At 46.8% G+C, this 136424-nt stretch overlaps 1 protein-coding gene across 2 annotated transcripts; it reads left to right on the top strand.

The window, feature by feature from the left end:
* Positions 1-26575: 26575 nt before the first annotated feature.
* On the top strand, positions 26576-86207 carry LOC119453404 (uncharacterized). Of its 2 annotated transcripts, XM_049667848.1 has the most exons (10): positions 26612-26638; positions 41825-41912; positions 51704-51721; positions 52466-52645; positions 68986-69062; positions 71598-71752; positions 74802-74828; positions 78441-78514; positions 81574-81669; positions 86012-86207. In XM_049667848.1, exons 1-10 carry the CDS (start codon positions 26627-26629, stop codon positions 86194-86196), a joined length of 912 nt encoding a protein of 303 aa, XP_049523805.1. In that variant the 5' UTR covers positions 26612-26626; the 3' UTR covers positions 86197-86207. The 2 variants fall into 2 exon arrangements, with proteins under 2 accessions (XP_049523806.1, XP_049523805.1); XM_049667849.1 differs by lacking the exon at positions 51704-51721 and having other exon boundaries at positions 26576-26638.
* Positions 86208-136424: the final 50217 nt, after the last annotated feature.

Raw genomic sequence — 136424 nt, 5'->3', positions numbered from 1 at the left:
AAAGAGCGGTATGGCAAATTGAGGTAGACCCGAGGGACCGTGAAAAAACTGCTTTTGTGACGCCAGATGGCCTATACGAATTTAAGGTTTTGCCTTTCGGCTTGTGCTCTGCCCCTGCTACGTTCCAACGCCTCATGGATACTGTGCTTTCGGGTCTGAAGTGGAAAACCTGCTTAGTGTACCTCGACGACGTCATCGTGTTCTCCGCAACGTTCGACGAACATCTCGCACGGCTTGAAGCGGTTTGCAGTCCATACGATCCGCCGGCCTCACCCTGAAGCCGGAGAAGTGCCACTTTGGCTTTGCGGAACTACAGTTTCTTGGCCACGTCGTCAGTCACGCCGGTGTCCGCCCAGATCCCGAAAAACTTGCCGCCGTCGCCCAGTTTCCCGTACCATCCGATAAAAAGGCTGTCAGGCGCTTCCTCGGTCTCTGCGCCTATTACCGGCGCTTTATTTCAGATTTTGCTCACATTGCGTCGCCGTTAACTCGCCTCACGAGAGACGACGTTGCTTTTGTATGGGGCGACGAAGAGCAAAGTGCATTTAACGTCTTGCGGCAACGTCTCCAGACACCTCCAGTACTGGCCCACTTTGATGAGACCGCTCCTACATTGCTCCACACTGATGCCAGCAATGTTGGCTTGGGAGCTGTTCTTGTGCAACGGCAGGAGGACACGGAAAGAGTGATTGCCTACGCAAGCAGAACGCTCTCACGCACAGAGGCAAATTATTCCACAACTGAGAAGGAATGCCTCGCCGTGGTATGGGCGGTTATGAAATTTCGCCCTTATTTGTATGGCCGCCCATTCAAAGTTGTCAGCGACCACCATTCACTGTGTTGGTTGACGAACCTTAAAGATCCTTCTGGACGATTGGCGCGTTGGAGCCTAAGGCTGCAGGAATTTGACATGACAGTCACGTACAAGTCGGGGAAGCGACATACGGATGCTGACTGCCTGTCTCGATCACCGATAGAGTCGGCTTGTTCACTCGAAGAAGATGAAACAGCATTTCTTTGTGTTCTGGACACCTCCGCCGTCGCTCAACAACAACGGGACGACCCTGAGTTGCTTGGTCTAATCAATTACTTAGAAGGAAGATCTGCGAAAGCACCTAGAGTTTTCGCAAGAGGATTGTCATCGTTTTGTTTACGGGCCAACGTCCTTTACATAAGAAACTTTTCTTCGACCGGATCCCCCTATCTGCTCGTCATTCCTGCAGCTCTTCGTATGGAAGTACTTCAAGCCTGTCACAACGAGGTGACTTCTGGTCACTTAGGCAACACGCGAACATTGGGCAGAGTGCGGCAAAGCTACTACTGGCCGAGACTTACCACCGCCGTGAAACATCACGTTCGCACTTGTCTCGACTGCCAGAGGCGCAAGTCGCCACCGACGAAACCAGCCGGCCTCTTACAACCTGTTCAGGTTCCACGAACACCATTTTATCAAATCGGAATGGATATTTTGGGTCCACTTCCTACTTCTACTGCGGGAAATCGCTTTGTTCTCGTCGCAACCGACTACCTGACACGTTACGCTGAAACAAAGGCCATCCAGAGAGGCACAGCAGCCGAGGTGGCGCGATTTTTCATCGAGAATGTTGTGTTGCGACACGGTGCACCACGCGTCGTAATAACCGACCGAGGCACCGCTTTCACAGCTGCGCTTTTAGATCACGTCTTGCTGCTAAGTGGAACGGCTCATCGGAAGTCAACTGCCTACCATCCACAAACCAACGGATTGACGGAGCGCCTCAACAAAACAATTGAAGACATGCTTTCAATGTACGTGGATGTCGAACATAAAAATTGGGATGACATCCTCCCTTATATCACGTTTGCATACAACACCGCGAAACAAGAGACGACGCGCATGACTCCGTTCAGCCTTGTTCACGGCCGGGATGTACGAACGATGTTGGATGCTATGCTTCCACACCAATTTGACGACACTGACACGGACGCCGATGTGTTTACCCAACGCGCCGAAGAGGCTCGGCAGCTCGCGCGCTTGCGGATCTGCCAGCAGCAAGACTACGACGCAGGCCGCTATGATGCTCACCGTAGAACCATAACCTATGAAGTCGGCGACCTAGTGTGGGTTTGGACACCCATACGGAAACGAGGCCTCTCCGAGAAGCTGTTAAGGCGATACTTCGGCCCATATCGAGTACTGCGGCGACTCAGTGATGTCACCTACGAGGTCGTCCCTGATAGTCCCAACTGTACGCGGCGCCGCCCGCACCCCCCTGAACTTGTGCATGTTGTGCGCATGAAGCCGTATGTGAGCGAATGACTATGCGAGGGACCCTCACTTCCGCAAGTGACGTTTCCGGTCTAGCATCGGGGCGATGCTCTTTTAGGGAGGGACAAATGACACGCGTGCTCTACAGGCAGACGACGACGACGATGGGGGCATTAGCGGACTCCGTCTAGTGGGTCAATGGGATTATTAGAGAAAGAAGACGTGTGTCTGTTCTGTTTTGTTTGAACAGGTCGTCCTGTGCTGTTCTTGAAGAACGTCTCCCTGTCTTCTGTTCGCGTTGTATCGCGACAATATATTGAGAACGAAGACACTGTTTCTGCGCTGATTCCGCTGCGGCGCGTCGAGCAGGATCTCAACCATGACATATTCGATTCTATCGCTCCCCAGCTTGAGGTCGTGGGTGAGATGAGTAAGCCTTTTATCGATCAAGGTACAAATGCCTCGCCCCCCAAGCCGGCCCGACACGGCCCTGTAGCCCTGGAGCGAGGCAGCGGAGACTAATGTTTCCTGAAGAGCAATGACCTGAGGTTTGATCACCAAAGACCTGAAAAACTGCTGCAGCGGGGCTTTCTTGTTAGAATACCCCCTGCAGTTCCATTGCCAAATGCGAAAACTCTCTTTTGATCTATCCATTATTGGGCTGACCGGACGGACAACCACCTAACGGGGCAGTTAGAGCTGCACAAATAATGAGACCTTCTGTCGGAGCGCTGGTGGGATACTTAAGTCTAGCTTCCCTCAGCAGCGGTTGAACTACGGTGGCGGATGAAGCCATTCGCGCTTCAATGGCGTCAAAGCGATCTGCGAGAGCTCCGAGGCCCCTTTTGGGGCCCCCGAGCGCAACCTGAATTTGGCGAACGCTGTCGGTGAGGAAAGTAACGCTAGGGGCGACCTGTTTGAGGCTGTCTGCCAGCGCAGTGAGAGTTTGCTTAATCTCGCTGACTTCTGCGGACAACACTCCCGATTCGCATGTTTGATTTACGACTGCCCTGCGTTTTGAGGACATTGCAGTACCGTCTACCGGAGCTGGGATTGGAGTCTCGGAGGCCCTGACTGCCGCATCGTTACCCGACGCATTCGAAACAAGTTTCTTGATCTCCGCCATTTCTTTAACGAGCCTATTGATCGTGTTCTTGAGGTCGTCGTTCTCTTTGCGTAAGCGAATGACTTCCGAGTCCCTAGCTTGCTCTGGGGGCGGGTCGTTACGAGGTGCCGGAGCGGCCCCCGTATTGGCGCCGGGCTTGGGACGCACCAGATCGGCCCAAACGAGGGTCGGTTGCCTCCCGCAGCCTGTGGAGGCGGACTGAGGTCCGGATGATGGCTGGGCTCTGGAACCTTGGCGGCCCCTGGAACCGGATCTGGACCTAGATTTGTATCGGACCCGGGATCCCGACCTGGACCTGGAGACGGTGCGGCTCCTGGTGCGTCCACGAGACCTGGATCTCTCCCTGGACCGGGAGCGGCTGCGGCCAGATCGGCGTTGAGGCGATGCTTGCCGGGCTTGATTCGCGTCGTTGAGGGCGCGGGAGCGTTCCCTCCGTCTGCGCCTGACGAGATACGGCATCTGGAATTTTTGTTTACACTCCTGGGCGGCCGTAAGGTGGTCGCCTCCGCAGAGCTTGCATTTGGGATTGCACCTATGCTGAGCGTCGGGGTTTGCTTCTCCGCATCCCCTGCAGATGGCTTCGTTGGGCGAAGGGCAGACGTCGGAGCGGTGCCCGAGTCTGCCGCAGCTGTAACACACGTCCATTTGCTTGCGAAATAAAGTGCACTTGACGATAATGCCGCTGTACGAGACAAAATTGGGCACCTTGTAACCGTCGAACAGAACCACCACGGTGCCGGTGTTCTTGATTCTTTTGGCGCCGAGCACCGTGGGGTTTCTTGGATTGACGAGCTTTTTGTCGATCATCACAGGCCCGTCGCTGAGGGAGATGCCGCGGATGACGCCCTTGCACGTGGAGTGGGGGGCGGCCTCGTAAGCACTCACCTCAAAGCGTCGATCGGCGACGGAGATGCCCGAGATACCGACATAGCGTGCAGCGTTGTTTCTGTTGGGTGTGCTGATCACCATTATATTTTGTTGAAAGTTGGGACACATCGTGTCGGTGTCCCGTGTCACCGAATCGAGTCCGGCAGCCTGCCATATGGCCTCGGCAACCGCAGTAGGTCCCACCTTGCTGATACATAGACCTCCCCTAGGCCGCACCATGATCTTTGCCTCCTCCTTGGGCTGCGGAGGCATCCTGCCCCCTCGAATAATCTTGCTTTTAATGCCCGCGTGGTCGGGGCGGCACCGAGCGTTGGAACCGGCGTTAGGCTGAACTTCGACCACATCGGCGCCAGTCTGGTTGGCGGCCGCGTTTCTCCTTCTCGTTGAACGTCTGGCGGCAACGAGCTGCCACCCGGAGTCTTTAGTAAAGTCCTCAGGAGTTAAAATCTCCCCCTCCACCTCACAGTCCATCATCACGAAGTCCGTGGAAAAGAAGAGGCGGGCGAGCGATGCCTAACCCTAACGCGGTTAGGGTCAACACACAGTCACGTCGGGGTTCATAGAAAAACGGCAGTAAAAGTCACAAAAGTCCACCCACCCATAAAAGTCGGGTATCGGCGTATTCCTCTTGACCTCACGGATCCAAAAATGTAGGAAGTTCAAGGACACACACTCAATAAACATTCGAAAAATGAGCAAAAAGCAGGAGCCAAACGAAACACGTCACATGTGCTCAGGTAACGGTCCCGTGACCATATTATGTGAAGCTTTGACAGTCACTTAAACATAAGCTAAACAGGATGAAGGCGAAAGCCTGCGTGCTCACGAGACATCCATTAAAATAATTTTACATTCTCATTCGAATGCGTTGTTACTTCCTATTGTTTTATCTTGTACGTTTTTTCAGTCGCCTACACATCACCACTGCTTCTGCGTGGTTATTGGCACCTTATAACGGTCGTGGCGCTGTCTTTATTTTTCGCTCACGTACTTTCTTGTAGCACTGGCAGAATGAGAGGGACACGGAATGGCACATTAGACAAACACACAGGGCTAACTTTCAGCAACAGATTTATTACCAATTCTCACAGGCGTATTTATGCTCCTCAAAATCTAAGACACACGTACATTGCTCGGCAAATATGAACAAAACCAGGAAAGCCACGCGCAGACACTTTTGTGCCAACACTGATTATTTGGAAAGGTGTCCATTGAACACAAACAGACGTAATCGAACTCTTTTATTAATAACAAAATTGACGGCTTACTGGTGCATGACCCACTAACTGTGGCTATAATTGTAGCTTCCGTAATTATTTCGAACTTGCTTGCCCTCATGAAAAGTTTCCTTAATGTGTCTAAGACGTCACCTGAGACGTCTTGGTTTATCCAATTGTGAGTTTAAAACTATGACTTAAAATAAAGGCTGTAAAGAGGCCTACGCGTAAGATAGATATCCATAGAAATTAGTGCATTGATTTTAAAATAATTTCTGAAATAAATATAAGATCTCACCTGCGTTGCGTACCGGCACACATGTTTAATTATTGTGGGTAGTCCGAGTCCCTTGCTGTACAATTCTTGCTTACGCAAGAAGTGGGAGGGCTCAGACACGCATACTTTAGTGCATCAGATTTCTCTTGGCCTGAATACGCGGTTGTGAACTACGACCATTTCTTTCGGGAAACGTGCTTGCCGCCAGCGGGATCTTGAAAGTGTACATCGATACCCGTAATATAATGTCGAATGGAATTGAATTGTTGATTCGGGTATTCTGCTAGTGTTGGCAGCGCAAATTTGTAAAATGATGACAAGCAGGCGCAACATATCTATACTCCGTTTCGTACATCAGGTGCAACACTACGGAAGCTAGAGATACTTTTTACAGTGGCTGCGTTCGCACTCAGAAATAGTTTGGTGTTTTTGAGCAATTATTGTGAAAATGTTCGTTATATAAGCACAGTTCTGAATGAAAAATAGAATTCACCCTTAGAAACAAAGAAACCATGTACTCACACGGCTGCTAGCACGCCGTTATAAATCAATTTGCTTTCCGTGGTTTTTTATTTGTAGCCCGTCGCGGCACGCTCACGTGCATGGTCGCGCGACGGAACGCCGCTGGCGCGCAGCGAAGCATACAATGAACGCGCGGAGTGATAAATTTGGGAGACCGTACTTCTTGCGTAGCTTCCAGAGCGTTGCCCCTGATGTATGAAACGGAGTATAGCTCTGGTAGAAGCGTTTTGAGATTCAATATGGGGCTTTGGTAAGGATCGTCCATGCATGGTTCGTTTCACGAAATATAGTGCCTGTGCTATAATCGCATCATGAGAGAATTGCCCGTGTGTGATGATGATGGTGAATACAAAGACGGTGAGCCGATGGTGAAAACACAGATTAAGCTGGCCACTCGCTAAGGAGCTCGTCTAAGCCTAACGAAGGCTGGACTATATTGCGCCATGGTACAATTTTCCAGCAATGTTGTGGTGAAGCATAGTGAAATACCATTTACAACTGTTTTCATCAGAGCAGCCGCAACACTGAGAACTATGAATCCGTAATTCCTGCGCAAGCGATAGCCGATGGCAGGGAGACTTCAAGGGGAGGGGGAACTCATTTGCCTGGTCCCTGTACTGTGCGTGAGGAAGTTGGATTCGATAACTTTGTGGATGACGATAAGTATATTTCAGTGAAGGTAAGCCCCTCTGGCACGAACATCACTGGCGTCGGTACAGCTGCGGATAGCGATGACTCCAAACATCAAGAGGCGCATTCGGCAGTGCATTTGCTGCATCCGAATACCTGCGATTCTGCGGAAGTGAACATAAGCCTGTCTAAACCACGCGTTAGGACTACTCGAAAAAGTGCTTCGAGGTTATGAATATGCCCGAAATTACAGTGTGCTGTGTACCTAGGCGCGCATGACGGCACAATTGATATCGTGCTACGATTCAACTGTTTAAAGAGACAATAAAATCGGTAATTGTAGAAGAGGTAAAGAAATAATAAATTTGGAAGAGACACGTAAGACTACTTACGTGTGGGAATGCGAAAGTATTGTATTCGCTTTTGTGAGATGTTTTCGCTTAGGTATTTATCCGCTTGTCGTCGTGCACATTGTAAACTTGGACGGCATTCTTTTTGAGACGTGATGGCGGTGGTACGCCTTATTTTATACACTCATGATTTAGCGTCGAGACTGTTGGTGTTGTTTCCTGTCCCGTCTGTGGCTGCTACCCAATATGGGGGATTGTCCAAGAAATTGATACACGGAGCGCAGCGGTGCCATTTCGTATTCAAGGTTCGTTAGCGTGTGACAGAAGACGAGGAAGACGGTGACCTACACATCGTTAAAAGTGTTGCGCAGCGGTGGTATTTCGTATTGAAGGATCGTTAGCGTGTGATAGAACACGATGACGACGGTGACCCACACACCATCAAAACTGTTGCGTGAGCAGTTGCATATAAGAAAGACACGACGCTGAGTTGTGCATGACACTGAGCAATTTGACGTCAATGCGAGCATTTCTTGACATGTTTTTGCTCTTTGTGCCGTCGGCCATTTTTGGTACCATGTTTCGGTCCCGTTGCCGCCTTGATTTGCGTGAAATGGGGCACATAATGTTTTCGCCTTGAAAACTAATTGTATCGTGGCAGAGGTGTACTGCCCACAATAAAAAAAATAATTGACTATACTGTAACGGCGCAATTCTGTCTTGCGACAAAAACTGAAGAACTTGAATGCCTTCAGTGGGGTACATTGGAAGGCTATAGTTTCTACTGCAAAGGACTAACTTGAAAGAAATGATCGTGTGCTTACTACAAAGTAAGCTGCTTGATTTGTTGCGCAAGAATCCCACTCGGGCTCTGTAGCTTTCTTCAAAACTACAGTAGACTGTTTTTCTTCAGTGAGGCCGACGTTGGCCTGTAGCGTCATTCTCGTTCAGACTCCTCTGGTGCTGCTACCGTGGCATAACCTTTGTTAGTGCACGCTCTTCCAATAAATTTTTTATATTGACGTTTCCGAGCTGGAAACGAAACGTTTAACACACTTATGAAAACAAACGATAAGGGGCACTGAGGGGTTCAATTTTTATATATAACCCCACATGAACTGAATAGAAAATGTAGCCACTGTAAGCCTAGAGAAAATTAACCGCCGTTTGAGAGATAAAACATAGACATATTAAGAAAAACGAAAAAAAATAGGTGGACGCGAAGACCATTCGCCGTACAGATGTGAGCTCAACCAACATTTCCCACGTTACGCGTTTGGCGCGGCCTTCCGCCTCTACTCGTTTTTGATATTTTTGTATGTGTGCTACATCTAGCCTTGAGTGCATTATCCAACCTGAGACATGAAAAAACAATGTCGCAACAATGCGTGTGCAAAGCTTCAGCTCGCAATAATTTTGACATAATACTACTATTTTAAAAGGCTTCTACAGGAAAGCACCGAAAGGTGCTTTTTCTTACACACTGGAGAAGGCCCAACTTCGGAACATTACATCTGCCGTCGTGTGCTGCAGGGTGGAGTGCTGAGCCCTATATTGTTCAACCTCGTCTTGGTAGGAATTCTGGAGTATTTACTGCGGACAGTTCATGTCTCCATATACGCCGACGACATTTGCATCTGGGCCTCTGCAGTGACTCGGCCTCAGGTGCGGGCCAGGCTTCAGCGGGCGGCAACCATGACGGCGTCTTATCTACGACAACAAGGCCTTGAAGTGTCAACAGAAAAGTGCGCATTGGTTGGCTTTACGCGCAAAAAAATGTTACTGTATCCCGTTTTAATCAACGGTCAATCTGTGTCCTATGTTAAGACACATCGCTTTCTGAGTGTCATCATCGACCGAAACCTCTCGTGGACCCCTCACTGCGTCTACCTAAAGAAGAAGTTATTTGCTATTGCTTAGATATTTAAATTTCCTTGCGGGATAAACTGGGGTGCACCAGTTCATTCTATGCTGCAGCTGTACAGGGTACTGTTCCTGGGTCTCCTTCGTTACAGTCTGCCAGTTTTGTCGCATACCTGCAAGACAAACATTCGCGCTCTGGAGAGCATACAAGGTCAAGCCCTACGCATGTGTTTAGGGCTGCCTCGGTGCACCTCAACAACAGCAACAATAGCCATCGCGTAAGACCATACGATCCAGACACACGTAGCTGCCGACTCCTCAGAGCGCACATTCGTCATCTGTCAAGGATCCCCGACCATCACTTAGCTTCCTTGCCAGCGGAGAGCCCTCAAGCGACCTTTTCAAAAGTGATTAGCGCCCATCAAGAGTGTATACCGCCATCTTTTACACCGGCGTCGAAGCCTTCATCGCCCCTGTGGTGCCTGAGACAGCCTCGAGTGAAGTTTACTATTCCCGGAATCACCAAGAAGGCCCATCATCCATCGCTGGCTCTGAAGCAACTGACGCTCCTATTATTGCACCAGACATATCATGACTACATACATATATATATATATACCGACGGTTCGACCTCATCTACCAGCTCAACTGCCGCATTCGTCGTTCCAGCCAAGCAAGTTGCAGCTAAATTCAAACTGTCACATATGACTACATCTACGTCGGCAAAACTTGCAGCCCTCCATGCAGCTGTGACCTATGCCACAGAAGAGCCGGTTCAGAAATGGGTCTTATTCTGTGACTCTAAGGCAGCCCTTCACAGTATCAAGTCAGCCTTACATCACAGAACTTACGAGCAGATGATATCCGACATCAGGGATGTACATCACCATGCTCTGGAAACAGGGCACAGCATAGTCTTCCAGTGGATTCCTTATAACTGTGGCATCATCGGCAACGACATTGCTGACAGGGCTGCCCGATCTGCCCACGAAGACACCCAGACGCATACAATACCTTTGGCGAGGACGGACACTGCCAGGGAACTTCGTCTGCTTGCACGAAAAACGTCACAAGCTTTATGGAATTCAAGTGCCTTCAATTGCCGATTGTATAAGTTGGACCCCTTGCTACGTCTACAACTGCCATCTAGCCTTTCCCGCGGCAAAGCAACCTTGTTGTGCCGCTTGTGGCTGGGAGTGGCGTTCACGAACGCTTACTCACATCGTATAGGAATGGCCGAGAGCCCGATGTGCGACTACTGTATGTGCGAGGAAACCATCGAGCACCTATTGTGTACCTGTCCTCGCTACGATGTACAACGCCTCTCTCTCAGGCCAAGGCTGGACTCGAGACCGTTCTCTGAGTCAAAGATACTGGGACCGTGGCTACACCCGTCACTGGCACAAAAAGCGTTGCGTGCATTAGTACAGTAATTGAAGTGCACCGGCTTAAGAGACCGCCTATAGTGTCCCTGTACATCGTCCCACGTGTACTCAGTGCTCATTCTCTCCCTATTTTTCTCTATTTCCCCTTTCCCTTACCCCTAGTGCAGGGCAGCAAACCGGATGCTTTGCTGGTTGACCTCCCTGCTTTTCCTCTCCTTGCTCTCTCTCTCTCTTCTACAGCACATCTGCGGCATTTCATCGTTATATTGTAACTGCAGCAACGCGTCTGACATGCCAGCTGGGACAACATGGACCATAAATACACATATAGTCCAGTTAACTTGCTATATAGTGTGAAATTCTGATGGCTAAAATTCTTAGTATGCCAGAAGGTTAGAATGGGAGAAAAAAACGTGGTCGTAAGAGCGTTATCGTCATGTCGTGCTTGAAATCCTCAGAGCCCCCCCCCCCCCCCTCTCCGTAATCTGGACAAACTAGCGAAGACCGCATTTAGTAACCGAACGACAATGGGCTTTGCAAAGAAGTCAAGGAGTGAGTACCTACAGGCAAAGGACAGCCGAAAGAATCACAATTGTTTACGCATTCTGTGTCGACTCGTTTAGTGATTTACAACGGCGATGAGGCTTGTCAGAATCGATATATAGTAATCAAAAATGCAATAGCGCAAAATAAATGAGCACAAGAAGTCACAGATGTGTTACCCTGGACGGATTGCGCTGTTCTTGTTGAGTACATACTATCCTTTATTTTACGAGGGCTCAAGGAACGCAGCAAATGTGTTTATATGTCGTAAATTTTGCACCATTGCTTTAAATTACGAGTTTTGATGTGTTCATGTATTTATGTGCGTCAATGAGGGTTTCGATCACCTCAAAGTCCGAACTACGATGAGCGAAGGAGAGCGTTTCCTCGTATGCTGGCTGTAGTCACTCAAGTTGAAGCGAGAGACATGGTCAGCCATCTGGTTGTTACATTTTGCGCATCTGAAAGCGATAAACAGGTCCGAAATGTCTATCAATTTGGCATGGAGTGCGAAGGTTGAGTGCCTCAACGTCGGGGCATGACGTAATTTTTCTTTCATCCTGACATCAGAAGCTTGCGGGTGACAGCTACCAACCACATCTGCAAGAGATAACCGACTGTTTTGAGGATACGCCTAAATGGCGGCTGTCCATCCGGAGGCTGTCAGTAGGAAGTTTTCTGCTTGCGACTGCCATTCTTGCCAAAACGAGGCCTCGTACTTTTACAATGTCATGTAAATTTGGATGAATTGGTTCAAGGTAATTTTCACGGAAGCGCTAAGGGAACGGCACATTAGGTGTACGTACTCATTGTGATGTAATCATAATGAGAGGAAATGTTGCCAATATAAATGAACTAAATGTGTGTGGACAATACGTACCTATACCCATAAATAGCGCTGAATTCATTGGGAGAGAATCGCTCTCAGGCTTCTTTCACACAGATGGTAAAACTAATGCCAAGGTGACGAAACACATCTTAAAACTTGTCAAAGAAGATATATGAAACATCAGTTTCTGTAAAACCCATGTCTACGAAAACGCACTAGTTGTGGGTTGGACTTACGGCTGCGTACGCGCAAGAATCAAACAAATATAAAGTGGTGTTTGTAACCAATGTCAACATTCAGCGAAAATTTTCGTTCGTCATTCATTTGAAACCATCAATACATGATTGTCGGTTTCGAAAGGGCTTGACCCTGATAGAGCTAGCAGCAATCTTTTTGCAAACTGTGGAAGAAGATGACGTATAACGCGCAAGCAGAGGCACCAGTGCGTCTCTGTGACCAGGTGGTGTGCAATCAGGCACGCGCTAGGCACACCTGTAGTAGGCCAGAACTGTGAAGCAGCCGTGGCTTAGGATCGGAACGTCATCAGCGAACCTGGCCCCGCCACCTGCAGTAGTTTGCTTGCCTCATCCATTCATGTTGTGCCGCCTTCCGCAGCAGTTCGTGTCGCTGAAGCATTGTCATATTTACCGCAATGGCACCAAGACGACAGTAGGCACTGAGCAGTACTACGATTACTAGCAGTGTTCAGTGTGAGCACTCAATAACACGTCGTTACTACGAAATGCTGACGCATCATTCAGATAACTCCTTCAGGAGATTATGCATAAATTTTCTGTTAAGTACAAAATGCATTTAGCTCCCGTTGTCGGCGACGTTCAAGTCACCTTGAACCAAAAGCCAGAGCCGTTATCCGGGCACTCAAACAAGAATATCCGGGCAGCCAAACGAGAACATCTGGGCATCGTTGCGAGAACAAAGCGAGATCATCCTGGCAACCAGCCAAAACTTAAGGAAATGTGGTCTCTGGCCCCTAACCTTTGTACAAGACCTCATTAAATACGCTAGTTACTGCCGAAACAAGTTGAAAAAAAATTCAGAGCATTTCCCCTGTTGAGAAAATGGCGGTAAGCGGAGCTTGTGCCAAGACGACGCTGTTGCAGACGTTCCACTTCGTTTGTCCTAAACTCGGGGTCGGCGGCTCTTTGCAAACGTTTGGCCTCAACCACGGAGAAAGAATACAGGAGGCGCAACTCGGCTTCATCCCGCGTCGTCATAATGTCACACAGGAGCACAGGACGTACCATGCGGCGGCGGACGTCGTGACAGCGCCCCCTACAGAACGCCGGACGCATAACGTATGGTCACGTGATGGTTTGTCGAAGCGATGCAGCGGATCCGTGGCGCGGCGAGCGCGCTCTTGCAACGCCTCCGTTGGCTCTTGTCGTCTGCTCGCACGCGACGGCTTGATGCCAGTGCGCCGCCTTGGCTACTATCGCAGATCGTCTGATCTTTCAAGTTTCTTGGTCTTATTGCTGCATAAATAGCATGTGATCCTAAATAATAATCTATAAAAAATATCCTGCTAACACGGTCTACAGGTCTTCTATCCCCGGAATGCAAACCGCGCTGGAGCAAAACGTTTTGGGCGGTATCCCACAGTAGCAGACGGCGCCGGGCGCCGTCGGAGACCGCGGCTACCGCGGCCACGCGCGCGCCGCTGCGACCGGGAGCGCGGCCGGGCTCGACTGGCGCGCGCGCTCGCTTCTTACGGCCTTCGCATCGGGGCTAGTTCATGCCTATCGCCGCTGCTTGGAGGGGGGCGCTGCGACCCCACCCTGCTCAGCGGTTCCCAGCCGATCTGTGCAGCGCGCGCAACGCTGGAAGATTGGGTCGGGCGCGCTTCTTACCTCAACGTGCATTCAAGAACAAGTCGCCTAATCTTAGAGGACGCGTAAATGGTTCATCTAGGCTTCTTATAAATGGATACAGTGTAACCGTATTAATACATATCGAGCTTCTTTAAGTTCACTGGGGATGCATGCGCCGGGAGAACAGCTCTCCGCCATCAAATGCATTTTGAGGAATGAAAATAAATATTTATTGCTCGTATGCACTTACAATGATTGCCATACTGTCAGGCGAAAACTCTTACGGACACAGTAGCTCACCAAATGTGTCTTATTCACAATTACAATCTAAAGTGTTTCCTTGGCGGCTTGTGTACAGAGGCCGAAGGCTTGTCGTTTTCGTCAGTCAGTTGGTTTGACTGATTTACAAGGAGTATTCTCAGAAACTTCTCGGAAATTAGATTTGCGGATCATATCGCATGACTGTCGTCAACACCTTCAGGGCAGCTCAAGATGGGAGCGCGTTGTATACTAGGGCTGGACTGGTCTTTCGAGTACTTCTAGTACACTCCTGCGTGGTAGGTGTTCGGAGGCTTTCTCGAAAAAGAAAACGCTCTTATATATTTATTTTTATTTTATAAATACTGCAATCACCATGCAGTGATTTTAGCAGGGTGGTACAAGCATAACGAATGCATTGGTATGTACAGAAAATGCACAGGTTAATAAAAAAACTGTTATATGAATAAATACAAAACGTACAGGTTGGGCACACGCAACGTTACACTAAAGAAGTAGAACACTGTCACTGGAAACATGCCACAAACAAAATAATGCCACTGTAAACATGATAAGAAAAACTTTAATGTTGGCGCAGAGACGACGTAATTTTTTAGCTGGTCCCAGTGCACTATTGTGCGCGGAAAAAAAGAATGCTTAAAAGAGTTGCTGCGTGAGGAAAAAGGAGTTATAGTGAAATTATGTATTTGCCGAATAGCGTATCCGGAGGAGAAGGCTACGATCTTTGCTATGTCCATCTTATAATTCCCCTTTATTAGTTGACGCTATCTTGTCCAAAAGCGCTAGAAACTCGGGCTAGAAACTCGATCATTGCTTGGGAACTGGGGAAAAGAAACACCGGGTGCTTTCCCGGAACGGGACTTGCAATACGGAAAACAGCAATGCACCATCACACAGCAGTTATATACCGATGTGCATTGAACGGCGCCAAGTCTTGGCTGTGGCAGCGCGTACTAAAGGCTGTACGACCGTCTTCAGGAGCACCCAAATTACTGCATACTGAACAACACTGACAGATCACCGAATAAAATGCGCGGGAAAACGATCGTGCGAGCGCGAAGGCAAGCGCATGTACGCGGAGCAGGGGAAGAAGGGTCAGGGTCGCAGCGTCCCTACCGCCGACGGGCGGCGAAACGTGCTGAGAAACTCTCCCATTGTTTCCCCGACGGGTGAGAAGGCCGTAAGAAGCGAGCGCGCGCGCCAGTCGAGCCCGGCCGTGCCGGGAGGGAAGTAGTTCCCACCGTCGCCGCAAGGGGCGCTGCGCCGACGTTCACCACCAGCGCGTCTCCTCCTCTCCCAGCGTGACATTATCACGACCAGTGCTCGCGCTGGCGCCGGCCCCGAGTTTCGCCTCCTGTTATTCTTTCTCCGTGGCCTCAACATTGCGCTCCTGCAACTGGGGTCCGCGGCTCTTCATTGACTTTTCGCCTGGGCTTCAGAAACCCTCATGCTAGAATGGGCACGTTGAAGACGAGCGCTTTCCTGAGCTAGTTCGCGGTGCCGTTGCTCAAACGCAGCCTGCTCCTCGGCGGAACGCACCGCACGTGGCTGTCCCATCCGGTCGCTTAAATTGTTCTGAGGCGAGCGAAGGCAGGCGGAGTGCGCACCAACCCCTTTTCCTTCCCGTCCTCCCTGTGACACACCAAACGACAATGACTGGTCGCACGCGTCCCGTGGTCCGGAGGCGGCGAAGCTTTCCCCGCACCTGCTCAACTCTGGGAGCAGCCGGGCTTTCTTTCTTTTCATTTCTTGTCACTGGCTCATACCCGCATATATTATGCGGGTATGTGTCACACGTGATTTTATTATCGTTAATCGTGACGTAACTGACGAGCAAGTGATGTTATGGATGTCATGAGCTGTCAGTCATGTTAGTCAATTTTGGCTTTACCAACTGAACGAGATGCGAGTTTTGGGGTGCTATGCAGGATGCGCCAAGTTGCTCGCTCACACGAGTTTTACCCGAGTTTGCTCGATGGCAGTCAGTGAACGGAGATAGCAAGTAACGTGCAATAACAGCAGGCAAAAAGAAATGTCGAGATAAAGCCGCGTATGACAATGTAATGGCTCTTAGCAATTTTGACAGCGAAAAAAAATAAACCATACAGCGAAAAACTTCAAGCATAATCTAAGCAAAGTGCACATGTTAGATCATGTATGAGTACCATAAGAAAGATCACGTAGCCATCTGTCAGTGTACATTTCATTGTTTGGCTCCCTGTCATGAGCAGGAGTGTCGCGATGACGGGAGAGCTTCGCATTGTTAGTGGGAAACCTTATGTTACAGAAAAGGTTAATTCCGCAACTTGCAAATGTTTGTACTGCTGTTACAGGGTATAGAATGCATTAAAAATCATAGTTCTATCTCTGGAAATGTTGACCTCGTCCGCCATCGTGCTGACGGCGTAGATTCGAGGCGACTGTTTATTGCAAGGCTCAGTGATTGTCGTCGGGGGGCCATTCACGACTCTAAAATGCCGTAATCACCTTCATCGTTCAGCAATTATTGAAAAGCTACCTTGAATGTTCTGCCACGAATCTACGAAGCCACGCCAGTAAGTATTTCTACCCTTAGATATACGTCTAGACGGCATTGATAAAAGGTAGACTGCTTTGAAACAAAAACCTACGCCAGCCTCATTTTGGGGCGACGCGCGCTTCGAAGCTTATCTAAGTGCCCTGAGAATATCATTGTTTGTTCACACATTTTTGCGTCATGGCTATAAAGCAATGATTATTTGCAATTCATTGCCCAGATTTGTGGCGTACGCAAGGAAACACGCCGCATGCGAAAAGTTGAAGACGCGCTGATGGTGCTATTATGCGAAGTTCGTAATAAAGCTCAACTTACGAAAATAATAAGATCTGTGGATGCTCTGTCTACTTGGATTCTCGCTTCGAGTGCGCGACGCAAAATTGCACAAGTAAGGTTGCACATGTATGGGTCTTTATAAAGGAGGGCAGGCGTCAGCACCAAGTTCAGTTTCAAGACTTGGTTTTGTGCGCTCATTTTTTCTGTTCACCGCTGCACGTATAAAGTTGACGTACGATGGAGCGTTGTGCTTGTTTTCACTCGCTCGAGTTTGCGCACTGCTTAACTGTCGCGTTACTTTTGTGCCTGTAAATCTAGGACTTGAGTGTTAAGAGAGGTTTTGGCTGCAAGCACCGCGCGCTGCCATGAGCAACCCTGCAAGCGCGCGTCTAGGCCCACTAGCGTGGCATCTCGATACTTTAACCCAAGCTGATAAAATTACAAAGTATAGAAAAAGAACAGGCACGGAATACAACAGCGTCCTGCGTAATAAAACAGCGACAGCTGCACGAGAGAGCGCGTGGACCCTGCCTTTCTCAACCGTTGTTTGCAGCTGTGAATTAAACAAGTAGAAATTAATGCGCACAGACATCGTAATCGCTCTTTCATTTTGTTCCCCGGCTGGCAAATCCTACTTCCATCAACTTTACGCAGCTGTCTTAAATTTTCAATGAATAAATGGCAATGTAAATTTGCATGCTCACACTATTGTGTCGAAGTTATTTTTCCTGGACATCGCGCTGTCTTCTTAGATTTTTTTTGCCTTGGTCAAAGAAACGTCTGCCACAACAACCCTCAAGTTTCTAATTTTAATTGAAAATATTATAAAGCAGAACTCTCCAAATGTCTGCAAAATTTTGTAATACGCAGTTAAACCACCGCAGTCCTATAACATATAGATTAGTCTTGGTTGAAGGTTACAGACATTTGGCAAGGAATGAAATGTTTCGTATGGCAGCTAGGGTTGTCCTGGAGCGCAAATTTAAACAATGCCTACGTGTTCAAAATTCAATACGGGAATGTATTTATTTTTATTATTTTTTTTTGGGGGGGGGGGGAAGGGGGCTGCTGTACTAGTCGCAGTACAAGCAAAGGGACCGACATACAACTTAAATGTCATACTGTTACATGCTAGCACAACACGGGGTCCTCAACGTTGCCAGCTTAGAACACTGTTTGGCTTGTATATTTTATATTATTTTCTCATTCTGTGGAGCTCACTGCGAGAAGAAGAGAAACAAAACAGAACTAGGTTGTTGCAGGTGTCACCATGTATGTACTGATTCACGTATAGAAGCGAATATCAGCGTTACAACACCGTAGATCAATGATGAAAGCAGGAGCTATAGGCGAGTAGCAATGCGTGGAGTTCGTTTTGCCGCACCTTCAATAAGATGGCAGATGGCACTTTGGTACAAGTGCATATATGACGCTTGACTCTTTTAATGTCGCCTCTTGTATATGCTATGGGTCAAATGAGTTTGTTATATGCGAACGTGATGTTTGAAACGTAAAAAAGAGAAATATCTAAGCAGTGGTATCAATGTCGAATTCACTTTAAAAAGAATACGTGCGAGACCTCCGAAGAAGTTGCTCAATCATGGTCAATAGTTTTTCTATCGTTTTCTTCACACATTTATAAACAGGGTACAGCAGTGATGCTGAGGTAAGGCTCCTAAAGCTGCAAGAAGATTGAAGATTAGGTAAAGCCATTGTGTTGGCCTAATGACTGTCACGTCCATTCTTTTTAGAAGACGCTGCGCCCGATTACCTACCGCAGCGACTGCATTTCTTTGGAGCTAAGCACAAAATGCTTGTGTATCGTCATTGAAGTAATCTTAAAGAACACTTCGTGGTTAAAATATTGTGGAGCCCTCCGCTTGCAAAGTAGCCCAAGTGTTACTTCAGACCTAGAAATCACGATCGCATAGATGAGCCGTGTGCATATGAAATAGGTAGCTACAAGAAGCTGTGCGAGAAATGTGTCTGTGGAGTCAAGCTGTGAACCTTTAAAAACACCATACTTAGGAAATATCAAACGGATGTTCTATATAATGAATGCACGTCAGCAAGAGCACCAGTGAGTATTTTATGAAAATTGGCTTGCTCTCAGTGGATGCTTCCTGCCTTTTCTTTATAAAATCGACAACAAAAGCCCTGGCGAAGAGGTGAGCGCTCCATCTTTTCCAGATCTCTCTGCAGCTAGCTGAAGTCAACGATAAGCAACGAGGTTGTAGGATGTTTTAGGCTACATCAATGCGCACGGCGCTTTGACCCATAATTATGCAAAAAAAACTAAACCAAGTTTTGTGATACAAGTCGAACACCTCTAAAACTAACGCCTCTATACAGTGAGGGGTTCATCATATCACGGTCGAATTCCTATCTTTCATTTGTATTGTGAACGCCTCTATAACAACAGTACTACAACGAAATTGTCTGTACAATGAAGAAATTTATGTGTTATGGTGGCTGATTTGTAATTATACAGCTTTGCAACGAATGGTACGTAGCGGTGCCGCCACGTCTCTCTCTTCTCGGAGTTTCTATGGCTTATAAACCCTTCAGTCCGTCGAATTCACGTCGTTTTCAGCCAGTTGTCGAGCCCTTGCAGGTTTCGTCATGTTCATACCATCGTCGAGCCTGTGCAGATGTCGTCATGTTTATTTCAGACTAATGTCATGAAGAGTCTCTTGGTTGCATGTTAAAAAACGTTTTTTGTTTTGTTGAGCAGGCTTAGGCTGCGCAATTGTTAACTGTACGGTGCGCGACCTGTAAAACGAGGCGACCTGTATGAATAATAATTTTGGAGGACCTGAAAATTTCGTTTTAAGGTCGTTTGACTGTATTGAACTGTAAGCATGCCCGGTGCCTTCACGGCTGCAATAACAAACTTTGAGAACAACTAGGTAGGCAACTGCGTCATCTTTAGAAGGCTAAAATTGTCAGAGTACTAGTGTCAACTTTAGCTCTAGTATGTGTATTAGGATGATGGTCTACGGGGTTGTCGACAAAACTTCTCATGGATGGTGTTTGAAGACTCGAGATCAAAAAACCGGTTGCGATAACTTCCGAATTGTGAGAAAAGGGAGGCAGTGGCTGGACAGTACAGGGCCCATGGGTGATTTTTAACTCACACGGAACTTCCGTGTTTTCGGTGCTCTTGCTGAGGGAGTTGCCGAGCTCTACAACAAAAAAAAGTTATGACGGGATACCAAGCAAAGCTAAGATAGCAGTGTTTCTCACGAGATAAAAACGCGGTTCTCAACCGCGACCGTTTCTTTGCAGAAAGTACTTGCTCCCCGAGGGATCTTGAAAGTCTACATCGATAGCCGTAATACTATGTCGAATGGCATGGAATAATTTATCTGGGTATCCTGCCATTGTTGGCAGTGGGAATTTGTAAAATGATGACAAGCAGAGGCAACATATGTAGCTCTTGGAGAAACGTGTTGAGATTCAATATGGGGTCTTGTCAGGAACGTCCATGTTCGATTCCTTCCACAAAATAGGGTAGCTATGCTACAACCACCTGATCACAGAATTGCCCGTGTGTGATGATGACGGTGAAAACAAACACGATGAGCTGATGGTGAAAACACAGATTAAGACGCACACTCGCCAAGAAACATTTCTGCACTTTGGGAAGGCTTGACTATATTTGGCCGCGGTACAGTTTTTCAGCAATCTTGTTGTGAGGTCTTCTGATATATAGCGTTTACAACACTTCATCACCAAGGCCTGGTCAGCAATGTCCATGTGTTATTCCTTCCACAGAATAGGGTAGCTACGCTACAACCGCCTGATAAGAGAATTGCCCGTGTGTGATGAAGTTGTTGAAACCAAAGACGATCCATCGCTGATGGTGAAAACACATGTTACGACGGCCACTCGCCAAGGAAGTTGTCTACACTTAGTGAAGGCTTGACTATATTTGGCCGTGGTACAGTTTTTTTGCCATCTCGTAGTGAAGTCTCGTGATATATGGTTTACCACTCATCACCAAGGTAGCCGAAACACTGACGACTATGAATTCGTCATTTCTGAGCAAGCAAAAGACGACGGCAATGTGACCTAAATCGGAGTAGGAACTCAGTGGCCGGGTCCATGGAATGTGCGAGAGGAAGTTGGATTTTATCATTTCGTGGATGTCCATATATATACACATTCAATAAATAAGTCACATCCCATTGCACGCCGAAGCTGTTTGCACCCCCCCCCCCCCCCTCTAAGCCCTCTCTACGGGGCGCGATTTCCGGCTTTGTGTCGAAGTTGCTATGATAACACGCAAAAAAAAAAACTGGTCCCGAATTCTCAAAAACTTACTACCCTACAATTTTTCATTAGAAAGCATTTTAGCCAATCCGGATGTCAGATATATTATTAGCGTAGGCAGCCAACCAATGGCAAAGCGAACTAACAAAAGAAAAGCTTTGTGAATCTGACCCCTGCTTTTCTTCAATAAGGCCAACTTTGGCCTGTAGTGCGATTCTCCTTACGACTCCTGTGTGCTATTACCACGGCGGAAACCTTGAAAGTGCCGCCTCTAACCATAAATTGTTTTATGTTGACGTTTGGGAACTGGAAAAGAAACATTCAGCACATGTTTCATACCAAACGAGGGTAACCGAGAGGCTGAATTTTTCTTAAGTATCCCCACATGAAACGTGAAATTAATAGAAAATCCAGCCAGTGTAAGTCTAGAGAAAACTACTCAGCCTTTGGGATTGAAAATATGGACATATTAAGGAAAACGAAAAGAAAACTGGGCTCGAAGCCAATTTGCCGTATAGGTGTTAACCTAACCAACAATTCCTGTATGGCGCTTTTGGTGCTTTCACACCGAGTTACAGCGGTGGCCGTCCACCTACATTCTTTCTTGAGTATTTGTGTATGTGTACTACATCTAGCCTTGAGTGTGTAAACCAACGTGCGACTGGAAAAAAAAATAGTCGGAACAATGCGTGTGCAGAGCTTCAATTCGCAGTAAGAACATCTTTTCTTTCAACATTAATTTTAAGATTTAAGTTTAAGAGGCATCTACATAATTTCTGCATTATTTTATTGTTTTATCCTAACTCCAGCAATTCTTACATGACAGCTGCCATCGCATAAACAATAAATACTCATATATTGCAGTTAACTTGCTATACATTGATAAATTCTTATTGCTAGAAATTGTTAGTATGTAAGAATGTTATAGTATGAGAGTAAGAAAGCTCGGTTTTAAAAACGGAATGGCCATGCTATGCGCGAAATCCTCCGTAAGCACCCCCCACTCCCCCAGAGCCGATACAGCGTTTAGTAATCGACAAACATGTGTGTGGTTTTCTTTTCGACAATGCGCGTTTAGAAGACCTCAAGGAGGGAGCACTCATAGGCCTGCCATAGGACAGCCAAAAGGTTCGCAATTGTTTACGCATTCTGCGTCGACTCCTATGTCATTTACAACAGCACTGAGACTCGTCAGAATTGATATGTCCGGAACCTAGGGGCCGCAGCGGAGTGCCAGAACAAGAGGACCAGCGTAGCAGGCTCTTTAAACGGACTCGCGCCTGCCGTGCTTGCGCCGAGAGAACGCGGCGCCGGTGAGGAACCGCAGACCATACGTGGCGAAGGAGGCAAAGTTAGCGGCGTGGAACGTAGGTCCAGGTGACTTAAAATCGTGGTCACGCCGCGAAGATGGCAGTACGCTGACCTCGGCACATGTGTTACAAGGATGCGCAGGCCAGAAGTTCGATCCATGACTATGAAGAGGCGGCCATGTTATAAGGCGAGGTCACATGCCGCCGTCAGTGATCACGCGGTGCGTTTCCCAGCCACTGGCATGGGGACTTGCAGTGGCGGGCGCGGTGGTGGAAAGCGCGATGATACGAGAAAATCCGAGATTCGAGGACTGCGCGAGTGGGGACTGCTCGGGGAAGGGTGACGGCGGCTGGCACGTGAGGAGGTGCCGCGCTGGTCATGAGAGGACGTACCAAGGGCGTCGATGAAGACGGCGAGCTGGTCAATCCAGGACTCTAAGCGGACCATGATAGAAGACGCTGGTGTTGAAGAGAGGGTGGTGACTGAAGAAGAAGCCACGTCATGGACTCGATCAGCGAGCTGGGCGAGGCGGTCGTAGGTCAATTCCCCTGCAGCGGCCAAGAAAATGCGGCCGGACTGCGGCAAGCGCTGCAATAAGAGCTCCCTCAACAGCGCAGCGTTCGCGTCGACGTTGCTTTAGCCCAGGAGTTGTCTCATGCTGTTGAGCGGCTGAGAAGGGGGCGATCTCCAAGCTCCTCAGAGGTGAGCACGTGGAGGAGGCGCAGCTCTCAGAGGCCGTGGTACGGTTTAAAATACTCTGCTTCAGTTGCTGGTATGGGGCTTCCCCCAAAGGTGCAGCGATGACGGCCGCCATTCGTGAGCAACCTCAGGAGACAAGTTGCAAAGTAAGTGGCGGTACCGAGAAGTCTCCGAGGTGATGTGATGCAGACGGAATGTACCTTCGACCTGGGAGAACCAAACCTGTAGGTCCCTGTGCCAGAACGTGGGCAGGGGGAGCTGAAGAGCAGAGACATTCTGTGGGTGCGAGGTGGCGTCAGGCGGGAGGTTACCCGAGGGCGGTGGGTTGCTGGGCTCGGTCATCTCTTAGTCCGGAATCACCAATGTCGGGAAATGGGGGGTCGCAGCGGAGCGCCAGAACAAGAGGACCAGCGTAGCAGGCTCTTTGAAAGGACTATCGCGTGCTGTGCTTGCGCCGCGAGCACGCGCCGCCTGATATTTGTTTTGTCGTCTTTGGCAGTGCCGACCGAGAGCACCAACCTTTGCGTCCGCGCGCAGCGGCGTCGGTTGGCGCTTCAGATATAAGGGAGCTTTAGTATAGCGGAGAACGCTTACGTTAGCGTGAGACGCAACGCTAACGCAAAGAAAGGCTGCACTGCGCGGTGCAAGGTAGTGTTTTAGAATAGCGGAACGGAGCAAAACGCTAAAGCTAACGCAAATACACTTTTCCGCCATCTCGAGGCGGATACAGCAAACGTGAGCAAACCGTGTCCTTAAGCCTACTCCGCCGCTAATCGAGAACGTATATCGATAACAACGCCCATTTGTCAACTGTACGCCGCTGTCGAAGCATCATCAAACAAATATAAAGCAAATGCGAGCATTAGTAGGGAATGAATGAGCCGAACAGTGCAGGCCGACGACTCGATAGATCCGAAGTGGACGGCTATCGCTTCAACAGGCGGCGCCATCTGGCCCTTCGTATGGAATCCCTTGCGTGCGTTCGCGTTGAACGCTATATTCCGGAAATAGCGTACGTACGTAAGAGTTTTGACTACGTTTACGTTCTGCGCATGCGCAGTTTCCAGCACGCAACGCTAACGCTAAATCCTTGCATTTGCTGTTTTCAGCTATACTAAAACTCCCTATAGCTTCCAGCCATTCTAAGTTGCCACGTTCCAAATTGATTCCCGTCGGGTGCAGGCATTGAAACTTGTGTATGAGGTATGCAGTCTGTATATTTCCTCTCGCGAGTTTAACGGAAATTTGTTTGTAGTATATAGAGCCTTGCTTTATCGAATATATGGCCATGTTCATTGAAGTGGCTGGTGACTGCTTTAGGTGGCTTGTGTGTTGTATCTTCGTGATGGCCGTTGAGTCTTGTGTGAATTTCTTGTCCAGTCTCACCTACGTATTGCTTGTTACAAGTGGCACATTCTAGACCGTAGACTACATTCGTTGACGTGCAGGTGAAACTGGAAGTTACATTGTGAAGGTTCTCCGGCGCTGTACATTTTACTGTAGTAGTTAATTGAATATGTTTGCATGTATAACACCTGGGGTGGTCACAGGGACTGGATGTTGGCTTCAGACAATATAGGGGGATTTAGTATACCGGAAAACAGCAAACGCAAGGATTTAGCGTTAGAGATAGCGTTGCGTTCTGCAAACTGCGCATGCTCAGAACGTAAACGTAGCCAGAACTCTTCCGTACGTACGATATTCCCGAAATATAGCGTTCAACGCAAACGCACACAAGGGATTCCGTGCGTAGGGCAAGATGGCGCTGCCTGTTGAAGCAAGAGCCGTCTATTTCGGATCTATCGAGTCGTCGACCTGCACTGTTCGGCTCATTCGTTCCCCACTAATGCTAGTGTTTGCTTTAGATTTGTTTGATGATGTTTCGACAGTGGCGTACAGGTGACAAATGAGCGTTGTTTTCGATATACGTTCTCCATTAGCGACGGAGTAGGCTTAACGAGAGGTTTTGCTCATGTTTCCTGTATCCGCCTCGAGATGGCGCCGAAGTGTATTTGCGTTAACGTTTTGCTCCGTTCCGCTATTCAAAAACACTACCTTGTACGCGCAGTGCAGCCTTTGTTTGCGTTAGAGTTGCATCGCAAGCTACCGCTAATGTAAGCGTTTTCCGCTATACTAAAACTTCCATATATCTTGAACCTGAAATTCTCATACCATTAACAAAGGCACAAAACACGGTTTGTCACTGGCTAATCTGGATTCTCAACCTCGCCTATTCCTCCATTTCAAGTTCTTCCCTGCCTATCTCCTACAAACAACTTCTTATTCTCTTCCACGTGTTTAGGCATATATCAACCATAGGAGCGCTTTTCCCATGTACACCAGCCCACTCCCGTTTCTTTTTGTATTTTTTCTGCTGTCATTCTCCTATTTGTTCTTCTGTTTTTTTTTCTATTTCTTTTGTTCTTGTTTGTTTGTTTTGTTTTTCAAGCCTTCTGTTTCCTTTTCATTCGTCTTCTTTTTTATCTTTTAAAGATCCGCACGAACACATTCCAAAGTCGCAGACGCCAGGATACGTTTTTCGGCGCCTCGACCCAACAGGGTCGCATCACTTCTGTATACCGCCGTGACGACGCCTACGCCGAACCACTGAGGCTAATGCCCTTGAAAGGCCGAGCTGCTCCCATCCAACTACACCCCCCACCCTCCAGACTCCGTGTCGCCATCTTAACACGTTCACAATTACCAGACGCATTCCTGTACGCTACTCAACTCATTCTTTCCACTCGTCTTTTTTTACTCTCTCAATGACCGGCTGACCGGCTCTTCTAAACGCACTCCGCCTACAATACCTTTGAACGCTCCCTATCCTCTCAATCCCCCAACACCCTCCCAAGTTGTTTTTCTTTTCTATTCCTTTTTTCTCACGCTCTTTATTACGTTTCTTTTTTCTTCTGCCGTCTTCCCACTCGCACACTCTTGTCCCCACGTCTTATAAACCACGCCTAGAAACAGTGAAATGACAGCGCTCATTTTCTTTTGAGTCTCTTCCTTTAAGCCAGCCGCCACCGAGATCGACGTGACGTCAGTATACTAACCCGTTAAAACTAACCTGCCGAGGATGACGAGGCCACTTTTGACGAAGATAGGTCGTCGACAGTGAAATGACAGCGCTCATTTTCTTTTGAGTCTCTTCTTTTACTGCCAGACGTCTCCGACATCGGCCTGACGTCACTATACCAACCCGTTAAAACTAACCTGCCGAGGATGACGAGGCCACCTTTGACGAAGATAAGTCGTCCTCTCAAAGCGTTGGCCAGCCTCTCTGAGGCACTTTATCCCTAACCTTTATACAAGATATATATTTGTGAAAGATGGAATGGCCTGAAATAAACACGCACACAAAGAGACACATATAAGTACCTTTCAAGGCCTGTGCTGTTCATGTGTACATTCTTTTTTTTTTGTTAATCTTGAAATTAAATTAGGTATTTTAATGCGTTTGTGCGCTTATGTGCGTCAACGAACGTTTTGATCCTCTCAAATTGCGAACTGCAATGGGCGAAGGAGAGGGCTTCCTCGCATATGCTGCCTGAAGTAAGTCATGTTCGAGTTCAGCCATCTGCTTGTTACATTTCGCGTAGAGTAATAGGCATGTGAAAGCGATAACCATGTCCGAGATGTTTATCCATTTGGCATCGAGTGCGAAGGTTGAGTGCCGCCATGTCGGGGCATGACGTAATTTTTGGTTTATCCTCACATCACAAGCCTGCGGGAAACAGCTATTAACCACATCTGCAAGAGATAAACCACTTTGTTCAGGATTCGCCTGAAAGGGTGGTGGTTCATTGGGAGGCTGTCAGTCTGAAGTTTTCTGCTTGTGACCGCCATTCTTTCCGAATGGAGACCTGTTACTTTTACAATAGGATGTAAACTTGGACCACTTGGTTCAAGTTAATTTTGACGGCGGCGCTAAGGAGACGGCGTATTACGTCGACGTCCCCTTTGCGATGTAGTCATAATGAGAGGAAGTGCTGCCAGCGATCAATGCGGAGAATATGCTGATTCTTGACACACAGCTCCAATTCTGTTGCACGTGGACCAAATGTGCGAGGTCAATACGTATCTACACATAAAAATGGTGAATTCATTTTACAAATAATTCAAAACTTCAAACCACTCAAAAACGCTAGATTAAACATCATATTCTGTCAAACCCAAGTTTACGACAACACATCAGTTATGGATTGGGTTCAGTTATGCATCAGTTATGCTTGCAATTGCGGCAGAACTCATCGGTTATGGATTGAGTTCTGCCGCAATTTTTACGCGTTTCTTTATGTGCTCAGGTGGCACCTAAATGTTTTCGCCTGGTGAAAGACACTGTATATTATCATTGAGTATACTCAGCCAGAACAAGTTATAAGCGTATTATTTCGACGCGTGAATTATTGCAAAATGGAAGTGCAACGTTGAAGCTAGGAGCTTGGTTGATATTTCATTCAATTTTTCTCTTTCAACTTATCACCGAAATACTTCCAGACTGCAGCAATCAGTCTTGGGCATGGTACCCCTGACGCTGAAATTTCAGATCTTTATGAAAAAGCAGTGCATTGACATTATGAAAAGGACATTCATCAAGCTACAGCAAAATGTGAAGCATTAAGTGTAGAAGCAACAGTAAAAATGAAAATTAGCATAAAAATGAAAGGCAAAAGAGCTGCGAACGCTGGCTTGACTTGAACAGAGGACGTGAAAAGGGCAATATTTGATTGCCTCGACTTCTGCCAAGAACAAACAGCTTGACAGCCGCTCAAAGACTATAAGGAAAGTGAGGTTGGTTTCCTGCGTCATTAGGCCTGTTCTATATAGACACGCGTACTTGGTTTTCTTTCTGTGGTGACCTGTTTTCACCGGCTGACAAATGTTAAACGTTATCGCTGGGCGCAAGACGCGCCTGCATGTATCAGAAGTTTCGCAAATGTTATCGATGGTTCTATCCGTTGTCTGTTGTCACCGCACCTTGTCTAATCTGATCGTACACGCAAGGTGAATTGTGTAGTACTTTGTGGACGACACGCGGGCACTAGCGATTAGGCTGAGCCTTCGACGAGTCCTGTATAAAAGCCGCCATGCTTGACCTCCTGATCAGATTTGAACGATCGCCGACTGCGATCACCGATATCCTTGTACATGGAGTGTCACTTGCTTTTGTCGGCACATATTCGCGCAATAAAAAAATCACCGATCACTACGATACTCCATAATCCGACATTTAATCGCACTTGTATACGTGTTTTCATTTCCCGATATATTGGCTGCTGCGGACAATCTGTCTCGTGCGGCACGTTGCAAACGGAGCGAAGTGCGGCGCGACTGCCTCTCTAATCGGAAGTTCGCGAGAGGCAGCGCGTGGGTGACGCGTGGGTGCGATTCACAGCAGCCGCCGTAGACACCTCCGCTCATGCAACGCTTTGTTTCCATACAGACGACGCGTGGTACTCTAACGCCATTTCGTTTTCATCGTTCCCACAGAGTCCATCTTGCACGGCACCACGCGTTTCTTACACTATCGCCATAGGGCTGACGCGCTGGAGTTTTGAAAGTACTGTGGCGTAGCCTGGTGGCGTGCGACGAATTTGGCTGGGTAGGTTAAGATTGACGGCGACTTACAGACGTCTCGCTCGCTTTGGGCATTGTATTGAATTTTGTGAGTAGTTTTCAGACTCGAACGTGCTTGTAACGTACGCACGATATTGTGCGCTACCGTCTGCGTCGCCGGTCATGAAAAGCGAGTGCTCTTTGCTTCGACAAATCGCGTCGAAAGCAGGGGGACCTGACGATTACGCTGAGCAGCGCGCGGTCACGAAGCGCGGTAGCCGCCGTTATTGTTGCGTCGTAAATTGTCATGAACATCAGAATCGTAATTCTGATGTGCAGTTCTACCGGGAAGCCGTACGAGCGGAGCGACCGGAGTGCTGGATACGTGCTGTTTGACGCGTGAAGTAAGTGTGCAAGAGAAGCGCCGTCTGCTTCGTATAAATGTAGGGTATTTACAACCTATTTTGCATGTGTTATTGGTACTATATGCAGTCCTGACGGCACGCCATGGCTGTCGACGCCGAACACAAAAACATGCAGTCGTCACTTTGTGGGAAGTGAGAATAATGACGCCATGGGTTACCCTGCATATGTTCCTACCATTTTTCCGGTGGTTTACAGCCCGCCGTTTCCAGCTGACCCCACAACTGAACTGGAGAGGTTTAGTAGGGGTGTGCCGCGTTTGCGAAGCACAGTGTTCAGGTACCTTAGAAACGGCTGTTGTGATATTGCCACAACATTGCGCATCACCTCTTAGGGGGGCCCATTCACACTTGCGACTAGGCGAGGTCGCGCGACCGATTGCGACTGGAGACCAGAAAGCTACTCAAGACGAACGGTGTTCACACTCACAAATGCGACTGATGAGTTGCTAAACCGAAATGTCTCACGATATGCCGTTCACGTCTGCTGGAAATGTAAAATAAAATAAGCGTCAGCGTATACGGACGTCCTGTTCTTTCGCATCTGACTGGTTCAGCTGTTCTGCGACTGCGGTGGCGCGACTGAAAAATCGAGCAGTGAGCGACTGGCCCCGAACGGTCGCATTTCGAGAAAAGCGACCATTTGCGACTACTTGCGACTTGGTCGCGTGACCTCGCCTAGTCGCAAGTGTGACTGGGCCCTTAGACTGCTCATTTTCTTCTGTAATGTTTCACTTTCGATATATATATATATATATATATATATATATATATATATGTGCGTGTGTGTGTGTGTGTACATAGTGATTCTGTCTACAATACTTGGATGGAAGAAAAGGAACCAAGATGCATCATCACTCTACCTGCAAAAAAAGTAGCGAGACCTCAAGTTCTGGCTTTGCAGCTGACATTGCTTCACAAGTCGTTCTGACGTCTGGGCAAATTGTGGACGCACAAGCAGAAGATGTAGGTCCTTGATTTTTTACTGTGTTGTTATATTACTCAATATTTTGCAGTTAGCTGCTTAATTTTTTCAATACGTTGAAAATGCTCGTCGCCAAAAATAATTATGTTTTGCGATCCTGAATTTTTTTGCAGCCCTGATGCGCAGAAGAAAGCAACTTACTTACAGATGATCAGGGGTGCTATGCAGGATGCCCCGAGTTTCTCGTTCGCACGAGTTTTACCCGAGTTTGCTCGATGGCAGTCAGTGAACGGAGATAGCAAGGAACGTGCAAGAACAGCAGGCAAAAAGAAATGTCGAGATAAAGCCGCGTATGACAACATGAGCGCACCCTGCGCGGCACAGTGCTTCCTTGCTTCAGCACAGAAGAGTGCGCAGCAAAACGCGCCAGCGCCGCGTATTGTTATCAACGTATTATCACCATTTAGCAATACTGTGACTGTACCGCTGTCTATCTGCACACTTGCCGTGAGCCGCTTGCCACGCCTTTCTCGGGCGCGTCAAGGGCGTGCCTCCTCTTTCGGGTATTATCTTTCTATCCTCCGTCGAACGCGAACAGGGCACATGCGGTGCATTCTTCCACCTACACTTTCCCTCAATCGAATACTTTAAAACACAACAAATAAAATAACGAACATTTTACTTCTTAAAGTATCGGTTTTTCGTTTGGAATGCTATAAATGTTTGATGACAAACAGAGATCGAGCGGATTACTAAATTTTGCACTTTTTTGCCGCGAGTGGCGACAGTGAGGCGAAAGCTTACAAGCGGATACATTGTAGAGGATCGCACGCACGAGGGAGTTCATACGGTGAGCAGTCGCCAGGGGCGCTACAGTGCTATCCTTGAAAAAGTCAGTCATGACAATGATCTTTCAATTCCCTGTTTATTGGGGGAATGGCAACGCAGCGCTGCGGCATGGATTGTTCACCGCAGGTGCTTCACTGAGGCGGCTATTAAGGCCGCCGCTTTACCAACTGAAACGACACTCCAGCCATATAGACGGGAGAAACGACTGTCACTGCAAAACGGCTGTTTATCTGCAAATGCGCCCGTTTATCTGCGTGCGCGAAGCCTCCGCGATGCATTGCAAAGAAGAGCACGCTGCCCAGCGACACAATTAATTCATCGCTTGCAGTAGCGCACCCAGGATCTCTGCCAGGGGGGGGGGGGGGGGGGGGGGGTTGACAGTTTGCCAATACCACCTAAACAGCACTAATTTCGATTTCTTCACGGGAAATTGTCAAAAAATTGCGCTCTTTGCGAGTGTGCAGACGATTGCGCGTCTTACATCTTAGTTGCAGTACTCAAATGCGTAAGGAAAGAAAAGGGGTTAAACAAAAGGGGGGGTTAAGTCGGCCTCAGGGGGGGGTTACAACCCCCGAATCCCCCCCCCGTCGGTGCGCCACTGATCGCTTGTCATCGCTTGCCCAGTTAAGGTGCTCCGTGCGCGAATTTGAGTGTGTTGTTCTCTCCCATGTGCTTGCCGATTGCCTTTGCTGCTGAGTTAACAGCGATCGCAGATGGATGTAGTAACGACAGCGCAGCAATCGCATTTTGGCGGGTGGTGGCTCCTGTGTGCAGTTAGGAAATTAGACTTCGAACGCAGGAAGGGGTTGCAACTGTTTAGTGTGCCGTGCTTGTGATGAAGAAATGTTATCACACTGGGTTTAAAAAGCGAGCGTTTCTCGACGCTCACCGTGTTTGCGACACTGCGGGTCCGATACATCACCGATGACAGAGCAGCCATCTCAAACAACCGCTGCGATACCTTGACGTTGGAAAACACTACGCACTGCTCATCATCGTCATCCACCATGGCACATCGACGCCTTGCAAGCAGCTACAGTGTCGTGCCAATAATTATTTGCTGTGCGCTACGTCGCTACTATGCAGACAATGAACCGTGTTGTGGGGTCATCACTACCAAAGAAGATAGATGCATAAGCCAGCGAAAGTCGCCGCTTTGTTTTTGATAGTGGTTCTCAGTACTTCACCGATGACAGTGTGCTGTGCGTATTTTCTGTCGGCGGTCAAGATTGTTGATGCCTCTCAGTTCCGCACCACGTCGCTGTTGCCGGAAAATAAGTTGGGCGTGGCTCAACCATGGTAGGCGCGCGCACAAGAGTTACATGCCTCTCACGGGGCGTGACCTATGATTTTGATTGACACGCGAACTCGTGCCAAACTCGTACATCGCGAAGCCCCCCTCGAGTTGAACTCGGGAACATGGTGGCGGCAGCATGCGCATGTGCCATCGCATACAGCAGCAGTATGCGTGAATATGACCGTCTGGACGCGTTCCCCTACATGTCCGACGTAGAGTTTCAGCGTCATTTTTGCCTTTCCAAAACTTGAATGCGCTGGCTGTGTGACTATTTAGGCGAAGGCCGTCGTCTGCGGAGACATCGTGGTGGGCAAATTATGCTTTCCCAGCACAGATTGGTGTGACTAGGCTGTGGAGGAATAGTTCGTGCGATCGCTTCGGCTCCCTCCGGCTTCAAGCGCTGTTCTGCCACCCCACCCCAGCGCCAGGACAGTTTCGGTGTCGTCATTGAAGTACTGGGGCACCTGCGAGCACCTGGGGTTCAACCCGGACTAACCAACTTGTGAAGGAGAAGTGGTCTCATTTTTTAGGAAGACTCGGAATGGATGGCGGGCTGCCCTCCGGTGTAACAGGTACCGAAAGCAGGTTTCGCAGTTATACGGTACCGCTGCACTGCACGGGCAGAGAGGCGAAAGAAGTTACTTCACCAACACGGTCCGCCTCGGCCCTCCGAACGACCACCCCTCCAGGCGGCAAATGATTTGGCTCACGTACTGCGTGAGCAAAAGCGTATACATATGGCTGTTCGAGGAGATGACCGGCGACTTGTTTCCTCTGTCCGAGTACATCATCGCCGACTGCAGGAAATACCTCCGTGAGGTCTCGAGGGACGAACTGCTGGCGCGACCTCCACTCGGTGGCCCCGGGAAGATAGCGCAAATTGATGAGTGCCTTCTTCGCGGCGAGCAAAAGTACAGTCGAGGCCGCCTAATGACGGGCGACAACGTTTCACCGAGCCGCCAAAATTAGGGTGGTGTTAAAGATGGTGGCCCATGCATCTTCGGCATGGTCTGCGCGACCAGAAGGGTGCTGCGACTTTTCAAGGTCGACTGACGAAAGGCGACGACGCTAGGCGCCATTATTGCAGCCAATGTTCAATCGGAACCATTATTCATAGCACCGAATTGTCCGCATACAACTGTATCCCAAATTTAGTTGATGATACCGGGGCTGTGCCTCAATGTGCATTGGGAGGCAGTAAACCACAGCGTGAACTTTGTGGACCCCATCACGGGCGTTCACACGCAAAAAAAAAACATAGAATGTTATTGTCAAAAATTGAAGCGCCACCCCGTCAGCGGTGGGTACAGGGTAACTGCACCAATGCTGCAGTCCCACCTGGGATGGATGTGACGGCAGTCAACGGCCACGTACGCTGCAAAGACTCTTTCTTGCGGTGGTTAGAAGCCATCGCACGGCGCTAGGTAGTATGAAGGTGCATCACAATATAAAAGAAAATAAAGCGTAGTTTTCTGACCCATTGATTTCCGTCATTACTGTGTGCTTACACGCTAAGCGTGCGGCAAACCACTTCTGTGCTAGCCGACGCTCACTTCGTCTCACAGCCTTACTTTAGCGCGAGCAACCAGAGATCTGTTGAAAGACCAGTGGGAAAACCAGCCGCACACCAATATGTGCTCGGAAATCGGAGCGCAAGCACGCAGCGAGCCGCACCAATTCAATCCGGAGGAAAGAGAAGGAGCAGCGAGCGATCTGTTGAAAGCTTAGTGCGGAAATCAAGCGCACACGAATCTGTGCTCGGGAATGCTAGCGCAAGCACGTATTGAGCCGCGCCAATCCAATCAAGAGGCAAAAAAGAAAGAGCGTCCCCTCGTGGTATAACGCGAAACGTATTAATCTACAAATTAGCCTAATACACATTCAGTGTACATCTTGTAAATTTTAAAATGCTTATAAGCGAGGTTAAAGTGACTAATATTATTGTACTAAATGCATTTATTTTATAACTTCCTTGTGCCTGTAATGCACTCGGTGGAACGACAAACAAGTGAACGAAGGCACGACCATGCACCGACCGTATAATCACGTGAGCCCCAGTTTGTCCACCGCCCATATGGCAACGACCAAGAGATGATAGCCACCCAGAGTGAATATAGATAAGCCAATGAAACGGGAGGCGTGCCAACGGACAAACTTTGTCTTGTTACTATTAGTTCTTTCATCTTGGGGCGTCGCCAGAGCTCGGGAAGATCCCGAGTTTCGCCAAACTCGGCGTATCCTGCATAGCACCCCAGGAGTGTCTCAATCCTTGTCCTGAACCTATTGAAGGTGTCATTTCTGCAGGCGCTCAAATACTAGAAGCATCAACACAAACTGAGCAGCAGCATGTAGTGACAACTGTAGTTGGGCCTTCCTCAAGGACATGTTTGTTTAGTGGCTACAACTGTATTATAGGCAATCCTAGTGCACTAAGTAGTTTGTGTGGTATGGATGCAAATGTGTTTGCTTTGTTACTCAGCCTTCTTCCGACAAATAGAGACAGAACCACAGACGTAGAACTTGAGAATAAATTGCTCATGTGTCTGGTGAAATTGAAGCTTGGTGTGACATTCAGGGCTATATATGTTATGTTTGGTGCACATAAGTGCACTGCTAATCCTATATTTTTTTTCTGTTTTGAATAGATTGGCTGAAATGACTAGGGATTGGATTTACTTATTCCTAGGGAAGCCTATTGCGTCCCCCGAAACCTTCCCGAGATTCGATAAGTTCCGAGCTTCAATGAGTCGATCAGCCGCGTCAGTTAGCTCTTAGAGTGACTTGCATTTTCGTTCTTTCAGTAATATAGAAAGCTTTGGGTGACAACACCGGATAAACTGTTCGACGACCATGTTGTCTCAAAGGCTGTCGAACGTTCTGGACACGTTAGCTATGTCAATCCAGTGGTCGAAGCACCCTGAAAGCCTAGCAGCTAACTGTCTTCGGGTTTCTCCATCCTCTGCACGTGCTTTGCGAAATTTATCCTGGTAACCTTGCGCAGTGAATCGAAATCTCTGCAACAAAGCTTTCTTTACTTTCTCATAGTCTAAATAATCAGCGGCAGTCATTCGGCCAATTACTGTTAGCGCTTCACCACTCAAACACATGCTCACAGCAAATACCCACTTCTCTTGTGGCGAATCTTGTCCTGTTGCCACGCGCTCGAACCTTGCAAGCATGTGTGCAAATCATCGCGTCGCTCATGAAACAATGGAAACAACATTTGCGGGTTGAGATCTGAAGAGGTGCCACTCGGAAGAGGCATCGAATCAGTGTTGATTCTTGCGGATTCACTTCGAGCTCCTTCTTGTAGCTTCAATTTGAGCTCAAGAATTTCTCGAGTTCTTTCGTCGGCTTCCTTACTTGCTTCTCTCTCCGCAGCTCGTTCCGCTCTTTGTTTTGCCTGTTCGTTCTCAATCCGCGTACGCAATTCCACACCTGAAAATCCTTGCTGTGATCCAAAAGTGGCTAATCTTCAATAATGGCTAATCTGGCTGGTGCCAGATAATCAATAATGGCTAATCTGGCTGGTGCACTTGATCGAGGATAATTTCCTTCGATGATGTTACGAGCGGTATCCTGGCAAGCTAGCCAGATTGTGATGGAATTGTAATGATGTTCGATTGTGGTGGAATATAATGAGGTTTGGACCCAGGACCACTCACCAAGGAACGCAATCGACCACTCGTTTACACACAAACACAGACTATATATTAACAGCACAAATACAGACTTCACATGGACAGGTACTTAAAAGGTAGACTAACTAACACATGCAGTCCTGAAGCTGGTACTAGAGTGTCTGTTGTAAAATATGAGGTCCCTCGCCATGCATTCCCTTTGCATGGAGCCCGTTGACGCGTAGAGGCCGATGTCGGCCCCGAAGGGTCGGCTGACAGCTGGACGACGTCACCATGGGCCTAACCACGGCATCATGGGATCTGCAGCTACAGAAGCGACGATAACCGACACAGTCGTGGAAGTCACGCAGTAGCTTCCTCTACTGCTCTAGCCTCTGGCAGCAGGCTGGTCGTGACAGTGGCCCGGGAAAGCGGCCACCTCGCCTCGCTCCCTGGACCGGTTGTCCAGCAGGAGCACAGGCCATTGAGGCTCCCTGGACCGGTTGCCCAGCAGGAACGCAGGTCACTGGCATCCGAAAACGAATTGCCCCACTCGCCTTGCTCCCTAGACCGGTTTCCCAGCAGGAAAACAGGTCCTTGGCGTCCGAGGATGGCGTAGTGGGCGACCTGGGTTCTCTGGGCCAGGCGTCCAGCGATAATCGGCTGGCTTTCAACGCTGAGCAGCTCAGAACACTGGCTCGCACTACGCGCCGCACGGCGAACACGGCAATGTCTTTATGTTTTTCGCGCGCTTCCGTACATATCGTGACAAGCACGGACATGAGCTTCAACACCATTTCGCCGTCATGCTCAATTCACCACCTTCATGTCATTGTCATCATTTTATCGGTGTGATGTCATCATCATTCTCCCGCCATCTTCGCTCGGTCGCTCCCACTGCGTTGTCATATGAACGCCATCGTTCCGTCATCTATGAGCCATCGTCCTCATACCTTCATTCTCAATGCGTCATGATCATTCCATCGTCACTATGTCATTGTCACCATTGCATCGTCATTACAGCATCGCCTGTCATGCTGTCGCGGTCTTTCCAGTGTCTTCATAATATACTAGTGATTACATTGTCGTCATCTCATTGTGGCCATGCCTTTGACGTGATACCGCGGTCATCATTCTGTCACATTATTGCGTCGTCACCATTCCACCTTGTTCATGGTAACGTTGTCACGCCGTCGTCACATTCCAGCTCCATCATTTACATCTTCACGCCATCGTTGTCTCGCTGTCGTCGTTATACCGTCACTATGTCTTCAGCATCGGCATCGCGTTGTAGCATCGTGGTCATACAGTCGTCCTCATTCCGTTATCGTAAAATTGTACTCGTCATTACGTTGCCGTCGTACCATTCTCGATATCGCATAGTCGTCATCTCTTCTTCGTCATTTTATTTTCGTCATATTTTGGTAGTAATACATTCGTCGCCACACTATCGTTTCTGTTCTATTGTCGTCATTCTATCTCATTCAAGCGAGTGTCGTCATATATTTGCGCCATGCTCTCGTCTCCATTCTGTCGTAGAATTTGTTATTGTAATAAAGTCATCGACATGCCGTCAGGTACTATTCATATCGTCATTGCAGTTTTCTCCTCGGATTGTTGTCGTACCATGATCGTCCAGCAGTATAGTCTTCACACCGCAGCCATCATTCATTCATTGTCATGCGTGGGACTGCATGTTCTAAAGCCCAAACTTACGTTTACATTGAGCGAGACGTTTGGGAGTGAATTTTCGTTTAACATTATCGTGTGCCCTCTTCTTGCAAATTGCCTCTAAACAAAAGCAGCTTTCTTCACAGCACTAATTATAGCTTCGCTTTATCCTATTCTGCCTGGGTCTGCAAATTTTTAGGCGTATCTTTATTTGTCTTTTCCTCCCATTAACGAGAGCTGAATGATGCCAGTTTCCTGCTGCTGTCTTGTCATGTAGACCACAATTTTGGCTACTGGGCCCCAGGGTCCGTGGGTCCTGGGCTTCCTGCCTGTATGTCCGCATCGAGAAGCTTTGCCTCTGAATATGTGCAACAGGATATGTGCAACTGTGCTTATGTCCATTATTGGACATTTCCAAAAATAGTTTTAAACCGCGGCCTATATGCCCAAATGGGAAGCAGGAGACGGTGGAAAAAGTTATGCCGCTAAAAGAAATAGAATTCGCTTCCGAAACCCAAGCAGCCAAATGTATCGAAAGAATCAAAATGAGACAGTGGTAACAAAGCGTACGTTGAACGAGCAAGACATTTATCCACAGCTATAGGTTTTTGTCTCAGAAAGATTTAAGCATGCAGCGTTGGGTAGTAACACTACAGGACAGGCCCGTTAAAATGACCCCTCACTAGATATCACTATTGTGAACAGACAAGCGCAACGTATACATCACGCGCCGACGATCGTGTTGTCAAAGTAATACAGCGCCTGCGCACCCACGAAAACTGAAATTTCAATCCCAACGCCGCGCGCCCTCCCTCTCAACGAATCTGCATCCCAAGGTTATAGGAACAAATGTCACGTGCAACTAACTGCTATAGCTACGTCACCTACTATGACACGTGACTTGGGTTTATCATCTTATGCGGAAGGAACAACGCTGCCGCTGTAAGTGCGCTGTGCAACGAAAAGGGACAAAAAAAAAAGGACGGTTTGGCTCGACGCGTGAACATGACGTCGTGCTTCGGCTCCGCGATGTGCGAAGGTAGGGAGGGAACACCATTTGCGGACGCTAGTCGAAGCAAAGGACAGATTGTCTCTGTTGCCATTGACGTTCACCTCCAAAGGCATGATAAGCGAACAGTTAAATGCGCTACCTCCTCCAATAGGGAACCGATTTGAAAACTCACTTTGGGAAAATGCTCATAGCTTAGATTTTACCACTTCGAGTGTATAAAAAAATTTTCAGCTGGGTCTGGTGAGCAGCCTTAGCAGTATGCACATTTTGCCCGAACCATTGCAGACTACAATAATTTATCCGCGGAATCGGCAAAGTGCAAGAATGTTGACCTAAGAATTTTTATAAACAGTTGTCCCCCGCAAGAAGAAGAATGCCGCAGCGGAATACTGTCATGCGGAAGAAAACCACCTTGATTACACTGTGAAGGGTGGTGACGAAGAAGAGCATTAGCTCACTCGTAAACGCTAAGCGGAACACCGATGCTCGGCAGCCGCCGGTACCTAGGAGCATCGTGCACATTACAGTTATGAGTGGGACGTAGAACAACACCCATTGTGGCCGTGGGCAGTGAAAACGTCAATAGCAACGTCAAGAGCAACGTCAGACCGAATAGAGAGGTGGAACATTGCATTTAAGTTAATAGCATTACATTTCCGTACTATTATATTTGATTTGTGTCACTTTGTACAAGCGCTACCTCATTCACGTTACGTGGGCATAGCGTGGGATGGAGCCAACATTTTATAATTTTTTTATTTTTACAGTTGCTGGCGTCATTGAAGGTTGAATGCCAGAGTAATATGGTTTCAGCACCTATAGGGGGGGGGGGGGGGAGCCACGGAGATAACACCTGAACGTTGAGGTCTGGCCTGTATAATGCCCGTGACCACTACTCGTGCTCCAAGTGCTACCATTTCTTTAGCACTCTGGATGCAATCCGCCATGTAGAAGTGGTGTTATTACAAGTTTTATAGTACCATTCAGTTGAACGCAAGCACTGTGGATAACGTTACGACGTATGCCCATTCAAGACTTCTAGGTTTCGATATGAGAGCGCAAACGGAAAGCAAACCTAAGGCGAAATTGAGCCTTCAATTTATTTTGCTATTTCCACGCTATTTCTTAAGCACTGCGTACACATTGTTTACGTGCCTCAAATGGCAGTAAGGAAGATGGAAAATATTTTCTGTGTATTATAAATTTAACTATTTTGCGCCAATCAAGCATGACAAGACAAGAAAACGTAACCCAATCTGGGAAGAAAACAAGAGACATTTATTGTCGTTCACATGTCATCTCACACGCCTGCGTTTCCTGGAATATTGCATCCTACAAACACAAAAAATACATCATCTTTCAAGTGCAATTACAAAAAAAGCACTGCATGTGGCAAATGCTTGCGCAAGCACATTTCCTTGAAATTAAAGAAGGCTTGCAGTAACGTTGTTTTTTTGTGCCTAAACAGATAACGTAAGAAATTATTCTATAAATTAAGCCATCCTCGTAACATTGTTGCTGTTCTCACCATGCTTGTCACGTTAACCTTCTTTTTCCGAGCGTGCCAAATTTGGGACATAGTGGTAATTTTTTTAGGCTATTGCAAGAAAGCCGACGAAGAAAATTATGCACCCAAAACAAGACCCATAGCCTTCCTGATCTTGAATTAAACTTGTACTGCCATCTATTGAAAGCTTTCCAAGTAGAAACATTTGTTGTCTTGAAAAAACACTTAAAATTATTTTGGTTTAGGCGCTGGGTTTGAACATTCGTTTTTTTGTATTTTAAATGTATGCAACAACAATTAAAATTATAGTTTTCTAATTTTAGGGATAAACAGCAAACAGGAATAAGAAGTTTTTTTTTTCATGTACGAAACTGGTGGTCTTGGACAGCAAGATGGTATGTGCCATATTTGGCACACTGTGCAAATCTCCGCATGGATGCAGCTGGAGTGAGAGCATGGACTCGCGCACATTTTACCGGTTGAGAGGCCTCGACAGAATGCGACTGGCGCTGATATTCCCTCTGGAAGTGAAGATTAAGACCTTTCGGACGGAGATGATGATTATCGAATGGATGAGTAAATAAAACAATTGCGTATAACATTAGTAAATCATAGTAAAGTAGTGTCGACTTTGGCGCGCTTTTCTATTTGGCGCCAAAACGGGATCCGATGCATGTTTTGTTGGCTGGAGGCGCGCTGTGTAGCCTTGTTCGAGCGGACCAAGTGGGACACTGGCCCGAATTTGACGACAATAGAAAGCGCTGCAAGCGTTCACTTCGCACAAGAAATATTGTGTGCGCTGCAGTAAATGCGGTCCACGTATGCTTAAATTCCGGTAGCAATTGTTTTGTTCTGTTTCACGAGGCAAGCTAGCGCCTCCTTCAGTTGCCATTTTCACTTCACCTAATGCGGAAAAGGTTTCTGTGGATTTGCACAATGTGCCATATTTGGCATATACCGATATCTTTGTCACCATGTGCTCAATAAACATATTTTATTCAGAATGCTTTCTTTTGACGAAAAATACAATAACACAGCAAAAAAAATTCCCATATGGTACCATAATTCGTGCACTATAGGGTTAAGACCAATTCAAATGAATTTGCTGGTTCGTTCACCACTAGACGATTATCATCATGACCATGTGCGTTGAGATAAAAGCACACATACAACTCAGGCTTTGTGTTTTGTTTTTTGTAGTCGACGTCATAGCAACCATGCGTCACGAGGTGGTATTTCCTAAAATGAGACCCTTGTGCAGAATTTCAGTTGCATGTTTTTTTTTCAATAATATGGTTTCATTTCTTTATGAGTGTGCTTACTTGTCATTAGAAATGGCGAATTTATGTGGTAGCGATGCAGGAAGAACATCCATGTCAATAAGTAGGAGTGAAAAAAATACCGGTTTCGTTGCAACACGTATACCCAGAACAGATTTTGTCATCTCGCCTCCATTTTGTTTCATGTCGTTTTTATATTCCGCTTTAACCATTATGTTCAAGCGCGTCTATAAGGCTTGAAGGCCTCGCCTCTTCATTACAATTTATTCTGACGCAGAGAAGTGTGCCACATATTTCCATCTTTTGTGATAAAATGATGATGACTAACTGCAAAATGTGTGGCAGTATTTGTCTATCTTTCGCTAGTAGTCTCCTAGAAATCAAGGAGAAATGTCTAAAAAAGCGTTTCTGGAATACTCTATAGCAAACATCATCTTAATATTACATAGTCTTTATACTTCGGGCACAAGATAATGCCTCGTTAAGGCCATAGAAGGTGTCTGTGCCTACAATGAACATTCTGTAACGTTTTCAGAGTTGGGGTTATAACCTTTTTCATTCCGGATTGGCCATTACAAATGTGATCTTTTTTTTCACAGTTTTCACGCGCAGAAGACAGTGCAATGAAACGGCAGATTGTCTACATGATTATCGTCCTCGCAAGCAGGCTGTTAAGTATCGTGAAATGTGAGTGGTCTCGCTTTGTTTGTTCTGCTCCGTAATAAAATTTCTTTTTTGTCATACCCTATTGGCAAATCCCAGTATCCAGTTGCCAGCGTCATGCCTGATTGTGGGCCCAGTGTCACATGCTGGATGCTGGGACGCTGGCAAGGCGCGGCATACTGGAGGTGCTGGGCGCGGGGTACTGGTGGGAAATGCAGCTCTGCAGCTCTAAAGTGGGAAACACATGGTGCCTGGCTACCGTATATACTTTTTCAAATACAAGAAGGAACAGAGAGCGTTGAAAAACAATGAAAAAGAAAACAAAAAGTAAAAAAAAAAGCCGCGAGGATTCCATCCTGTGACCTACAGCTCCCAACCCCAGTATCTCACCACTAAGCCACGCCGCTTTTTGGCTTTATTGCATGAAATTATTAGTAATTATATGCAAAAATTAGTTGCGTTACATTTATACACACAAGAAAAACAAATTCACACACGTTGGGCAATCCAATGAAAGTTAAGAAACCGGGCCAACAAACACAAGCGTCCAGATACGAAATCCATTCTTGAACAGGATCAAAGGTTGCAACCACACTACGACCTTGAGCAGCCTCTGCTCGAAGGATTTCTTTTTTAAATGCCAAGCATTTCTTGGCGAACATTCGCTACGTTGACAGTATCTATCTCTCTATCTAGCCGCCTACGTCTTTGTGCTCTCATGGTCGTTTCATTACCTTGATATGTACCAAAATTGGCATACTATGACAAGAGTATATGACGAACGTGAATGATATGTCATGACATGTATCTCATTAGATGCGTGTCATGTAGGTCATGAAACAGCCGATTATGTCTTGGTGCTCTCATGATCGTTTCGTTAACTTCGTAGGTACCAAAACTGATATAGTACGACAGGAGTGTATGACAAACATTAATGATAGATGACGACATATATGTAGTGACATGCCTGTAATATGGGCCATGATAATGACCCAGCGAAAAATATAAGCACTCAACAACCACTGAAATGGGTTTGGACGTGGGTACTAAGTGCAGGAAACACTAAAGGATGCTGGTAGAAGTGATTGTACATGAGCATGACTCAAGAAAAATTACGACTCAGGAAAAAAAATTGACACTCAAAAAACCACTGAAATGGGTTTGGACATGGGTACTAAGTGAACGAAACACTAAAGGATGCCGGTAGAAGTGATAGTCATGAGCATGACTAGGCAAAAATGATAATGACTCAGCAAAAAAGATTAACGCTAAAAAACCACTGAAATGGGTTCGGACGTGGGCACTAAGTGAAGGAAACACTAAATGATGATGGTAGAAATCATAGTCATCAGCATGACTCTGCAAATAATCTTGATTACTCAGAGAAACATGATAAACACTCAAATACCACTGAAATGAGTTCGTACGTGGGTACTAAGTGAAGGAAACACTAAAGGATACTGGTAGAAGTCATAGTCATGAGCATGACTCAGCAAAAGTGACAATGACTCAGGTAAAAAGATTAACACTCAACAACCACTGGAATGGGTTCGGACGTGGGTACTAAGTGATGGAAACAGTATAGGATGCTGGTAGAAGTCATAGTCATGAGCATGACTCAAAAAAGTGACAATGACTCAACGAAAAAAGATTAACACTCAAAAACCACCTAAATGGGTTGTGACGTGGGCACTAAGTGGAGGAAACACTAAATGATGAAGGCACAAATCATAGTCATGAGCATGACTGAGCAACAATGATAATGACACAGCGAGAAAAGATTAACCTTTAAAAGCCACTGAAATTGGTTCCGACGTGGGTACTAAGTGAAGGAATTAAAGGATGATAGTAGAAGTCATAGTGATGACCATGACTGAGCAAAAAAGACAATGACTCAGTGAAAACATATTAACACTCAAAAACCACTGAAATGGGTTCGGACATTGGTACTAAGTGAAGGAAACACTAAAGAATGGTTGTAGAAGTCATAGTCATGAGCATGACTGAGCAAAAATGACAATGACACAGCAAAAAAGTATTAACACCCAAAAACCGCTGAAATGGGTTCGGACATGGGCACTATGGGAAGGAAACACTTAAGGATGATGGTAGAAGTAATAATCATTGGCATGACTCGAAAATGGAAAATGACTCAGCGAAAAAAGGTTGACACTAAGAAACCAATGGAATGGGTTCAGGTGTGAGACTAAATGAAGGAAAAGGCTAAATGGTTGTGGCCGAAGTCATAGTCAAGAGCGTCTAAGGCTTACTTACGCCTTAAGGTCTCTTAGGTGTAGCTAAAGGGACTCCTGAGGACTCATGATATGAATGTTAAAACATGCCTGTCATGTAGGTCATGAAATAGCCGCCAATGTCCTGGTGCTCTCATGGTCACTCGTTAACTTGGCACGCTCCCCGCACACTCCTTCGCATAACATCGATTCCCACAGCGCGTGGTATCTGCCGGATTTTTCTCTTTCATGGTATTTATTACAGTAGCATTCAGCCCACTAAAACATTCACCAGTTGTGTATAATCATGAAATGGCAGACACAATGACATTCACACACAGAAGAGGCAGCGTTCAAACTTTAGGCGGAAAATTGGCTCCAAATTAGAAGGGTGGTAAGGATAGGCACCTCACCAAAATGGTGTACCAGTCCGGTTGAATGTCAAGTTCATCATAAACATGTTTTGAGTGCACAGTCGTCTGGGGGAAATGCACCCTTGTTGATACGCCACGCCGATCGGTGGTGAACAATGCATAATTTGCCATGTCAACAGGCAGACACAGTTTCACTTTTGCATCTCGCACAGACTTGGTAAACGCGCTATCGCCCCGCCACTAAAAGTTACGCCTCTATCAGAAAGAAAGAGTTGTACGTATTCAATAATATGCCTGGAAGTGCTGCAACACTGATTTGCTTTTTCGAGTAGTATAATAACTCCGAAAAATGTCTTAAATGAACCGCCGATCCGGCCCGCTGTGCGGGCTGTTACTGCCGATTTTGACAGCTGTTTCTTGTTCTTCGTGCAAGTGAAATGCTACATTTCCTTAGTTCGAGGATGCATTTCAATCGACACGTCTGTGTAGTCACATATCAGCAACGGCTGATTGCGAGGGCCCAGGACGTGGCCTGAGCTCAAGGCATTCTCGAATGAGGACGCGTCTCCAAACCTGCATTTGCATAATAAAGATGTTTATTCTCTCTCTCTCTCTCTCTCTCCATATATCCGTCAGTGAAGCAGTCGCTTAGTGCGGCTGGCAGCCTTCGGCGACAGCACATATACATATGTTTATAACGCGTCATATCAGCGCTCGTTGCTTGTTGTGCTGACACTGTAGACACGATAGAATGGTCTATACCACCGATGGGAAAGCTGAAATGCAGACTGATTTATCCTCGTTAGACGTGTTGATTCCTCAGCCCAGACGAGCCAATAGAGTGTCGAGGGACTAAGCGGGTACGGTAGGCCTAACCTTCGGTGGAAGTGAACGATCTCGCCGCGGGTACACGATGAACGTGGAAATGTTTGCATTTGAGCTTCCGAACCTTTTAACTGTTATTGTTAGTGCACTAGGGAAAGTGGAAGAAGAAGAAATAAACTTTATTATAACGTGAAAGGATTAATGTGGTTGGGGCCCTTAGTCCAGGGCCCCAATGGCTGCCGCTACCGCTCTTGCTCGTCGTATCAGGGCCAGCCAGACCTGAGGCGCGGAGTGACGGAGGATCGTCTCCCACTGCGCATATGCTGGTTGCGGGGATTTTAGAATGGGGATAGCGGTTGGTAGTTTTTGGCACTCCATCATGACGTGGAAATTCGTTGGTGGTGCACCGCAGCCGGGGCAGGTAGCGGGGTATAAGGTTGGGGAGAACTTGTTGAGAAGGAGAAGGATAGGATACGAGTTGGTTTGAAGCCGTCTCCCTGAGACGGCTTCATTCAGGGAGAAGGATTTGGGTGGAGGATGATATTGCAAGCGCCCTAGTCTTTAATAGTCTAGAGTGTCACGGTATGCGTTGGGTAAACTGCGGAAGGCTTAATCTGTGTTGGTCGCCTCACTGCCAGGAGCCCGGCAGGTTAGCTCTCGGGCAGCCGCATGAGCACGGTCATTGCCCGACAGTGAGGCGTGGCCAGGTGTCCAAATCAGCCTGATGCGTGGTATTGAGGGTTCTGGAGTTGGGGGGAGTTTGCGTATGCCCGTGAGAGCGCGGTTAGCTTCCTGGGGTATATGACCCCTGAGGTAGGCTCGACATGTGTCTTGCGAGTCTGTTATTATGATGTGGTCGTATTTTGTTGATCTTTTCCTTCGAGTGACGATGTGGTTGATGGCGAGTGCTATGGCCACCGTCTCCCCCGTGAGCGTAGCCCCGGTTTGGACGCTGCACGAGGATACGATATTACCCTGATCGTCCACCACCACCGACACTTGTTTTTCTTTGTTCTTGGTCGAAAGAGTGTACTGGGCAGCATCTGTGTAATAGGCGGTGCCCTCCGGTTGGGTTTTGAGGAATTTCCGAAGGTATTTAACACGTGCATTCCGGTGACATTTATGATACTCTGGATGCATATTGCGTGGTATCGGTGCTGTGGTGAGTAAGGTTCCGATGTTTGAGGGAACGGGGACTTGCTCTTGCCTACAGGGTGAATGCTGTGGGTAGCCTAGCCTTGAAAGCAAATGCCTGCCTGTGGAGGTCAGTCTTAATCTCTCGAGTTGTGCCATTCTGTGGGCTTCGATGTGTTCCTCGATGGTGTTTGTATTTGAGCCTCAAAACCGTTTCACTAATATTTTTAGGAGACTAGGGAAAGTGAAAGCGCAAAAATCGCCGCACCTTTGTTTTCGATGCGATAATATCAGCGGCAGGCTTCCTGAGGTCCGTTTGAACGCGTCTGAATGGCTGCTGGGTGTCGTGTCGACTGCACAACACTGCCGCAACTCGCGGTCACCGGTTGCGTACAAACTACTGAAAACGAGGTGTTATGTGCATTTGCGTAATTTCATTCACGAATACAGCTATCCGCACATTCAAAAGGAAAACGCACAAAACGAAGGTGATATTCAGCGTGAGCTGCATGGGTATCTCACGCATCTTTATTCCAAGCTGCAACACCGCCGACACAAAACAGACATTTATGACCCCAAAATATAGCGCTATTTAGGAAAGGAGAGTGCCTGCCCATAAAATTGTGTCAAGCATTTAATATTCAACAGCGCCTATATACTGCAGCAGTGCGCCACAAACGAAACAAACGCAGTTTCCAGTGCGAGCCAGTGAATTCCAGTGACAACCAGCGCATGTACAGCGCACACCGCTAGCCTCAGCATCTTAGTAATGAAACCAGCGTCTCGTCCAGTGTGATCCAGCCCTTATACAGCGATATCACGAGTGTCCCAGTGACTCCCAGCATGCACCAGTGTCCCCAGTGCGATCCCGTGTCAAAAAAGCCGGCAGATGCTACGCCCTGTGGGAATCGATGTTATGCGAAGCAGTGTGAGGGGAGCCTGCCAAGTTAATGGAATGACCATGAGAGCACCACGACGTAGGCGGCTATTTCATGACCCATATCACACGCATGTTATAACATTCATATCATGACTCCTCAGGAGTCCATTTAGCTACACCTAAGAGACCTTAAAGTGTAAGCTTTAGTCACGCTCATGACTATGACTTCGACCTTTTCCTTCCTTAGTACCACATCTGAACCCATTTCATTGGTTTTTCAGTGTTATTCTTTTTTCGCTGAGTCATTCTCTATTTTACTGAGTCATGCCCATGATTATTACTTATACCATCATCCTTTAGTGTTTCCTTCGCTTAGTACCCACGTCTGAACCCATTTCAGTGGTATTTGAATGTTAACCTTTTTTTGCTGAGTCAATATCATTGTTGCTCAGTCATGCACATGACTATGATTTCTACCTTCATCATTTAGAGTTTCCTCCACTTAGTGCCCACGTCCGAACCCATTCAAGTGGTTTTTGAGTGATAATTTCTTTTTTCGCTGAGTCATTGTCACTTTTGTTGAGTAATGCTCATGACTATGACTTCTACCAGCATCCTTTACTGTTTCCGTCACTTAGTACACACGTCCGAACCCATTGCAGTGGTTGTTGAGTGTTTATCTTTTTACCTGAGTCATTTTCACTTTTGTTGAGTCATGCTCATGACTACGACTTCTACTAGCATCCTTTAGTGTTTCCTTCACTGAAAACACATGTACGAACACATTTCAGTGGTGTTTGAGTGTTTATCATGTTTCGCTGAGTAATCGACATTTTTTGCTTAGTCATGCTCATGACTATGATTTCTTCCATCATCATTTAGTGTTTCCTTCAGTGTTTTTGAGTGTTATTTTTTTTCCTGAGTCGACGTAATTTTTGCTGAGTCATGCTCATGTACGATCTCTTCTACCAGCATTCTTTAGAGTTTCCTGTACTTAGTACACACATCCGAACCCATTTCGGCATTTTTGAGTGTTTATATTTTGTAGCGTTAGCTACACTGGCCTAGCCAAGCCCGTTTCGCGCGGCACATCAAGAGCCGTGCTGCGCATGCGCAAGGATCAATGATGTCACACGGCTTGCGCACCGGAGCCACCGGAGCCCGCACCTCTCGCGCACTCCGCCGCTGCCGTGCGCGACTCACCGCCGCCGGTCTGCGCATTCCAGAGGAGTGACGTCGTAGCCGTGGTAGACGCACTGGCGCCGGCGCGCGCTCGCTGTGTAGTCGCGGTCTGACACTGCGCTGGAGCCGCTGCGCTTCTGACTGGCGTTTGCCAGTGTGGTATAGCCATGGAGAAGGAGAGCGCAAATGCTGCTCAACAGCGCAGAAGAACGGAGAAGCTTGACTCATCGGATCCCGAAGTAGTTGCCTGGCAATTAGCGGTTGAGCGTAGGAGACAACCAGGAAAGCTAAGAATAATCAGCTGAACCTTTGCTAACGCTACGTATGTCCTGGCATAGCCGAGCTAAGCCACTGCAACTTTTTTCGCTGGGTCATTATCATGACCCATATGACAGACATGTCATTAAATATATGTCATGATCTATCATTGTTGTTCCTCTTACACTCCTGTCATACTATATCAGTTTTGGTACCTACCAAGTTAATGAAACGACCATGAGAGCCCCAAGATGTAATCGGTTGTTTCATGACCTACATGACACACATGTCATGAGATTCATGTCATGATATATCATTTATGTTCGTCATATACTCTTGTCATAGTATGCCAACTTTGGTACATACCAAGTTAACGAAACAACCATGAGAGCACAAAGACGTAGGCGGCTAGATAGATAGATCATCATCATCAGCCTATATTTTATGTCCACTGCAGGACGAAGGCCTCTCCCTGCGATCTCCAATTGCCCCTGTCTTGCGCTAGCGTATTCCAACTTGCGCCTGCAAATTTCCTAATTTCATCATCCCATCTGATTTTCTGCCGACCTCGACTGCGCTTCCCTTCTCTTGGTATCCATTCTGTAACCCTAATGGTCCACCGGTTATCCATCCTACGCATTACATGGCCTGCCCAGCTCCATTTCTTGCGCTTAATGTCAACTAGAATATCGGCTATCCCTGTTTGTTCTCTGATCCACACCGCTCTCTTCCTGTCTAGATAGATAGATATAGATAGATAGATAGATAGATAGATAGATAGATAGATAGATATTGTCAAAGAAGCAAATGTTCGCCAAGAAATACTTCGCATTTAAAATTATGCGTGGCTCAGTTACCGCTAGCACCAGAGACCAGCGGAACTGGGGAAAGCCTAGTAGAGTAATGGGAAACCACACACTTAGTTTGCTGGCGCTCAGGATTTCTTCGCGATGTTTGGCATAGTACGCGATGAATTCAACCGGCAACGTTCACAAGCCTCCGGATCTTCATTTTTTCGCCTACACAAACTCTCGGCTTCCCTCAATCTAAACGCGGCATGTTCTCTTTCAGTTTCAGCTTTCCTAGCTCTCGCTTCAGTCTTTCGGAAGCAACTAGTGTTCAGTTTTCAGGTATAAACCTGCCGAGCCACCGCCAGAGGCATCGGCTGCAGTCACGGACACCAGGCGCGTTCGGCGCGAACGCGGCGAAACGCTCTCGGCGTCGGCAGTAGCTCTTCGCGTCCCACTACCACATGCCTCACCCTCTTCTCCACCTCGCATCGCTATGCTGCGCGATGCTATTTTCATACTCTGCTTTCACTCTCTCTCGGCTCTCTCCCCTAGCTCGGCGAAGCTATCCAACACCACCTAGATGGTGTTGGTATAGCGCGTGACGCGCGCACTCTCTCTCTCGTTCTCATGTTCTCTTTCTCTCTCCCGAGCATAGCGCGCGACGCACCACGAGTTGGTTGCTAGGCAACGCAGTGGCAGGCGGCACACATTACGGGCGGCTTAAACAGCTCCGCCGTTAAAAGCGCCCTGGTTTGCCACTGGAAGGCACTGGAAGTCATTGTTTTTTGCTATAGGGTATGCATTTGGTATGTAGAGTGCACAATCTGAGTTCTATCGTCAGCATTGCCTTGGCGTATGATTGATATGAAGCTAACAAAGAAAACATTCTTTCAAAGCTTTTATTGACGATAGCCAACAAACAAACTGTTAAATGCTCGCTAATGTAGCTTTGCTCACCTGTACAGGAAATGTGCCTCCAAAATATATAATTTTCACAGATGAAGCTTTAAAGAATTGCAGTGATTGAGCCATAACTACAAATGACTACGATTGAGCCATGACTGAACAGAAATAAACACACGTTATACAATATTACCGGGAAAATATGAAGTAAAAGAAATCTTCGAAATGGAGAAAAACACACGTAAAAACGTGGGAAAAAAACACAAGAAACTGACTGCAGGCATCACGACACATGTAATACGAAAAAGAAAACAGTGAGGAGAAGAAATGCACCAGGTGATTAAGCAGGGTTATCACAATATAGGTGTGCAGATAAAGAATGGCAAAAAAGAGAGTGATCAGAAATAGAAACAGTGTCATCAGGTAGGCAGTTCCAATCGTTCAATGTGTGCGGTATGAAGGAAAAATAAAATGTGTTTGTGTTGCAAAAAAATGCCTTCAACTTTCTGTTTATGGTCAATTCGTGATGAGTGATAAGTTGGTGGTGTGGTAAGCTCGGTACATAGTGATGACTGATGGAAGACCTTAGAAACAGCCAAAGGCGTAAATACTTACGATACAGTGAGAAAAATAGCAGTGATAGAGCTTCTTTAATTACTTGATATAAGATTGTAATTACAAAGAATGAAACGTGGGGCGTTATTCTGGTATAATTCTAGAGACCTAATTAAATTTGGATTGTGAGGGTCGACACTGCGGCGGTGTATTAGAACTTCAAGCGCACAACAGTTTTGTCTAGAAGCATTTTTAGGGGAGGTTGGACTTCATTGAGGTTGCGTCGTAAGTATACCAATGTGCGCTTAGCACTTTTACTGATCGTAATAATATGAGTATTCCATGTTATATTTTAGGTGATAGTAGCCCCCAGGCACCGGTACGAAGACACATGGTCGAGTTCGATGTCACCTAGTATGTACGTTGAAGTGCTATCATACTGGCGAGAAACAGTCATTATAGTTTGCATTTGTTAGCTTTAAATTCATGAGCTAGTTATCGCACCGATTTGTAATCTTATTTAAGTCTGTCTGCAAGATATCTTTATCTTCATCGTTACGTATTTACCTGTAAATTACACAGTCATCGGCATACAAATGCACAGAAGAAACGCAGTTAGGCAAATCGTGAATATACATGAAAAACACAAGTGGGCCTAAAACTAAGCCCTGTGGTACTCCAGATGTTACATTTATTTCAGGTGAGTAATGACCATTAATTGTGACGTACTGGAGGGGGTTTGTTAGAAAGCATTCGAGCCAAGACCGTATGTTAGAGTCGAGATTGTGTTATGAGAGCTTAAGCATTAAGACGTGATCAACTCTTTCATAGACCTTCGTGAAGTCCAAAAAATGCAGCCGATCTTGGAGTGTTTGTCAAGTATAGTATGCAGATAATGAGTGAACAGAATTAGCGGCGTTTCACAGGAAAATATACGCCTAAAATCGTGTTGAACCTAGGGGAAATGTGTATGCAGTGCGTGACGACACCAGACAAAGAGACACGCCCATTGGCTATTAAACGCCGCTGGGGCACACCGGCGATACGCTTTTGCTTTGTATCGAGGCTACGGCGTTTTTGGTCTACGCGATCGGTCTACGCATGCAGCGATCCGCTGGAAAGTAGCGTTTAACAGCCCAGCTGTAAAACACCATGGGGCATACAAACGCGCCGCACACCGAAGGGCGGAAAAATCACAGATGGCAGAAGTAAAGCTACAAAGAATGTGAGTAAAACTTGTCATTGCTTGACGTAAAACGCTTTAGTTTTGGTTTCTGGGCGATTCGTCAAATGAGAAGTGTTAGGTCTTAAGCTGTCGTGAACACCAGTTCGTTATTAAATAAATCACAGGTTTTATAATGTGCATTTGCTTCAGTTACCGAGTCAGATTATCCCTGTATGTTTGGTTTTGAAATTAACAAATTTCCTTTCTTTATTTTTTCAGGTTCAAGCTGTGAAGACGACAACCAGAAACGTGTTTACTGCACTAAAAGTGGGGTGGTACGGCAAAAAATGTGCCTCGGTGTCGCGCCTTTCTCGTGCAGCACCGGGTCTTGGCCGTGCGCGTGCAAAGAAGACCTGTACAGGAGTTCAGATGGAGTATGCGTCCAAAAAAGAAAGTGTGGTAAGAGCTGCGTACACATACGTCTAAAAACTGCATGATCCAATAGCCCAACGTCGATGCAGATAAAGAAAAAAAATGATGCCGATCCCGCGCACTGTGGGTATCTATGTAAGCGAAGCTCGCTGTGCTGTTTGTTTTGATTGAAGATAATGAGCGCTGATGTGGCCGGCGAATACTTAATTTCTTCAGCATTACGAGAGTGGTGAGTTAATGTTGCTGCTTGTCGTCGTTGTAACTTGAACACACAGCGAGACGGATTTGCTTTAGCGTTGTTTTGTGCCATTTCTCATAACGTCCGAGAACGTTAGCATTGTCATTCCCTCACAGGCCACATCCTTGTTAGGTTTTACCCCTCGGTTTCTTGAACCGAAATCGCAGTACACTAGCGTTTTTGTGTTTATGCCCCGTCGAAATGGTGCTGCCGCGTTTGGTATCGAACCCGTCACCTCGAGCAACGCAATAGTAGCAAACCGTAGTGGGCCCAGAAGTGCTGATTTGACGTGCGGCCCCTTCCATAGTGTCGCCTAGACGCTACGATGCTTCAATGCGGCTTCGCGTCTACATGGCGAGCTTCACTTGTGCGCTTGACAAATTTGCAGCCTGTTTCTTTTTTTCCGAAATAGCAGAAACGTAACGTACCACACCTTGAACCTAAATTTATCCAGTTTGTCCGCAACCGCTGTCGTGTCTAGTAGTAGCACTTCTGACCTTCTTAGGTCGCCTTTTCCGCATATGCGAGCTAAGAACGACGAGTTGTAAAGCTGCTATACAGTCGTTTCCTGACTGCGTCGGTTCTACCAATTTTCTGCCTACTCTCCCTACCTCCTCTCTACTATTCTATCTACCTCTCGTCGGGATTAAAGCCTGAAAGTACAAACAATATGGATACACATACAGGGTGTTTGAGCGAACACTTTCAAATTTTAGTTAAGGTTGCCTGTGGCAGATAGCCCACTTCTAGTTAATGAGCTGGTCTACTCGAAGAGGCGGACATAACTTGCACCAAAAATTGAAATGCATAATCGAATAATTAACACAAATTTACTAATTAAGTTTTTAACTAATTATCTGATGGCCCATATTGCAATTTACAAATTGTAGCCGTGGAGTTCGGAAGGCGGATCCACTTGGAACGAATTCTCGAGATGACACCAGTTTCGAGATAATAATTCCCGAACTTTGCGGAGAAATGCATTGGCGTTCCAGTTAATATTGTGCTTCAATGCAAAAAGCGATGTTTTGTTAAGAACCTAACTGGAACGCCAGTGCATTTCTCTGCAAAGTTCAGGAATTAATATCTCGAAACTGGTGTCATCCCGAGAATTCGTTCCAAGTGGATTCGCCTTGCGAACTCCACGGCTACTATTTGTAAATTGCAATATTGCCCATCAGGTAATTAGTTAATATCTTAATTTGTGGATTTCTGTTAATTAGTCTATTATGCATTTCAATTTTGGTGCAAGTTATGTCCGCCTCTTCGAGTAGACCAGCTCATGAACTAGAATTGTGCTATCTGCCACAGGCAACCTTTAAGGATTTTTGAAAGTGTTCGCTGAAACACCCTGTATATTACACTGGAACGTGGGAGGCCTTATGCACAACCTCGATGACATTAAATAACTTTTACACAAATACAATCCAAAGGTGCTGTGTGTTTAGGAGACACATCTTAAACTTACACAACCAAACTTTCTCTAGCAATACGCTATTTTCCGAAAAGACCGGGACGACGCTGTTACTTCGTCAGGCGGTGTAGCTATAATAGCTGACAGGGGGGTTGCATGTCGTAAACTGCAACTCCAAACCCCTCTTGAAGCAGTTGCTATCAAAGCAGTGCCATTCAATAAACTAGTCACCATCGCGTCTATATACATCCCCCCAAGTTATCAACTATCTAGAACAACATATCAAAGCTTTATTGAGGAACACCTTCACCCTTACATTGTCGTTGGTGTTCTAAACGCACATAGTACAAGGTCGGGGCGACTCTCGCTGTTATGCGAGTGGGCGACTAATAGTAAACTTCCTATTCTCTTCAAGTGCCTGCTTGCTTAGAAACAAAGAACCAACATTCTACAGCCCTACACACAAAACATTTTCTTCCATAGACCTAAGCATAGCGTCCAGTACAATTGTGCCATATGTGAAGCGGGATGTGATTATTAACCCTTATGAAAGTGGTCACTTACCCATCGCACCAAACCTTACAAAACAAGCTCAGTGCTCTACACACGTTCCTCCATGGAAAGTCGATTTAGCCAACTGGACGCGGTTTCGTAAAGTAACACATTTGCCGTGGGACGATGTCCGCGCACTTGGAATTGACGATGCAGTAGCATACTTCACAGCGTTTAATATTGATGCTGCATGAGTATGTATACCCCAAACAAATGGGTCTGTAAAATATCATCATCAAGATACTCGAAGACGAAGAGCAAGAGAACGCCTCCTTGGCGCAAGCGCGCGCCACTTCACTTCTTCAATAAACCGTTCATGTTCGAAGCAGTCACCGGTCTCGATCGTTTTAACAATGGTGCCGTGACCAGGATACTACCTCCCCGCCCACAAGAAGGTGAACCTGCAAAGAAGCAGAAGAGAAGAAAACGGCGATGGAGCAGCGAATCAACCTGGATCGAGCGACGAGACCGAAGTGAAAACCAAAAGCATCGGAACGGCTGACTGACAAGTAAGAGGTCATTTTACCGCCTAGCAATGAGCAAAGAAGTAATAACGAAGAAGAGGAAAGCGCTTCGCTCCCAGATAACGCAGCTCATCAACTCAGCAGAACAACAAATTAATGAAGGCGCTAGCAGAGAAGAGTTGATCTCAACGCACGCGCAGATTAGGGGAATAAGCGAAAGCCTCAAGAGCGCCAACGAACAAATGGAGACATTTTTAACTGAAGACACGGCCGAAGCTGAATTCGAGAGAATAATAGAGTATGACATGAAAATAACGAAGATTTTGTCTACCATAGAGTTCAGAATGAGAGAGCCTGCACAGGTGGATTTAAATAACGGAACAAGGCAGGCCGCATCAAGTACAGAACAAGACTCAAAGGAACTAGTAAAGCTACCTAAGCTAGAAGTGACAAAGTTTGGCGGAAGAGCTTTGGAGTGGAACCGCTTCTGGGCTCAATACGAGTCAGCAGTTCACCTCAGACCTAACATGAGCAAGGGACAAAAGTTCAATTATTTATTAGCATCTCTAACCGGAAAGGCAGCGTCTATGATAGAAGGGCTTCAATACTCTGCAGAAGAAAATTATGATGAAGCGATAAAAATTCTGCAAACAACGTTCGGAAATCGTGAACAATCAGTGGAGCTGCACATTACCGAGCTATTGAGCCTAGAGAAAGTAAAATTGGCGCACGAAACTGATGAACTACGCAAGCTCGTGAACAGAGTGCAGGTCAACACATTGGCACTCAAATCATTGAAGGTGGAGACCGATAGTTTCGCGCCAATGTTATTAACAGCGTTGAAAAGAGCAATTCCACCGGAGTTATCCCTGCAGTTCAAGTCAAAGGAAGCAATTAGAAACAGCTCAAACATGGAAGCTAGTGCACAAATCAGCACAACAGGAAAAGAATGCGAGGAAAAGCTGAACAGGCTTATGTCATTTCTGCGAGAGCAAATTTCGTTTCAGGAAGAAACACAGCGTGAACAGGAGAGGATAACTGAGAAGACAAGGGATAACAGCAGACAGCTTAGAACAACTTCCAGCTTTTATAGCTCGGAAAACAGAAGCTGCCTGTTCTGCAAGCAGAACAACCACGCAACTGAGGACTGTCGTAGGAACATTCCTATGACGGAAAAAAGGCCATTCTAACCGAGAATAGAGCATGTTTCAGATGCACCCGGCCAAAACACACCGCACGTATTTGTAGAGCAAGAGTTATATGCAAGCAATGCAAAGGACGACAGGCTACATCAGTGTGTAGAACGGTGAGGCAAGAAAAGGCAGATCAGGTCACAACAAAGCAAGCGGAAGCGAAGACGTCTACTCTACATGCAACTGAGAATCTAAAGCAAAACTTTGTGCTTTTGCAGACAGCTGTAGCTTGGATAGATGGCGAAAAGGGTGGCCGACATTGCCGATTGTTATTGGACAGCGGAAGCCAGCGGACATTTATTGAAGCTGGATTAGCAAAAGAAATAGGTGCGAAGATAATACGAAAGAAAAGGCTGACAATTGGTTCGTTCGGAGGAGACGAAAAATTCAAACAAATGTATGTGGTGCAAGTAACTATAGCGACGCGAGAAAACAAGTCAGCCACGGTGATCGAATCTCTACAAGTCGACGTCATCTCACACAGTTGTCTACCTGCTCCCAATCACAAACTCAACGAGCAAATGAATCAACTAAAGCTACAAGTGGCAGATGACAAAACCGCGACTACGGCAACAGATGCTATAGGGCTGCTCATCGGCTCAGATTATTACTGGGAGTTCGTCACTGGCAGAACACAAAAAATCGAAAGCAGATTGATGGCTGTCGAGACAATACTGGGTTGGGTACTGCAAGGCCCATCGGAGCAAACTAAAACACAATTAACTCAAGCCCAAAATCAAGCAGTCATGGTTCTGAAGGTTGAAGCTGCGGAAACAAAACTACAGCAAGAGCTACAGAGGTTTTGGAGCTTGGAATCAATGGGAATCAAACAACATAGTTGCACTACTACAGAAGCTGAAATTGTAGAAGAATTCGAGAATAAGATAGTACAACTAAACGGTCGTTATCAAGTCAGCTTGCCCTGGACAGAAAACGTCAACTTGGAAATCAACAAAGACAATGCAGCGAAAAGACTCCTCCAACTGACGAAAAGGTTAAAGAAAAACGAAGAAATGCTGCGTCGCTACGGTCAAGCTATCTCAGAATATATGACCTTAGGAGTCGCGGAAGAGGTTCAGGAATCCGAAGAACCACTGACGACGTTGTGTTACTACATGCCACATCATGCGGTTATTCGAGAGGACCGAGCGACGACTAAAGTTCGTGTAGTATTCGACGCCTCTTCACACACGCAGCAAGGTATGTCATTAAACGACAATCTGGAGGCAGGACCTAATTTAAACGAAGACATGCTTTCGCTGTTAATCAACTTTCGAAATGAAAAGGTGGCTCTAGTAGGAGACGTGGAGAAGGCATTCCTACAAATTTCAATCCATGAAGAGGACAGAGATGCCATGAGATTTCTGTGGTGGAAGCACGACGCTGACGGTAGGCTGCTGAATGAAGTACAAACCTGGCGCATGACTAGAGTTACTTTTGGTACAACACCGAGCACGTTTCTTCTGGCAGCTACAATCAAGCACCATTTGAAAGAAGTGGCTGAGCGATTTCCAGATACAACAGAAAAAGTACAGAAAGCGATTTACGTGGATGATGTAATCACAGGAGCAGCCACGTTTGACGGAGCTGTCAAGCTGTACAAAGAGGCAAAACAAGTGTTCAAAGAAGCGGCGATGAACCTGAGAAAATGGACATCGAATGAAGAGAGATTAAACAAAATAATAGATGAAAACGAAAAGGACTACGCTCACACGGAGATTCGATCGAAAGGATACACAATGCTTCTTGGCATGATATGGAAGCACTCAGAAGACGTGATATCCTTCCCGGTGGACAAATGGGCGCCCTTACCAGCAACCACGTGCTTAACCAAGAGGACAGTATTGCAAGCAGCAGCAAGAATATTTGATCCGCTTGGTCTGCTGTCACCCTTCACGATACGTGCAAAAATAGGCTTTCAACGACTGTGGAAAACGGACGTCACTTGGGATGATCCACTCCTTAAAGAAGAATGCGACAAGTGGAGGGACCTGATGTCCGAAGCGGAGGAGCTGCGAGCTCTAGAAATTCCGCGATGCTACGCAAGTAAGGATCAAGCAGTACAAGCATACAAGCTGCATGTGTTTGCAGACGCGAGTCCAACAGCATACGGAGCTGCAGCATACTTGGTACTAGTGTACAACGATGGAACAAAGGAGTCAAGGCTACTGACAGTGAAAAGCCGTGTAGCTCCAATCAAAGAGCTAAGTTTAGCAAGACTTGAGCTAATGGCAGCGGTGATAGCATCAAGACTAAGCGACTACATCAAAAGTCACTTCACCGAAAGAATTCAAGAAGCTGCCTGCTGGACTGACTCAATGATTGTACTTCATTGGATCAAAGGAACCAGCAAAAGGGATCCATTTGTTACCAACAGAGTCACAGAAATAAGAGAGAAGACACTGCAAACGAGCTGGTCGTTCATTCAAGGTGAAGACAATCCGGCAGATCTACTCACACGGGGTATCAGCGCAAAGACGTTAATGAACTCCAAAATGTGGTGGCATGGACCCGAATGGGTTACCTCCGTGGAGCCGGAAAGAGCTAGCGTGATGCGCATGAATATGCAGATGGACGATCAACACGAAGATCAATGTCAAACCTGCACAGCATCAACAGAGAATGAACCAATCTTGGAAATAAAAAATTATTCATCATACGGACGACTTATAAGAGTAACGGCATGGATATTCAGATTCATAAACAACGCAAGGAAAGAACATCACGAGGGGCCGTTAACAGGAAAAGAGATTATAACTGCAGAGACCTATTGGATACGACAAACACAAGTACTACTCTGGAAGACAAGTGGCGGTGCTAAGTCAAGCACTATACCCTTTAATATAAATGGACATGAAGTATACTATGACGACAAAGGACTCATAAGACAGAAAGGACGCTTGCACTACAGCCAAGAATCAAACCGGCACATCATCGTACTTCCAAAGGACGAGTATTTCACGGAACTACTGATACGTCACGTTCATAAAATAATATTGCACGGCGGAGTTCAAGCCACGATAGCGCAACTACGGGCTAAGTTTTGGATATTGCAAGGTCGCCAAGCTGTAAAAAGAGTTTTAAACAAATGCATAGTATGCAAGAGGCATAATACAAGACCAGCCACTCAAACTACGCCTCCACTCCCTGCGGACAGAGTCAACGAATCGGGGCCATTTCAAGTCACAGGAGTTGACTTCCCCGGAACACTTTACGCGAAAAACAAAGACGAGATTGTGAAACAATACGTAGTAATTTTCACCTGCGCGGTAACGAGAGGAGTACACTTGGAGATGACCAACGATATGTCGACATCCAGTTTTTTACAAGCTTTCCGGCGATTCACCGCACGACGTGGTATACCTGTCATAATTTACTCGGACAATGCCAGGACCTTTACAAAGGCCGAGAAGGAAGTTAACGGAAAGCTTGACGCTGTTGGGCACGAACGGGTGAATGATTACTGCAGTATACGCCAAATACAATGGAAAACAATAGCCGAGTGCACCCCGTGGTGGGGAGGATTCTACGAACGCCTCACACGGAGCCTTAAGACATCGATGCGAAACATAATCTCAAGAAAAACAACTTCAGTGGAGGAGCTACGCACAATTGTAGCAGAAGTTGAAAGAGCGCTCAACAATCGACCGTTAACTTACGTGTATGGTGAACCTAATGAGCCCATGCCATAACTCCTGCAGACATCATAGGTGGTCGCCAACAGCTTCAAGACGGACAAACAAGACTATACAATGGAGACATTGAAGAAGCATGGCGAAGCAGATGCAAACTAGTGAAAGCTTGGTGGAAAAGATGGCATCACGAATATCTCACGGAAATAGGTGCTATTGTCAAAGCCAAGACACGACAAGCGAAACCATTGTCCCAAGGCGATGTGGTTTTAATTAAAGACCGGGGTCCAAGGACATTTTGGAAAATGGGCCGAATTGAAAAAACTTACCCTGGACGCGACGGAGTAACAAGAGCTTGCTTACTTCTGACAGGCAACAAAGAGTTTCTCAGAAGATCCGTGAACATCTACCCTCTTGAAGAGTGTTTCAAATAGCCCGCCAAAGCCTATCTCTGTGCCAATTGGGCGGGCGGGAGCTTGTAAAATATCATCATCAAGATACTCGAAGACGAAGAGCAAGAGAACGCCTCCTTGGCGCAAGCGCGCGCCACTTCACTTCTTCAATAAACCGTTCATGTTCGAAGCAGTCACCGGTCTCGATCGTTTTAACAGGGTCGCCATCGAAACGACGTATTCCATGGTGGAATGAGGAGTTTGGGAAAGCCCGGAAAAAGCAAAACAAGGCCTGGAATCTCCTTCGTAACTCCCCAACCACAGAAAACCTAAATAACTTCAAGGCGATTAAGTCACAGGGCAGAAGAACACGCCGCCATGCTAAACGCGAAAGTTGGGAAACATACATAAGCAACATCAATCCTTATACAGACGAACAGAAAGCCTGGAACAGGGTAAACAAAATAAAAGGCCGCAAAATTCATCTTTACCTTTAGTAAACACACAAGGAGACACTCTTGAGGACCAGGCTGATTGTCTAGGAGAACATTTCGAGCACAATTCCAGTGCATCCCATTACACAGACACATTTCTAAGATACCAGCGACAAGCAGAGCGACAGCCTCTGTGTTGGAAATACATAGCCAATGCAGCATACAATCGTCCATTTAGCATTGCGGAGTTTCAGGCTTCACTGAATTGTTGTAACGAGTCTGCTCCAGGAAGTGACATAATACTATATGAAATGATAAAACACTTACACCCTGAAACCCACAAAGCACTACTGTCGCTCTTTAGCACCATGTTCTCTGCCGGCTACATTCCGACTGCATGGAAAGAAACAATCGTAATTCCTATTCTCAAAGATGGCAAGGAACCTTCTTCGGCCAGTAGCTATAGGCCTATAGCTCTGACAAGTTGCATATGCGAACTCTTCGAGAAAATGATTAACCAGAGCCTCATCCATTTTCTTGAAAGCAACAAAATATTCGATCCCTTAGAGTGCGGTTTCAGAGAAGGCATGTTCACAACAGACCACCTTGTTCGCATTGAGTCTTATATTAGAGATGCTTTTACACATAAGCAGTTTTGTCTCTCAGCATTTCTGGACCTAGAAAAGGCTTACGATACGACATGGCGCTACGGAATTCTCTGAGATCTTTCGGCGATGGGTGTCCGTGACAACACGCTAAACACAATGGAAAGTTATCTGTCTAATCGCACATTCCGCGTAAGAGTGGGTAACGCTCTGTCTAGGCCCTTCACTCAAGAGACCGGTGTACCGCAAAGTGGTGTGCTTAGTTGCACGCTATTTAATGTAAAAATGAACTGCCTGCATACAGCCATCCCACGCACTATGTTTTATTCTGTTTATGTCGACGATGTGAGAATAGCCTTCAAGTCATGCAAAATTGCCATCTGCGAACAACAAGTGCAGCTTGGAACAAACAAATTGTCCAAATGGGCAGATGAAAATGGTTTTAAAGTAAATGCCCCGAAGAGAACTTGCGTACTCTTTACAAACAAGTGAGGCGTAACGCCAGTCCCAACTATTAAAATCAAAGGAGATGCGCTCTCTGTGAGCAGCGAGCACAAGTTTCTAGGAATAACTTTAGATTCTAAACTCACATTTATTCTTCACATTAAGCATCCGAGGACAAAGTGCCTGAAGACAATGAACCTCCTAAAAAGCTTCTATCGTGCACAACAAGGGGAGTGATCGAAAATGTCTCTTGAACTTCTATAACAGTCTTCTTCTCTCATGCCTTGATTACGAGTCTATAATTTATAATTCCGCAACGCCAAATGAATTAAAAATCCTAGACCCCATTCACCACTTGGGTATCCGTCTCGGAACTGGTGCTTTCAGGACAAGTCCAATCCAGAACCTCAACGTAGAGTCGAATAAGTGATCACTTCATCTGCAGTGGTCATACAGCAGTTTTACATATTTTCTGAAAGTACAAGCGAACATTGAACATCCTTTTTATTCAACATTAAACGATGTGACCGCTGCGATACTCTTCTATAACCGGCCTGCAGCGAGAAAGCCGTTTTCATTGTGTGTGAGGAACCTCAGTGAGGAAATGGGTGTTCCACTTCTTGAACAATGTCCTATGGCTCCAGCCAAACTGTTACCGCCATGTCTGTGGCAGCTCATAGATTGTGATACATCTTCTGTAGAGGTCACTACACACGCGCCAGAAGCGCATATTAAACTGCAACATACCTAGAACTCCAGGCCAAGTACTCATGCGCAGAGTTTTACACAGACGCTTCTAAGTCACACGACGGGGTAACTTAAGCAGCTGTAGGTCCATCTTTCTTGGAATCTGGTGTACTGCACTCGGAAATGAGTATCTTTACGGATGAGGCTCATGCACTATTGTCCGCTGGTAAGAATATAAGGAAATCAAAACTTCAAAGAGCAATTATATTTACAGACTCCGTAAACGTTGTGAAAGCCCTAATGTCATTCTGCATACAAAAAATTCTTGTACACATTGAGCTGTATTCCGTTCTGTGTACAGCGTATGTATGTCACCAGCATGTCATTATATGCTGGGTGCCTGGCCATAGAGGTATCGAGGGCACTTGCTAACAGACCAAATGGTCACAACAATTACATCGCAAGCTACTCCTACTGATGCTGTTCCTGCCACAGACTTGAAGCCTTTCTTATGAAAGAAACTGCGAAGCCACTGGCAACGCTTGTGGGACGCAGAAACAAATAAACAGTTTCATGTAAATAAACCACAAATAGGTTTCTGGCCCTCCATAACGAAAACGCCACGAATTGATGTCTTGTTCTGCCGACTGCGTATAGGGCACACATTTGGTACACATAATTACCTACTCACTGGCAACGAACCTTTACTATCTGGAAGATGTGCTGAAATGCTCACCGTCCTGCACGTACTTGTCGAGTGTAAGAAAGCAGAAACCGAACGGAAAAAGCACTTTGCGCAAGCCTTTCGTTACCATATCCCACTACATCCAGCATTGCTTCTGGGCTCAGAACCATTATTTAATGTGAAAGCAGTTCTCAACTGCCTAAATGATGTAGTGCTACATGTTATTCGCCTAGCAATGTCGTAGCGCACCCTCTCACCAGAGGGTGCTCCTGCGATAGTATTTTTGGGAGAGCACCCGCCTCCGTACCCTTGCGTTTAAGGCCTCGTGAGGTGGTAGTGCTAGTTCCGTACTCGTAAATTTTATTATGATTGCGCTATAACATATATTATATTGTCACAGCCGACCTCACTGTTATGTTCATTATTTTATTACCTATCTATTTTGCGTACTTTTACAGCGACTTTTTATTCAGCTATTTTTAGGCCCTTTTACAGCCAAGTAACATGTACCTATTCCAATCCATCTGCGCATTGTATTGACATATCATTGTCACACATCACCACTTGCATAGCGCACTTTAGCCATATCTAGTCCTTGCGCCACTAAACACAACACATCTTCATCATCCTTGGGATTTTTGCTCGTTAGTACAAAGACAATCGCTGCAGTTTATGATATGCTTTTGTGGGGAGTAATGGATAATTACAGCCGTCGGGAGGCCATTGTGGCCACGCCCAGGGAACTCCACAGGGAACTGTGACGACCGTCGATGAAAAGGTCCAAGCGAGTTTGTCGCGTCATGTTTCCTCTCTTCCACGCTCCTGTCATCTATATGCACACTCCAAACCAGCCCACGACGTATTGTTTAAGACAGACAGTGTAGCAGCAGCAGTGGAGAACTGGAACGAAGAGGCAAATAAAGCTTCGGTTTAGAATTCGAAGCAGTTGTGCTACACGTGGCACAATATCGCACAATATATAGTAAGTTTTTGCGCAGATCTGTACGGCGTCGATCGGACAAACCTTTCGTTTATCGGATTCCGCGACGCAGCTGGAGAGCCGGACAGCAGGCTCACAAAACACCTTGCCACCGCTGTCAATGAGCAAGGTTTAGCAAGCCAACCGGGCGTCCAAAGCTGCAGGCTGGTAGGACACGTCGGGCCACCAGGTTCACAGTGTGGGCACCAGGACACGAGGTTCCTAGAGGAGGTTGTCACCAGGTCCGCCGGGCAAGAAACAGTACTATGCAGCTATGACAAATGGCCGCTGGTACGCAGGGCCGGCAGAAGCAAGCAAGTGTACCCGACAACAGGCCGCCGTTACATCACCTACAAGGTCCGCGCGGCATCAGGGCAGGTATTTTGTAGCTATGCCTTTCCGATGCTTATAATGCCTTTTCGCATCTTCCGCGCTTGATCAGTGGTCAGAGCGACGGTCCGCTCACGTTATCAACGGGATCAACCGGCCATGAGCGGTGGATGATAAGACTAGTATAGAATAAAGCCTAACGCATCGCTGCAAAATACCAGTCCAGGACACCCGGTAGTTGACGGCCGTGATCTCTGCCACCACCAGTCCGTAAGCTACCATCCGGGGTCGCTAATGCTTGCTCTCTGAGCCTCACGCAGCTCTCTCCCATGGGAACCCAATTCTTCTTCCAGTCGTGGCCACACAATCCATATCATTACAACTATCATCGCCTAAGAAAGTTCCCGTCAGCTATTCTAATCGAACCGACAGGCATATAGTAGGCCAGAGAAGTTGAAGGTGCGCTCAGATAGTTCACGACAGAAACACATTAACATACATGTTCACATGTGCACATAACACTTATACAAATGAAATATTCTATCAAAAACAGAGTCAGCTGGCAAACAATCTTTAACACACGCATATTTTTATGCAGTGACTGCTGTCCCACTGTATACATTGATCGTATTTACATTTTTCACTCCGATTGAAGCGCACGCATCTTCGCAGGTGATGGTACGTTACCTTGCTTTGCATCTTTGTTGTGCTTGTGTGAAAGCTTGAAGGGAAAATACTTGGTCAACCAATCCCTTGCTTTGCACCGTTTAATAGCCACTTCATCGTGCGTCTTTTCAGTATGACAAATGCATAATTAGCCGATGTCAATTCGATGACCACTTTTTAAATCGTAGCATTTGAAATAGCAAAATTTTTAGATTAGACTCAAAACACATCTGTAACAGCAGGACTACTTTTTGGTCTAGAAGCTGCGACATTTGTAGCAAGAACTGACGCAGTTCCGCCCAAAAGGCGAAGCAAATTATCAGACAAGTATACGAAGAAGGATAGTAGTTTTATCGGCGGTGTAATTTTGGAAATATTCGCTTACTACCTAAATTAACAAGCATGGTGTCAGCGCACGCAGGCAAAGATGAACACCTAACACTCGATCACCGCGAACACTCGCTGTCGAAACGCTGCCGTGAGCAAGCGCGGTTGCCACAGCGAGCGAAGTGACCTTGGTGCTGTGTATCGCTTCAACGCAAACTGAGCGACAAGAGCACTGCACGCACGAAGGTATGAGCGGCCTGCAGATCGTTTTCAAGTAAAGCGAGTGGGCACGCGTGCGGTCGCGCAAAAGACGAGTCGCTGTTAGGGAGCCTAGTCGCTGCCGGAGTAGAACGCCCCCCCCCCCCCCCTCCCTTACCTCCCGCGCTGCGTCCCGCTTCTCTCCCTGCGCGCGAGAGTTTAGGCAGCGATCGTCGGTTCTCCATGCGCGTGGTCGCAAAATAGCCATTTGCTGTCGGAGAGCAACGACGCCCAAACCTCCCTTCTCCCATCCCCCCACGGCCTTTCGCGCAATGGAAGACAGCGCGTTTCCTGCCAGCTTCCCACTCTTGCGCGTGCCAGATTGAGCCGCGATCGTCGGCTCCCCTCGCGCGCTTTCACTGGCACATAAAGCATACGGCGCGCGGCGACGGTGTTATCGCCCTTGGACTAAGGCTGACGGTAAAGTGGATACAGTAAGAACTGGTTAGCTACCTTTGAATCTGAAGTAGCTCTGTAGATGATAAGACAATCCCATTTTTAGGTGAGAATTCCTTTCTTTCCTGTGAAATACATAGAAAGAATAAATACTACGCTCATCTGATTCGTTTAGAATGGTGTTAAACAACAGTAGAATAACGTACAATAAGGTAGCGCCAGCATGATTAGGCGCTGCGTAAATAGTACGAAGTTACATCTGCTTTCGCTGCATCCAAAGCCACACTACAGGGACTAAGGCATCAATAATCAAGGACCATATGGTACGATGAGGTGAAGAAATCCTTACTCCTGTGCAACATAGATCCTTCATCGTCTTCTTAAGAATCGTCAGTATATAACGGGCTGAAGACACGTGATTACGTTATCTACGTCGCAAAGTGGCGTGCACACCCTCTTTCTGTGTCATATTAGAAAAGGCCCCTTCGGTCTGCAGTACAATTTGACCGCCCGTAGGCTATTCTCTGAAGATAATCATTGAATGGCCACAATTTCCCATGAGCATCAGGGCCATTTTTTGTCGTTGTGGCGCCTTAGAATTGTCTTATCTGTTATAGGTTGCTCGCAACATGGTCCGGTTCATATGCACACATTTCTTGTTACTAGATTAGTTCCTTGCGCATAGTCTAAATGGACAGATCCGAACTTAACTCGCCAATATGCCTAACTTGTAGAGTTCTGTCAAAACTTACAAAGTTTCACATGGCGAGATGATAGCTCTCCCGCCCTCTTCAACATGTTTCCGCAACCAGAACTTGACAGCGCTTTCTCTGATTGCTCTATTGCCTCTAGGTTGTTTTTAGTATACCAGTCCTAAATACTGAGAGGGAATGGTCCGTCTTAAACCTTCTTTGATTAAGCATTGCCTGCGCCACGCCCATGGCGAAAGAAGGCATGTATGTCTGCCATTATAATATGTTTATAGGAAGTGACTAGAGAGGTATACTTTCTCAAAAATATTTGACAGTTCCCTAACCTAAAGACGCAAGAATCATTTTAAGTGTTCAATTTCTTTAGGCTTCACCAGAATGCCTTTAAGTTAATTTTTTGTATATGAATGCCTTAGGCTTTCACAGGCTGCTGTAATTTCCATATCAAGTCTATCTTGTTAACGCGCTCGAGTCTTTTCAAAACCGCGTCTTCAGGTACATCCATTCATACTACTCATATGACGTAAGCGTATCATCCTTAAGAGCAAAATCGGATCTACAGCCCCTTGCACGTCGCCTCGCTACAGCCAGCCTTTGCCTCTTTCATAAGTTCTTTTACAGTTCCCTAGTTCACGAGCCATATAACACACCACCAGCACGCATATCGCTACGAACTGGGCACCCATTACAAGTCTTACGGCCACGCTCCCATACAACTACTTTTTTTCGTCTTTTTTTCCCGCACAGCATCAGACTGGAACGCTTAAAATCGTCGCTGAAATCACTTGCCCGACATCGTTCTTCGAAAATGTGTCTTTTTTGGCTGAAAAATAATCTGCTTTTTTCACGCGTCATTTTTTTTTTGTCCTTTCTCTTTTTATGCACTTGAGAAATGTAGCTTTCTTGTAGTTTTCTGGATGCCTGTGTTTCTGTTGCATTATCAACTGTACCCCCCTCTTATGTAATACCCCTAGCAAAGGGGTCTAAGGAAATAAAACTGAACTGAACGGAACTTTGATTCATAACGTGAGTGAAATTGTTGGGCGACTGTGTTTTGTACCTGCATTGCGTCCCACAGTGGAGGTCAGAATTACACACGCTATAAACCTTTTAATACAATTTGATGGTTTAAGGTACAAACCTACATCGGTTTCCTAATATTTGCGTAAATTGCAAAGCGCACTTACAGAGACGCTAGGCTTGCCCTTGTCGTGGACGCTATATTTGCAATAGAGTTCTGTAACTCGTGCTCTGTAGCAGCCAGAGCGTCGGCACATACGCCGACGCTCTGGCTGCCCAGCGGTGCCAAATAGCTGCGGCACCGCTGCAGCAGAATTGCTTGCACGTGGGTTTAACGAGTGCAATATTATGTGGAATATCTGTTACTCTTCCACGAGCCTGAAGTTACAAGTGGGGCTATGTACTGCGATAACCAAGTACCTTGGATGACTATCGCAACAAAGCAAACATGCGTGGGCGTGAAGAAATCAACGAGATATTGCAGTCAGTTCTCTATTTTACAGTATAAGTCATACTTATCATCGCTTCTGAAACACTCACATGGTTTCTCATGTACTTCTTGATCACTGTGGATAGAATGACACGCTTTGTATCACCGACTAGACAAGGTCTCGCTCCCACAGAGTACTGCAACGTGAACGTGTACATGCCATATTTGCGTATCCAATCTATTCTCCGAATGCAACGGTGTCTGTCGTAATTGTTCATAGTCAATATTATCGTAGCTCTTCATCCCCTGGTTGTGGAGAAGTTGTGTGAGAAATGTGTTGTGAACACATGGTTGAGATATCGCGATAATAAAACATTACGATTAGACGAGCATTTCCTATAGAAATGGTATAGTCAAGAGCCTTTATCGTGTATAGAAATGAAATTGGCGTTCTAAATTATTGTTATGCTTGCAGTATACAGCGGTTTTCTATGATATTTTTCCCTTTCAGATCCAATGTATAGGACGCCGAAGCCGAGAACTACAAAGTTCCCGCGTGGAACTTATATTCCAGGAGGAGCCGTAAAGGTAGGCGGTGTACTTATGAATTGCCTCGTTATGTTTTCAAAAAGAAAGATTAGGCTGGCAATATTATTGTACGTAAAGTAATCCTCTAAACATCTGAATCTTAAGGTTTGCGGCAGAAACGCTTAAAAAGTTTTAGCAATAAAAACCACATCAGGATCATTGTAAAGGCTGTTGGAACACCAAGCAGTGGCAAAAAATAATAATATAAAGCACGAAGTCATTCTATCGCTGCCTCAAAAATGGCTCACAAAAATGCGTCAGCGTGGTGAGAAGCATTGAATAAAACAGATATTTTCTTACAGAAAGTGCCCCGCATTGACTACTGCTTAAAGAAATGTAACTTCACCCGTTTGATGAGATGTCCCACAATCACAATTCCCTATGTAACGAAATATATTACTTGGGAATCAATCACATATCAAGCAATAGCTCGTGAGTGACGAACACTGGAATAATGTTTCTTTAGGCGATGCCACTAGTAGGACATTTCTTGTCATGCAGTGCTCAGTGTTTCTATGAGCTCATTCAAGATTGTTGCAAGCCTTAAACCAGGAGCTTTTGTTTTGTTAGCAGTGCAAAAAACGATACAAAAGTAAATGGATTATGCCTTTGTATGCAGGTAATGCTGCTGAGGTAATGCTGAGAAATAAATTTACAGAAGAATAAAATTGGGTTGGAGTGCATACGGCAGGCATTGCCAAATCCTGACTGGGAGCTTACCACTGTCGTTGAAAAGAAAAGTGTACAATCATTGCATACTACCGGTGCTAACATATGGGGCAGAAACTTGGAGGTTAACAAAGAAGCTCGAGAACAAGTTAAGGACCGCACAAAGAGCGATGGAACGAAAAATCCTAGGAGTAACTTTAAGAGACAGGAAGAGAGCGGTGTGGATCAGACAACAAACGGGGGTAGACGATATTCTAGTTGACATTAAGCGGAATAAATGGAGCTGGGCAGGCCATGTAATGCGTAGGATGGATGACCGATGGACCATTAGGGTTACAGAATGGATACCAAGAGAAGGGAAGCGCTGTCGAGGACGGCAGAAAGTCAGGTGGGATGATGAGGTTAGGAAATTCGCAGGCGCAAGTTGGAATAAGCTAGCGCAAGACAGGGGTAATTGGAGATCGCAGGGAGAGGCCTTCGTCCTGCAGTGGACATAAGTATAGGCTGATGATGATGATGATGATGAATGCTGCTTCTTGAATCAAAAAGGATCAAAGTGTAGGCCATAAAAACATAGCTAGGTTTCAAGACACGTCGTAGTTGTTTCCCCTAAACCAGCCTCCATTTTTCAGACTTTAACGAAATACCAAGTGTGTTACACAATTTTTACCTTGCGTATAAAATGTGACACCATATATCGCTTCATCGAAAAAGCTATGTCTGGGTTGTCTCCGTGCAGTTGTTACCGGATGCCGCAAGGTTCAAATATGCAATCTGAAGTGGCTAATGTTCCAAACTCGACGTGACGCATGAAACACGGAGTGAATGCGAGGCACGCTCGACGCTATGCGTCACAAGGTTCTCGCACGTTTCGAACACAGCAAATAATGTTTTTAAGAATTCCGCGTCAAACGATCGTCGGTACATTTGGTTTGGTCATCTGAGCTCTACAGCTACGTTTAGCGTAACATTAGTTCTGTCCATGTTAAAAACAGCCAGACAAACCTGCAGGCTAGAACCAGCGTTTGGAAAGGTTATTCAGCGGTGCACAACGGAAGAAAAAATGCACCTTCGTTCATCTACGTCGACTGTTCCACAGTTCATCCCTCACGTGTGACTAACGCTGTATAGGCAAACAATCCGTAGAAAATAATAACATTGCCTGGATATGAAATTCGGGGATTTTACACGCTGAAACTATGCTCTCATTATGAGGCGTTTCCGATTATGAGGGCGATTCCGGATTACTTTGCCGGCCTGATTTTATTAGCGTGCAACAACTCCACAGTAAAGGACCTTTTTTGAAATCTGCCCCCCTCGCAATGTGGCTTCCGTGGGCGGGATTGAACCAGCAACCTCGAGCTCAACCGCGCAATGCTATAGCCACTCGGCCACTGCGGCAGGTATGAACCATTGCCCCGCGTTGAGGAATTTGGATATTTAATCATTCAAAGAAAAACTTCTACGGCACCGGTCGCGCTTAATATGACAACAGTGAACCTTCAGCAATGAGAACTCTGGTAATTATTCAATGTCGGTGGTAACATACAAAAACAAAAGCCAATGCAATGAATCGCCATGTTTCTCAATATAATCTACCATTGTCTGCAGCCCCTCCTACAAGCGTGTATTGGTGAATCGAGAATGCAAGCCTGAGTTGCATAATATAAAACGGCGATACCTTTATGAATATTTATATAATTGGCACGTTTAGTACTAAATACATTACCCTCAAGAGCAATGCGAATGTTCAATCGAGAAACTGAACGCTTGCGCCAAAATTTCAAGGGGAAAGGAAAGTTTATTTCTGCACATAGAAATGCCTCACCAATCATGGTTACCGGAACATTGTTTTTATTATTGCAGGTTCTTCAAAAGTGGAAAAAACTTGTGCGAGTGGCAACATCAACAAAGCGGTGGCTTGGAAATGACTGCTTCTGTATGGACTCGGATCACGTTGCTGATTTTCCGCCCCGAAATGTCGTCCGCACGGTATCGTGTAAAATATACAGTAAATTTGGGTGAGCATTGACTAATAATCTTTAAAATAAATTTTCACACAATCTCCACGAAGGAAGCTTGAAAACTGAATTTAGGTTTCCTCAGTTTTCGGTACTAGCTACCGTTCTGTAGTCTTTTGCTACTTGAAGTTCCCAACAATTGCTAATCTTTCTGTACTGTGAGAATGCTGAACAATACTACTAATTGTTAAGGAAAGAAAACAGCTCAACGCCATCGCGGGAACAATTCTAGCATGCAGGATCAGTGAGTAAAGTTTTGTGGAGAATCGATCAAGATGACAAATCTCGTCCCCTTTTTTTTGGAAATGTTGAGATAAGACAATATAAGGTTCAAAGGGTCAATAACTAAACAGGTTTCGGAAAAAAAACAGGTTTTTCACAGGCACCCTGCAGAATATAACCTCATTAGGATACAAATAGCAGGAAAATGGCTCTCCCTGGGAGTAGCGATTTAGAATACTGCCACTGGACAAAGTAGTTATTGCAGAAGCTAATTCAACAAGTTGACAAGAAAATGACGTGCTTACGTTGTGCATCATTATCTTTGTGCATATATTTTGATGGGACTAAAATTTTCCTACCTTTCATCTGCGAAAACTTACTCAAATAGACACCACTTGCGGTAGAAAGGTCACAAGTATAATAAAAATCTTAGCTCTAAAGCAGAAAATTTTCGCTTGTATATCAGCTGCCTCACGCGGAACTGGACGTGAGATCACAGCTAGAAAAACTGAATACGCTGGTTTGAAACTTTCATAAAAAAGAAAAGAAATATACTGCCTTCCAAAAGTAAAGAAGTTGACCAATATAAGAAGTGTTAGGGATTGCTGAAATTAAGTAAAGGTAAAAACTTAAACACAATGCTTATATAGGCATAATAATGCACAAAAAACAGGTATCGCCATTCTCAAAACCGCAGTTGTTCATAAAGTGAACAAACGTGCGCGTGATATGCAGGATGGTCCTTTTTAGATTTTACGGAATTTTGAAAAGTCGCCTATTGCAGATAATGTAATAGTAGCCATTGAGTGGAATTATTCAGAGAGGTGGACCTTACTTGCAAGAGAAAGCGAAGCAAATATTCAACTGAGTGACACAAAAGCTCCAAGTACTTTTTGATCACTTGACGGTCCATATTGCAATTTACTAACTTTAGGCGGTGATATTGCAAGGCGTATCCACTTGTAATGAATTTACAGAATGACACAAGTTTGGAGATAAGCGCCCTTAAACTAAATGTAATAATGCCCTCTAGGTCCACTTATGTTTTTAATAAAATGCTCTTTCATGCATGTATTTCGTCTCACAATTTCGGAAGTATTGTATCTAAGGTGATGTCCTCCTGGAAAATCATTTGAAGAGCATATGTCTTGCAAACTGACCGATTACAATTCGTGAATTGCGACATGGGCTTTAAATTTTATAATTAAGAAGTAAATAAGTGATTCTTTGTTAATTACATAAATATGTGTTTCGTATTTCTCGTGCTAGTAATGTCCGCCTATTAGAATAATGCAGATGAAGGACAACAAGAGTGCTACCTGCCACAGGTATATTTCCGGAAAACTTAAAAATGATCATCCCGTTTAACTTTAAACCTAATGTGGCATATTTAGAGTGCTTACAAGAGATTCGCGAAAAGTTCTATTCACAAAAATTAGTGGTGTATTTCAGAGTGATGTGTGAACTCCCGTGAGTACCGCCCTCGCGGGAGCACAAGACTTGGTCGAATTATCGGAAAAGTTGCATTACTAAACGGCAGCAAAATAAATGAATTCGGATTTTTTTATTACTCGCAGTAGTCTATAATATCTTTTTCGTTTCCTGCTCTTGAAGCGGTCATTCAACAAGCGTGAGGAAGAGCGCCCACATGTTTATATACTGGCTGCATGTGACGAAACAAGCAGCAACAGATTGCTTCACGGGCGGAAGGAGCGTCAGCTACAAAAAGAGAGGAATATATGCTTATCTATCAACTTTGCACACGTGGAAGCAGGAGAATCATCAGCTGCATTTCTTGTGTCTTTCAGCTTATAGTAACAGCTATCTGCCTGGCGTAAGGCGGCGGTACGGGTCGGTCGGGACCAGAAGAACAAAATTAGCTTGCTTTAGAGTTAGAACTAAACGATTAACCTTCCAAAGCAATGTATTTTTTCTCTCAAGTACTGTTTAGCACGTTCGAATCAAGCGAAAAGTCGAATCAACCGAGTCAATATTATGGGAGCGGACTGTACATTAATTTTGTTCAATTGGTGCATCTCATAGCTTCTGTAAAATTGTTTCTTATTGCCGAGTTCCTGATTTGTAATTCTCGTGATTAAGTTCTTATTTTAGGTTGGAAGCTTCAAGGAATTTCAGCAAAAATACTGAAGGCCTAAAAACCTACTTCAAACAGTCGATAAATTTTAACTTTACCCTCTAAAAGGAACAAAACTTACCATGTGCCGTGTAGTGGATGCCGAGCAATAATTTACCTTGTCACCTGTTCCTTAATAATGAGCAATGACACTGTGCAGATGTAGAAGTTAATAATACCTTGCAGTCAGAATCGCGTCAGAGCCCGCTCCGGCCTGCAGTACTTCTTCGCTTGCTGGTTTATGTGGCTCGGTTCGGCGAATAGTCGAAAACTCCATACGAGTCTGTCTCCGTCGCTTTGGCAGACTTCTTTCTTCAGCGGAGAATTGCGCTTATATTTGCTGGTGTCCTTATGTAGTAATGGCCGTGGTGTTGCAAGTATCGAATCAAATATATGAATTTTCACGCAAGTGCCAGTTTTCTGGACGTAAACCATAAATCAATTATTTTAATTTTTACAATGACTGATTTGTATAAATGAGAAGTGCTTGGACAGTTCAATGCAGGACTTGGAAATTCCTAAAATCAGTGGTCTATGGTATTTATATAACTTGTCAACATTTTATTTTCTCTTACATGGCAGACCACGGAGCCTATAAAATTCTGCATGCTCATGTATCGCACACTGATACTGCTGAACAAGAAATGTTACAACTCTACCAGGGCTAACCTGACTGTGTTTCTTTTATTTCAGGAAATTCAACAACGTAATGATGAAGTTGTGAGTCAAGCGAAGTTTAATCTCTTATATGTTTTGATGCTAAAATGATTCTAGAGCTTTGAACAACGCCGAACTCTGCGGAACGCAAGAAGGCGCACCGCGGATTAGATGGCCACAAAGCAGTACTATAGAAAATTTGAGTCTTCCATATATGTTACAAAGTACATTGTGTAGGCAAATATTTTATACTGTGTGGGGTGCGCAGATCTTAATTGCCACCTGAAGGGGGGGGGGGGATTCCTTTAGGAAAGTTATACCAAGACGGCCTTTTTTATTTTCGGGTTACATACTGCATTAACATGGTGCAATGCAAGAGTGTAATTTTTCTTGCTGCGCCTCGCTGCCCTCTCGATCAGGCGCAGAATAGAATTTTGTTGTCGTCTAGGTTGACAATATTGCAGTTACACGAAGTTCACAAACCGACGTCTTCAGGGAAATTTGCTTGTCAGCTTCCAAATACATTTTGTTTTATTTCGCACTAAATATCATTTCTTGTAGATGTCATATTCACCTAATAATATTTGTCCAAAATTCATAAAGCCTATGGAAAGAAATAGCACATCTGACGCGTCGCACGAAAAGCGCACCTCGACCCTCAGCTGGCAGTACAACAGTTTTGTTGAGTGTAAATATGCACCACCTACAAGAATCAGGGATTATCAATAATCAATAGCTAAAAACACCATACGAAACCAGTGTTCGTTCTTGAGGCTCTTCGATATGCTTATAAAAAATAAGAACTTCGTTTAACAAAAGAAAAGGTTTTGTAGTGTCGAGAATATAACCACACCTTGCGCTTAGGAGAGGACAAAGAAGCCGACTGGCTTTTTGCACCATCAGACTGGAGCTCATGATTGACATTTTTGTGAATACCACAATTGAGTAGATAACTACATAACTGGTAAATTTTACTATCCAGACTAACACTTTGCATTTCTCTTGCTTTTCTGTATGTTTTTGTTAGGTCAACGATATTCTTGAGCTGCCAGTTAACGGTGTAAACCACCGGAGAAGTTACAGATCTATTCAGCAATAGTTGAGGCTTGTTACCATCGGATTTCGTTTGCACTATAAATAAATTTTTGCGAGCCACTATAATTCTAGTTATTGGCCTGCATTGCGTCTCCCCCTGTCATCGCACTGTATCATTGTGTATTCATTGGAACCTTTCTTGTCTTCGCAAGTTTCCCTCGCTTCTGTGACATCTTGTGAACACTTCACCTAAGGATTAGTCTTTGCAATAAGATATCAGGAAAGCTTTACACACTACATTGTAGCGATCAATCATCAGCTGCAAAGCGACCCTCAATTTGTGTACTTTCTTTAGCTCTATGAAAATAAACCATGCCATTTCTTGAGGCTACATGCTCCATCTGCGTTCTAATGAAATGCGCTATGTTTTCGTTAGTCCACTGCTGCGCACTTCATACCGTCTATCTCTTTACTTTTCAAAATATTAGAAGAAACATATCAAAAACCGTTGTATTTTTTGCTATTGAGTTGGATTTCACGAAGAGGTCAAATCACTTGGATTGTCCAAGTGTCTAATTACACTGTCTAGCTATATAATTCAGGAGAGCAAATGTCTGCTTTTTGAACCGTTCACTTTGTGCGTAATCAGGAATTCCGAAATGGAAGCTGCGCAATACTCAAATAATTTCTGCGGAGGAGAAACACGAACACTAGCAAAATGTTAAGTCATCGCTAAAAGAAAACACAAGACATGCTTCGGCGTCCGTTATAATGTTGCCCCCAACTGCTAGATGCAGGATTTTGTGAAAGTGCGAAGTGCGACAAATTCCATTAGAACAATGTTGTCTTCAAAGTGCCTTAGTGTTTTGTCTCACTTAACATGCCTGCCTGTCCATGCAAACCTACGCGGCGATCCTATTCTGCGTTTCGCACACGAAAATGCGTGCATGCGCGCATTTCTAGTTTGCTCGAGCTGTTATGTAGTCTTCGAAACATAGACCCGAGGAATCTGCACTAGAAGTCTACAGTACTAAGCGTGCATATTTACGGGAGTGCGAATATTGTACAGGTGTACATAGTAAAAAAGAGAAACATACTACGTCCTGAATACCCTGTACATTTCATTTTTGCTGTTACTGATGTCGATAGCATGTGAGGTTTTTAAAGGTGTTTTTTTTTCTCGTCGCATTATCCAGGTGTGTGACATCACGTCGTCAGGTGCCGAAACCTAGCTGCTGCCAAAAGAGTTCCCTATTACAGCGCTGCACTTGCCAATGGTGTCATAGTACGATAACCACCGTAATGTGAAAGGGAAATATTGACATCCACCCGATGATAACATGGAGCTACACAAGAAACCCACGCAGGTCTTTTAGAAAAGGAATCTTGTTTTTCTGAGAAACATGAACAGGGGCGCTATAACCTAAAATGATTCCCAAACTGTTTTCATTCCAAACTCCTGACGTCAAATTTACGTAACCACCGACGCAAGCAACGGGCGGTGACCCGCAGTGTTGTATGAACAACCCAATCACTCTCCTCATTTATAGGAGGTCACCTTTGTTCGCTTTCAAAACCAATAAGATTGTCTACACTCAGCGGTTTTTCTTATCTAATTGGCTGACAAGAGGCGAAGAGCATGATCGAGTGGAGAGGGTTTCGATGGGGCCGAGCCAGCACAGTGAAAATAGATAACCGCATGAAGAGGGTGGTGCTGGCTTCTCCGATTGGTCCACTTCGCCTTACTTAGCTTGTGATGGCTGGTCGAAAATCGCGGCGGCGTGCAACGTAAGGATAAAAATGCCGCTAAAACGGATCCTCAGCAAAGAAGAGTTGGCAGAGCGATCTCATATACGTGCCGAAAGGGCTCCATAACGTTTTACTGCCACGCAAAAAGGTTTATCATGCGCAAATAAATACATGCTCACTGGCAGGTGCGAGTAGCGAGGGCCTGAGCGATCGGCGGGCAGCCATCTTCTATTCCTTTCGGAACCGGGCAGTCTGTGGCTATTCAGAAAAATTTTCAGTTTTGTTCGGCATATTAATGCATTTTTTTCCCGTACACGTCACTTTGACGTGATGAGTGAGGTCGCGTGACGGACACGTGAAGTGAGTCTAGCCAGAAAACATTGGACCAATAGCAGAGGGCTAATGGTGAAAAGGCGTCGAATCAGGAATGATTATTTTTCTTTTGTGCAGTTTAATCATGCATAATCAGTGTGTACACGTTATATCAGATGGGGAGTTATCGCGGTTTTCGTGACGTCGCTTGACAGACAGGCGAAGTTGGGAGTGGTCCGAAAATGTTTTGACCAATCATGGAGGCTGATTGCAGAAATTCGAATGTAAACAGTTTGAAATCATTTTACGTTATAGCGCCCCAGATGTCCCTCGTAGCTTAGTGCTGTATTCGAGTACGTGACATTTTTTTCGTTTTATAAACTTTGTTTATGAACGTTGGCTTGCAAATTGTGTAGTAGTTATGCGAGAGAGTATGATCACTTTTTTTTCTTACAATGGCACTTATTGAAGATAGAATGTACAGTACAATGCCTCCTATTGAAGATAGAATGTCGTTCCAATGCATGAACTGATACATTTTCAATGAGAGTAATCAAATTGCTGTTTTATTTATTTCAGTACTGCACAAATTATGTTCGAGCTTGGTGTCGAAGATGGCGTCACAGTATTTTACCTAAGAAGATACAAATCTGGTGCCGTATATTTTCACTAAATTTTGGCGGTTGGAAATGTCGAGTGTAATTCTGCTACGATAGGTGCCGCTGATTCATTGTTCACGATTGTCGGGGGCGACCATATTGTCATAGTGCGAAAAATTCTAGTGAATAGCCAGTGACGCGAGATTTTGCGTTAGACTGCCGTAAAAAAGACGGCAATATACCCCGCCAAAAATATGCACGATTATGTGACAGTGCTAAAATGTGACCATATTTTTAATCCGCTTGCAGATATAGTGCGTTTTATGCCTCCCTAATGGTAAACATTGGATAATATCAAGAGAAGGACGGATGCGAATTTCTTTCTTATTGTGTAGGTGACTTCAACAGCTGTCCAAATTTTCTTTGTTTCATTCATTGTGCTACTTCCTTTCCAAGAAAAAAAACTACATTTTTTTAATCTTACTTATATGTAGAAGTGTGGAAGATTCCCAGATACCCATGTCAGGTGACCCAAGTAGGTGTCGAAGAGGTTCATTCAAGAGCGGCGCAGACCCTGTGGCCCAAGATGACTTTGGCTATGTAGCTAGATAGGAAGCTGGGGCGGGGAAGGGGGGGGGGTGCTGTATAGCGCAACAGGACGTTGGTGAGACAATACCAAGGATGCTGATCCCATTAAAATATTATATTTCTCCAGAAGGTTGCCGACGTCATGTTTATTCGATTGGTACAGAAGGCCTTGATTTTTCTAAGTCGGTCTGTATTAGCTGGGTGCGTTATATTGTGTGTCTCAGATAAAGCAAGTCATGCTTTTCAACAAAGCACTACGGCATGCGTCGACCTAACAATAAGTGTTTTGTTGGTAGTTGCCTGTGCAAGTTGGTGAATATTTCTGCTATTATTGATTAGCTAATTAGGTGAAACAAAAGCCTAATTTCATTGTTGTTTTTTATTGCGTAATATCGAGTGTCCAATTACGTATCACATTGGAGAACGTTATATTCAAGCATTTCCACATCGCTACATTTCCCCCAGTCATTTTTCCACGTTTCCAAGTTGTGGCGCAAGACGCGACAAAATATTACAGTGGCATTTCACTTCGTGAGCGCGAGTTACTCACAAGCTTATTGACGCCGCCAACGTACACAACGAGCACCGCGGTGTCGAAGCACAAATGAAAAGTGCGCGGTCGCGGTCGCGGACGCTACATTGATCGCGACGGTGCAACTCATAGTGTGCCTAAAGTTCCTAGATTTACAAAAGGAAAGGGCGCGAACGCGGTCGCGGACGCTACATTAATCGTGACGGTGAAACTTTGCCTACTTCAGCTGTTTTGAGCCTATGGGCGCCGCACCGTTCAATGAGAAGGTGATGTGTATTGTTCCCGGCGAGCTTGAGGCTGAAAGTCCACAATTTGCCAGCCTCGGTTTCCCTACAACTTGCTGTGTCTCCTGACCTGACGCCTGACCAGTGGCCACAGCTGTGCCTCGCAACTACCTCTATTCTCCTTCAAGATTCTCCAACCCTACTGAGCCGAGAACTCCGGACGAAAAGCCAATCTGCTTCCGTTGCCAGCGAAGTGGCCATGTAACTCGCCAATGCTGCACCTCTTGGACGTTCCCGTATTTGAGCTACTTTTCCTCCTCTCCTAGCCCATATCCACCTGGGCTACTCCGGCACTTACGACCGCATTCAACGACGCTTCCTTTGACTACGCTTTGCCCGCTCCATCCGAAAATACGTTGCGACTTGTGGGACATGCCAGCGTCGAAAAACACCATCGACGCTCCCTACGGATGCCTTGAAGTGCGCGACGTACCGTCGGAGCAGTTCTTACACATTGGCTTGGACTTGCTGGCACATTTTCCTGTATCAGCATCTGGCAACAGGTGAGTCGCTGTGGCGACAGATTACGCCACGCACTACGCAATCACCAGAGCGCTTCCGACCAGCTACGCCACCAATGCCGCCGATTTCTTTCAACACGACGTCATTTTACAGCATGGAGCTCCACGCCAACTGGTGTCTGACCATGGCAGAACATTCTTTTCGAAAGTTATCGCCGACATACTGCAGTCCTGCTCAACTAGGCACAAGCTGACTACGTCTTTTCATCCAGAAACTAATGGTCTACATGAGACTGAATTGAATCCTGTGAGACACGCTTGCCATGTATGTCTCGTCCGAGTTTACTAATTGAGACCTTGCTCTATCCTATGTCACATTTGCACATATTTCGTCGCGCCACTACACTGCCAGTCATTTCCCGTTCTTTATGTTGCTCGGCAATCCCTGGACACATTCCTTCCATGCACCGCCGCAGAGGTTTGCGAATATGCACTTGACGCCATCACCAGGGCAGCCCAAGCATACGAAATTGCGCACGCTCGTCCTCTGACCTCTGAAATTAAACAACGGCGTTTGTGCAATTCACAACAGAGAGACGTGCACTTTTGGCCTGGATATCTGGTACTCCTGTGGTCCCCGACGGCGGGCTGTTTGAAAAATTACCGTCTCGTTACACACGCCTATGCCGAGTGCTGCGTGCCGTGACTCCAGTTACATACAAAATCGCTCCAGTCAATGCCAGTGCCTCATCTCCCCCGCAGTCCACTGACGTTGTGCCTGCCACGTGCCTCAAACCGTCTGCGTCTCATGTTAACGTCGATATTTAGCGCATCGGGATGGTGCTTCTGTCACCGAAGTTAATGCTACAGGCAAACTGCATGTTTCTTTCGTACGATGGGCGCGGGCGCCCTGACGAGAAGACAAATTGCTCCTTGGGATCGAGCTGCTGGCTGAACTGGCCAGCGCTGCAGTTGTTTTGTAAACATACCTTGTTCTTAGTGTTAGTGTAATTAATCCTTCGCTTGCTTAACACTATGATAACGGAAAATCCACCATCATGCACAAAGCGTTGGTAACAAAACACCGTTGGTTATGTCTCCTAGCTGCTTTTAAACAGCTTGCTTAGCGTTATCTTAGACACACAGTAAGCAACATAGAGATATAATATACCTTGAAATACTCTATTTTAGAATAAATGGTATTGTATACTAACATCACGAATTCGGGATGGCCTTGGTATGTTGCAGATACCAATAGAATTCCGTTCGACATTCCGAAGAAATTGAACGTGCTTTATGCCAATGGTGATTGCATTGTGTTGCAATTTACTGGAACAAAGAAAGGTAGGAACAGTTTTCTTACACCCATTTTTACCGTTAACATGTCAAGTATTCAGTTTGAAATACTCTGCACGAACTTCTCTCTCATAACTAGGTGCGCGCAGCCACTTACAGCATGAGAAGTCTTTCCTACCATGAGTGATAGCGTGCAGGATAGTGGTGCTTAAACCTGCATGCTTGTCTTGGAATATCTATAAGTGCACTCAAGGCCGTAATTAGACAAATTATTTCGCTTTCAGCTTCTAAAGTGCTAATACTTCGTTCTATCAAGCATCTTCTTTATGTTGTATTTTGAGGTTTAAATTTTGACGCCCCTGTGTGTAAATTTTGACGCCACGTGTAATTTTTTGCGCGTATACCTTCCAGCTTCTTGCGTGTATTTATGTGTAGCATTAATGCTTGACTGCGGTTTCGTGTCAATGGCAAATGCGATATTTCTCATCACCTACATATTGAATATTTTCATATTATCTATGACTTCTCGTGCCTAAGTCTGTCGCATGCGATACAATCATATCCCATGTAAAGTTTGTATATGAACTTTATGTGGTATGAAGTGGGGTTTTGTGTGTAAACAATAAACTCCTCCAGGTTTTCTTCGGTGATGCTTTATTGATCATTGTCTGGTGAAGTGGATCAGTGATACGTATTTCAAACGATGATCAAACGTTCGCCAAGCCATAGATGAAAATAAATTTAAAGTATTAGCAAGGAAATTTGTCCCCAAGAGAGAAGAGTCAAAACTTGTATATTGCCACAACCAATAGGTCAAATATAGAGTGCTCCTGATTTTTAATCACAGTGCATGCAATTAAATCTTCAAATATTCGTAGGGCCAAATTACCGCAAGAAATAGTGCCATAAATCCGTGCATGACACATAGCTACCTAGCGAGGGCCACTAGTGTAAAGCAGGTGGGCAGATGTTTATTCCAAAGTTCACATTGCTAGGTAAACTTTCAGAGTTACAGCGTCTCCTGCTAGAACTAAACGACTCTTTATTGGAACAATGGGGATATAGGGGGAATACCTTGCGCCATATGAATAGTACGTTCCCAAAAATAGACGAAACAAAATGCGCCTTCAAGAGCTTCTGAAAATACAGCATGAGATGTACAAAATTGTGGTGTTCTAGGGAGCCGAATTGTAGTTCATTGTAGCCCCACTTCTCGTGTCTTAACAGCGGAGCTGTTTAAGATTGTCATCCACCCGAATGTAGTCCTCGAAATCCGAGAGCTCCTTCATCGCCTCGTCGAGCAAGGACACGACGTCACCTTTCAGTGGCTCCCTAGCCACTGTGGCGTAATGGGCAACGAATATGCCGATGAAGCTGCTCGATCTGCTCATGAAGACGGCGCACAGGAACCAATCTCGCTGTCAAGAACAGATACAGCAGCGAAACTTCGAGTGCTTGCAAACGATGCCACACAATCGTTGTGGAACACACCTAGTTTGCAACACACACGTCTGCATCGACTGGACCCCTGTCTTCGACTTCGACCTCCACCTGGACTATCCCGACCCGAAACAACGGTACTTTGCTGATTGTGGCTTGGTGTCGCATTTACAAAGTCGTTTGCCTTCCGCAACGGATGGGAGGATAGTTCTGCGTGTGACCACTGCGGCTACGAGGAAACAATCGAGCACGTACTCTGCCACTGTACCCAATACAGCGCACATAGGCACTCACTCGCGACCGCGCTGGCACGTCTTGACGACCGGCCACTTTCGGAGCAGACAGTCCTGGAACGCCGGCCTATACAGTTGTCACACAACAAGGCAGTCAAGGCACTTTTGAAGTTTTTGCGATCGAGTGGACTATCTGACAGACTATAGTTCTCACAGACGTCTCAAACCTCCTCTTTTTTTATTCTTTGAATTTTTTTTCGTGACTGCTTTTTCTCTTCCCTATTCTTTCCGCCTTTCATTTCCCCTTCTCCTTCCCCCAGTGCAGGGTATCAAACCAGAATCTTTTCGGGTTAACCTCCCTGCCTTTCCCACCACGTTTCTCTCTCTCTCATACAGTTGCCGCAGTGGAAAAGCTTCAAAGTTGAGAGATAAAACTTTATTGTGTCCATTATGGGGTCAGGGAGCGGCGGGGAGGGGACACTAACCCCCAGGTCTCCCCTTCCTCAGACGGCGGCCAGTCCTTGCTTTCTGGCAGCGTCTTCGGTCATCCGGACGGCCCAGAGCTGCTCTTCTAGGTCCAAGCTGAGCAGCAAAGTCGCCCACTGCTCGGTCATAGTTATGCTGCGTTTAGTGTTAGTGCGGTGGGTGTTGGGGGGTGTAGTAGTTTTCGGGCATGCCCAGATGATGTGATCGAGATCAGCGCGGGCCTCGCAGGCTTTGCAGAGTGGGAGTATGCATCGGGGTAAATGCGGTGGTATAGCACGGGGTTTGGGAAAGTTTGCGTCTGAAGTAGTCGCCAAGTGGTGTATTGGGATTTATTCAGTGTTTTGTGTGATGGGGGGTAGCGTAACCGCTCTCTGCAGTAGTGGAGGAGGACTTCTCTGAATGTGACCATTAAGGTCGCGTGTGTGACCGCGATGCAGAACAGAGGGCTTGTCAGGATCGGAAGACGCAGGGGACGGATGATGCGCCTGATGTACGAGAGCTCAGGCGGCATCGTGGGCGGCTTCGTTTCCAGTCAGACCCGAAGGACCAGGGGCCCACATGATCTGTACGCGGAGTTGCCTTGAGGCGGGAGTGCCGGAGAGCTTTTTCTGTGCTTGGTGTACTGTGAGTCCTCTTGTGTAGTTTCGAATGGCCGTTTTGGAATCGCTGATTATGTAGTGTGCAATGGTAGAGGCATAGGCCAAAGCGATGGCCGTTTCCTCTCTTTCTTCGGGTTGAGTGTAGAGTATTGATGTGCCCGTGGCAAGGCGGTACTGCGAGCCCGCGACTATACGGCGACCGCCACGGCGTTCTGGTGGGGGTATTCCGCGGTGGCCACGTAGGCTACATCTGGGGCTTGGTCGTAGCGCTTTTGCTGATGTTAGCTCTGTCTACACCTGAGGAAAAATTTCTCCTAGTGCGGGTTTTAGTGGTGACGTTAGTCCCCTGCTGTGAAGTCGGGCGGTCCCATGGCGCCAATTTCCCGGTAGGTGGGTATTATTCAAGGTATCTGAGCCTTTCGTAGTTTCGGAGCACCCGGCCGGGAGCGCGCTTATACTTATATCACTGGTAGGTACCCGGCAGCAGCACTCGTCTGCCTTTCACAGTAGCGGCACATGCTCACAATTTCACCAAATATGTGGTGGGCAGAAGGGACGCCCAGAGACCCTCGCACATCTCTAGAGCGCCCTCTTTTGAGATCAAAGACTACATAACCACGGAGAGCCAGGTCGCGGTACATCTGTACCCATTAGAAAAAAACTGTTTGCTTTCCTGCGGCACCGGGATTCGAACTCAGTACGTTACACTTACTAGGTAGCCGCTCTCCCACTTCACTACCGCTTTATAGCTTCCAGCGACATTCGGGTGGATGCCAATTTTCGCCTTTCATGTACATTTCATCTCCCACCCGGGATTCCGCCAAACTTATTTGCCATATTCTGTGTCCATTTTCTTCGAGTTGTCAATTAATTCGTCCTCGCGCTGCCATCTCCCAGCCTCCTGGTTGGCTTAGTTGGTAGAGCGACAGCCCTCAGAAAGCTGTTGGTCCCGGGTTTGAATCGCGAATCAGTACGAATTTTTTCTCAAATGCGCATTTTCTTTCTGAAAAACCCATATGCGTTTCTTCTGTAGCTTCATGCAAGATACGGGTTAATGACATTCATTTTTCTTTCCAGAACATTTCCTCCACCTAGTGGGATATCGCAAGCTGATTTGCCAGATTTTGTGTCCCTGCGTCAGAGTTGTCGAATAGTTCGCCCTCTCAATGCGACTTGCTAGGATGCTGGTTAGCCTAAATCGTAGAGAAACCGCCCCGGAAAGGTGTTCGTCCCTGGTTCAAATCCCGGACGAGACGAATGTTCCTCAACTGCGAAGTTTTCTTTCGGAGAAACAGGTTGCGTTTCCTTTGTAGCTTCATGATACATTCGGATGGACAGTGTCACAGTTAGTTATTGCTGATATAGTGAATGATTATCGCAGACTTCAAAAGCATTTCAAAACGTACTGCGCATATTTTACCGGTCTCCTGTAAGAAACAAAAGTAGCACCTATTTACATTTGTCAAGGAATTGAGACCACATTTTGCGTTATGGGCTGTGAAAGTTAAGCATGTGTGGCTTATGCGCAAATTGGAAATTATTCCTAATTATTGAAACCAAGTGCTCTACTGTAAATTAAGTTGTAAATTTGCAAGGTAGCAAAATGCAACTATGCCTATTTTTTTATTGTAGACCAAGAAATATGCTCACTTTGGGGGCCACAGAACGCAAGCGGAGTAGACGAGCAAGTCTGCTTTAATACCTTCAACAAAGATTGCCCAGGTGAAAAAACTTTCTCATATCTGCAAGAACGTGATCGCTGCGACCTACACGACAAGTTGGCTCAAACATACGGCAAAAAACCTCGCAGTAAATAAACAAGGTACTCTAAATATATGCCTTTTTATCACTCAATTGCTGATGGTGAAGCTCACACGGTACAAAAGAAAGGTTGGTCATGCGGCAGCCTTTCTATTTCAAGCAGTATTCATTCGAAGTTGTCCGCCTATTTGCAAACCGTTAATTGGCTGTGTCGTATAGAGGGTGTCCCAACTATCATGCACCAAGATTTAAAAATATGTAAATGCCACGTAGCTGAACAGAACTAAGGCAAGGTTGTTTGCTGTCGCTTGGAGATACTCAGATTATTCTTTATTTATTCTTTATTCAGACATATCCCCACTTAGCCCGAAAGCTTTACAGCAGGGGGTTTGCAGGGGTGTTTGCATTGTTTGCATTCCATCTACTTACATATTCACTCCTAAATAATTATTCAACTTCTCAAATATTATACTTAGATGAATAGTGCCGATCAGAAAATTATAGAGCTGTATGAAAAAAGTCACAGGTCTGCGTGGCACACGCAGCACAGTCACAGCGTAAGCTGGTGGAGCGGCTCAAAAGTAGCTCCAAATTAGGCACCATGCACAACAGAGTCTTCGCGGCAGTCTGTTGACCTCATTTTGACGAGAACGATCTGAACTGTCCGCCCGGCATAGACGGCGAGTTGCGGCTTGTAATGTTCTCTGCGCAGCAGTCTGCTGAGCCCGATCAAGCGTTATAACTGCAACTTACATGTCGGGCGCACCGCATTTGCAGGCACAAAAACTATATGGCCACCATACTCGCGGAGGCTCGGCAGCTCGGGTGCGCGTTGATTGTGCGCTTCGTCTGAATCGCATATCGTCGTCTGCGCCTGCGGACGCTGCGCTTGCAGGCATCGTACCTAGATGGCGCCACTATACTGGCGGAGGCTTGAGTCGTCTCTCCCTGGGTTTGCCTTATAGGGTATTTTCCGCGGCCCGATAGCAAGCGCTAGCGTGGCTCAGTGGTAGAGTATGTGGCTCCCACGCAGCGGGCGCGGGTTCGATCCCGGCGGGAATCTAGTACTTTTTTCGCGTTTCCGGCGATAACGGTTACGCTGTGGACGCCGCCTGCGGCGGCATCATCGCGACCCGAAACGGCTATTGGAATGAGCCCATTACAGCTTACATTGTAAAACAGCTACAATGTAAAACATTGTAAAACAGATACAGCTTTCTGTTGCTCAATGCATGCTACATAAAAGTGTTTTTCCGAGTGTGAAAGAAGCCCGAGAATACACGCAATATTGCCGCATGACTGGCTGCTTTAGGTGTCCGAGAAAACTCTAATAGGCGATTGGCATAGCTTGCAGGTTGACTTTGAAAATGGCATGGGTGATCTCCAGGCACGGGAGAAGGAGCAGTGGCTCGTTCTAGTCATAGATCAGTACTTCGCCGAAAACAGTAGTTTGCATCCCGATGAAGTGGCCGACTTGGTAGTGGACAACGAGTTTGACACCATTATGGAAGCCGGCAGCATAGGACAGATATCGGCCTTGTTGTGGAAACACTACCAGCTCTGCATTGAGGGCAGTGAAAATGAAGTGTTGGAATCTTGGTCACAAAGGCTTTCGTAAACGAGGACGCTGAGGGTACCTGTCGCTGGAGACCCATATTAGACTCATATATACCTGACGCTGGTGATATATATATATATATATATATATATATATATATATATATATATATATGATTGCCAACAGCATCGCGTGTTGAAGATGCTCGAGAGACTGTGCTCGGTGAAGTGCTTTACCCGTCATCGGCCCTTCATCTAATAAACCTTCTTTACAATTGGTTAAGGCACTCGGTCCCCTTCAACTCTACCATCCTGGAACTCCGCACTCCCCGTAGGCTACCTTCCACAATGCCAGAAACCGACCAGCAGAAGCTCCCGTCACCGCCGCTTCTCTGCGCTGGCACTATTGGCCAGTGCGATCTTATCATATTCATTGGGACCAACGACAATGATGTTGAGGATTGGCTTGTGTCCTGCGAAGGGGTGAGGGCTCATAACAAATGAGACGACTCGACCACGCTATAACCAACGTGGTTTTCTATTTAGCGGGTGTGGCCAATATCTGGTTCTAGAACCATGAGGAGGATTACCGAACGTCACCTACGTTCAAGATAGGATTCACAGAATTATTACAGCGTAAGCTGTTATGGGCTCATGGGTTCTAATAGCCGTTTCAGGTCGCGATGATGCCGTCCCCACCCCATAGCCGCTATCGCCGTAAATGCGAAAAAAGTACCCGCTCTACGCCGGGATCGAGCCCAGGCGCGCTGCTTGGGAGTCGGATACTTTACCACTGAGCCACGCAAGCGCTTGTTATCAGGCAGAAGAAAAAATCCCTTTATACGCGCCTTTAGGCCGGCGCGCTGGTGCAGACGACCCGATCCTCCACCAGTATGGTGGCTCCATCTAGTTAACGTTTCTGCAACCACCACGCGATGCATCGGATGCATTTCCGATGCTAGTGCCTTTTCGCGCTTTTCGCACTTAGTCAGTGGTCAGAGCGACTGTCCGCTCACGTTATCAACGGGATCAGCCGGCCGTAAGCGGTGGATGATAAGACTAGTATAGAACAAAGCATAACGCATCGCTACAAAATACGGGCTCTGGATCGGCAATTTGGACTGCGAGCGCTCAATCCGTCGAACGAACCGCAGCGTATACAACCAGTGTGATGATTCATGACGGTATGTACTCTATAGAGTTTGTAGTTCTTCCACCGTGCTCCCACCCAATTGATTAGGATTGGATTTTCTCTCCCGCCACAACGCTGTAATCTAGTGCGCTTGCGCTGAGGTTGAATTCACCCAACTCAGTGGCCTCGCCTTCATTGATCTTAATTATTTTCTTAACTTGTCAAGGGAGACACCAATATACCGCCGTGCTCGTCAGCACTCATACCAATCTCATGTGGTGCTATTTCGGATGGAACTGTCTTCACGCCATCCGACCTGTTCGTTGCCCGAAAAACCCTTATTCTAATTTTGCTACTCTTGACCTCGCCGCCGTTTTGGGCACAATGCCCGTTTATAACCCGCTTTCATCTCCGCTCGGACTGCTGTCTCACGAATGTCTTGGCTACGTTGAGACCGTCGATTCCACGCAGATTCTCTCTGTCCCCGACGAGGCGTCTTCTATGGCCGTCCTTGACCTGAGCGCCCTCTGCTCCTGGCCCAACATCTACGGATGTCTTCAGCCCATTCATCGCTGAGGATCTAACACCTTCGCAGCGATGCTAGCTTTTTACTGTTCTGCAGCACTTCAGAAACTTCTTTCGACTTCTCACAAGCATTCTTAGGCTGTACATCAACAGTCGAGTACACAAAATGTTTTTTTTTTTGCTAAAGAAGAAGAATCATCCAACCTAAATCGTATATAAACGCTCTCGTTTTGCACATTTATCGGCATTACTCCGGCAACAACGTTTAAAGTTGAGCGTTTCTCGGGCACTTAAATCAAGCCTTTTCAACGTTCATGCGTACTTGGTGTATGTAGAATTATTTCTCGAACATGTTTCATGTAGAGGGCAATTTGAAGCTTCTGAATGCATATATAAACATTGGTCGTACTATAGATGTCTCTGAAGATACTGTTGCATCAGAACATTTAACTAGGGGACTTGTCTTCGCCATAATGGAACATGGTTTAGCAAACCAGGGGACTCAAGAAGAAGAGAACGAGGTTCTTCTTGGCAGCGCGCTTCTACGCTTACGCTCAATAAAATGCTTGGTCCGGCGGCCAGAGCTAGCCCTGGTCGGCTAGCCGTCCCACTGAGTCGGTGCCTTTGGAGTCTTTCCTTCGGAACGGAGTGAATACCTTGCCCGTGGCGCTCGTTCCCACGGACGGTGGATCCACTCGATTGACTGAATTGGAAAGCTTCCAGGAGGAGCTGCGTGCCATAACGGAACATTTCATTGACATCTCGGAGGTGAGGCGGTTTGGCAAGACTGGCATTCTATGTAAGTCGTCTAACGTTCAATGCCTCAATGACTTACTTAACGGCACGAGATTAGCTAACATCGCGGTTCGTGCATTCGTGCCACCGCATCTTGCATGCGTGAAAGGCATTGTTCGTGGGGTTCCCACTAATATCACTCCTGAGGCCTTCTTAAAGATGCTCTCTCCGGCTGGTGCTGTTTCTGTCTACAGATGCAATAGATCAGTTGGTGATCAGTTCCTACTGGCAGCGTTATTGTCTCGTTCGCCGGCTTAACGGGCCCGTCCGAGGGGAAGGCATGGCTATATTTATTCTGTGTGGAGACGTTGACACCTAGACCCCTGCAGTGCCGAAACTGCTGGAGATATGGACATAGCGCGAATGCTTGCAGATTGTGATGAAAATTATGGTGTAATGATGTTGTTATATTGGTGATGAGACTGTAGTGAGGTTTGGGCCCAGGACCACTCACCAAGGAACGCAATCGACCGCTCGAGTGCACACAAACACAGAATATATATTAACAGCACAAAGACGTACAGACATCACGATGGACACGTACTTAAGTTTGTTAATGCATGCAGTCCCGAAGCTGCTACTTAGAGTGTCCTGTTATATAAGTCTCTCGCCGTGCGTTCCTTTTGCGTGGAGCCCGTTGACGCGTAGAGGCCGATGTCGGTCCCGAAGGGTCGGCTGACGGCTGGACGACGTCACCATGGGCCTACCCACGGCATCATGGAATCTGCAGTGGCAGCCGCGACGGTAGCAGACACAGCCGTGGTAGCCGTGCAACAGCTCTCGCTACTGCTCTCGCCTCCGCACGGCAGGCTGGTCGTGACAGTGGCCCGGGAAAGCGACCACCTCGCCTGGCTCCCTGGACCGATTGTCCAGCAGGAACACAGGCTCTTGAGGCTCCCTGGACCGGTTGCCTCGCTCGCCTGGCTCTCTCGAACGGTTGCCCCGCTCGCCTGGCTCTCTGGACTGCGGTTGCCCCGCTCACCTGGCTCCCTGGACCGGTTGCCCAGCAGGAACGCAGGTCACCGGCATCCGAGAACGAGTTACCTCGTTCGCCTGGCTCCCTGGACGGATTGCCCAGCAGGAACACAGGTCCTTTGCGTCCGAGGACGGCGTAGTGGGCGATCTGGGTTCTCTGGACCGGGCGTCCAGCGAGAACCGGCTGGCCTTCAACGCCGAGCAGCTCCGAACACTTGCACGCACCACGCACCACGCGCCACGCGCCACACGATCACACCACTTCGTCATCGCCCCCGCACGGCGAACACGGCAATGTCTTTTTGTTTTTCGCGCGCTTCCGTCCATATCATGACAACCCCCGGTTTTAAGAAAGTTGTTTACAACTTTTCTAATGGGGAAGAAGGCGGAAAACAAAGGCCAACGTGTTGCGCGGAGGTACACTTTCACAACGAGTCCACTACATATACAACTGTTGCTTTAAAAGTAAAGTCGGTAATTGTCTTCTTGTCCTTTAGCAATCCAAAGGTTAAAAATTTTAACTCTATGGTAATATACACTTGTTCGTTCAGCGATTTAGACACGGCTCAGGTAATCCGCTCTGATGTTATCCTACTCTTTGTCATGTTGAATGCTTGTAGAATGGGAGCATTGCCGAGCTTATTCTTGAAAATGCTGAACGCTTGCTCTTGAGACGGTCCCCACGCGAGAATGTTGTTTGGTCCTTTCCGTGTGAGTTCTGTCAAAGGCTTGGTGATCTCGCTTATGGCAGAGACCTGCTGCACTTGTGAAGGTTCGCGTTCCTCATACTTCTTAAGCATATTAATGTGGAATATTTTTCTTTTTCCACTTATGTTCAAAACGTAGTCAACCTCATTCTTCCGTTCGGCGACTTCAAATGGACCTGTCCACTGCATTAGTAATTTGTTGGAATCAGTCGGCAATAGAAGAAGTACTTTATCGCCAACGTTTAACTTGCGAGGACGGCTCTTCCGGTCAAAGTAGGTTTTTTGCTTTGCGCATGCCTTCTCCAACTCGTCATGGGCGAGTTTGCATGTTTCCTCAAGGCGATTTCGAAGATCGACAAGATAGGTGTAAGTTGTGCGAGTGTCGCCGTCGATATCTTCATTGGTCCACAGCTCCTTGAGCACTGTAAGTGGTCCCCGTACGTGTCGGCCATAAATCAATTGAAAAGGCGAGAAGCCCAGGCTTGCTTGCGGCACCTCTCTGTAGGCGAAGAGCAGTGGAGCAAGGTACCTGTCCCATGATCGAGGTTTGTCCTGGCACATCCTCTTCAGCATGGTCTTCAGGGTACCGTTGAACTTCTCAACGAGCCCATTCGCCATGGCATGATAGGGAGTCGTTCGGAGAAACCTGATGGCAAGTAGACGGCCCACCTCTTCCATGAGTTCTGCTGTGAAGCTTGTTCCTTGGTCGCTTACGATCTCTTTGGGCAGACCAATGCGAGAGAAGATCTCAATCATTCCCTCTGCCACGTGCACAGCATCAATTGCAGGGAGAGCAATGGCATCCGCATATCGTGTGGCAAAATCTATGAGGGTTAGAATATAGCGGTTGCCACGGTCTGATTTTGGTGAGAAAGGACCGATTAAATCGACCGCAACGCGCTCAAAAGGTGTACGTATGATAGGCATATTGCCCAGAGGCGCAACACCTATTTTGCCTTTTGGTGTTCTTCGCTGGCATTTATCGCAGGACTTGACGAAACGTTTCACGTCGCCATGCAGATCTGGCCAGTAAAAATCCGCCAAGACTCGATCAGTCGTGCGCCGAATGCCTTGATGTCCGGCCATAAGACCTTCGTGTGCGACTTCAAGTATAGGTCTTCTAAACATCTTCGGCACGACAAGCTGGTTAAATGTCCTGCCGGTAGCAAGACAGTACTGTCGGTAGAGAAGCCCACCTTTTTCAAGGAACGAGTAGCAGTGGCCTTTTGGTGACTTGTACTTTCTGTCGACTTTAGCAAACAGATAGTTCAACGTTTTGTCTTTCTGCTGTTCCTCTGCAAATTGGTCTTTGGTAACGTCACACCACTTTATCTTTGGTGCGCACAATGGAGTCGTCTTATCCTCTTGTGGCTTGACCATGGCGGAAACATAGTGAGGGTGCTCCACAGGTACCAATTGCACACTCGAGTTCAGCGACGCAGTGTCTCTTTGGTCGGCTGTAGCATGCTTCCAGTTAATATCTGGCTCCTGAGGTCCTCTGATACCCGGTAGGTTTCCGAGCACAAGATCGTAAAGTGGCTTGTCCATACATAAAGCTGTGATTTCTCCAGTAAAGTACGGTGTATTTACGTGGAGTCTGGCTTCTGGCACATCAATTACAGAGCCATCAATGAGCAGGACTCTGCTACTCTTTCCAGTCAAACTCTGATCAGGAACTAAGTCTCTTCGGATAATTGCAGTATTGCTGCCCGTATCACGAAGAACCCTAATTGTTCGACCGAGCACTTGCCCTTCCACTACTGGCATTCCTTCCACCAGAAAAACGGGCTTTCTTTCATCCAGTTTTTTATCAAACGTGTCACGACTTTGCCTTTTCTCGTGTTTTCCAGTTGGGTGACAAAAAGAAAAATCATCGCGGTTCTCGTTGACCACGCAGGCTGAACTTTTCTCTTTATGCGCCTTCGTGCTCCAGCAGTCGTCGCTCTTGTGACCACACTTCCCACAGAACTTGCACTTCGTCACTTCTTTAGCTGGGTTGCGACATTCATGAGCTTGATGCCCAAGGCGCTTGCAAAGCATACACCTTGGTGGTGGTTTTCTCGGAGCGTCGGTGGGATTCCTAGTGACGTCTTTTGCGTCATCCGGAACCTTCCCGAGATTCGATAGGTTCTGAGCTTCAATGAACCGATCAGCCGCATCAGCTAGCTCTTGGAGTGACTTGCATTCTCGTTCTTTCAGGAATATAGTAAGCTTTGGATGGCAACACCGGATAAACTGTTCCGCGACCATGTGGTCCCGAAGGCTGTCGAACGTTCTGGACACGTTAGCCATGTCAATCCAGTGGTCGAAGTATCCTGAGAGCCTAGCAGCTAACTGTCTCCCGGTTTCTCCATCCTCTGCCCTTGCCTTGCGAAATTTCTCCTGGTAACCTTGCGCAGTGAAGCGAAACCTCTGCAGCAAAGCTTTTTTTACTTTCTCGTAGTTTAATGAATCAGCGGCAGTCATTCGGCCAATTACTGTTAGCGCTTCACCACTCAAACACATGCTCACAGCTAATGCCCACTTCTCTTGTGGCCAATCCTGTCCTGTTGCCACGCGCTCGAACCTTTGCAAGTACGCATGCAAATCATCGCGTCGCTCATCAAACAATGGAAGCAACTTTTGCGGGTTGAGAACTGAAGAGGCGGCACTCGGAAGAGACATCGAATCAGTGTTGATTCGTGCGGATTCACTCTGAGCTCCTTCTTGGAGCTTCAATTTGAGCTCAAGAATTTGTCGAGTTCTTTCGTCGGCTTCCTTACTTGCTTCTCTCTCTGCAGCTCGTTCCGCTCTTTGTTTTGCCTGTTCGTTCTCAATCCACGTACGCAATTCCACGCCTGACAATCCTAGCTGTGAGCCAATAGTGGCTAATCTTTTTGTATCCATCGTTTAGTTCTCTGTGAGCGTGCACTCGAGGGAGGATAATTTCCTTCGATGATTTTACGAGCGGTATCCTGGCAAGCTCGCCAGATTGTGATGAAAATGATGGTGTAATGATGTTGTTATATTGGTGATGAGACTGTAGTGAGGTTTGGGCCCAGGACCACTCACCAAGGAACGCAATCGACCACTCGAGTGCACACAAACACAGAATATATATTAACAGCACAAAGACGTACAGACATCACGATGGACACGTACTTAAGTTTGTTAATGCATGCAGTCCCGAAGCTGCTACTTAGAGTGTCCTGTTATATATGATAAAGTCTCTCGCCGTGCGTTCCTTTTGCGTGGAGCCCGTTGACGCGTAGAGGCCGATGTCGGTCCCGAAGGGTCGGCTGACGGCTGGACGCCGTCACCATGGGCCTACCCACGGCATCATGATGCCGTGGGTAGGGGTACCGTCGCTGCTGCCACTGCAGATTCCATGCATGGAATCTGCAGTGGCAGCAGCGACGGTAGCAGACACACCCGTGGTAGCCGTGCAACAGCTCTCGCTACTGCTCTCGCCTCCGCACGGCAGGCTGGTCGTGACAGTGGCCCGGGAAAGCGACCACCTCGCCTGGCTCCCTGGACCGATTGTCCAGCAAGAACACAGGCTCTTGAGGCTCCCTGGACCGGTTGCCTCGCTCGCCTGGCTCTCTCGAACGGTTGCCCCGCTCGCCTGGCTCTCTGGACTGCGGTTGCCCCGCTCACCTGGCTCCCTGGACCGGTTGCCCAGCAGGAACGCAGGTCACCGGCATCCGAGAACGAGTTACCTCGTTCGCCTGGCTCCCTGGACCGGTTGCCCAGCAGGAACACAGGTCCTTTGCGTCCAAGGACGGCGTAGTGGGCGATCTGGGTTCTCTGGACCGGGCGTCCAGCGAGAACCGGCTGGCCTTCAACGCCGAGCAGCTCCGAACACTTGCACGCACCACGCGCCACGCGCCACACGATCACACCACTTCGTCATCGCCCCCGCACGGCGAACACGGCAATGTCTTTTTGTTTTTCGCGCGCTTCCGTCCATATCATGACACAGATCTTCTGTGAGATGCTGCAGCTGTGGCGGCTCTCGTTCCGCATCAGCATGTGACGTAGATGATGCAAGGTGCTGCTTGTGCGATGGAGCACATATTGCTACGGATAATAACTGTCCTGCGCGAGGGCGGGAGATTCAGGTGCTTGAGATTGCAGAGAAACGCCACTGTTCGCGTGCGGAAGCAATAGCAGAAATTAAAGAGCGTGATGTTGGATACGCAGCTGCTGCATCCCGTCAGTCTACGTCCCTTGAAACCACAGTTTCGGCAGCCGTAGCCGCAGGTATTGACACGGCAATCCCAATAGTGATGGAGCGACTTTTCAACACGTTTGCGGAAGGTATTACCGAGATGCTGGCTGCGAAATTCAACAGGCTCCTTCAATCGCACCCTACTGTTACTGCCCCCAATTCAGCTACTAGTTCTGCTCAATATTCAAAAGAAACAAACATGGACAGACAGGCAGAGGTTCAGTCTGATACCTCCGTGGGTTCTCCGCTATCACCGACTGCGGTGCCCAGCACCTCTTTTGGGCACATGAGGCTTGGAACCATCAGCCATAAACGTAAGAGTTCCCCACTGTCTCCAACTGATTCTCCTAAATCTAAGGCAAAAAAGGGAAAATATTGAACACCACAAGCAGGATGCGTTGCGTTCTGCCGTGAAATCATCTATACTGGGATCACAATAGCATCAGTAAGAGTCCTTCAATGGAATTGCCGCTCTATTTCCTCCGGTTACGTTGACCTTCTTTATCTATTTCATAATCTAATTCCAGATATTATTTTACTTCAAGAATCGTGGCTGTCATCACATCAACGATTTACTATTAATAATTTTCAAACATTTTGTTTAGACCGCCTAGGTAGAGGCGGTGGGCAGCTAGTGTTTCCGCAAAAATGTACTACAAGGTAACTGTAACTTTTGGACATGTATGTTCAGACTGTGAAATTTTAGGATTAGATTTTTTACAGCCTGGTTGCGCTGCGTTTACACTGGCTAATGTGTACTTCCCGAATGGAGTCAAGCGCACTGATTACCTGGACTCATTGTGCCGAAATTGATCACATGCAATGCTCCTTGCAGGACTTTAATTCCCATCAAACATCTTGGGGAATGAAAACGAATGTTTGTGGAAAAGGTTGTGGAACTGGATCAATGGCAACAATTTTCAATGTCACAATTCAGGTCAAGTTACTTTTCTACGTGGGCGATTCTCATCTGCATTAGACCTGACTTTCCCATCCGCTCAGATGGCTATTTCATCGTGGGACACATTTGATAATGGAACAAGTAGCGATCATTTACCCATTACATTTGAAATTATGCTTTCACGTCAGGTTTCTATTGTACGGCAAAAACGGCTCATTAATTATAAAACTTATAAGTCAGCTATAAATGCATGGGCATCATCGTTAACCCCTAGTGATGAACAGCGGAGGGCCAACTCGGTAGTATCACTTTTACATTCTTCGATTCAGTCCGCTGAGTTTACGGTGATGTCTGGGAGCTCACCGTCAAACTCAGCTTGGTGGAATGAAGCATGTACACGAGCTTATAGACGAAGAAAAGCGACATGGAAAAGTCTCAAAAAAATCATTCACCGAAAAGTTGGCTCGACTATAAATTCTATGCAGCTTTATTTAAAAGAACTGCGGCAAAAGCTAAAGAGGAACAAAAAAACGGACTGCATTCATCTTTATCAAAACCAGAAAGAAGATCTGCACTTTTTAGGTTTCTACGGAGCAAAAAATCTTCCCAGCAGTCTGTATGGTCACATTCCGATGTACTATCCCCCAAAGAAGCGGCAGATTTACTAGATGATATCGCGAAAGGTCTTCAAGCTCGTTTTTCTTCGCTGTGTCCTAGACCTAAAGGCTTCATAGTTCGACATACGAGTATGTAGAAGTCACCATGACGGAATTATCCGATATCATTTTACCTGCTCGTCAATCGGCTCCTGGACCTGACCGTATCACAACAGCAATGATTAAATTATTATTTAACTCTTTCCCTAATGAGCTTTTGAATATAGTTAACAGTTCCCTTCAATATACGTGGATCCCGGACTCCTGGAAAATTGCAAAAGTTATACTTTTACTAAAAAATCACAACCTCGGATGTGTCTTGGATAACATTCGGCCCATTTCCCTAACATCGAACCCAGTCGAAATAATAGAAAAAGTAATCCATGTCCGGCTCAATGAATTCACTTCTTCCAAGGGTATTCTGTGCTCGAGACAAATAGGATTTAGGCCTCTTTGTTCAATATGGTCAGCTCACGTTGATTTAGAAAGCCGCATTCGACTCGCAGGATTATCAGGAAACGTATCAGCTTTAGTAACTTTAGATATTACAAAGCATATGCCAGTGTCAAGCATGGAATTTTAATTTCTAGATTAGTGAGCTGTGCTGTTCCAGACTATGTAGTGGCCTGGATAGAAGAGTTCCTTTCTGATAGAAAATTCTTTTGTTTCAAGGATGGGGTGACATCGGGTACGTATAAACAGATGAGAGGCGTACCCCAGGGATCAGTTCTCTCTCCACTTTTCTTCAATATTTTGTTATCTTCTGTCCCAATTCATCGGGATGTGCAACTATACCCCTATGCTGATGACATTGCATTGTTCTCCTCATCACGGGATATCAATACATTGCACCAAGTTTTACCATGATAATTGTCTGCACTCGAGATCTGGCTGGACGGATTGTCATTTTCCCTTAACGTTAAGAAATGCGCGTTACTTGTATTTCCATTATCAAATCCCGTTTTCATTTCTCTTCATTATCTAAATGAGCCGATACCGCAAGTTGCAGCTGTGAAGTACTTGGGGATAACCTATGATGGTACACTAAACTGGCAGTATCAAATCGAAATAAATGCTAGGAAAGGAGAACGTGCAATGGCATTCTTGCGCCGTTTCAGTAATTAAAAGACGGGTATGCGTACGGCTACGTTGCTGAAGATTTACAAACTCTACGTCCACCCTATTCTCGAATTCGGCTGTGTTATTTTTTCAGGATGTGCAGCATACAAGCTAAGACCTTTAATACTGCTAGAAAGGCAAGCGCTACGTCTTTGTCTTGGGTTGCCACGTTTTGTGGCTAATGGTGTGCCTTATCTGGAGGCTGGAATTTTCCCGCTTGAGTCCAGGTTTAAGCAGCTTACTGTCAGGACTTTTCTAAAGCTTTATGATGCATCCCTATCCCGCTTGCAATCCGTTTTCATCAATTATCTCGATTTATTTTTCCGAATATATTGGCGGCATTATCGACAACCTCAAGTTGTTTTTGTTCAGACGCTGTTATCAAAACTTCATGTTCGCCTACCGTGCCTGATTTCTCCAAAAACTGATTCGTTATAGGTGAAATTGATTTTTGATGAGATTTTTCCAAAACACGCAAAACTTCTTGCGTCACGCATTCATGAAGGTCTCCTTCAAGATCATCTTAATCAATTTCAGTCTCACTTGGTTACTTCCACGGACGCTACACAAAATGCAGAGAAGGCCGGAGTGGGCATCTTTTCAAATCAGCTTAACTGGTCTTTTGCTCTTCGTCTAGCAGATTACACCCCAATATTTCTTGCAGAATTTCTGGCCATCATTCTAGCCATTATAAAATTGGGTACCCAGACATTGAAAGTAATAATTGTTACCGATGCGCTGTCGGTTTGCACACATTTACCTTCTGCAAATCGGTCACACCTATTGAGCATATTTTCGACTCTTGTTCCAGACAATTTGTCTGAAGTCCGCTCTGTATGGGTCCCCGGTCATAGTGGAATTTCTTTAAATGAATCAGCTGACTCGCTCGCATCATTGTCACTAAATGGTCCTGTCTTAAATATCCTTCCTGATTTCGCTTTTATAACAGGTGCTAGATTTAAACGCTTTCTATTTTTAAATTGTACTAAATCATCCCTACTTTCCGCAGAGGATTTTCGACTTCTAAATTTCCGGTGGAACACGAGCAAATGCCTTTCACGACAATGCGAGGTGACATTCTCAAGCTTCCGTTGTAGAGTTCCCCGCCCAAATCTTTACCTTCATAGATCTGGTTTGTCTATAACTAACCTTTGTTCTTGTTGTAATGAACCAGAAACTATGGACCATTTCTTTCTTTCTTACCGCCGCTTCTCCTCCCTCCGCAGAATGTTCCGAGTAGTTCCTACAAGTAACCTGGGTATAGCGCTTACTACACCAAACACTTTGTCCTTTGGTGCGTGTCAATTAGGCACAAGCCATGGGTTAATCATTTCTGCTATCCACAAGTTTATTGAAGCGTCAGGAAGGCTTCACTGCTAAGGTACCGACCGTGGGACACTACACTTTATTTTTTCCCCTAAATTTATGTATATGCCCTCACAAATTTTCTGTTGGCATTGAGTTGAATATTGCTTTGTGTTACATGTTTGCCTTTCTCCAATTTTGTGTTTTGTTAGGCACACATTTTAAACAATCTAATGTGGGCAATCCCCCCTGTGGGTACGAGCCATGTTTTGAGGCAACAACAACTAAGTGCTAACGTCTGGAGACTCAGCGTGTACCTCAACAGCGTATACGCGACACTGTTGGTGGATGTCCTGGGTAAGCTCCACATATTCAAGCGAGCCCACCCGGCAGCAATAACATCGCCCCACAATTACAGCTGACTCCAGTTCATCGCGCAAGCCGGCGAATCCGAGCCATCGTCCCAGAACTTGGAAACCTTCTGGAAAAAGTGAGTGCCGAGATCACTGCGAGCACTACAGAAAGGATGACGCCGACTAATATGACGCTGCTAGAGTGCACTACAACTAGGTCACTCTAACGCTGCTTAACCCACGGGTGCCGACGTGTTTTATTGGCGACACCTTTCATGACGTGGAATATTGGTTACCGGAGGTCGAGCACGTAGTTGCGTTTAACGAGTGGTACAACACCTAACTCAGGAAGGTCTACTTGAGCCTCGATGATGGTGCTTGCATGTGATTTATGAACCCAGAAAGTACCCTGCCATCATGACCTGATTTCCAGCGAAAGCTAGTCCAGCTCCAATTGTCGGGAACAAGCGGAGCGTGCCCTTCAGTCGCGAGTTCACAAGCCGCACGAGAGCGTTGCAAGGGCCAGCCAAGGCAGCAACACTGTGCGAACAAGGAGAGCAACGCTGTGCGCAGGCGCCGCTATATATGCGTTCCCGTGTCATCAATAAACGCTTCTTCTTTACTATGAAGAACTCAAGTAGCACACGCCGTTTCTCTAACTGCACGGCGAGGCGAACCTTTCCACTGTGTGGTATTTCGCCACCCCCATAATGGCGAAGGATGCTCCTCGTGGGGTACGACTGCTGCTTAGTTCCGAGCCTTTTGAACAGTGAACGCGGCAACAAGTTAGCCTGCGCTCCTGTATCGACCTTCAGCTGCACATCAGTTCCTTCAATGTTCGTTGTTACAATCCAGTCGCGACTTTTGGGGCCACGCTTACTTTCCGTCGTGCTGATCTCCAGAACGTCGAAGTCACTGTCACTCTCCGCTCCTTCGACCACGTCATCAACGGCTGCTCGCTTGCTTGTACAGGAGGCGGCGAAGTGATTAGGCTTCGTGCACTTGTTGCATGTTTTGCCGAACGCCGGACACTTCCTTGGCGCGTGCGAGAAGTTGCAGTACCGGCATTTTTGGCGTCCGCGTTTAGCTTGCGTTCGTCAAACAGGTTCAATCTTGTTTTCCTCCATCCACGCCCTATTTTGCGATTCGGCAAGTTCCTCAGCTTTGCAGCATTCTACTGCTGTTACCAGCGTCAGGTCTTTCTTTCCAAGAAGTTTTTCTCGCAGGGAAGAGCTGCAAATGCCATACACGATTTGGTCCCGCAGCATGGAATCTCGCAAATCCCCAAAGTTGCACGTTCTTGCTTTTAGTTGCAGATCCCGAAAGAACTGTTCAAATGGCTCTCCGTGTGCCTGACGACGCGAGCGGAACACATGGCGTTGGCAAGTCTCATTACACTTACGCAAGCAGTAGTTTTCAAACGCTTTAACCAACGCGTCGTAGTCATTAGCTTCCTCCGGTGATAGGTTCAGGGTAGTAAACACGTCAATAGCTTCTTGACCCGCAACATGCAAAAAAATTGCAGCTTTCTGCTCCTTACTGCGTGGCTTCGTGGGCTCCGTTGCTATCAGGTACAGATCGATGCGTTGCTTGAATGTCTGCCAGGACGCCGCTGCGTTGTCGCCCACTTGCAGTGGCTCAGGCGGGCGTAGGTCGGTCATGGTCCCGTGAGCGAGCTACACGTCTGACACCATGTATCGAGCGTAATGCACACCGTTGTCACCACAAGAAGCGTTTAGTGATGACACGGGAACGCATATATAGCCGCACTTGCGCACGCGTCGCGGGCACTCACAGAAACCGAGCGAAGGTACGCCCAAATAGAAAAAGAGGCCCTGGGCATAACATTCGGCTGTGAGAAGTTCAATGATTATGTCATAGGAAGACATATCGTTATCGAAACCGACCACAACCCATTATTGGCAATTTCAAGGAAGGAAATAGGCGACATGCCACCGCGTCTGCAACGACTATTTCTTCGACTGCTGAAGTACGAGTTTGAGTTGCAGTATGTTCCAGGCAGCAAATTGGTTGTTGCTGACACCTTGTCACGAATCCCATCACGGGAACAACCAGAAAAAGGCACAACGGACGTTGAAGTTCATGCCGTGGGCGCCCTGACTGCCGTTGTCATGACGTGGAATATTGGCGCAAGTCCAAGATCTCGTGGCCCCGAGATCGTACACCGTTCTGACTGAGGATGGCCGGATTTTCCGTCTAAATAGACAGCACTCTAATGCTGCTTAACCCGCGAGTGCCGACGTGTTTTATTGGCGACACCTTTCATGACGTGGAATATTGGTTACCTGAGGTCGAGCACGTAGTTGCGTTTAACGAGTGGTACAACGTGGAATATTGGCGCAAGTCCAAGATCTCGTGGCCCCGAGATCGTACACCGTTCTGACTGAGGATGGCCGGATTTTCCGTCGAAATAGACTAGGTTACTCCAACGCTGCTTAACCCGCGAGTGCCGACGTGTTTTATTGGCGACACCTTTCATGACGTGGAATATTGGTTACCTGAGGTCGAGCACGTAGTTGCGTTTAACGAGTGGTACAACGTGGAATATTGGCGCAAGTCCAAGATCTCATGGCCCCGAGATCGTACACCGTCTGACTGAGGATGGCCGGATTTTCCGTCGAAATAGACTAGGTTACTCCAACGCTGCTTAACCCGCGAGTGCCGACGTGTTTTATTGGCGACACCTTTCATGACGTGGAATATTGGTTGCCTGAGGTCGAGCACGTAGTTGCGTTTAACGAGTGGTACAACGTGGAATATTGGCGCAAGTCCAAGATCTCGTGGCCCCGAGATCGTACACCGTTCTGACTGAGGATGGCCAGATTTTCCGTCGAAATAGACAGCACTCTAACGCTGCTTAACCCGCGAGTGCCGACGTGTTTTATTGGCGACACCTTTCATGACGTGGAATATTGGTTACCTGAGGTCGAGCACGTAGTTGCGTTTAACGAGTGGTACAACGTGGAATATTGGCGCAAGTCCAAGATCTCGTGGCCCCGAGATCGTACACCGTTCTGACTGAGGATGGCCGAATTTTCCGTCGAAATAGACAGCACTCTAACGCTGCTTAACCCGCGAGTGCCGACGTGTTTTATTGGCGACACCTTTCATGACATGGAATATTGGTTACCTGAGGTCGAGCACGTAGTTGCGTTTAACGAGTGGTACAACGTGGAATATTGGCGCAAGTCCAAGATCTCGTGGCCCCGAGATCGTACACCGTTCTGACTGAGGATGGCCGGATTTTCCGTCGAAATAGACAGCACTCTAACGCTGCTTAACCCGCGAGTGCCGACGTGTTTTATTGGCGACACCTTTCATGACGTGGAATATTGGTTACCTGAGGTCGAGCACGTAGTTGCGTTTAACGAGTGGTACAACGTGGAATATTGGCGCAAGTCCAAGATCTCGTGGACCCGAGATCGTACACCGTTCTGACTGAGGATGGCCGGATTTTCCGTCGAAATAGACTAGGTTACTCCAACGCTGCTTAACCCGCGAGTGCCGACATGTTTTATTGGCGACACCTTTCATGACGTGGAATATTGGTTACCTGAGGTCGAGCACGTAGTTGCGTTTAACGAGTGGTACAACGTAGAATATTGGCGCAAGTCCAAGATCTCGTGGCCCCGAGATCGTACACCGTTCTGACTGAGGATTGCCGGATTTTCCGTCGAAATAGACTAGGTTACTCCAACGCTGCTTAACCCGCGAGTGCCGACGTGTTTTATTGGCGACACCTTTCATGACGTGGAATATTGGTTACCTGAGGTCGAGCACGTAGTTGCGTTTAACGAGTGGTACAACGTGGAATATTGGCGCAAGTCCAAGATCTCGTGGCCCCGAGATCGTACACCGTTCTGACTGAGGATGGCCGGATTTTCCGTCGAAATAGACAGCACTCTAACGCTGCTTAACCCGCGAGTGCCGACGTGTTTTATTGGCGACACCTTTCATGACGTGGAATATTGGTTACCTGAGGTCGAGCACGTAGTTGCGTTTAACGAGTGGTACAACGTGGAATATTGGCGCAAGTCCAAGATCTCGTGGCCCCGAGATCGTACACCGTTCTGACTGAGGATGGCCGGATTTTCCGTCGAAATAGACTAGGTTACTCCAACGCTGCTTAACCCGCGAGTGCCGACGTGTTTTATTGGCGACACCTTTCATGACGTGGAATATTGGTTACCTGAGGTCGAGCACTTAGTTGCGTTTAACGACTGGTACAACACCTAACTCAGGAAGGTCTACTTGAGCCTCGATGATGGTGCTTGCATGTGATTTATGAACCCAGAAAGTACCCTGTCATCATGACCTGATTTCCAGCGAAAGCTACTCCCGCTCCAATTGCCGGGAACAAGCGGAGCGTGCCCTTCAGTCGCGAGTTCACAAGCCGCACAAGAGCGTCACGATGTACGTGGAGGATATGACGCGTTTCTTACAGCGTGCTGATCAAAGCATGACGGAAGGGAAGCAGGTGCGTGATCAGATGATAGGTGTCAAGGAACAGTTATTTGGCGTTCTTGTTAGAAATCCGCCGAATACTGTTTAACGCAGAAACATAATTTATTACTTCACCGGTCTTGTTTCAATTGGCGCAAACCTCTCCACCAGCTCTACTACCAACTTCGGAGATTGCCGAACACCCACGAGAAAATCAGAGGTTTGGTAAGCACCCGATCGACCACCACTCTGCTACCACTGCGGCGAAGCTGGTCTGTGCATCGGGAGTGCCTCTACCGAAGACTCGGATTGGGCGGTTTTCCCGTCGATTCACCACGACCCAGATTCGGACAGAGGCCACCTGGCATTCCAGAATTCTTCGACCAGCAGCTCAAGTCGGGAACATCGCAGAGACAGTCACGCTCACCCCCATCTCGGCGGTATTTCTCTGCTAGTGTTGGTGTCTCGATGACGGTGCAGGGACAGTCACCCAGTACACACCGGGAAACCTGACGACGGCCTCTTTTCGAGGTGAGACCGCTGATGTTTGACGCGCTGGAGACCTCGTATCGACTCGGCTCCAGCCCAACGAAAATACGACGATGCCAGAACCTGTTCTCACAAACAAGATTTCACAGAGCATACCTGTGTTTATCGACGACAGAAATATCAGTGCACTTGTAGATACCGGCACTTATTACTGCAATATGAGTCGTAAACTGGTGAGCTTTGTGAAAAAAAAGTTGTGTTCCCCTTGACCAGTTCATACGGCACGTGGTCAAGTCTTCACACCGCTTGGCTTATGCACCGCTAGAGTAGAAATTCGCGGTGCTGCTTTATCCGCCGCTTGTCTGGTTCTGTGTGAGTGTTCCCGAGATGTAATTCTTGGAATGGAATTTCTATGGGAATATCGCGCTATTATTGATCTCCCCGAGCGCTGCATCACCTTCTCGACAAACCGACGCCATAGGATGCAGATCCACATTTCGCATTCGGAAGGCAGCATCACGATACCGCCGGGTATCGTGACGGGTATCGTAAGTGCGATGTTTCCCGTTAAATACGACGAGCTACGAGACGGCAAAGCCATTGTAGAAGGCAACATTCCTCTGTTGCCTACTCAAGTCATTTGTATAGCGCGAATATTGTTGAACTTCTTGAAAGCCAGACAGCGATCCTCCTTACAAACTTTACCTTTCATCATCACCAATTTTTTTTGTTGCACTGCCGTTGCCTATGCCGAACCCTCAACAAACATCGTCGAGTGTGTTGTTTCTGAACTGGAGGCAGACGGCAGTTCGCTCAGAAGCACTGATGTAAACTCGGACCTCATGAAATATCATAAGAGGGCACTGCAGGAACTCTTGAACGAGTTCACCGCGTAGTACTTCGCTCTGTCTACTAAGGTGAGTTAAACGCCAATCACCCAGCACCGAATAACTACATACGACAACGCAAGTCCCATCATGCAGCAACCCCATATCTCGCCGAAAGAACATGAAGCAATTCAAGCCCAAGTCAAGGAAATGCTAGATGATAGCATCACTCAGCATTCGCACCATCTGTGGTCCTCCCTGGTCATTCTTGTAAAAAAACAAAAGACGCCACACTTCGTTTCTGTGTTGATTATAGCAACCTCAACGATGCCATCAAGAAGCACGTGTACCCACAAACTTGCATCAATGACTCTTTAGGCCGTTTGCGGTGAGCGAAGTACTTTTCGTCATTCGATCTAAAGGTGGTTATCGGCAAATCGGGACAGATGAAAGAGATGGTGAAAAAAACTGTTTTTATCGCTCCAGGTAGTCGTTTCAAATTCAGAGTACTTTCTTTCGGCCTCTGTTCTGCGCCAGCAACTTTCCAGCGATTGATAGACACCGTTTTCGCTGGTCTGAAGTGGAAAATGTGCCTCGTCTACATCGACGACGTGGTTGTTGTTGTTTTTTTTTTTTTTTTGGTGACAATTGATGAACTCCTGAAACGACTGACCATCCTCTTTTTTCCTGACCTTAGCGTTTCCCGACTTTTTGCGCGTACTACGGCGTCTTGTTGGCAATTGTTCTAACATGGCAGAACCACTGACTCTTCTCATGAGCGCCGATGTATCGTTCGCCTGGACCTCAGAGCAAGAGCATGCTTTCACCGAGCTTCCACAGCGCTTCGTGTAAGCGCCAGTTCTAGCCCACTTTGACGAGGAGGTGGACAACAGAATCCCATAGCTACACCAGCAACGTTGGTATTGGTGCGGTGCTTATACAACGGCATGACGGCATTGAAAGTGTGATAGCCTACGCAAGTCGCACACCATCGTGTGCAGACACTAACTACGTCACCACGGAGAAAGAGTATCTTTCCATCGTGTGAGTGCTAGCTAAATTTCGACCTCACCTTTATGGCCGCCCGTTCAAAGATGCCACAGATCATCACTCGTTATGCTGGCTTGCAAACCTGTGGGACCTTTCTGGAAGATTGGCATGGTGGAATCTACATCTGCAGTAGTACGACGTGACCGTAGTGTACAAGTCGGGCCGCACAGTCGACGCTGACGCACTCTCGTACGCCTCTATCGACTCTACCGACCCGACTGCATTTTCCTTGGGTCCGTAACCGGGACCGATTTTTCCACACCGCAGCGCGCAGGTGACGCACTACGACCTGTAATCAAACACTCAGAAAGAAGAAACGAATCGATACTCGGGCATATCACTCGAGGGTTCCCTCTTTCTTTACAGCATGGCGGCTTGAACAAGAAGGACTCCCCTGCCAAGAACAAGACCTACTTATTGATCGTTCCAACAGACCCCCGTGACAAAGTTTCGTTCGCCTGCCATGACGAGCCACCGTCTAACCACTTCGGCTTAATCCAAATTGTTTCTGGAGTGCGCAAATCACACTGCTGACTGGAACTTGCCGCGTGTGTTAAGCGGTGCTTCCAAGCCTGCCGTGTGAGCCAGTTCCAGAAGTCACCAGCTGTGAAGCCTGCAGTATTGCTCAATGGCATTGGCCCGCCTGGCAAACCGTCCGGCCAGGTGGACATTGATCTTCTCGCCTCGTTTCCATTGTTATCGTCTGGAAACAAGTCGATAATCGTCGCCACAGACTATTTAACACGGTATGCTCAGACAAAGGCACTGCCTCGAGGCGCAGCTTCCAATGTTGCCCAGTTTTTCAGGCAGAACGTCGTACTACAGCATGGCGCCCCTTCGTTCATCATCACCGACTTCGTCTTCGGCAAAGCCTTTACAGCCCAGTTCGTTGAAGACGTTTGGAAACGCAGCTACATGATCCATTGAAAGACAACTGCCTATCATCCACAGACAAAGGGCTTGACCGAACAACTGAACAAAAAGATGACTGACATGCTGTCTATGTATGTACAATTACATCACGAGACCTGGGATAGGATACTACCTTGCGAAACGTTTGCGTATAACACTTTTACACAAGAAATCAAATTTCATGCCGTTTAAGCTCGTTTGCGTCCGCGAAATGTAGACTACGCTAGAATCAACGCTACAGTGCGACCACATCGATCACCTTGATCTCGCCCAGGATGCCTAACTTTTTTTGCACTGCACGGAGGAAGCACGTCAGCTCACCCAAGCGAACATAAAGAAGCAACAAAACATCGATGCCCACCGTTACAATCCCCACCATCGACAAGTTATGTTTCAACCTGGTGATCAAGTTTTGTCGGAACTCCTGTCCGCCGAAAAGGGCTATTCGAGAAACCTCTGAGCTGCTACTTCGAATCCTACAGAGTGTTGAGAGTTAGTGACATGAATTATGAAATCATTCCTGACGGAAGCAAGCCTCCACGACATCGACAACCACAATCTGAGATTGTGCTCGCTGTGCGTTTAAAACCATACTACGGCCCCTAAGAGCCTGTGTTTTCAGTAGCTTAGGCTAGTTCTTGCTGTTTCTGGTGGCTCATGACTTGTGAATATGCTACACACCACTGTGATTGTGACTAAGCCTTTCTATTGGGCCTCGACCCCCTGAGCCTTCTCACATTAAGCCTACATTTTCCTTCTTTTCTCCACATTTTTTTGTTGTGGGGAGGAGGGATGAATGTAACTTAGTGTGGCACATCAGAGCACTGAAGAAGAGAACGAGGTACTTCTTAGTACCGCCTATCGGCGCTTATGCTCAGCAAAGGCTAGCATCTGGAGATACAGCGCGTTCTTGAATAAGGTATACGGGACACTATTACCCGTGATGAAATGTTGGCTCTAGCGATATTCCTTGCTTGAACACTGCTGAACTCTTGAAGTCTACATCTTCATGTGTCTTCCGGTGTTGTTTGGATCAGTGCCCATATGTTACATAAATGAAGGGAGGCAACGATCAAAATGTACTATTAAACCGCTCGTGAAACCCAGTAGCAACGTGGCCTTCTTCAGGTGTCTTTTATCTGTTGCTTTGGTCGGATATAATTTTTGCTTACTTTATATTTTCTTCTCACACAATTTACCCTTCATATGGACGTCAAAAATACTACGTTCTTGTTTTGTTTCATAAGTCCTATCTGGCATCGCTATGTTCTCATTCTGTTAAACACTTCGGTGTCAATCTGTGTCCTTGCCTTCCACCGCTGCACACAAGTACTCCTTTTGCGTTTTAATAAATTCTTAAACAGATAGCCACATGTGCACACAAAAATTCTTTTTATAACCAGCAAACTGGGGCGCTATAACACAAAGCTATTCCATACTGTTTCTATTCCATTTCTGCAACCACCATCATCATCAGCCTATATTTATGTGAACTGCAGGACGAAGGCCTCTCCCTGCGATCTCCGATTACCCTTGTCTTGCGCTAGCTGATTCGAGCTTCCGCCTGCAAATTTCCTAACTTCATCACCCCTCCTAGTTTTCTGCGGTCCTCGACTGCGCTTCCCTTCTCTTGGTGTCTATTCTGTAACTGTAATGGTTCGCCGGTTATCCATCCTACGCATTACATGACCGGCCCAGCTACATTTTTTCCTCCGAATGTCAACTAGAATATCGGCTATCCCGTTTGCTGTCTGATCCAAACCGCTGTCTTCCTATCTCCTAACTTTAGGCCTAACATTTTTCGTTCTATCACTCTTTCTGCGGTCCTTAACTTGTTCTCGGGCTTCATTGTTAAGCTCCAAGTTTCTGCCCCATGTGTTAGCACCGGTAGAATGCAATGATCGCACACTTTTCCTTTCAACGACAGTGGTAAGCTCCCAGTCAGGATGTGTTAATGCCTGCCGTATGCACTCCAACCCAATTTTATTATTCTGTAAATTTCTTTCTCATGATCACTGTCCTCTGTGAGTAATTGACACAGATAAATGTACTCCTTTACAGACTCTAGGGGCTGACTGGCAATCCTGAATTATTGTTCCCTTGCCAGGCTATTGAACATTGTTTGTCTTCTGCATATTAATCTTCAACCTCACTCTTACATTTTCTCTGTTAAGGTCCCCAATAATTTGTTGTAATTCGTCCCCATTGTTGCTGAATAGGACAATGTCATCTGCAAACCGAAGGTTACTGAGATGTTCGCGGTTGATCCTCACTCTTAAGCCTTCTAAGTCTAAGAGCTTGAATACTTCTATACATGCAGTGAATAGCATTGGAGAGATTGTGTCTCCTGGCCTGACCCCTTTTTTTTGATAGGTATCTTTCTACGTTTCTTGTGGAGAACCAAGGTAGGCATTGCGTATAAAGTGCCGCAAGCTTTTCAAGCATGATATCTCCTCCATGTTTTAATAAATCTACTGTTATTCCATCTTTTTCAGCAGCTTTCCTCCTGGTCATGTCTTTCAAGGCCCTTCTAACTTCCTCGCTAGTTATAGAAGGAGCCTTTGTATCCTGTTGATCACTACTTCGAATGATAGTAGCTCGGCTGCTCTGGGCACTGTACAGGTCACCATAGAATTTTCCCGCTGCTTTTACTATGTCATCGAAATTGCTGATGATATTACCCTGCTTATCTTTCAGAGCATACATTTTGCCTTGTGTTATGCCAAGTTTTCTTCTCACTGATTTCATACTGCGTCCATATTTTACTGCTTCTTCAATCTTTTCCATGTTATAATTTATGATATCCCTTACTTTCTTCTTGTTGATCAGTTTCGACAGTTCAACAAATGCTATCTGATCTCTCGAGTTTGACACTTTCATGTTTTGTCGTTTCGTTATTAGGTCATTTGTTACTTGGGAGAGCTTACCTACTGGTCGCCTTGGTGCCTGACCTCCCACTTCAATTGCTGCTTCTGAGATCAACCTTGTTACGGTTTCATTTATGGCCTCTATGCTGCCTGTATCTTCCTGTTCTGAGGCTGCATATTTGTTTGCGAGCACCAGCCTGAATTGGTCTGCTTTTACCCTTAATACCTCTAGGTTGCCTGTTTCTTCTTGACTAATTTTATTATTTCTCTCTTCAAACTGAGAGAAATGATAGATCTCACTAACCTATGGCCACTGCACTTTCCCCTGCACTTTATCACGCACTATGCTGGGATTGGCATAGAGTATGAAATCTATTTTGTTCCTTGTTTCTCCATTAGGGCTTTTTCAGGTCCACTTCCTGTAGCTGCGCTTTCTGAAGAAGTTATTCATTATTCGGAGCCTATTCCTTTCCGCGAATTCTACCAACATTTCTCCTCTAGTGTTCCTAGAATGGATACCGCAGTTGCCAATTACTTGCTCACCACCCTGCCTTTTCCCCACTTTGTCATTTAAGTCACCCATGACTACAGTTTGCACCTTTCTCATTGCTAATTCAACATCTTCATCAAACTGTTCTATTTCTTCATCACTGTGACTGGAGGTTGGGGCGTAGGCTTGTACTACCTTCATTTTATACCTCCTATTCAGCTTTATTACGAGCGCTGCCCTTTCAGTGATGGTGTAGAATTAATCAAAGTTGCCCGCTATGTCCTGATGAACTACAAGTCCTATCCCAAATTCTCTCTTATCTGGAAGACCTCTGTAGCAGAGGACGTGGTCGTTAGTCAGCATTCTATAAGCCTCACCTGTTCTTTTAACCTACCGAAGGCCAATAATACTCCAGCCAATGCCTGGTAATTCCTCAAATGCCCTTGCTAAGCTAGCCTCACTCGATACTGTGCGCGTGTTGAGCGTTGCCAGGGTCAGTTTCTAGTGGCGGTCTGTCCAGATCCAGAGATTCTTAGCACCTTCTGCCGCGTCGCAGGTCTGATCGCTGCCTTGGTCGGGTGCTCCGCAGCCGCTGGGGACGGAGGGCCATGGGTAATTGTAGAAGTCATGAGGGAGGTAGTGGCCGAATACTGTAACAGGGAGGCCAATTCCTGTTCAGGTAAGGGAGTGACTTTTGATGAAGCTTAGTGGGCCTTTCTTGTTTGGGGGCACCTGCACTAGTATAGCCCCACTAGCTCTCGGCAATATATTTTTTCTTGCCGGTGTCAGGCACCACTCCATGTCTAAAAATGTAGTGGACTGGAGTAGGATTCGAACTTACGACCTTCAGATTAGAAGCTGAGTTTTTTACCTATGCTCCACGCCTCCACGCTGCAATGAGCCCTCCACAATTGGTGAAACATTTTTGCAGACTTCTCCTGTCGTTCACGCGACGTAACGAAAACGACCAAAACTCGCGACGTCACAAATGTGTGAGAACTCTCCATGCGATTGTGACGAGTACGCATTAAAGATGCATTAATATGCCGAACAAAGGTGTTATTTTTTTTGTATGGCCGGAGACTGCGCCGTTCCGAAAGGACTAGAAGATGCCCGCCTACTTCAAAGACTCCAGACTCCAGGGACCATGAATTTATTTGCGTATAATAAACATTTTTTCTTTGGCGGTAGAACGTTCTCAAGACCTTTCGGCAAGTTAACGACATTGCGCTGCAAACTTTTCTTCGCGTAGCATCTGTTTTAGCTGCATTTTAAACCTACCGTTTCACACCGCCCTGATTTTTGACCGGCCACCGCAAACAGAGCAAGGTGAAGCGGGCCAATCGCAGACACCGACAACGCCCTCCTCATCCGCTTATCTACTTTTACTGCTCTCTAGCTCGGCCCTACCGAAACCATCGCCACTGCTGCATGCTCCTCACCTCTTGTGAGCCAATCATATAAGAAAGAACTGTCCAGATAGGCAATGCGATTAATTTTGAAAGCAAGCAATACTGACCGCCTACAGACGAGGAGAGCGTCTAATTAGTCGGTTCAAACAACGCTGTTGGTCGCCGCCCGAAGCTTGCGTCGGCGGTTACGTAAATTTGACATCAGGAATTTGTAATAAAAGCAGATTGGAATAGTTTTACGTTATGTGGCCCTTTGTTGTAGCTGTTTGTAAAGAGTTTTATAATGAGTTCGAACGAGAAACAAATGCAAAATCAATAATTCGCATATACATTTCCATTCGTGATTAGTTGCGTAACAGAAAAAAATAGAATGCTATAGTCTTGAAGTATTATTTGTATCCCTCTACAATTCCCCTATTAGTATGCGAAATCACACTAATATCCTCACGTTTGTTGTTCTTTGGTAAGCTACACGTGTTCTTTAATAATAGTCTTTTATCATTATTTACATTAGCTTGATATTTTGATAGAGTCACTATCTTTAGGGTTCTAACTTCTTGATTTAGGGTGATAAACTATAACGCGCTTGGCCAATCCGCTGTAGAGGATAAGCACCACGATTTGATGAGCAAATTATACACGTTCAACTGATGATGATGATGATGATCCTCTGAACAAATGGCCTTGGGGGATCGGCCAAGAATTCCTGCAGCGCCAACCGAGGAGGACAAAGAAGTGAAAATATCCAGCTTTCCTAGAGTCATATGGCCAATCCCCCGTAGTGGGTTGTGCTTTATGTTTAGGCACCAAACCAAGAAACCTTGGACAGTGCTACACCACCAGCGACCGGCGAATCATCCAGCGTGCAGTCTAACCTATAGCCACAGGAACATCACCAGCAAGGAACCGCATGAATCACCTGAGGAAAGGCACGAGTTGGCGTAGAAATGCCGAGACGTCGTTCACGTCTTCGGAAACATCACTGTCCGAGGACACCGAGCAGATCCTGTCCTGGTGGCAACGGTTCGTGCAGCGATCAGATCAGCCGGAACGCCGAGACTCTGCGATTGAGAAGGATCGCCAGGTTGCGTACGGCTCTGCTCCGCTCACCGCGTCTCCAAGGTAAGCAGTGCAGTTATCTCGCTGCGCCGAAAGTATTCCAGACGTTAACACGTTGGTACACGCATTTCAACAATGCCATTCGTTATGGGTAGTTCAAAAAATGATATTTCTTGTAGGACACGGTCGGATAACGTAATGCAATTTTACCTGGGAAGTGCCGCAAGGGCCACTTCATGACTTAAACATCACAACCACGAGCTGAATACACGAAATAAAGCCATGCCATTTTTGTTCTTTAGAAAACAAACGCGTTAGACATCGCAGGAAAATATTTGTAAATGTTCTTGCTAAAGGTGGCTTTAATGTTTTCTTGGGTGGGCAATGAAGGCATGACTCTATCCCCTGGAGATGCTCCGTCTACATTTGGAACGTAAACTTCAAGCGCATCCCTTATAACAAGTGCAATAAAGAAAGTTGCAAGCAGCCAAAGGATTGTGAAACGTGTAGATAAAAACATATTTATGCAACTCACAGAAATATTTGTGATGACCTGGATAAAACGGACTTTGCTATATTCAGCTGAATCAAAAGGAAGCGTATATTCTTTTTTGAAGGTGTCTTGTTATGCTGAGCGATATGTTCGCATTTATTTATTCACATATTGCTTCGCAAATACATAATATTTTGAGTTGAGTAAGGTTTATGTCAAGAATATGGAAGGTGACAGCTCTTGCTTTCCAATCGTCCAGAGAAGCCGCGCTTCGCCGCCCATCGCCGTTACCTTACGCGGCACGGCCATTCCCGGTAAAGGACTCCTCTTCATCAGGGTGCACGGAGGAGGACACCGACGCGTCCCAGGTGTCCCTGACTACAAGCCTGTGCTACGCTGTGCTCGTGCTCACCACGGCATTGCTGGCGCTATCCACAGCGGTAGTGCTGGTCCGGCTGGTACCCCGCACCAGCGAAATCGCGTCATCACACAATGTAGCCCAAGGATCCAGAGACCACAGCGGTGAAGTACTCGATTGTGTCAACATCCTCCATCGCGCCCTTTGATTCTTCTCAGTTTTGTGGTGCTACAAGGGTCCCTTCAGTCTAAAGGGTGGCGTTGGTGCAGTGGCCTGTAGCTTGAATAGTTCGATCAGCGGAAAGAACCCGCACACAACAAACTCTAAATAAAACGTTATATACATTGTTACGTAAAGTGCATCAGCACAACCCACTGCTCGTGAACGAGAAGCGAAAGCTGCTTCACAGGCAAGCGGTACTGCTTTATCATAGACTTTTTAAAGCATCGTAGCATGGGCACTGCCACACTTTGACACGTCTCGGCGCCGTGATTGAGCTCCTTAAGGTATCTCTTTCCCGATAGCAGATGACGTGCTGAGTAAATGCTGAAAAGCACCATTTTTGCTTCTTGGTGACATACTATTCACCAGTGAAGCGACACATCGACTGAGAGCGCTAAATGAACATTAGTGCAGGTTACAATTAACAGAGGGTCTATACTCAGCCTGATGGCGGTCTGGTCAAGTCTGCGCGTGAGCATCTTCCGATGAAGCAACGCCAGATTGCGAGCACTTCTTTGTTTAATTTTCTTTTTTATTCAGCATATAGCTCTTACCACCTCATTACTACGAATTCCCGTGTGACAGTAAATAAATTCTGCCGTTTTACGGGCCGAAACCACGATCTCATTATGACTCAGGCTGTTGTGGGGGACGGCGGAGAAATTTTGACCACCTGCTGTTCTTTAACGTGCACCCTATACTAAGTTCACCATGCAGCGTTCTTGCATTTCCCGCCCACCTAAATGCGTCCGCCACTGCTGGGATCGAACCAGTGACTTTGAACTCAGCAGTGCAACGCCATAGCAACTAAACTACCGCGTCAGATATGTGACGAGCAATCTGTTGATAATGTAGCTTTTAGTGCCATCAAATATTTCCGTGTCATTTTTTCCAGCTTCGCTCAACAATCTGTTCTTCTGAACGTGCGGGAGAATGAGAACTTTTCGACGTACATAAGCAGTGAAAACAGTCAAAGCTTTATATAGTTGAACGTCTGCCCACTTAAATGCACTTTTTCATATGAGCTTACAGGTCACCGAAGCAGTCATCCGGATAATGAAAATGGCTCAAGGTAAATATAGAGTCAAGATAAACGTAACCATTTTATTTGGCGCTCAAGAACACCGACGGTTTTCCATCTTCCTCATCGTGTGCAAGACCAAGGGGGACGCCCGTAAATCTGCTGCGGGCGTCCCTCGTCGCGCCAGCATTATGGCACGCCTGGTTCCTCTAAGGCGCCGTTCCTGCTGCGCCTAATTACCTTCCCGTATCGTTAGAGTACCGCGTGAGGAGCTCGAGTGCTGCTCTAAGCCTTGCTGTCACTTTCAGTGCTTTGACTTCGGCTGAAACGTGTTGGCGGACCATGTTATAGTTAGATTAGATAACTGGTTATCAATCAGAATAACTGAAACAATGCTGAAGGAATGGAAACGCAGCCGAGCAAGGCAATGTTCATGCGGCCGGATAATGAAATTTCAGATATGTGGTATTGTCAGCTGCAGAAGTGCGGCTCTAATTTGTGGTCACTGGAAGGGGTTTTCTTCCTGCAGTAAACATAAAAAGCCCAATTAAAATGGTGACCTTCTTGGGCTGTAAACGGTATTCGCCTGCACGAAGCGTTTCGTTTCTGTGTGTTTATCATTGAAAATGTTTGGGAATACATAGTTACTTTGGGCACTAAAAAAGGAATATTTCCTTGAAAAAAAATCTTCCGTTAAACGTTCCGGTACGTTCTCAAGGAGGCAGAATCAATTACAAATATTGTCGCAGGTGTCCCACGCTCTGCAATGGCACCACCACCAACAGCGAAGACGATGGTCCATGCTACTGCGCCCCGTGCACGTGGCGAAGGCTTGTTGCATGCCGTGGGCTCCGCAACAGAAGAGAGAAAAGAACAAGTTGTAACCACCAGAATAAGCGTGGCCGACGAAAATTCGGGAAATAATACCGCACAGCACCTTCGAGGGTTTACGAAAAACATGATCGCAACAGTGTCTCCAGGTGGAGAGGGCTCAGACGAGGTAAGCAATATTTTACATGCCACATAAAGCGCCATTAAATAGTACGGTTGAAGTTGTCAATGTCAAATCGATGGTTTGGTGACATCTCACCTGGTCGGGAGAAAGCAGGTGGAACAAAAGAAATGGTTAAAAACGTCGACCAAGAAGAATAGCTTAAAACAATTCTAAGATGTTTCGGCTTTTATACGAAATCCGAAACGCCATGAACGTTTTGTCAGCTATCCTTTTTTATAGGCGTTGTTTTTCACTATTTCTTTGGTTCAACAATGTCTTTAGCATTCAGCCCAATATAACTCGTACGTTAATTCTGCCTTGCTGTAAGAGAATACCACAAAGGCACCTTACAAGGCCAGTCAAATCCACAAATTCCCACCACGCATTTTGAAGATATTCATCTAGGCGCCATGATTAAAACTGTTTAACGCTTAGTGTTTCAGCCACTCTGGTGTTCTGATCACGATGGTTTATTCCTGGCCGCTGGGAGCACTTTCTACTAGTGATGAATTGATAAGACGCTGTGTAACAAGCTTTGTGTGCGCAGTAAAACACTCCACTTGTAGAACATCTTCCCCACATCCAAGAATTCATGGAGGTACCACATATCCGTAAATGTGTTAAAGGCAAGATATTTTTTCTTGAGGGGTCTACGGCCTCATGTAATGTTCGTATATTTTTTTTAAATATCCGTAAAATCCTCTTTTCGGTGCCTCATATCCAAGCTACCACTTCACGAGCAAGCGCCATGGCAAATGGATAAGTTGTATCTACAAGCTTACCCTCGCGCAAGTTATAATAAAGCACACAAATGGTTTCCCCAACTTTTTCGCCTTAATCATCCAAAAAGCGCGTGAGAAAGGCTGCATAGTAGTACTACGAATACGTTCCAAGGCACTTGCGAGGAAGTATCATTCGAGAATGGATGGAAACCACCAACCGTCGTAGCGGCTGGTCAAGACCGCGACCCGTCCGTAATCATTTACAACAACGCGAGACTGACTCGTGCGACGGCCGTTACCCCTATGGTGGCAAAGCAACTCTCATGCCTTGACAAGTATGCTCAAACAGCGAGTTAGTGCAAGAACGTTTCCGCTGCCACGGTTTCTCCAATTACCCGCGGCGCAAAAAGAAATGTGATAAATTTGCGTCATAACAGGCAAAAAAGATTGATGGTTTCCGAGAAGGCACCAGCGATAGCCTTCTGCCTGGTGTATCGGTTACTAATAGTATCTAAGAGTGCTTTTTGAACTATGGTCCGCACAAGTCCAAAGCTGTCCCATACGTCAAAGCGATTCGTTCAGATTGCTTTAGCCATGCTTTATCAGTGATCGTTTGATTGAAGGGACCTAATGGCTGCTGGAGAACTTGAGAAGCCCTGTCTAGATAATAATAAACTCGCCGTGCTAATTAGCTAGATGAGTATTTATTATAATAACTTAAACTCGACGACATGACAGATTTTCCGGCGTGCGCGCAGCAAGACATTTGCCATCATTTGAGAAACCGTTTCACATGTAAATACGTTATCATGTAGAAATCATTCCAGCCTTTCCGAATATATGAGCATTTATATTTCAATATATCTTTTTTTTATTTTGCATAAAAAGATATACGAAAGTGGCTGCTCATTAAATCGAGAGCCGGTGAACGGTTTCCTGACATGAGAAAGGATCGAACGTGCAAGGAAGTCTTACACACCGTAATACGCTACGCTTTCATATGCTAATTGGTCTTGCGAGTGCTTCTTTCATCCTTCACTTTATCGCTATTGGTAAACGTCAGGTTTGTAGCAATATCATATCATATCATATCTATCATATCAAGGCCTTGGGCGAGCGCAGCCGGCACAGAACAACGTAGCGATGTTGCGGAAACCATCCTCCAGATTTCGAAATAAATCAGATTTCGCTGCTAAATGTCGCATGGTACAACGTGTGCCGCTGAGGTGCAGACGACACGCCAGGCCTTGTCATAGCCTTTTGGAGAGACTGAAAGTACCTACATGCAAAGACGTGTGTAAATCTGCGCACTCAGGCTAAAATATGCCAGGTTGGTCGTTCCCACCAACGCGATTCCGGCGATGCTATTCCAATGCATGTACAGTCGAGAGCAAAAGTTTGAGGACCAGAAGTGCCGCTAATTATTCTTTCTTCGTACACTAGACAGAAACGTTGGAATCAAATGCTACTGATTACATGCGCGTTTTTGACCTACGTCAAGCATTAAGACAAATGCACGTTACACGGCTTTGCTGAAGAAATTATTGTTTTTGCCGATGCCGTGGTCTCTAGACTTTTGCTCTCCACTGTGGCTGCGATAGCACAGTAATCACTGTGGGCAATTTGCGAAATTTTCTAAATTGGCTGCCCTACAAGGTGGTTTTACAACCAAGTATTCACCGCCAAACAATCAGAGAGCAGAGGCATATAGGTGTACAATGGGAATAATTCTTTTCCTCGGGGTAGGAATCGCAGCTAGCCTCATGAAAGTTTCGGTCTAATTCTCGTAAAGCCTTTGTGATCGCGATTTCTTTCTGCAGCAGAGAAATGTTTTTTTGGGGGCGACTGTTCTTGGTTGAAAACGGTTGTTGTTTGGAGAATCACGTAACCTCGACCCACGCTCGGCAAGTTGTATGTCATTCGTCCACTATTACGTGAGTCTACATCTTAAAGCGCGTGGTAGCGTGCATAACCGATGTTTTATTTCCATCGCCATGGAAGCTGTATGCACTTACCCATTCAAACCAACCCCAACAACACCCTTTCACTTTCGGAACATTTTCGCTCGAGTGCGGAGATTCGTGGGCAAATTTAGACGCGGTAATTTAGACACGGCAAAAATTGAAGTTGTGACCGTGTTGCTTTACAGGCATGCGAAAGTTGTGCTAGGCTATTTGCATCGCTAACATAACGTCCGTTGAGCAGTGCCCGTTGCCTGCATCTCTACAAAAAGCTAACCTGCCAAACAGTAGGGTATAGTAAATTGTAATAAGAAGATATTGACGAAGCTAAGCATAATTTGTTGGATACAGCATGTCATGTCAACTGCAAAATATCACGAAAGCTTTCATGGGACGAAATGTTTAGCAGACATTATATGAAACACTGATGGAATCCATTCCTCGTGTTTTACCGCGGCGGCCTATTTGCTTACAGCGCTTTTCATCGGCTGGAAGTCTATAAAGACCTAAGGCTGTTTTCTTGTGTATTTCAGTCCAACCCACTACGACCACTACGACGTAGCTCGATGCTATGCTGCTTTTCATTCGTGGCCACACATTCAATACTCTAAACGCGCAAGCATCCACGAAAACCACAGGGTAACGAGCTACGTTGGTGGCCAGCGGAAATAGCCACTGACGCATCTTCGTAACGCATCGGATTGAAGGACTACTATAGCAATGTCTTCCAATGTTATCAGTTCTTTTGGGTGTAATTGTTGTTTTACCCTATTTTCAATTTTCAACTTCTTGCTGTATTTCTGAAAGTCTAAAATATTTTTTTAATCCGGTGTGTCGATATTCTGCTCGTAAGGTTCGTCGCTAGCCGTGTTTAAATGGTTCATAGTGCGAAGTGCCAAGTCAACTGACTCATCCATGTCATCATTGTCCGCCTCAGCACCACAAAAATCATGTATATAGTATAGCTTATCGTCAAACTGCTAGATAAAAATAATTTTGAACTCAAGCAACCTGCACCGTCTTAAGTGGTTATTAAAAGTTTTAGGTATTGGCGTTGAATGCGAAGCTACGACAGTAGAATTAGTTTTAGCCGATAGTCAACGTAGAAATTTCGCTTCAATCAACGCTGAAAAGTTTTTGCCCCCAAGTCGGGGTCACCGCTTCCGACATCCTTTGAACACTGCTTCTATTGCGATAGCAATTATATGGACACTCCAAGCGAATTTCTGCCGTCGGCGTCGCCGTGAGGTTCAAGGGCAATGAAATCGTCGCCACGCGCCGTATGCTGTATGTGCGAGTGAAAGCGCACGTCCCTCGCGCGCTTTCACGGAGAGTGAACGCACGGCGGAGAGCTAACGTGATGTTTTCCGTCGTGCGAAAAACCGTGGCGGGATGGCAGGGAGGGAGGGCAGGGGACGTTTAGCTGCGGCCCCAAATGCCTATATCTCCCTCGCGAGAGGAGAAAAGCGACAAGGCAGCTCGGGAGGGAGCGGTTGCGGCTTCTACTCTGCCAGCAACTGCGTACTTGTACTTTGCGCCGCTGCGGGCTATCGCGCGCACCGTATCTTGAAAGCGATCTCCACACGGCTCTTACCTTTGTATGCGCTGTGCTTTCGCCACTCAGTTTCCGCTGAAGCAATAGACCGTACGAACCTTCGATCGCTGCTGCCGCCAAGCTTGCTCACGCCAGCGTTTTGACAGTGGTTGTCTACGGTCATCGAGTGTGATCTATTCATGTTTACTTGTGCGCGCTGACGACACGCGATAACCTACCTCCCTCCCCCCTAACGCACGCTCACCTCGCGGGCCCCACCTCCCTCTTTCTAGCAGGAGAAGACGGCGCACATCCTCTCCTCCACCCTCCTTCCACACAAGACGCCGCTCATCAATCAATCATCCTTTTCGGCTCACCCTCGCACGCGTTTCCCCAACCTACAGCACATGACGCACGGTCGCGATGTTATCGCACTTACACTTTGTACGGAACATCACGGCGACATCGACAGACACAACCATGGTGACTTGTAGAATCGAACCAGTGCTTAACCAGCTTAAAGCCACGTGCTCTTATTAGCACACCATACGACCTCTTTCTCCTGCACTCAGTCATTGAAAACAAGGAAATGGCATGAACGCGTGCGTTTACCGCTGAAAAGGTTTCCTGGGCTGTGCAAGAAAATGCAAAAAATGAAACAAGTTCGTGTGTGACACGAGAACTAAGTTTACCGAAACAACTTCGCACTCGTTCCAGCTAAAAGTACAGTCTGCCGTATAAACAAGCTGCCGATCGCTACTAAGCTGGAGGATGGAGAGCCAATACCTTCACATCGACAGACTGAGGCCTCGAAAGACCTAGAATGCCTCAGTCTGTCGGAGAGAAGCGAACCGGGAAAAGAAAAAGGTTACGACTAAACACCTCGTAACGCAATAATTTAGCGTTTTCGTACGTGACAGTACGAAAAAAGGTTGTGTGATTAATGCCTTACATGATGGCCCCGTCTTCATTTTCCTTCTGCGCAGAGCAACCACCACCACCTGTGCGACATTGTGTTCTACACGCACTGCCCGAGGACCGCTCGCGAGTTCTACTTCAACGGAGTGACAAACTCATGCGTGAGAGCGACCACGTCCTACGGTGCGGAGGTGTGCAATCGCAGCCCCAACAGGTTCGCCTCCAGGGCGAGCTGCGAAAAAAGCTGCGTGCACGTCAGCCGCCCCTCGGGAAGATGCCTAGACAGGCCCGTCTTTTCGCAATGCAGGAGGTACGGGAAAATGTTCGTAGGAACGGAATGATGGCGATAGCAGTCGTTCAATGCGCGTGATTCTCTGTGGTCTCCAGACTCCGGCCGCTGAAAGCGCCGTGCATGTCTTCGCCGTACTGGAGCAGTTGATCGCTGCTCTTTACATAATTTAATTACCTTGCTTGGCACCTGTGCTGCTCACGCAGGAGAAGCCCATACACAAGCTTCTTCGCGGCGAGTTTTTGTGAACTTTCAATTGTATTCGTGACTCCGTCCATGCTCTGGAAGTTAGATGCCACTTTTGAAGGACCTTTTTGGACTTTGTTGATAGCCATGCATGAGGATGCTGAACTTGCCTTTACCGTTGTACATCCTTCTTCTATGTCATCATCACCCGTCATCCAGCCTTTATGTCCCCGTTCCCCCCTCCCCCTGTGCAGAGTAGCAGGTTAGAGCATGCTAGCTCAGGCCGACCTCTCTGCCTTCCTTCAAATAAATTATCTCTCTCTCTCGGCAATAAGCTCCACTATTTAAAAGACGGGCGCTTGTAATTACCGCGTATATTCTACACTTTTATAGCAACTTCACGGGCACTCCAGGCGCATTGCCGCCGTTGGCGTCGCCGCGATATTACGTATAAAGTTTAAGTGCAATAACATCATGGCCGCGCGCCGTATGCTGTGTGTGCGAGTGGAAGCTTGCGAGGGTGAGCCGAGAACCGTGGCTCGATCTCGCGCGCGCAGGGAAGGAAGACGGGGATAAAGCGAACAGCACTCGGGAGGGGAAAGGGGGGGGGGGGTGCGTTCTACTGCAGCGGCGGCTGCGTATGACTCGGCTAAGCGTGGCCGCACGCGCCCTATCTTGAAAGCGATCCGCGATGAGGACAGAGTCTGGGTGCGCCGAGATCTGATAGATTCGTGTGCGCTGTTTTGCTCGCTGCTTAGTTGGCGTTGAAGCGAGATGCAGCGCGAAGGTCAGTGCACTGGCTGCTGCGGCCGCGCTTCCTCACACCAGTGTTCTTGACAGCGAGTTTCCGCGGTTATCGAGGGAGATGTGTTCAGGTTCGCTCGTGTGCGCATGACTAATTGTTAATTTGTTAGTTGTTAATTTATTTATTAAGCGAATGTTTAAAAGTTTATATTGATGATAAAACTATTATCCTTACTTCATATAGCTGTTTATGATTTCCTATCGTAATCAATGCGTTGCCTTTCCAGCGAAAATGCGACTTTCTTTTCCCAAAATGCCACGTCAGTGGTATTATGGACCCAGACAGTAACTGATGCGTGCCCGTCTTGAGTTATTGGCTATCGCAAGGAATGGGTTAGCACGTATAGCCTGAAACAAATGTGGTCGGTAATAAAGTTCATGTATGGAAGCCTGTAGCAAGCGAGTTTTTCATGTTTCGTGCACATTTCCTTCGTTTGTACACTGAGACGGTCTGAGCGGAGCTAATGGCGTCAAATAGTTAGCGGTGCCTATAAACGGCAACAGCTTCTTGTTTCTGAACAAGAAGCCATGTGCTCCAATTATGGCTATAGTGGCGGCTTCTCAATCAGGTGTAACGCAATTACATTCGTGAGCGGTAATGACACCCGGTTGATCACAATTATGTAATGCGATGCCCCCCATCCCCCCGCTACGGCGTCTATTGTAACTCCTGTGTTGATCTGAGACGTTAAACACTATCAGTAAATTCATAGAATCAATCATTCCGTCAGTCAGTCAAATCACATCGCCGTTCTTGTATCAACGCAGCTCTGACCTCAAGAGGAGCCTGTGGTTCTTTGAGGGCGAAACGTGCCGCCCGTGGGACTTCCCCTCGGGGAGGTGTCCCATGGCTGACGGTGACCTCTTCGGCAGTCGACAAGCATGCATCGACAAGTGCCTTAAGAACGAGATGTACCTGCCGCTGTGCCGAACACCGCCGTCGGGAAACTGCGGCAGTCACCACCTTAAGTTTCCGTACTTCGCGGTCAAGCCTCGCGGCTCGCTCAAGATGCGGTGTCTCAAGACGTCGGCACTGGGCCTGCAGAAACGACTCTGCCTCACCGGTACTAACCGATTTTCCACACTCGGATCCTGTAAGAGGACCTGTGGCCACGACGGGGCTTGGAGGCGTCGAAATTGACTCCGGCTGGACCGCCGTCGTCCTATGAGAGCGCCATCATCTTGTATCTGGCGCCCCCTTAGCGATCCTTTGATCAGTTGTCTTTTTAATACACTTGAACTCTACGATAGGATCGGCTCGGTGTTTTCTTCTGTTGATCACGTGTGGTTTGTCCAATTTCATACATATTTATAGATATATTCCAGATTTGAAAGAGCAATTCATGGAAAGCGCTCTGAGCAATCGGGCGGGCTCTTTTTACCGTTCGACTTTGCCCTTTGGGAATCAAGTGACGCTAACAGCTGTGATCAGATATCAGTGGTGTGAAGGCAGTGGTAAATTGGTGTAAATATTCAAAGGTAATATTGAAACCCCACCAAGCATAAATGGTAACCTGAATGTGCCACGTAACCAAAGGACTGGCAACCTTTGTGCGCTGTTATGTACTGCCGTAACCTTTCAGTGGCGTCGTTTGCGTAGAGCTCTAGCTTCCCCATCAGGGGCTGATCACACGTTATACACAGTTCCACCCTGAAAGAGAATGCAATGATAGTGATAGCAAAGTACCACATGTATTAGACAATTACATGAAGTAAGGTTCGTAGGTTTATCGGGCATTGCAGTGAACATACGGTTACTAATTAAACAAGCATAGTTTCACGCGCACACAGTCAAAATCACTCCATGGCCGCGAACACTCGCTGTCACAATGTAGATGGGATTAAGAGTGCTGGCCTCGGGGGCGAGCGCTTATTTGAGCTAGCTTTCGCCTCGACGCGTCTCCGAAACTTGAGATTGCGCGATGAAACAGCGCACATGAAGCGGGCAACCATCTCGGCTCTCTGTGCCTTCGCAATCGCCGCAGGTTATTTCCGGTATAAGGCGCACAGGCCGTGCATGTGTTTAGCAGCACAGATACCTATGCGCAGCCACGGTCGCGCTATAGACGAGAAAGGCGCTCACCAGCCCAGATCGCACGCGCTTTATCCCGTTACCGCGCGCTCGCCTCCCCTCCCGTCGCTCCCCACCGCATGCCCTTAATGAGCAGGTGGGGAGGCGGCGAGAATAAGGCTAGTGACTTTGTATGCTCCCTCTCTAACACTTTCCCTCGCGTCCCCAGCTTATAGAGTGAGGAGCGCGATGGGATTTTATCGCACTTGAGCTTAATACGGATCACAATGCTCATCATCATGAGCCTATTTGCGATAGCCATTATATAGACACTCCAAGCGCATTTCTGCCGTCGCCGTCGCCGTGATGTTCCGCATAAAGTCCAAACTGGATAACACGGTTGCGGCGCGTCGTACACTGCATGTGCGAGTGAAAGTTTGCGAGGGTCAGCCGGTCATCGCAGCTCAATCTCGCGCGCGCGAGGGTGGAACGCGGGGCGGAAGCGCACCGTCTGGCAAGCTGCGACGGTGACGGGCACAAAGTGTGCGCCCGCGTGAGCCTCATCTTCAAAGCAATATGCGATGTAGACAAAGTACGTGGAGAGCCGATACCTTCGTATGCGCTGTGCTTTCGAAGTTTAGCACGCGTTGCCGCGAGAGACAGCACGAAGGTCAATTCACTCGCGGCTGCTGCCGCACTACCTGACTCCAGCGTTTTGACAGCGAGTTTTCGCGGTCATCGAGTGAGATGTGTTCGTGTTTACCTGTGCGCACGTGACACCGTGCTTGTTACTTTAGTTAGTGAGTGAATGTTTGCAAGTTTATACGGCCGATAAATCTAATATCCTTATTCAATATAGCCACCCACTAATTTGCTATGGCAATCGATGCCTCGCCTTTCGGGCGAAACGGCGACTTCTTCTTTATCTCCACTGCAGGATGAAGGGCTCCCCCTGCGATCTCCAATTACCCCTGTCTTGCTCTAGCTAGTTCCAACTTCCGCCTGCAAATTTCCTAATTTCATCACCTCACCTAGTTTTTTTCAGTCCTCGACTGCACTTTCGTTTCCTTGGCACCCAATCTGTAACGCTAATATTCCTCCGGTTATCTGCCCTGGGCACTACCTGGCCTGCTCAGATCTATTTCTTTCTCTTACGTCAACCAGAATATCAGCTATCCCCTTTTGTTTTCTGATCCACACCGCTCTATTCATGTCTCTTAACCTTACGCTTAACATTTTTTGGTCCATCGCAGTTTGCGTGGTTCTTAATTTGTTCTCGAGCTTCTTTCTTAAACTCCAAGTTTTTCTCCCATATGTTAGCACCGGTAGAAAGCAATGATTGCGTACTTTTCTTTTCAACGACAGTGGTAAGCTTACGGTCAGTATTTGGTAAAGTCTGCAGTAAGTACTCCAATCCATTTTACAGCAACACTGATTATGTAGAAAACAATAAAGCAAAGGAAATGAAATGAAAGTGGATGAAAAGTGGCAGTAGTGTGGGCGACAAGTTATCGGCGACAAGTCTTTTCTTCTCAAACCAATCGGCTGATCGCCAATTTGTTTGTTGTACCTGAAGTTGTAGGCTCTAGTGTTGCTTTTGTTTTGTCAATGCAGGAGTCCCTGAATTTTCTGCGATATTTGGCGACATATGCACGCACCATATGAGCGCTTATTATAAAATATTACGGCAGAACACGTCTCACGATGACTGTCTACAGTGTGATGTGACTAGCAATCTAGCGACAGGCCATATTCTTGAAGTCTTATTTATTTAATGCATGCAGTGGTAATTATGAGACATTCAATGATTCGGCTGTGCTACATACTCCGGTATCTTCCCACTTTGCTATGACACTCGCTTGTCAAGGTCGCCCATGAGTGGGGAGGTATGACGACGACTGTATGACGCTGACGCAGTGACCATGAAGTGAGAAAGAACGAGTGGTATCAATGGAACGACAAGGGCGGATAACGACGATGGCATGACCACAACGATGATTGCAAGATAAATACGGCTTGACGGCGATGTTATGACCACGGATGCATGATAGCTAGCGTCTGACGCAATGGCTACGATGTCATGACAATGGCGACACAATAACGATTGAATGATGGCAGCACGCTTACGATAGAATGAGGAACGAGGAATGTTATCAATGGATCGACGAAGGTGGTATGACGCCGACGGTATGACCACAATGGGACGATGATACTGAAGTGATGACGATGCTGAAGCAACAACGTGACGAAGATTGCATGACGACATGCAAAAGTATGACGACGAATGGATGACGACGACTGGATGGCGACAATGCAGTGACGACGTTGGCAAGGTAACGGCATGAGGCTAATGGGATGACGACGAGTGTATGATGACAATGGCGTGACGATGACTGTATTACGAAACCTGTATGACGACGATCGCTTGACGACGACGGCATGACGAGAGTCAGCTGACGTACAGGAGTGGCGATGTTGGCACGACCACTATGGCATCACGAAGAAGGTGTGACAATAAAGATATGATCGGGACTGACGATAACTGTATGACAAGAACGCCATAGTCACTATTTAAGGTGGACAGTATGATTATAATACAATGACGAAGATTGGCGCCAATGGAACGATGAAGGCGGTATGGTGACGATGGCATGCTTTTATACTGAAGTGATGACAATGATGAAACAACAGTGTGACAGCGGCGACTGGGCGACGATTGTGTGATGACGACGGCATGACGAGTGTCGGATAACAAAGCTGGAATGACGGCGATGCAATGACCACGATGACATCCCCACCCCGAACACATACCTACTGGCTGAAGCTATTAGACAGTTTGGACCACTGCGCCGGAGTGGAAGGTTTGACGACGATGGCGTGATGACGACGGCACGACGAGAGTCAGATATCAAAGATATCCTATTTGCTGTTATGCTTGGGCATTCTGTGCTTTCTTTTGTTTTTTTAGTTCAGCCACTGTACAGTTGTAGATTTATTTTTTTAGTTGTTTCCATTGTACTTGTAGCGCCCACCGACGCTGCTATGCGGGGACGCTAAGGTCGGCGTTCTCGGCCGGCGCTTTGGGGCCGGCCGCGGATGGCGAGGACAATAAAGTTGGGCAGCGCCAGTCCGTTCTGAAAGCCTGCTAAGCTGGTCCTATTGTTCTGGCGCTCTGCGGCGACCCCTCGGTTTCTTACATTGGTGACTCCGGACGTGATCCTTAGAGTATCAGCAAGGACCGATTCAGCATCGCCTGCTACCGAGCCCTGCCCGCGGCCATGGGCCAGCTGGAAGAAGAGTGGCGCCCACCAACGCTCGACGACCCTTGGCGTTTGCAACTGTGGCCCTACCGTCCACACAGCCCTATCGTGTGGTTCGCGCGGGTAGACGCACAGCTATACGTAAATGGCGTGTCGTCACAGCTCTGGCGGTACCTACTCCTCAAGCGAGAAATTCCTACCGACGTCTTCTCTCGTCTTGACTTTCCGTTATCAGACCAGAACATGTACGAAGGCCTCAAGACCGCCTTCTTTCAACACTTTCGCGTACCAGTTCCCGATCACTTACGCAGCACGACACAGTTTCCTTCAACGGCTGACGCTTCTGAAGGAATGGCTCAAACTACGTCGTCCTCTTCACCATCGGCGCCGGGTGAACGCTGCGCCACTGCTCGCGAATCTTGCGCCGCACCTACACCACAGGAGCCACTGTGCGGAGACAAGACAACTGCGCCTCCCGCGTCTCGTTCGTTCCCCGACGACGAACAACCACCCGCCACACTTCCCGCACCATCAACTACACAACTGGTGAGCCCGCTAGTCCTCAGCAACGACCACCTTGCATGCACGCCCGAGTATACTAAAGAGTCGCATGCACTCCACCCCCACCCGAGTTACATGACGTCCCCAGTCCAAGCCGTGGAGATGACTTAGCAGCGAGCCGTGCCTTGACGGCTGTCGAGACGCATATTAGTCCACCTGTTGTTCCGAGTGAAATCCTGCGGCAACACTGCGGTGAGACTGGTCCGCCAGCTATCACGTGCACTGCACTTCCCAGCTACGCCAGCGTCTTTCCCGTGGAGCCCTTGTCGCCTGCCCCCTCTCGCAGCACACGTTCAGTGTCTCGGCTTCAACGCCCGAACGACACTGCTTTGACGTTTGGCCACAAGGATGCCTCCTCGGCTTGCGGTGCTCGGCGTCGGAGAACTCGTGCCCAGCGCGGCCGGCAACCCCGCTGCTTCGCTGGTTTTCGTCGCTGCGTCCACCCGATTTTACACAGGTGGCAGGCCGGACGCTGCTACTGCGCACTTCGAAAGTGCCCGCCCTCAACACCGAACCTATGTTCACGGGTCCGACTGACATTCACACGTTGGCACCACGCTAACTTGCTAACTTCGATAGAGCGAACCGGGTCCCGTCGTCGCAGGCTTGTCACCATGGTCGCAGCATCAGCGGGGGTCGGATTCGATGTTGCTGTCGGCGCCGACGCACCCCACCACCGGCTTCACCGCTTGACCAGCCCAAACTTGGACGATGTCATCGTGGCTGCCGCGTTCCCCGCAACGTTCTGCGATCGACCGTCCATGCTCACCGACCATACAACATCTGCATCTGCAGCTTAGAGCGCCAATGGCGTCGCCCCTGCGCCCTCCTAGATGCAGGGATCATCGGGGCCACATTCCTCAAGCTGCCGCCACCAAAACCTCGTCCGCTGCTGCACTCGCAGGCCAGACCACCACAGTGAATCGCGCACATTTCCCCGTTCAGTCTGGGCGGGGGGCCCTGTAGCGCCCACCGACGCTGCTGCAGGGACGCTAAGGTCGACGTTCTCGGCCGGCGCTTTGGGGCCGGCCGCGGATGGCGAGGAGAATAAAGTTGGGCAGCGCGTGCTAGTGGCGCAAGCACGGCACGCGCCAGTCAGTTCTGAAAGCCTGCTGAGCTGGTCCTCTTGTTCTGGCGCTCCGCTGTGACCCCTCGGTTCCCGACATACTCAACAGCTCATTGTTACATTGCCCCCCTTACTCAATGCCCGACAGGGCCTGTAAGGTGTTTTCGAAATAAATAAATAAAGCTGGAATGACTACGATTGAGCGACCACGAAGGCAGTATGGCTGTGTGACAATGAATGCATGACGACTATATCACGACGACGTGACAATGACGGCATGGCAAGTGTCGGGTGACAAGGCTGGAATGATGGTGATGCAACGAACACGGCTGCATCAAGACCACGAGTCCATACCTACCTGTCCAAGCTATTAGACAACTTCGGCAAATGAGTCGTGGTAGAATGTGTGACGACGATGGTATGACGAGAGTAAGATCAGGAGGTTAGAATGACGGCAATGGAGCGACCACAGCGGCGTCAGAACCAGGACCACGTACCGAGCAGCCTAAGCACATAGACAGCGTTGGCCGCTGGGTTGGCGTAAGGGGACAGAGACAGACAGACAAGGTAAGACAGACAGACAGATATATATACAGAAAGATATATATATATACAGAAAGATAGATAGATAGATAGATATACAGAAAGACAGAAAGATAGATAGATAGATAGATAGATAGATAGATAGATAGATAGATATACAGAAAGATAGATAGACATATATACAGAAAGATGGATAGATAGATATACATTAAGATAGATAGATAGATAGATAGATAGATAGATAGATAGATAGATAGATAGATAGATAGATAGATAGATATTCGCATTAGAGCATTCACTTCGATTTTTCCGCATGGTGGCCTTTGTTGCTCAAAGTAGAAGAAGAAGAAGAACGTGTATTGGAGCTTCGCTGTCAGAATTTTGATTAGGTATGTAGAATTCTCACATATCTGCGACCTGTTTTTTGGTATTTCGTACGGCTGTTGAACTCAGCGAGTGATATGATCCCTTACGCTTCGGAAACAAGCAATATGTCAATAATGAAAATGCTATCACGAGTTAAGGAGGAGCAGTAGATTTCAATGAAGAGAAAGGAGGAGAGGTCGGCCTGGAGAGCGTGTCTCTAGCCTGTTAATCCTCACATCAAGACTTCAGGTGGACACATTTGCTATATGGCGGGCCTGACAGGTTCAAAAGCAGCTGACTCCGTTCCCATGCAGTACCATGAAATATAGGTAGCAACTAAAAAGGTTTCGGTCAGTGCGAGTTTAACAGCGGAGCTGTTTAAGCCGACGGTCAGTGCGTAACGCATTCACAAAAAACTCGCCTAGCGAAGACATCACTGTGCGTTGCCTAGCAACCACTTCGCGGAGCGGCGTATGCTTTGCCTCCTCTCCGTGCCAGGTACATGTTGCAATGACATGGGACGTTAAGGAGAGGGAAGGAGAGCATGCGCGCGACGAGCGCTGTGCTCGGGAGAGAGAAAGAGAAAATGAGAGCGAGAGAGAGAGAAAAAAATTGTAGCAGCACCAACGAGGCAACGCGCCATCCGCGTTTCCATCTGCCGCCATCTTCCGACGCCATCCGCGTTGTCCGGCTTCCCCGCGTTCGCGCCGAACGCGTGCAGGGTCCGTGACTGCAGCCGGCGCCTCTGGCGGCGGCTCGGCAGGTTTCGACCAGCCACACCCCGGCAAGTGTGGAGGCTCAGCTTGGCCGTGACGTCACCTGGGAGATAAAGCACGGAGCCGCCGTGACGGCGGCAGAAGCTCTCGTTGACTCTGCGGCGAGTACATGTAGCCTTGACATGGGACGGCCAAGGGAAGATTCGGACACCCAAAGAAGCCGCTTATCTTGCAGCACGTCGCGCGGCCAAACGAGAATCTGCGCGTCGGCTGCGAGCCAATCCGGAATACCATGCCTAGCAGCGCTTTGTATTTCCTAGCAAAACTTAGCCAAGCCTAGTAAAACTTGGAAGAAGCTTGGTCGACCACCAGCTCCGCTGTTTACTCCAGCCTTGCACCACTATTTCAAGCTGCCCACATTTTTTAGGGGCGAAGCTCCTTAGGGTGTGGGTCATTCCCTCCTCTGTAGTAGTAGTAGTATGTAGCCACCTCTAGTTTATGAATTGCTCAATAGATGGCGTTGTGTGTCCGTAGCCACCTGTAGTTTTATGAAGTGTTCACTATATGGCGTTCTGGTTCCGCTTGCACTTCTGGTTCCACTTCCGGTTCCACTTTGCGCGCGTTCGGTGCGAACGCGGGCAAAATGCCGACGGCGTCGACAACAGTTCTGCGTGTTGCTGGTGCTGCATGTCCAAGTTTATACAGCTGATAAAACTACCTTGAGTCGACCCCATGGCTGCTTCGCATACTACTCAGGGTTCCCCTACGGGAAGATGGTGTAATTTTCTCTATCGTTCCCGACGCGCGCTCTCTTTATATCTCGTCCGTAGCTGCGGTTTACCCGAATGATCCCCCGGTGCTTCGCCCACTCATCATCATTCACTTCGTGGATATGCTGTATTTTTTTAGTCATGTTCTCACACATTGTTGGTCTATGCAGTTCTTGTGTCAGAAATGCATCTTTCTATTTACAAAATTATTCAATTCTGCTTTTTCAAATTGTTAGCTGCTTGATCCCGCGCTTTCTGGTCTTCCGACTCTACAATAGCTCCCACATCTCTCTTGTCCGAAGTTTGGATTCCAGTTTGTAACTGTCCACTTTTGCCCTCGCGCACAAGCATGCCATCTCTGCATTAAACGTCAACTGCAATAAAATTTAGCTTCGGTTAAATTGGGTTTAAGCGGCTGGTCCATACTATTGAAGAAATCCTAGCGAATTTGCAACGCTGGTTATTCTCTAATTTAAAGCAGACGAAGCATGCATCTGGTTGTTAGCGGATAAGACCAAAGTCCCAACAGAAATAGCGCTTCACATTATCTTATTATGTCAGAAATATTTTGAACACATTTACACGCTGTCCAAAAGGCCGAAATCTTACGTGACACAGCTTGCCCGTGATTGAGCAAGCCGAGCGACAGGTTCCGATACACAGCGTCACGTGTCATTGGCACTGCGCACTTTGTTGATACAGAGGCTTTGCAGCCAGACGGCAACGCGCCGCTATGTTTCAGATGTTTACTCAGCAAAGCCCGCTGCTCCCACTGGTTTAGATAAATAATGGTCAGAGAAAGCATTCAGACTCTCACGTCTGCGCTGGGACAATAGCGTGAAATCTTTGCGCCCACTGTGTGTTTCTATCACTTCCCTGTATTAGTAGACACGGTCGCGCAGACAACATTCATGTATGGGTAGTGGCCAATTAATGGACAGAATTCTAACTTCCCCTTCTGTCTTCTCAGTGTCTTATTTGGTTGTCAGTAAACCTTATACTGTGGCTGCACCTGTAACTGGCCTGTGGGGCTAGTGTAGGAGTTTTGTGCAAGTTTTGAACAAGTTTTGTGATTCAATCAAGCGCTGCTCCCTAACTCGGAGTAACGACTTGGTTGGGGATTCGAGCTGCCGACGACAAGATGAACGATACACGAAACTATAAGGAACAGGAAAATGGAAATATGGATTTAAAGAGCAACCGACGGCAGCTCGCAACCTGGCCGTGCTTTACAGTGATAAGTGCAGGTATTCAGGTCGACTACTTAGTAAAACGAATAACCAATTACCTTGGAGAATCACGGAATGGATGCAATGGGAAGGGTATTAGGGAGGTTAACGGTTTGATGAAGAAATGAGGTCAGGAAATGTATAGGCATGGAATGCAATCGTCTTACGGAAGCTAGGGTTAAATGAATATTGCTGGGAAAAGCTTCATTACTGTAGCGAATGTAAATCCGCGTGCCAGCGGTTAACGCCTCAATTATGTATAGCCACAAGAAACAGTCTGCGACATATAAATGCTGCGAGGTTCAAATTCATATCCAATCAACACCAGCTTGTCGTGTAAATTAGACAGAGCCTTCATGATTCAAAGAAAAAGTCGACCAGTGCATAAAAAAAGCCACATAACGATTCTTCGAAACTTCCAAAAGTGGGTGCATAACTTTGTGCTTATTTCTTTGCAGAGCACCGCTTCTTTCCGAGTGACTGAGACGATGTCTCTGCTGATTTCACCAGGAAGCCCAACAGCGCCACCTTCGGTCCAAAGTGGATTCCCGAGTCCCAGCCAGAAGAAGACACCGCTGCCGCGGTGAGCAAAACGGCCACTCACACAGCCTTTCAACATGGTTGAATGCACAATTTCGTTCATGGAGCTTCCCACTTAGACAACCAGCCTAAAATTTCGCGCACTAATCGTTGAGTCGTCGCATGAATACGTATTACATGGCTTGTTTGTCTTTTTTTTTTCGCTTATCCACGGCTTCGTTGAGAAAGCTGCCTATTGCGGCTGTCTTGTTTCTGTGATTAGATTGTGTTGTGTCTTGTGCGTTTCTTGTAACAAATAAGTGCTTTACATTCACAGTTATTTCATTTCATTACGAGAGCATAAATCGATGAAGACTTCGAGCATTTATATAATCCTCTCTATTTCTGGCTACGGTGGTACGCGCCGCCATGGCCACAGAGCTACCGCGGCGCGTACCACAGTGCTGATTTCATGGACGGCTGCTTCCATAGTGTCATCTAGACGCTGCGGTGCCTCAATGCGGCGCTGAGTCAGCACGATCCGCGTTAGTTGTCCGCTTGATAAATTGGCACGGAGTTTTTTCAGAATTAGCTAGAAACGTAAGCGTACCGTACTTTGAATTGAAATTTATCCAGTGTGTCCGGCTGACAGTGTGTATAGTAGTAGCAGTTTCTTGCATTCTCACGTCGTCTTCTTCCTCCCCCGCGCTCCCCCTATCTATGCCAACTGCCACGAGCGCAAAGTGGCAATGCTGGTATTCACTCATTTTGTCACGGCGTCGCTCTCTCTACCTCCCCTCTACCGTTGTGTGCACCTGCCTTCTGGACTGTGGCACGTTAGTACAACGGTAAGCGCTGCGGCTTCCGCAAAGCTATGCAAGTACAGAGCGTATTGTGCAGATGCCCCGTGAGCTCAAAAAGACATTGTAGAGACGCGATGGAAAGGTCCAAACGAGTTTCTCACATCACATTTCCTCTCTGTCGTGTTCCTACCATGTATATATACGCCCCGAACCACCCCCCGACGCGGCGTGCAAGACAGCGACAGCAGCAGCAGAGGACATGTGGAAGGAAGAGGCCAAGCAAGCTTCGCTTTAAAAGTTGTTTTAAGGTCTTCTTGGGTAGGAATTCTAGTCTTCGCAAGCTAAGCACCCCTTTGCAGGACGCTGTTTGCCTAATGAAATCATAAAATCGTTGCCATCATAAATCAATTATTAGACGATAACGGAGAGCACCTGCCATGAAAATGGACGATACCGTGTCGCTGCTCCAAAATTTTTCTTTCGTCTTAGTCAAGTCGTAAATCCGCCAGACATTTGTAAATCATCAAAATGTCGTTTCCTTTAAGCTTACATCATTCAAGCTGCAATGATGAAACATTTTCGTTCACTGAACTTGCGTCTACACGAATAACGTCTTCAGCATCAAGACTTTTTCCACAAATTCCAACGTGTTTTCAGTCCTAAGAGAAGACGAGAGTCGATCGCTGAGTCATGGTTTGCGTCCACTTGTCTCGTAAGTTCTCCTCGGTAGGAAAACAAAACAAAGATAATTTTCCGTTGGCGGCCTTGAAATCACATAGACGTGCAGGCGTACAACAAAAAGTAAATTGCCACTTTCAACAGCTGTCACTGTCCCTATACACGTGGATAGACGTACAGCCTTGCACATTTTTAGCTACAACGCGTGAGAACACTGTAATATGCTCGTACGCCGTCCTGAAGGGAACATCGCATTAGACGACTCTTGCACAGGAAAGTGCTTGGTACACTTGAGAGCACTTCTGCCAGTCTCGCTGATTATTGCCACTTAATGGCGCGAAAATGACGCGTCATGGACGCTCGCGCGATATAGTTAAAAATGCGGGAGGTTTTACAGTGCTGAAGAATTGGAACGCAAACAGCAACAAACATCTTTTATGCGTAGTTGCATGGAA

Source organism: Dermacentor silvarum, chromosome 5 (assembly GCF_013339745.2).
Source record: "Dermacentor silvarum isolate Dsil-2018 chromosome 5, BIME_Dsil_1.4, whole genome shotgun sequence".
Classification (NCBI taxonomy): domain Eukaryota; kingdom Metazoa; phylum Arthropoda; class Arachnida; order Ixodida; family Ixodidae; genus Dermacentor; species Dermacentor silvarum.
Note: the sequence above shows the minus strand (reverse complement) of the source record. Positions and strands in the feature narration are given on the sequence as shown.

What these genes read in the sequence shown, in the direction of transcription:
- LOC119453404 (XM_049667848.1), top strand. An exon ending in CGTCCAAAAAAGAAAGTGTG is followed by an intron (nt 52,646 to 68,985) that starts GTAAGAGCTGCG and finishes TTTCCCTTTCAG; the next exon opens with ATCCAATGTATAGGACGCCG. An exon ending in AAAATATACAGTAAATTTGG is followed by an intron (nt 71,753 to 74,801) that starts GTGAGCATTGAC and finishes CTTTTATTTCAG; the next exon opens with GAAATTCAACAACGTAATGA.